General features: G+C 51.4%; 7 protein-coding genes and 1 long non-coding RNA gene across 26 annotated transcripts in view; 5 read left to right on the top strand and 3 right to left on the bottom strand.

Moving 5' to 3' along the window:
• Positions 1-1,814: 1,814 nt before the first annotated feature.
• On the bottom strand, positions 1,815-11,681 carry FGR (FGR proto-oncogene, Src family tyrosine kinase). Of its 3 annotated transcripts, XM_083879660.1 has the most exons (13): positions 11,525-11,681; positions 7,689-7,749; positions 7,233-7,485; positions 7,023-7,125; positions 6,650-6,748; positions 6,388-6,491; positions 6,168-6,317; positions 5,582-5,746; positions 4,478-4,657; positions 4,293-4,369; positions 4,062-4,215; positions 3,688-3,819; positions 1,815-3,465 (listed from the first exon to the last, which is right to left on the bottom strand). In XM_083879660.1, exons 3-13 carry the CDS (start codon positions 7,471-7,473, stop codon positions 3,257-3,259), a joined length of 1,614 nt encoding a protein of 537 aa, XP_083735786.1. In that variant the 5' UTR covers positions 7,474-7,485; positions 7,689-7,749; positions 11,525-11,681; the 3' UTR covers positions 1,815-3,256. The 3 variants fall into 3 exon arrangements, with proteins under 3 accessions (XP_083735786.1, XP_083735785.1, XP_083735784.1); XM_083879659.1 differs by lacking the exons at positions 5,582-5,746; positions 7,689-7,749; positions 11,525-11,681 and adding an exon at positions 5,048-5,203 and having other exon boundaries at positions 7,233-7,667; XM_083879658.1 differs by lacking the exons at positions 7,689-7,749; positions 11,525-11,681 and having other exon boundaries at positions 7,233-7,664.
• A 1,559-nt stretch (positions 11,682-13,240) lies between these two features.
• On the top strand, positions 13,241-18,947 carry LOC310919789 (digestive cysteine proteinase 1-like). The gene is made up of 11 exons (XM_083879334.1): positions 13,241-13,316; positions 14,387-14,446; positions 14,690-14,782; positions 14,870-15,042; positions 15,800-16,043; positions 16,115-16,307; positions 16,411-16,604; positions 17,163-17,254; positions 17,341-17,502; positions 18,091-18,280; positions 18,586-18,947. Exons 1-11 carry the CDS (start codon positions 13,265-13,267, stop codon positions 18,771-18,773), a joined length of 1,641 nt encoding a protein of 546 aa, XP_083735460.1. The 5' UTR covers positions 13,241-13,264; the 3' UTR covers positions 18,774-18,947.
• A 5,096-nt stretch (positions 18,948-24,043) lies between these two features.
• Positions 24,044-38,474, top strand: FAM76A (family with sequence similarity 76 member A). Of its 2 annotated transcripts, XM_083879567.1 has the most exons (10): positions 24,044-24,145; positions 25,223-25,287; positions 26,109-26,163; positions 26,732-26,884; positions 27,786-27,943; positions 28,344-28,430; positions 29,236-29,367; positions 34,571-34,706; positions 35,134-35,235; positions 36,549-38,474. In XM_083879567.1, the coding sequence occupies exons 1-10, from the start codon at positions 24,065-24,067 to the stop codon at positions 36,633-36,635; spliced, it is 1,056 nt and encodes a 351-aa protein (XP_083735693.1). In that variant the 5' UTR covers positions 24,044-24,064; the 3' UTR covers positions 36,636-38,474. The 2 variants fall into 2 exon arrangements, with proteins under 2 accessions (XP_083735693.1, XP_083735692.1); XM_083879566.1 differs by lacking the exon at positions 29,236-29,367.
• Positions 38,475-42,294: 3,820 nt separating this feature from the next.
• On the top strand, positions 42,295-51,229 carry SESN2 (sestrin 2). The gene is made up of 10 exons (XM_083879479.1): positions 42,295-42,456; positions 45,099-45,164; positions 45,914-46,108; positions 46,744-46,926; positions 47,193-47,402; positions 48,138-48,288; positions 48,456-48,571; positions 49,344-49,534; positions 49,969-50,113; positions 50,192-51,229. Exons 1-10 carry the CDS (start codon positions 42,379-42,381, stop codon positions 50,276-50,278), a joined length of 1,422 nt encoding a protein of 473 aa, XP_083735605.1. The 5' UTR covers positions 42,295-42,378; the 3' UTR covers positions 50,279-51,229.
• A 1,830-nt stretch (positions 51,230-53,059) lies between these two features.
• On the top strand, positions 53,060-115,687 carry PHACTR4 (phosphatase and actin regulator 4). 10 transcript variants are annotated; one of them, XM_083879472.1, is made up of 14 exons: positions 53,060-53,097; positions 75,503-75,549; positions 101,675-101,851; positions 102,267-102,347; positions 105,266-105,430; positions 105,559-105,918; positions 108,828-109,422; positions 110,049-110,272; positions 110,690-110,840; positions 111,466-111,521; positions 112,444-112,505; positions 113,274-113,411; positions 114,319-114,395; positions 114,980-115,687. In XM_083879472.1, exons 2-14 carry the CDS (start codon positions 75,534-75,536, stop codon positions 114,993-114,995), a joined length of 2,118 nt encoding a protein of 705 aa, XP_083735598.1. In that variant the 5' UTR covers positions 53,060-53,097; positions 75,503-75,533; the 3' UTR covers positions 114,996-115,687. The 10 variants fall into 10 exon arrangements, with proteins under 10 accessions (XP_083735598.1, XP_083735600.1, XP_083735601.1 ...); XM_083879474.1 differs by lacking the exon at positions 53,060-53,097 and adding an exon at positions 53,404-53,481; XM_083879475.1 differs by lacking the exon at positions 53,060-53,097 and adding an exon at positions 60,371-60,473.
• LOC310919890 lies at positions 83,954-100,314 on the bottom strand. The gene is made up of 2 exons (XR_014591873.1): positions 99,932-100,314; positions 83,954-84,086 (listed from the first exon to the last, which is right to left on the bottom strand). It is a non-coding gene; the product is annotated as an uncharacterized lncRNA (long non-coding RNA).
• An 895-nt stretch (positions 115,688-116,582) lies between the features above and the next one.
• Positions 116,583-125,270, top strand: RCC1 (regulator of chromosome condensation 1). Of its 7 annotated transcripts, XM_083879483.1 has the most exons (14): positions 116,583-116,861; positions 117,254-117,296; positions 117,701-117,751; positions 118,356-118,545; positions 119,275-119,301; positions 120,084-120,161; positions 120,265-120,452; positions 120,997-121,176; positions 121,260-121,356; positions 121,918-122,040; positions 122,234-122,389; positions 122,710-122,829; positions 123,124-123,276; positions 123,812-125,270. In XM_083879483.1, the coding sequence occupies exons 6-14, from the start codon at positions 120,092-120,094 to the stop codon at positions 123,985-123,987; spliced, it is 1,263 nt and encodes a 420-aa protein (XP_083735609.1). In that variant the 5' UTR covers positions 116,583-116,861; positions 117,254-117,296; positions 117,701-117,751; positions 118,356-118,545; positions 119,275-119,301; positions 120,084-120,091; the 3' UTR covers positions 123,988-125,270. The 7 variants fall into 7 exon arrangements, with proteins under 7 accessions (XP_083735609.1, XP_083735608.1, XP_083735607.1 ...); XM_083879482.1 differs by lacking the exons at positions 118,356-118,545; positions 119,275-119,301; XM_083879481.1 differs by lacking the exons at positions 116,583-116,861; positions 117,254-117,296; positions 117,701-117,751; positions 118,356-118,545 and adding an exon at positions 118,754-118,878.
• Positions 125,271-132,493: 7,223 nt separating this feature from the next.
• The window catches only part of OPRD1 (opioid receptor delta 1), a gene marked incomplete at its 3' end in the record, with an annotated part of 8,854 nt that continues 5,378 nt past the window's right edge, over positions 132,494-135,969 (bottom strand). The window contains exons 2-3 of the mRNA XM_083879670.1: positions 133,746-134,095; positions 132,494-133,026 (exon numbers count right to left, since the gene is read on the bottom strand). Coding sequence (XP_083735796.1) covers positions 132,494-133,026; positions 133,746-134,095 — 883 coding nt within the window. The remainder of the gene's footprint in view (positions 133,027-133,745; positions 134,096-135,969) is intronic.

The raw sequence follows: 135,969 nt of genomic DNA, 5'->3' as shown, positions 1-135,969 counted from the left end.
GGGGAAGGGGCCAGAGCAGAGCCCCCAGCTCTGAGCTTTGCTCTCCCCCTTCAAGCCCCCATCGCAAGCTCTGATGCAAAAATTAGCCTGCAGCGCCTTTGGAGGGGTCCTAACCTCTTTCCCCACCTCCCCATCGCTTCCGGCCCCAGGGTGGACCCTGCTGGGGGCCGCAGGGGCTCTGTGAAGGGTGAGCCCGGGCTGGCCGTGCCCACCCACAGCCCTCCCTCCACCTCTGATCGATACCGCCCGGCATTAACATAAATCGATGCCCCTCCCCTGCCCAGCCTGTGGTCACCCCGCAGCAAAATCCTTCAGCCCCTCCTGCGGGCACCAGTGCGGGGAGAGGGGGAGGACAGAAGGATGGGGACAGGACGGGGGTCCCCCCTTCAGCCCCCTCACACCGGTACCTGCCATCCCGGGCCCCACTCCCTGTCCCCAGGAGCATTCACAGTCACCACAGCAAAATGAGGGACACACTCTGGTGACACGGCCATCCTTGCACAGGGATTATGGTGGCACAGCCACGTGGAAAAGCACGTGTCAAATCCACACCAGTCCTGACCCACTCCTGCCCCTGGCACTGCTGGGGACAAGGGGCCTTGGCTGGGGACGTGGAAGGATGACGGCATCATGTCAAGTAGGGAGCTGGACAGAGAACGGTGGGATCGGCCCCTTTGAAGGCATGAGCAGGCAGGAATGGGCAGGAAAGGGAGGGAACAGGGCAGGAATGGGCAGGAACAGGGATGGAGCTGGGGCTGGCATAGCTGCAGCTCAGCACACCAGGGCCCATCCAGAAGCACCTCTCAATCTATTGCTCCCTGGATGGGGTTAAGGTCCCCATGGCCCCCCAGGCCAGCCCTGGTCTATGAAACCTCCAGCTGTGATTAAATGGAGATTTTAATTACTGGGGATGAATCACAAATGGACCCTGCCCAGCGCCAGTGCCACAGACTGGGGACCCCAACCCTGATTTTTCTTAGTATTGTGCCTGGGTTTGGACTGGGGTGCTCCCCTTGTCTGAAGGGCTTTTTGTCCCCCCCAGAGGTGGAGAGGGACAGCACATGTCCCCGCGGCTGTGGGGACAAAGGACACATTGTGTGGGTGAGGTGTGTGTGCCCCGCCCAGAGGGAGAGTGTGTTTGGGGCGCTGGGTGGGTGCCCGAGCCCGTGTGTGCCAAACCTCAGGGGGTGACAGTGACACTGCTGTGGCCATGGGCTGTCCCAGGCGGTGTCCCTCAGGGTCCAGCTCCAGGCATGGGGTGGCCAGAGCCGATGGCCACAATCTGCCACCTGGGTGGGGCTGTCTGGTGCCAACCACCTCCTCTCCTCGGCTGTCCCTGTCCCCCAGCCCCGGGCAGCCCCCCACCCTGCCTGGCTGGGGCCTGGTCCTTCCCCAGGGATTCTTCCCTGGGACGGGGAAGCAGGGGCACATCCAGCCCGGGGGATCCCAAGCCCTTGTAGGAGGTGGGGAAGTAGGAGCTGTGAAGATGCCTGGTGGTACCCAGGGATGGTGGCATGTTCCCAAGCCTCCTGGTATGTCCCCAAACACCTCAGCCTACCCCCTAAGGCCCTGGTATGTCCCCAAACCCACTGGCACTGGCCCCTGGGCCCCCTCCCCATATGCTCAGTATTTTCCCCATAGCCTGAGTCTCCCTGGCTGGGGTGGGGGCCAGTCCCTCCTTCCCATCAGTGCTGAGGAATTCATTACCGGCACAGCTGGGCCCTGCTGGGGAGGCCAAGCTACAAGGAAAATTAACCTCTTCCTCCCCAGCCTGCAAGCACAGCACGGGGCCCCTCCCTGTCACTGCTGGCAGGAAGGGACAGTCTCCTCTTGGGGAGTGCTGGGGGGCTGCGGGGTGCTCTGCATGGGGGCAGCTTTGCAAGCCAAATGCTTCCCAACCCAGCGTTTCCAGGCTTTTTTTTTTTTTTTTTTTTTTTTTTTTTCAAGGGAAGTTGGTGTGTCCCCTCCCCACATGGCCTTGGGGGCAGGGGGGACTTTCTCTGCACACCCCCTTGGAGGAGGCCCCCAAACCTGTGCTCTGAGGCTGGAGGAGGTCAGGGGGCATCACTCAGTCCTGGCTTGGCTGAAGCTGGAAGCCCCTCCCATGGGGATGGGTGTTCCCACCCCAAGTCCTGTAACTCGGTGTGGTTCCCCCAGCTGTAACCAGCCCTCAGTGCTTCTGCCCATCTGGGGCAGCTGGTCTCTCCTGGGGGGCAGGGGCAGAAGGACCCGGGCTGTCCCTGCTTTGTTAGAAAGGTTTTATTTCTCCGTATTTACAGACTCCATAAAAAAAAAAATAAACAACAAATCCCTCCCCTGCCCTTCCCTCCCCCCCACAGCACTGTCCACCCACAGCCCTGCCCCAGGGGTCTGGGGGGGTTACTGGCCATGGAGCACAGGGCTGGGACCCCACTCAAGCACAGTAGTGCCTGGAGGGGCAGCAGGCAGGGTGGCACCTCCTCCCCAGAGCCATTACATTCACATTGACACACGCTCCCCTCTGCAGCCACGACCTCCCCCAGTGCTGTGGGGCTGACCCCATCCCGTACCCTCAGCCTGGGAACAGCCCCTGGGGCAGAGCTGCCCCCACCCTGCCTGGCCCCCCCAGGACTCCTCGTGTCCTCCCCTCAGGACCCCCTGTCCCCCCAGTACGAGCAGAGGTGGGTGTATGGCTTTCAGGACTTGTCTCTACTATAAAGCAGAAGAGAAAAGGCAGGGGACAAGGGGGTCCCCCAAATACTGTGATTCCTTGGTGGGGGGGATGGCTGCTTGGGGGACGCATATAAAATCTTATAAATTAAAGGAGATATCAAGGGAGGGAGGGTTGAGATTACCTCCCACAGGTCAGTGCCAGGATTTTGGGGGGCTGGACCCCACCCAGCTGTGCTCCCAGAAGAGATTGGGGCTGGCATGGGGAGCTCCCCCCAGGCCCTCTGCTACTGTGGGTCTGGGGGTGTCTGTGAGGTTCAGGGGGGCTCCCTACAGTCTCCCCTGCAGCCAAACCCCTACTCAGGTTCAAAGCTGGGTGTGAAGGCAATGTAGGGAGTGGGGGAAGGGGGGGCTGGGGCACACAGTTTTGTCTCCTCTGCGAGTCCAGCATCCTTGTGCAAAGCCCTGTGTCCTCCCTTGGCACCCTGAGCACCCTCCAAAAGGCATTTGGAGGTGGGGCACAGCCAAAGGAAGCAACCACCTCTAAAGAAAAAATGAGATTCACCCCAAAGCCACCCCAGAGCTTCCTGGGGGCGCCAGCACCGGGTCACTGGTTGTCCCCGGGCTGGTACTGGGGCTCGGTGGCAGTGAAATAGTCCTCGAGGAAGGACTGGAGGTACTCGAAGGTGGGACGTTCCTCAGGTTCCCTCTTCCAGCACTGCACCATCACCTCATGCAGGGACGGGGGGCAGCTCCCCGGGCACTGCATGCGGTAGCCCCGCTCCACCTGCTCCAGCACCTCTCGGTTGTTCATCCCTGCATGACAAGGATCCCCCCCTCAGTGACAGAACCCCCATGCGAGGAGGAAACTGAGGCACACAGTGGCATTGCCCTGTGGTTTGGGTAGGAGCCCAGTTTAGCATTGGTCTCTCTGATGGGGAAGCTGAGGCATGGGAGGAGCCCTGCCGAGGAGGGCCAGCCCCTGTCTGTGCCCTGCCCAGCCCACCCCGGGGGTGCCCCTGCCCCAGCGGGCCATACCTGGGTAGGGCACCCGGCCTTTGGTCACCAGCTCAGTCAGGAGGATGCCAAAGGACCAGACGTCTGACTTGATGGTGAACCTCCCAAAAAGTGCAGCCTCTGGAGCTGTCCACTTGATGGGGAACTTGGCACCTGCAAGGGGAGATGGGTGGGCCATGGCTGGGGCTGCACCTCCACCTAGGGTACCCCACACCCTGGGGAGATCCAAGGTATCCATCACCTAAAATACCCACAAGTTTGGGGTGTCCATCACCCAGGATACCCATTCCCTGGCACACCATAATTTGGGGCATCTGCCACCCAGGTCACAGCCTCAGGGATGAGCATGTCCAGGCTAAGGGACACAACAGGGAAGACCCTGTGGGGGTTCCCACCCTGCCGTGCCGTGTACTCATCATCCTCGATGAGGCGAGCGAGGCCGAAGTCAGCGATCTTGCACACGAGGTTGTCTCCCACCAGGATGTTGGCGGCACGGAGATCCCGGTGGATGTAGTTCATCCGCTCAATGTACGCCATGCCCGCTGCAATCTGAGGGGGATGAAGCAGTGAAGACCCTCCCCGTACACCCCTGGGGGTGCACCCCACCCTGTAGCAACCCCCCATACCTGGGCAGCCATGTCCACCAGCTGGGGCAGCTTCAGGTAGCGACCGTCCCCATCCTTCAGGAAATCCAACAAGCTGCCTGCGGGCAGAGAGAGTCGCCATCAAAGACCCCCAAAACCCAAGGGTGCCCTCCCCTGTGAGCCCCCCCTGCCCTGGCACCTTGCTCAAGCAGGTGCCCCTCGCTCACCCTGGCTCATGAACTCGGTGACAATGTAGATGGGCTCCTCCGACACCACGGCATAGAGCTGCACCAGCTTGTCGTGCCGCAGCCGCTTCATGATCTGAGCCTCCTCCAGGAAGGCCTCAGGGGACATGGTCCCTGGCTTCAGCGTCTTCACTGCCACCTTTGTGGTGCCATTCCATGTGCCTGGGTTGGGGACACAGAGTCACCACGAGCCCAGGGGACAGCCAGCCCAGGATAGAGGGGTGTGTGGGTGCATGACTACGTGCTTGTGTGGACGGATGGATGGATGGATGGATGGATGGATGGACAGGCAAAGACTCAGGGCAGGGCAAGGAAGGGACCCCTTGGCAGGGATTGTGATCCCACTTCATCCCACCCAGGACAAGGAGTTCCCCTCACCCCATTACCAACCCTTTCACCCCATTCCCAAACCCTTCATGGATTCTGTGCCAAGTTTCCATCTCCCCCACACAAGTGGGTACCACCTGTCACCCTGTGATGCTCCCTGCCAGGTCAGAACAAGACTTGTCCCCCCTGTGCTCCCCCACCCCCGGCTGGCCGGGCCAGCCTTACCCATCCACACGTCTCCGAAACATCCCATGCCAAGTTTCTTGTCGAGGGTGATGGATTCCCGTGCTATCTCCCAGGCGTCCTTAGCTAATCCCAGGGTCTGGGGCTTCATAGCAGGGCACGGGAGGGTGAGCAGATGGCACAACCCGTCGTTGTACTCTGCAGGGGATGGGGGACAGGCAGGGAGGAGGAGGAGGGAGGGGATGTGATGATGTGATGGGATGAAGGCAGCATGCACAAGTGGAGCGAGCAGGGAATGCCGGAGGAAGAGGATGACGAAGGTGGGACCCCCTGGCCTGGTCTTGTGGTCCCATCTGTAGTGGGGGTCTGCTTGCCCATGCAGAGGTGACATGGGGCATTTTGGGGTACCCATTGTGAACCAGGAGCAGGACATGGGATAATTCCTCATGCCAGCAAATCGGTGCTGCTCAGCCTGTCCTGGCAGGCATGAGCTTGTCCCAGTGGGGTGCCAGGCCTGGGGGTGCCCCCATGTCCCCCCTGCCTCTTGCTTGCCCTGGCTTGCCCACCAGGCCCTACCCATCCAGACTTCCCCAAACTGCCCATTTCCCAGCTTCTTGAGGAGCTGGAGGGACTCGCGGGGGATCTCCCACACGTCTTTGGTTTTGACTGAGAGGTCGGCCAGTTTAGGGGTTCCCTTGTGGCACGGCACAGCCAGGCGGCAGCACAGCCCGGCTGCCCGCTCTGCACACGGGGCAGGGGACAGCAGTCAAGGTGGGCACAGACCCCCACCAGCCCCTTGCTACCCTCCCACCACCCCTGGCATCACCAAGGCTCTTTTATCACCCAGTCACCCCCAACACACAAATGGACCCCCCTCCACCTGCCCCAGGGACAGCTCCCCACCCACCCCGGCTGAGCTGGACTCCCAGTGCCCCCAGCTGCACCCAGGGAGTGGGTGATGCCCACCCACCGGGGACAATGGGAACTCCCTGCACCCTGGACATGGAAAAGGGGAGACTCTCAGAGAGTCCCCTAATGCCACCAACAGAACAGCCCCCTCCTTCCCCAGTTCAACCCCGTCAGCCCAGTCTCTTACCAAAGGGTCTTCTGAGCTTTCCCTACCCTTCTTATTGCCCCCCTTGTGTCCTTCACCCCACCCTACCTATATAGTGCTGGACCAGCTGCTGGACGGTGTTGAACTGGGCACGGGTGGTGATGTAGTACCCCCCGCTGTCCAGCTTCCGAATCTTATAGTGCTTCACGTGGTCGCCCTTGGCCTCATCCCAGTCCCGGATGGAGAGGGAGTAGGCACCTACATGGGGACACTGGTCAGGGGGGGATGTGGGGCACAACCCCTGGTGTCCCCACCCTTGTCCCTGTACCTTTTGTCGTCTCACTCTCCCGGATGAGGAAGGTGCCTCTGGAGTTGCCGTGGCACAGGAGCTGCCGCTCCGCATCTTTGCGCCCGATCTTCCCAAAGTACCACCTGCCAGGGTGATGGGCTCAGCGCCAGGCAGGCACGGCTGGGGGGACCACGGAACCCCCGTGCCAGCACTGCGGCACTGCCGGGGCTCACAGGGACACCTGGGCCCGAGGCAGGTGGGGCTGGGGTTTGTCTCCATCCCTTTTTCCCCCGCTACTCACTCTTCTGCCTGGATGGAGTCCACAGGGGCCACGTAGTTGCTGGGGATGTAGCCCGTGGCACCCGAGCTCAGTGACCTGGCCTCCCACCAGTCCCCCTCCCTGGGCAGAGAAACAGAGAACGTGGGGGAGGAGGGACAGCAAGACCCACGCACCGTGTGCCTTCTCAGCCTGCACACAGCACGGCCAGACCCCGCTCTCGCCCACCCCTCTCAGCTGAGACCGCCCAACTCATGACACTTGGCCCTGGTGTGGAGCCCAGTCAGAGCTTGAGTGCCCAGCCTGAGTCCTACAGGGGGTCGCCAAGGCACAAATGCACCTCCCGGGGTGGTTTGTGGGTGCTGGGGGTGGCAGGAGGTCCCGGGGGGAGGCTCACGTGTTGTTGATGATGTGGAATTTCTCCCCTTTCTGGAATGACAGGTCATCCTCCGTCCTGGCCTCATAGTCGTACAGCGCGATGAAGAGCGTCACGCCCCCACCTGTGGCACACGGAGGGGACCACACGGAGTATCCCCAGGGTGCCCCCAGAGCCCACAGCCCAGGGTGCAGGTGAACACCCTCCCCACCATCCAGCCGCCCTGCTGACCTGTGATGCTCCCGCTCCACGTCTGCAGCCCGCTGGGGGAGAACCCCCCCGGCTCTGCAAAGGAGGGAGCCAAGGGCACCGCCGGCCCCTGGAAGTTGTTGAAGTCGGGGATGCGGGTGAAGATGGCCCCTGGCTGCGTGGGGTCGGGGTCGTACTGGGAGGCAGGGGGCTGGAGGGAGCCCCCCTCGCCCCCTGCCTGCCCTTTGCCAGCCCCCTTCTCTTTGCAGGGCACACAGCCCATCCTGGGCACCGCCTGTGGGACAGAGGGTCCGTGAGCCCCGCGCCCCCCTGGCATGGGGACAGGTACTGGGGTGCACCCTGCCACCCCCCAGCTCAGCACACATAGGGACAGCAGGGGGACACTGGGCAGTGTCACTGCTGCAAGGAGGGCAGGGCTGCCTGGGGGACCCCACGTCCCCCTGGCACCCGGGGGTGCTCCATGGCGGCTCCACTCACTGCGGCGGCTCCTCGGGTCACTTCAGCCGCTCCATGTCACTTCAGGGAGGAGAAGTGTCACCTGTGGACAGCAGAGAGGGCATCAGGTGGGTGACAACACTCTTGCATGGGCTGTAACACCCCTCCATGGGATAAAATACCCCTGTACAGGCTGCAACACCTCTGCATGGACTGAAATACCCCCTCCAGGGCTGAAACACCCCTGCACATGCAGAAACGCTCCTGCCGAGGGCTAAAACACCCCTAAAAAGATTGAAACACCCCATAAACAGGATGCAACACCCCTGCCATGGGCTATAACACCTCTACACGGGCTGCAACGCCAACGACATGGACTGCAACACCACTTGCATCGGCTGTAACACCCCGGCTCATGTTACCACACCCCTGCACAGAGTGAAGCACCCATGCACAGGCTGCAATACCCCTGCATGTGCCAGAACACCCTGCATGGGCTATAACATCCCTTCACAGGCTGCAACCCTCCTCGTTTAGGATGAGCTAAAATGATCTGCATGGTCTGCAGCACCCCCACAAAGCTGCAACACCCCTCCAAGGGTTGCAACGCCTCGATGTGGGCTGAAACCACATCCTCAAGTGGGTTTTTCTCTCACTGTGTCCTCACCGCACTGCTCATGTCCTCTCAGGGCATCTGCGTCCCCCAGGCTGAAGGGGAGACAGACCCGGTGAGGAGGAGCCCCCAAAGTGTCCCCATCCTCACACTCTCTGCTTGGTAGGGTGTGGGTGTTTTGGGAGGAAGGTCCCTGCTCACATCACTGTGGTCAGCACAGGCTCTTCCGGCCACCTGTGGCGAGGAGGTGTCACAGAGCAGGAGGAGGAGGAAATCGGACCTCTCCTCTCATGGCTGTAAGGAGATGTCCATCCCCAGCCCTGGCATTGCCCTGGCTGCTGAGCACCCACCCACACCAGTCTGCCCAGTTTGCACTGGACAGAGCAGTCCAATCTGCAATATGCCAGAGGTCACTCTGTCTCCAGCTGAGAGCAGAGGGAAGCAGCAGGAAGGTGCCTTGTCTTCTGCATCCCAGTGAGCAGGAGGAGACAAAGGTTTGGGGGTGGATGAGATATTTCAGGCAGGTTTTCCCAATCATGGTTATTGATTCCCTTTGCTCTCTCTCAGCAGGGTGGAAAGAGCCCTGCTCTCCTCTTCCATCTCTGCTTTCCACACTGGCAGAGTGGCAAGGCTGCACCCACTGCCCACGGGGCAGCATTGCCAAATCTGAGGAAACTCGGCTTCTTGGGGATTTTATTCCTGATGATAATTAGTGGCTATTTAAACTGATGAACAAACCCTGTCCCCCCTGGGTGGGAATCACCCACCCACCGCATTCAGAAACTTTCCATTTTGCTGAATTTCAGTGCTGACCAAGCAGTGGAGCTGTGACAGCTGCCAGCAGGGATGGGGATGGCAAGGAGCATCTTCCAGGCAAGTGCAACCCCCCAGTATCACAGCATCAAGGGCTGAGGTGCTGTGCAACAGCATTGCACCCAGGCTTCCCCTTCCCTGCACATCCTGAGCTCATCCCCGGGTGTCCCAGAGCCATCCCTTCTCCCTGTCCATGGGAAGGGGACGCAGCTGGTGCCGTGTCCGATGGTTGCACGCTGGTGTCTGGCTCCAGCTTTCCCAAAAAGGAGCTGCTTGGAGCCGGGGAGCAGATGGCAACTAAGCCCTTCCCGCCCCAGCTCCCCCAGCACCAGTCCCGGATGAGCTGCCAGGTCCCGCCCCGTGCTGAGACCCGGCCAATTCCTCACCCCTGTCCTGCCCGGCATGGCTGGGCAGGGAGCAGCCACATCCCTGACTGCCCATCCATCTGCTCCCCTGGCCCCTGGGACACGGGGCAGCTCAGCCCCATCCCCAGCTCCTAGACAGGGCACAATATGCCTTGCACACCCAGTTGTCACCCCACAGGACACCTACAGTGCTGCGGTACCCCTGGGGTCACCTTTATCCCTTGCCTTGACAACCCTCATGGGAATAATAACAGTGGAGAACTCAGGCTCTGGGTGGATGCAGCCACATGGAGCCAGATGAGGGTGCTGGGAATGTCACACCCCGTGCCGTGGGGACAAGCCACAGTGGCATTTGCCAGGCTGAGGGGGCCACAACCCCCCTGGGCAGGAGGTGGCTGCCAGAGGAACTCACACAGCTGCTATGCAGTGGGAAGAGGAAGCAGCAGGAGCACGGTGTGGGGTAGGGGGGAGGAAGATGATAGTGCTGTGGCTGTCAAGGGGCCACAGGATTGGCAGGACCTCGAGCCCTGGGGATGGTGGCAGCTGGGGGGTCAGGCAGGGATGACAGCAGGGCTGCAGCCCCCTGGGTATCCCCAATGTCCCCATGCCTTGTCCTGCACTGTCACCCTGCATTGCTCGCTGGTGACCTGGCTCCCGCTCCCTGGGAAGAGGAACCGAGAGGGCTGCACAGCCCAGCCTGGTGCTGCCAAGGTTCCTCTGTCACCCTGCAGCTCTGGAGCTCCCTGCTCCCAGCAGGAAAACTTAGGCATGAGGGAGCTGCAGCAAAGAAGGGGAAGGTGGCTCATTAGGACACACAGGACCTGGAGTTGTGTCCCCATCTCGTGTCCAGAACCCCACAGACCTGGGGAGGGGACAGGAGGCCACATCTGCCTTCCCCATCTGCTCCTTGTTCCAGCTCTGTGGCAGATGGTGGCATGTCCCTGCCCCTTCCCCGCTGCCTCCAGCCCCAAGTCCACCCAGATGACACCTGGAGATGGAGCCCTGCTCCAGCTCCGGTCCTCCCAGTTCACCCAGTGCCCGGTGAGCCCCTGTGGCCCCCAGTGGGAGCGGCTACTCCAGAATAAGGGGTGCAAGGAGGGATGACACCCCATCCCCTGCACGCCCACAAGCAGGGCTATTCTCTGGGATGAAAAATGAAGGACTTGCCAACCCCCAAAAGTGATCTTCTCCCCAAGCCCACCTGTCAGCCACCAGCCCCATGACAGAGGGGTCCCCTCGCCCCCCTCCCTGGCAGAAGATACTCAGAGAGGGAGGCCCCCTTCTCCAGCCTTCCAGCCCCATCGCTGGCTGGGAAAGCAGGATTTCCGCTGGAAGAAGAGCAATTCCCGGATCCAAGGGGCTGCAGGGGCGGAGGGAGGGAGCCAGCCAGGGCTCCAAATACAATGTCCCGGGAGGAGCGGGGTGGGGAGGGAATTGTGCAGGGCAGGAAGCAGCGAGTTCCTGTCCCTCCTTGGGACACACCAAGGATCAGGGACGAAGCAGAGCTGCAGGGAGCGGGGGGAGCATCCGCTCCGGCCCGGGCCTGAGCCCTCTACAGTTCCCCCAGCCCGGAGAGCTCAGCCCCCAACACCGCCCCGGAGCGCTGGCTGGGCTGGCGTCCCATGGGCACCTGCAGGGACGGGGGGCACAGGTGTGTGTCCCCCCCAGGGTGCCGTGCGTGTCCTGTCCCCTCCCCAGAGAGAGGTTCCAGCACGGCTGAGGGCACCATGTGCTCCGCAGGCTCCCCGACGTGGTGTCAGCACCAGTTAGTGCTGGGACGGTGAGCAGCATCTCGTGGGTGCCCCCAGACCTTCACACACACCCCGCAGCTCCCCGCTGACCTGCTGCCCCCCAGGATGGTGAGGACGGGGGTCTCCTCTCAGCCTCAGGCATTTCCCAGGGAAGCAGTGAGGGCACAGTGAGGGCAGGCCCCCCAACAGACCCCAGAGATCAGTGCCCGGCAGCCAGAGCCGCCGCACACATGGAGAGGGCATCTCTCAGCAGAACACGGCAAGGGGATTAACAGACGCCCCCGCTCCTCCAGGGGTGAGCCCCCCACCGCCCTGCCCCACACACCGCACACGCACCTCCTACCGTGAGCCCTCCTGCTCCGCCTGGCATGGACCCCCCGCTCCCTCGGGGCTCCCGACGGGACCACGGGCTGGGCAGCCACGGCAGCCCCCGCCTCGCCCAGCGCTGGGGGTGCCGGGCGTGGGAGAGCGGGAGCGCCCGGCCGTGAGCTTCCCCTGTCTCTTCGGCGGCTCTGGCAGCCGAGCAAGAGCTTCCCCTCCCCTCGCCCCCCCTTCCTCCCCGCGCTCGCAGCAATGGTTCATTGTACCAGCCAGCCCAGGCGGCTGCTGGATCGCCCCAAGGATCACCCCAAGGATCGCCCCAAGGATCACCCCAAGGATCACCCCAAGGATCACCCCAAGGATTGTCCCCTGGATCACCCCCTGGCCCACCCCCCGGATCACCTGGGCACGCTCGCTGGGGACCACAGGCTGCCCGCGGAGGTGGCACAGCAGGGAACAGGCATCAGGGGGTCTCTGGGGTCTCTGGTATCTCCAGAAGCACCAGGAGACGCTGGTGTGGATTCCCAGGCTCTGCCCGCTGGGATTTACGGGGGAATGTGCGGCCCCAGCCCGCGCCCGTCCCCAAAGTCTGGCAGTGCCTCCCTGAGCCCCCCGAAGGAGCGTCCCCGGGCAGGGGACAACAAAGGGACATCAAAGTGCGCACAGAGCGCTGTGGGTCTGCCAGGGACAGGAACAAGGTGCCCGTCTGGTGGCAGGACACACAGAGCCGTTGTGCTGGCGCGGGCTCTCGGGGGCAGGGCACACCTGTGGAGGGGCAGTGAGCAGCCTCCATGCCTGGGGAATGGCAGGAGCTCTGGGTTGTGTTCCAGGGGTGTCCCATGTGTCCCCCCAGGATGGAGTGCAGCTTAAGTGGCTCAAGCCTGTCCTGTGTCCATGGATTGCCCACTAGACACCGGACCCGTTATTTACCCCTTGTCCAGATAAAGGTTTGGCATTGGCCACACCAAGCCACAAACTTCAGTGATTGGGATAAACCACCCAGACTCCTGTCTGAGTGCCCCTGCACCCTGCCTGAGCCACCAGCATCCTGTGCGATCCCCCTGCATCCTGTCTTAGCTCCCCTGCACCCTCTCAGAGCCTCCCCAGCACTGTCTGATCCCCCCTGCATCCTCTCTGAGCCCTTCTGGAATTGGCTCTGTCCCAGCTCTGCCACACTGTCCTCCTACACAGCTGGGCTGGAGTGGGATCCTTCCCATCTCTCCAGAGCCGCCTTCTCCCTCCTCCTCGCCCTGCAGTTAACCCTCACAAGGTGACCTCTTTCCTCTGTGACAGCGAGTCCGGCTTTCAATGTTTCCTTCAATGTTCTCACGGGGGCGTGAGGCTCACACCAGCCTGGGGACCTGCTCCCCACACCGATGTCACCCTTAACCTGTCACCTCCTGACTCATCCCAAGAGCGAAGGAAGCCCGGTGTAGCCCAGTTTGGGGGGCGTCCCACAGATCCATGCATTGCACCCCCCGAATGCTGCCCGAGGCGTTTTGGGGCTCCTCCCGCCCCTCTCATCCCCCGCAGCGCCCGGCGTTGCTCCATCTCCCTCCACGGGGCCCTGCCGGGACACGCTCTCCCCGCCGAGCACCCCGGGGTGCCCGTCCCCCCGCCAGGCACCACATGATGCCGGTTCCTTCCCTCCTCCGGGGAGGGCCCCGACTTCTGCATTGGCTCCGCCGGGTTCGGCCGCCGCTGGCTCCAGTTTAAAGCCGAGCAGGCGGGGCCGGGCGGGCCGGGCCGGCCGGGATGGCTCCTCTCCGCTGGCTCGTGGCCGCTGCACTCTGCACCGCCGTCCGGGGTGAGTCTGACCCCCACCCTGGCACTGTCGCCTCTGGGGACATCCCGGGCATGGGAGGGAGATGGGGAGCCCCCCACCAGATCTCCGCCTCCTGCACTGCAGGGCAGGTTTCAGTCTGGGGAAGTGGTTTCATTGCTTGTTAGGCCCCGAAAATTGCAGTTCCTCCAAGACACAGCTGGAAAAGAGGGCAGGGGGATGTGCTTTGAGGGCTTGGTGGGGCCGGGGGTGTGAAAATAAGACTAAATTGAGGCTTTAACCCAAGGAGTTAAACCCAACCAGGCAGGGCAGCTAAGTGTGAGGGGACAGGGCTGGCAGGGCCACCGTGCCCTCGTGGGAATCCCTTTCTGGGCATCCACAAAGCCAGGCAGGGTTGGGAGGTGGCTGCAGCCGCTGCTGCTCTCCCAAGCCTGGCACTGTCTGTGGGTGCCCAGAGACGGCGTGTGATGGGCACCCTCGGCACAGCCTGGAGTGCAGGGGGGTCTGCTCGTCCCCGGCTCCCCGGGGGGTGGGGGCAGGTCTGCTCCCGGCTGTCCCGGCCTGGGCAGGGGCTGACGGTCGCTCCCGGCGAGGAGGAAGATGCTGAGGGAGGGAAGGGCTCGTTCCCAGCAGTTGTGTTGGCGTGGGGTTGCACAAGCTGGGAGCCCGGAGGGAGGCTGGGGAGGTCACTGGAAGATGCCAGGCAGAACCAGTAAAGTCCCTGGCACCTCTCACCCATGCCCTGCGTGTTGGAGACAGCTCGGCTGGGTTCCACCTTGGAAACATTCAAGGCCAGGGCCACCAGTGCTGGGGGTGACACTGGGGCACCAGCCCAACAGTCACTCAGGAACTGGGGTTCCCTGAGACTTGCTGCAGTGTCACAGCAGGTTCTGGTGTGGTGCTGACCCTGGGAGAGTGTCAGTGCCTCAGCATCCCTTGGACGTGCCTTTGGATGGGCTCAGGGAGCTCTTTTGGCCAAGCAGGGAAGCCCCAGGCTGCAGGGAAGGGGAGCAGTGGCCTGGCAGCTTCCCATCCCCATCTCAGCTGTGGGGCACACACAGAGACCCCTCACCCTGCCCCTCTCTGCCTTTCAGGACAGGATGATGGGCCCTCCCGCCCACCCCCTCAGTTTGGCTCCATCTACCATGTCCGAGGTAATGGGACCCTGCAGCCCCCTGTGGTGGGGAGGAGCAGAGGATGTTCAGCACGGGGTGGGACCAGGCTGTCCCAGTGCCAAACTGGGCACGTTCTCACAGCCAAGTGCCTTTTCCTGACCCATCACCCATGGGGACACTGTCTTGGTCAGCTGTGGGTCTGCAGACTCTGGGGGGCTCAGGGAGGGATGTCGGGGTTCTGAGGCTTTGGGGCTGACCTGTATCCTGTGCTGAGCCTTGCAGGGGTCATTAAGCTGCCCTATGCTGAGATCGAGGAGCCCTTTGAAGCCTGGTACAACCTGACGGGGAACAAGAGCCGAATCCAGTATTACGGAGGTAAGAGGTGGGCACCCAGCTGCTCCAGCTGTGCCCACCCTGCACCGGCAGGACACCCGTGCCTCAGTTTCCCTTTCCCTGGCACAGGGGAGGTGATAACCTACCAGCTGGCAGCAGTGAAGCCCTATGGGATGAGGTACAAGATCACACCAGAGACGACTGAAAAGGAGGTGAACGCCAGGAAGTGCTTCCAGCTGCCCGGCTCCAAGGAGGACGTGGTCACAGCCCAGAGTGTTTTCCCCAGCATGAAGGGCTTTAAGGTGAGAAACCTCAGAGCCTACATCTGACCTGCCTCCCAAAGCATCTCTAGGCTGTGGGAGGTGGTGCTGGGAGATGCTCCTCTCTGTCCAGAGGCTGCAGGGTGCTGGGGCTGGCCAGGACATGTCCCCACACCCCAGGGAGCAGGGAGGGTCACTTCCCCACCCGGATTGGGGCCGGACTCCTGGCTCCTTTCCCAAGCCCAGCAGCCGTGTTGGGACGTGTCACATCCCACACAAACGCTGGCATTTCAGCGTGGTTTGGGCAAGTCTCTGCACGGCAGCTCAGCTCCTGCTGGCCCCAGGCCGAGTCAGGGCTGGGCACAGCACGTGAGTGGTGGGGACAGCAGGTTGTCACTGAGCTGGACGCGTGCCTGCAGGGCAAAGGCTTGGGATCAGGCAGGAAAAACCTGAAATCTTTTCAGGTTTTTGGAGAAATGGTGCAGCCAGACCTCCTGCTTTAGGTGCACAGAGTGCTGTGCACAGTGGAGTGTCCCCAGGGCACCGCTGAGCCAGACAAGGGGGTCTGCCCTGTGCTGCACCTCAAGTCTTTGCCCCAGACAGGGGGGTCTGCCCTGTGCTGCACCTCAAGTCTTTGCCCCAGTTTCCATCCCACACACGGCTGTGTGTAATGGCCAAGGGGCCACTGGGTCCAGCTGGAGGGCCTGGTGTGTGCACTGGGCTGTGCAAAGGGGCTGGATGGGCAGCAGGTTGCCCGGGGGAGGCTGGAGCCCCCTCCCTGAGGCCGTGTCCCCCCCAGTTCCTGCGGGAGGAGTACCACGAGGGCCGGTACTGTGCCGTGTGGCAGAACGTCACCCGCTGGGCGCAGAAGAAGAACGTCTACACCCTGTGGGTGACCAACTCCAGCTGTGGGGTGGCCCCCGTGCACTATGAGATGCAGGGGTACAACAGCCTGCTGGGCTCCCACTACGACAAGTATGAAATTGCCTACACCGACTTCGACAACAGCTACCCCCCCTCTGTCTTCGACCTCCCCGTCAACGGTGAGCCAAGGAGGGTCCCCTCACCCTGCCTGTGGGGCTCGGGATGACTCTCTCCTCTCTTTGGTCCCCAGAGAGCAAGTGTGGGGAGCTGCCGGGGAGTGGGGCTGAGCGACGCGTGCTGGCGAACCCCATGGAGGACCTGGTGGGACAGCACCAGCCCTGGGCACACCGGGTTTTCCATGACTACCGCCGGCAGATGGGGCGGCGCTACAGCTCCGCGCGGGAACTGGAGCACCGGCAGAGCATCTTCGTGCACAACATGAGGTAACGCGGGCAGGCGGGGGGACGACGACCCTCTCTGGGCGTGCTGCTCGCAGCGAGGAGGTGGTGGCAGCGCCAGCTGGTGCTGTCCCCACCACGGTGGCAGGTTTGTGCACTCGCGGAACCGCGCTGCCCTCTCCTACTCGCTGTCCCTGAACCACCTGGCCGACCGCACCCCGCAGGAACTGGCAGCGCTGCGAGGCCGCCGCCGCAGCCGCGCCCCCAACAACGGGCTGCCCTTCCCCACGGAGCTCTACAGCCGCATCATCCTGCCCGAGAGCCTCGACTGGCGCATGTACGGTACGTGTGGGCTCAGGAGCTCCCCTGCTCCCCGTCACTGCGCCGGGGAGCCTGTGGGGCTGTGCTATCCCTTGGGGTGCACATCTTGGTGAGATGCTGGAACAGGCTGTATGGAGAACCTGGGGCTGTCCAAGGCCAGGTTGGACAGGGCTTGGAGCAACCTGGGATAGTGGAAGGTGTCCCTGCCCACGGCAGGGGTGGGACGAGATGGTGTTTGAGGTGCCTTCCAATGGAAACCATCCTGTGTTTCTGTGATTAAAGGCAGCCGGGTCAGCACTTGGCCCTGAATTCACTCTGGTGCCCCAGGGACAGATGTGACACCTGAAGTGACATCTGGCTTCACCCCTGTCCCCATCAGCTGGGAGTGACACCCCCAGAGCTTGCCCCTAGCCAAGGGCAGGGGTTCCAGGTTTGCTGGTGCATTCCCCTCCTCCTCAGTTAGCACCAAGATCTGGCTGTGCTGCCTCTGGACCTCAGTTCCTGCCTCAGTTTCCCTTCCACCTGCCTCCATCCCTTGGTGTCAGCCCAGTCTCTCATGCCCTGCTCTGCTGTCCCCAGGTGCTGTCACCCCTGTGAAGGATCAGGCTGTCTGTGGGTCGTGCTGGAGCTTTGCTACAACAGGAGCCATGGAAGGTGCCCTCTTCCTCAAGGTGGGAGCAGAGCTGTGCCCTACAGGGTGGATGGGGCACAGCTGGAGGGTGCCTGTCCCCATCCCTGCACTGTGTCACCCCCGCAGACCGGCGTGCTGACCCCCCTGTCCCAACAAGTCCTCATCGACTGCTCCTGGGGCTTCGGGAACTACGCCTGCGATGGGGGCGAGGAGTGGCGAGCTTATGAGTGGATCAAAAAGCATGGGGGCATTGCCAGCACTGAGTCCTATGGCTCCTACAGGGGGCAGGTGAGGGTGGCCCCTTGTCCCTGATGGCCTTCCTGACATCTTGGGGCTTTAAAGCCATCGTGGGACCCACCTGGATGAGTCAGAGGCACTAACAGGCTCTGGAGATGAGGATGTCACCTTGTCCCTAAGGCAGCAGGGTGCTGTAGTGCACAGTACTGCCAAAGCCAAGCCCCAGGGCTAATCCAGGTGGTTTTGTCACCGTGTCCCTCATTTTCTCTTCTTGCAAAACCGGGACAAGGCTCCTCCACCTGTGCATGGTGCTGTGAGTCACTCCATACCCTGGGGTACCCAGGGATGGAGCAAAGCTGCCTGAGGATGGGGATGGGGATGGGGATGTGGCAACAAGATGCAGGCAACAGCCCTCCAGGACTTTGGGTGCAGAGCCAGGTCCCCGTGGTGTGTCCTTGAGCAACTGGGAAAACATCCCCACCACCCTGGGCTTGGGAGGACAGCGGGGTCAGAGCCAGGATGCTCTCACAGCCCAAATTCCAGATCACTCCCTGCATCCGCAGGGTCGGGCAGGGGGGTGGGGTCCCAGTGAGGGATCCTGGGGGGTCCTGATAACAGTGTGTGTCCCTTGGGGTGTAGAATGGCTTGTGCCACTACAACCAGTCTGAGATGCTGGCCAAGATCACGGGCTACGTCAACGTCACCTCAGGCAACATCACGGCGCTCAAAGCTGCCATCTACAAACACGGCCCCGTGGCCGTCAGCATCGACGCCTCACACAAGACCTTCTCCTTCTACTCCAACGGCATCTACTACGAGCCCAAGTGTGGTGAGACCAGCAGCACAGGGGCGTGGGAGGTCCTGGACACCCAAGGAGATGCCAGAGCACCTAGGTCCCATATTTTTGGTCAAGAGAGGGGTGGAGGGGATGAACCCTGAAGTGCTCCGCAGCACTGGGGGTTGCCCTGGGAGCAGGGAGGCTGTCTGGACTGGGATGTCCTCTGGACAGGGATTACTGGACAGGGATCTTCTCCAGGCAGGGATGGTCTCCAGAAGGGAATGGTCTCTGGACAAGGATGCTCACCAGACAGGGGCGCTATTCGAGTGAGCCCTGTCCCATGCCATTCCCTGCAGATAACACACCGGGATCACTGGACCATGCGGTGCTGGCCGTGGGCTACGGAGTCCTGCAGGGAGAGACCTACTGGCTCATCAAGAACTCCTGGTCCACATACTGGGGCAATGATGGCTACATCCTTATGGCCATGAAGGACAACAACTGTGGTGTGGCCACTGAGGCCACCTACCCCATCTTGGCCTGAGCCACCCTGGCTCTGCAGGGGGAGCCCTGGGTGACATTCTCAGCACTCAGCCCTGGATCAGGCCCTTCGGTGGAACCATCAGGATGCCGGGGACACAATGGGACAGGCCTGTTCAGTGCTGGACACAGGGCAGGACAGGGACACAGCACTGGGCTTGCCAATAAAGACACTGGAAAAATACTGGATGGCTTCTACAGGAGGGATTCAATTGCTGCCCACACAGCAGTGCCCCCTGTGCCCCAGGGACACATCCTATACAGATCCCTGTCCCCAGCCTGGTTTTCTGGGTCCTGTGGGAGCCTAGGGGCCTCCTGGGGAGGGGACAATCCCGCCTGGTAGAGCCAGCTGGCTCTCACAGCCAGTCTCAGACACTCGAGGCAAGGGGAGCGGCTCTTCCAGCTCCGAGGTGGAGCACAAACAACCCCAGGGATTTCTGCTGAGATGGGAAATTCCTGGCATGGGGTGTTGGGGAGGGGGAGGACCTCCACCCTGTGCCCCACTGCCCGAGTGCCTGTTGTGGCTGCGGGTGGGGATTTTGTCACCAGGGTGTTGGCACCTTCACTCTCTGGGGCTGCTCCCCTTTTACACCATGGCTGTGGCTCAGCTGGGTGCTCTTAGTTTGGGCTCAAGCCAGCCTGGAGAGCAGGATCAGTGCACAAGGATACTGAAACAGGGTGGGAAGTTCTCCCTGCCCTGACCCTGGTAGTCTCTCATCTTAGCTGGCACATCCCTGGGGCAGGAGGCACCTCTGCAGGCGTGGGCAGCACTGGGGAGCTGCACTTCCCTCCAGGTGACACGACTGCTCTCATCAGTGGTGGCAGGTCATCATATTCCCTGGTTTTCTTTCACTTGTTCACCTGCTTATTTGACAATTTGCTGATTGTTGGAGGGGTCTTTAATCATTCCCAGCAGGGAGGCTGGCTGGAATTCATGTCTGGGAAAGGAATGATCACTGCACAGGAATAATGTGGTTTATTCCGTGGGAGTCCAGGTCTCCAGATCTTTGATTCTCTTGACTGCAGTCAATAAAACATGCTTTGACTTTCAGGGAACCGTGACTTTCAAGCTCCCTTTGGATAGGTGATGTCCTGAATTTGCTGCTGAACACAGAGGTGGCTTTGAGAGCTGGAGGTTTTGTATCCCCAGGAAGCATTTACTGAAATTCTGCATTCATGGCATTAGGGATATGGCAGTCCCAAGTGTGGGTAGTTTGGATGGCTGGGAACTTAAAAAAACTATCTATTTATTATATTTGAAAAAGGAAAAAATAAGAATGGACATACCTGAAGAGAGGTTTGCTGTTTGCAGAGCCAGATGTAGGTTCTGGCTCCCAGCCCGGCTGAGCTGTGACCTCCAGACTTCCCTGGACACCCAAACCTCAGAGCAGCTCCAAGTTTTGCAGAGCACAGCAATGCACAGCCACTCTGAACCCTGCTATTTATTGGAAGAAAAGTTGGCCTGAAGCTCTGCATTTAAGGTTTCCTTTGGAAGAGGCACCTTGCAGGAAACTCCTCAAATTTGATACCTTGGTGGTGAAATATTAGCTGAGGTTGGTGTTTAACAGAGAGCACTGTTCAGAGTGGAAGCTGAGAGGATTTGAGACCCATCTTCTATATCCCACCTTGAGAACCTCATCTTCTTCTTAGTCTGTGGGGTGGTTTAGGAAGTCTCTTGAGGTTAGGACTGGTGGTAGCCCTCAGTGGTTGGCTTCCAGTCCTGCCCTCATCCTCTATTAGGTGTTTGTCATGGTCCCCACTCCTTCAGAGCCTCCTCCTTGTTCAGCTGCCCCCTTTTGGCATCTGACAACCAGGAGGTTGGTGCTCAGGCACTTAAACTGGGATAAGCTGGCACAGGGATGATCCTTTCTCCTCCTGCCCTGCATCAGATCAACCCTGTGATGGGGATGGCAACCTGGGAGCGATCTCAGCTCCATGTTGGGCTCCAACCCACCTACCCAAGGCCAGGCAGGACTTGGGGAATGAGGCAAGGCAGAGGTCACCACCACAAACAGCTCCTGGGAGGAGCTCTGTTTCCAGTGAAACAGCTCCTCTGTGGGTGAGAGCATCCAGATCTGTGGGATCAATCTGTCCACACATCCAGAAACTCAGGGTGGGCTGAGTTTGCCAAGCTAAATTATTCTCCAAGGAAGGGTGGCTGGGATTTCATCTGGGTTTGGTTTTCAGCCCTGCCCTCGGCTGTCCTGGATACAGCATTTCCCTCCGGAGGCAGCAGTGCTCCAGCACAGACCTCTGTGCAGCAATGCCAGGTGGCCAGAAAATGTGCTCCAGCCCAAAATCTGGCTGCCTTTCCCTGCTGGATGAATTATCTGTGAAAACCTCTCATGGCTCGCACAAAACAAGGTAATTATTCAGCAGGCGGGGGATACGCAGAGCCAGAATATGAAATTATTATCTGTTAGTGACTTACTGAGAACCACAGACGGTGTCAAGGAACAGCAGCTGAATCAAACTTGCTTTGGCAACCTCGTGGCTCCCAAATGCTCCAGGCGACCCAGAGGGGCTGAGGGAGAGCTCACAGTAGTATTTCTGTGCTGGAGGGAAGGGGCTCCTTGGGGGTCTCTATCTCCCCAGGACAGAGCCAGGTGGCCCATGAAGGGAAAGGATGTGCTTCACATAAAACCCTGAGATTTTAGGATGGCAAAGATCATGATCCAGGGGAGGCTTTTTCTGCCTTACACAGTAACCAAAGGTTTTTGGGGCACAAATAGAAGGTGTCCCTGCCCATGGCAGGGCATCAGAGTGAGAGAACCTTTAAGATTCCTTCCAACCCAAACCATTCCACAGTGAAAGGGTGCATCTGATAAACTGGAACAGCCTTCTAAACTCTGAAGGCTTGAAACTGCTTTGCTGCCAGTGCGGCTCTGCTGGAAAATCACCGAGGCAGCGGCTTTCCAAGCGTTTCTTCTCACACTTCCTTCAGTAGCAGCTTTACAAACTCTCTTCCTCAGCCAAATGCTTCTCCCTTGGCACCCGTGACTGCTCTGGCAGGTTTGTTGTTCATGTTCTCAAACTGAACCATTCCTTTTCCTTCAGCCCCAGGTATTTGCCATCCCATACCCGCCACACCCTGACTTTTAGGTTTTAATTGATAGGATAAGGGGGAATTGATTCAAACTAGAACAGGGTAAGGTTAGATGTTGTGTTAGGAAAAAAAAATTCTTCCCTGTGATGGTGGTGAGGCCCTGGCACAGCGTGTCCACAAACAGCCTCATCCCTGGCAGTGCCCAGGGCCAGGCTGGACAGGGCTTGGAGCACCCTGGGATAGTGGAAGGTGTCCCTGCCCACGGCAGGAGGTGGAACCGGGTGGTCTTTAAGGTCCCTTCCAACTCAAAACTATTCCATTATTTACTGTAACAGAGTGCAGGCGGTGTTGCCCTTCTCCAGGTGTGCTGTCAAATCCCCAAATCTGAGCATCCCCAGCCCACCCCTCATCCCGCAGAACCCTCCCCTGGAGGACACCAGCCCCTGAGCAGCGAGGAAGGGTTTGTTTGTTCCCAGCCACCCGCCGGCTCTGCAGAGCTCTGCCTCCTGCTTCCCACCGACGGGCATTTCCCAATCACAGCCCGGCATCCAGCACAATGCAACTAATGTCGTGAAATTAAGTATTTCTCCTACACACAGCACATTTGCCCGGTGATTAAAACGAGTCCCCGAGGTAGCCAAGCACGGCAGAATTCCGGTTCATTATGCACACCCACGCAGCCAAGCTAAAAACCCAAGACACTCCCCCAGTCCTTCTTGGGAAAGCCTGAGCAGCTCGGATTTCAGCTTCACCACTTGCACCAGCCAGGACTGGGAATACTCTGTCATCTGGTGTAGGAAAAAAAGGTAAGGATAGAAGTTTTCCAAAGATTTCAAGGTACCCTTTAAGGTCTGAGAAAGAGGGCAGGTGTAGGAATGTGGAGCAAACAGAGCAGATCACACAACTGTGAGCAGTTACTGCCTTTTGCTCAGTCCATTTTGGATTTAGAATGAGCTTTTAACACCAAAATGCCTTAATTTCCTCTATTTTTCAAAGCACCTGTTCTGTGTCATGCTGTACAAAATGACAACTGCTCGATGAAAAAAGAGAACCATTATTGCACATGTGCAGGGTATGATCTGTCCTGGCTGCAGCAGCTTGAGTCCAGCCTCATTCCCAAAATGAAACGGGGCCAAATCTTTTCCATATTCCCACCCGGAGCTGCTCCCACGCTGCGGTGTAAGCACAGGGAGCTGCAGTTTGCTGTGACCCTGCTCCCCATCAGAGGCTGATCCACCCGTGAAATCAGCCACGGCTGTGCCTGGGGCCTGTGGATGATCAGCTGCAGCTGCTGGAGTCGGAGCAAAGGGGAAGCACGTTCACATGAAGGTTTTCCTTCCCCTGCAGACACAACCTCCTGCCTCATTTTCTCTTCCCCTCCAGCCACAACATGCCCACTGCCCCTGCCCTGCTGGTGCCTCCAGCCCTCCCTGGAATGGGTGCCTCTGCTCCTTCTCACCTCCACTCTCAAGGTGGAGGCAACTCCTCCTCCTCCCCACATCCCTCTGCTCTTTTCCTTCCTTCTTTCCTCTGGTCCTGACCCTCCTTCATCCACCTCCCTCCCTGCAGCAGCTCATCTCCCCAGCCCAGCCCTACTCCAGCTCCCGTCCCCTCTCACAGGCCAGCCATGGCTCTCCCTTCCGCCTTGTCCTCCTGCTTTAGCCCTGCAGCCCTCCTTTTACTGTCCCCTCAGCTCTTTCCTCGACCCAGCTCAGCCCCTTCCAACCCGGGCCGGGCCGGGCCCATCTCCATCTCCATCTCCATCTCCATCTCCATCTCCCAGCACTGTCCTGGCTCAGCTCAGTCTCTTTTCCCAACCTCGGCCCACTTCAGCCCAGCCGTATCTGGCCCTGTCTTCTCCCCAGCTCTGTCCAGCCCTGTCGAGCCCTCTCCATTCCCCAGGCCATGTCCGGCCCTGTCCATTTGTCCGGCCATATCCCGCCCTGTCTGTTCCCCCGGCCAGGCCCCGCCCCTTTTCCCAGGCCCCGCCCCTTCTCCACTCTCGATCTCGCGCGACCTCCCCCCTCGTGCCGCGTCACGCGGGCCCGAGCGTCTGCGTCATCGCGTCCCCCGTGACGTTAACGCTGCCTCGGCGCGCCCCGCCCCGCCGCTGTGAGTGGCGGCACAGCCACCAATGAAAAGCGGCCGAGGCGTGAATGATGCGGCGCGCGACCAATGGGCGTCAGGAGGGGGCGGGGCCACGCGGGCCGGGCGGGCGGGCCGGCCGCGCCTGTCAGCGGAGCGGCGGGATGGCGGCGCTGTACGCCTGCACCAAGTGCCACCAGCGCTTCCCCTTCGAAGCGCTCAGCCAGGGCCAGCAGCTCTGCAAGGTCCAGGAGAGGGTCTTGGGGGCGGGCTGGGAGGGGGCTGTGGGGGAGGGCCTGTGAGGGAGCTTAGGGGGGCTAATCTGGGAGGACCCTGATGGGAGAGGAGCCTGAGGGGGGCTGTGAGGAAAATGCGGGGTGATCTGTGATGAGATTTGAGGGGGGGTGGTCGGTGGGGGGATTTGGGAGGGATCTGAGGGCCTCCTGGAGCGTTGTTTGTGAGAGAGAGCAAACAAGGGAGTGTTTTTAAGGGGTCTGGAGGCTCTTAAAGGGACTGAGGATACCTGGGGGCCTGTTTGTGGGGAGATCCTGGGGGTATTTATGAAGACTGAGGCCTAGAGGTGTCTGTTTGGGGTCTGTGGGTGTGCAGTGGGAAGGTGTGGATGAGGGAGCTTTGGGGAGGTTTTGAGGAGCTGGAACACGGGCTAAAGCCTGGGGGCTGTCAGGGGAATGTGTTGGGGCTAAAGCCTGGGGGCTGTTAGGGGAATGTGTTCAAGGGCTGCTTAGGGGAGCTGAAGGCAGTTTGGAGGCGCTGGGAGTATTTGGAGGGTGTTGGAGTGGTAGTCATGAGGTTGTTGTGGGGAATAGAGGGGGGGCGGGAGCTGTTCCTGAGCAAAGGCCTGGGAGGGTCTGGGGGCGTTTACAGGAGGTCTGATGGTCCCTTGAAAGGGCTAAAGATGGGTTCTGAGGACAGTCTGAGGTGGTGGGGAAGAAAAAGATCAAGGGTGAAACGGGGAACACGGGGCAGGAACTGGAGTATCCTGGGATCACTGGGGCTGGGACAAAGCATGTAAACGTAGGGGAATCTGGGAGGAGAGCAGGGCCAGGCGTACAGGAAGCTGGTGAATACCTGAGGCAGAGCTGTGTGTTCCTGCCCTGGGAGCTGGGGCCGCCCTGTGACCCTGCTCTGTGGGTGTGAGGCACATCTCAGTTCATGCCTGGCTCACCTGTGACACATTCCCATCACCTGTCCTCTTCTCTCAGCATGACTGTGCAGGGAGGAAGTGTTTGCAGGTGTGTGGGGGTGGAGGGCAGCAGCAGATCTGGGGGGCAGCACCTCATGAAACCTTTCTGTTGTTGCAGGAGTGCCGGATTGCTCATCCCATTGTTAAATGCACTTACTGCAGGACTGAATTCCAGCAGGAAAGGTAAATGCTCGCTGAGCTGGAGAGGTCCAGGTTTTGTTTAGAAAAATCACACCTGGGGAACTATAATGCTTCACCTTCAGTGACTGAGCCTTAACCTGTAGATTGTTGCTGTGGGAGACTTGGGGGACCTTTGGCCACCTCCAAAGGTCTGCTGGGCAAGTTGCAGTGTCTGTAGTGCACTTGGATTACGCCTTTTGCTTGGGGTATTTTTTTCAGTCAGAGCTCAGATGCATCTTCCAGGGAGGGATCTGAGTGCATCTTCCCATGAGCTTTCCTCTTACCTGATGTCTGGTATCCAATATTTATTTCCTGCTGTGTGTCCTTTAGCTGGGCTCTTGTCTTTTTGCATTTTGACAAGTTGTGCAGCTGTCAGAGGGTGGATTAGTAAACCCAGAGCTGTGTGTGGCCGCTGTGTGAGGTGTTCCTTCCTGTGTTTGTTGGACAAATAGACCTCTGTCCTTTCCTGCCTTGACCTCCAGAATGGAGACTGCCCTGATGCTGAATCACTCATGCTGCCAATTAGTCAGTGATCAAATCCTGTGCTTGTATTGACAAAAACCTGGTGCCATCTGGGGATGCCTTAATTAAAACATACCTCCTAGTAATGCCACTTTTTGGCCCTTTATCCTCAGCCACGTGGGGATGGGAAATGCACTTTGGTATCCCTAGAGAGGTCGAATCCAGCCTCATCACCAGAGACAGAGCTGAGGGGAGACTGGGATCCTAAGCAGGGATCCTGGGATCTGAACCAGACATGCTAAACACAGAGGTTTCATTTTCTTTTGACATGTGTTAATAGAATGATCTGTCCTTTTTAACAGCAAAACCAACACGATATGCAAGAAGTGTGCTCAGAATGTGAAGCTCTATGGCACAGTAAGTGAGGGGGGCTCAGCCTCTCCAGCCTCTCTTCCTTTAATCTCTCTTGTCTTTATCCTGATGAAATCCCAGAGCAGTTTATGGACTGGCTCGGCTGTAAGAGCATGACTGATCAATAATATGGGTCACTCAAGTGTGAAGCTTTGACTTTTTCTCCTCTTTTAGCACAAAAAAGAACTTTGTATTTGTATTTGAAGCCAGGAAATGATCTGTTCAATACCCAGTAGAAACAAGACTGTGCTTACACAGACTGAGATTGCTGCAGGAAACAGTGATAAATCCTTATTTCCTGCTTGTCTGAAATCTGAAATAGAGATTTCGATTGGTTCTGTTTTGGTGTTGGACATTTTTCTAAACATTTCATAACACCTGATAAATGGTCTGAATGCCATGGCTAAATACACTCAGCTGAAGACCAGGGATCCAAATGGAGTTTTGTCTCCTGGATCAGCATTATCCTCTGCCTAGAATAAGGAAATATAAGTTTGAAATTATGGGGATTATGGGAACAAGCAGTGTACTATTGTATTTAGAAGGCTGTAGCAGTTGTTCTTATTTTTTAAAGCCAAAACCCTGTCAGTACTGCAACATCATAGCAGCATTTATTGGAAACAAGTGCCAGCGTTGTACCAACTCAGAGAAGAAGTATGGTCCTCCTCACTCGTGTGAGCAGTGCAAGCAGCAGTGTGCATTTGACCGGAAGGATGACAGGAAGAAGGTCAGTATTTGTGTAAAAGAAGGCTGAAAAGGTGAAAGGGCTGATCACAGTGATCCTGTATCCGTCTTCTTTACATCTTCTGCAGCATTTCTGACAGGACAAGGGGGAATGGCTTCCCACTGGCAGATGGCAGGGTTAGATGGAATATTGGAAAGAAGTTCTTCCCTGTGAGGGTGGTGAGGCCCTGGTACAGGGTACCCAGAGCAGCTGTGGCTGTTCCATCCCTGGCAGTGTCCAAAGCCAGGTTGGATGGGGTTTGGAGCACTCTGGGATAGTGGAAGGTGTCACTGCCCATGGCAGGGGGTGGGACTGGATGAGCTTTAAGGTCCCTTTCAACCCAAACCATTCCACGATCCTTGATTGTGAAGTGTTTTTCTAGAGTTGAGCTCTGTTCTGGTTTAGAGCTGTTTAATCTTTGAACCCCTATGTGCCTCTGGCAGATCTTCTAAGAAAGATCTCTTGAACTTGGCCCAAGAGCTGACAGAGGAGCAGAAACCTCTGAATGAAGCGTGAGGTGCTGTTTGGGGAGAGGGATGAGGAATGATACTTGTTGCATAGCCTGACGAGCTACAAGTGTCATACCTTCACCAGGAAACTTCTTCCATGGCTTCTGTACACCCTTTGCTCAAACACCCTGAGTGCTCTGTAGAAGGTGTGTGTTCCCAAGACAAACTGTAAACAGCTGTTGTTTGGAATGCTGCACTGATAATTGTGCCCTGCTGAGCCTCCTGGAGCAGACCTCGCTGTTTTGGTCTCCAGTGGCTTCCTGTCCATTCAAAGGATTCTTTTTGAGTGTTTTTTTTCATATGTGACGCTAAGCTTGAAATTACTTATTGTCTTTTCTATATTTGCTTTGTGGGCAGAAGGAAAGACCAAAGCTTCTTTCTGTCTCCCCTTCCAGGTGGATGGAAAGCTGCTGTGCTGGTTGTGCACGTTGTCCTATAAACGAGTCCTGCAGAAGACCAAAGAGCAGTGCAAACACCTGAGCAGTTCTTCCCGAGCCAGCCTGCAGGAGAAGCAGCAGTTCAGTAGGCTCAGCAGTGGCAGCCACTATAACAGGTGACCTTGGGGAGGGGTCTGAGCAGGGTTTGAGTTGAGGATAATCTGGCTAAGTCATGCTTTGCCTGTTTGAAAACCTCACTGTGCTGCTTGTCCACTGTGCCTTGTCCATGTTAGTGATCCAACTTACTCAACCTGTACACGATGAGAGTGAAGTTGCATTTGTAAAATTTAATGATTAAAATGTGGATTTTAAGCAACAGTTCTTCACCTACGTGCTGCTCTGACTCATTGTTTTCTGTTTATTTTTAGTCTCCAGCTACTCTTCAAGGAATGATTTTTTTAATGGTTTTAGCACTGGGAAATACTGTTTTACAGGATCAAAGTGGGTGGGAATATTTATCTGCCTCTCTGTCTTAGGTCATTCAGGTTCTGACATACAATTTCCTCCTTTTTCTAGCCAGAAAACCTTATCCACGTCTTCCATTCAGAATGAAATCCCAAAGAAGAAAGCCAAGTTTGATGCCATATCTGCCAATGGTGACAGGTGAGCCTGTTACATGGGGAAATTGTGGGTGGGTGGTTTTGTTTGCTGAGTTTATATAAGACAGAGTTGTGTGTGAATAACAGGAAGCTCTTATGCTAGAGGAGGGGCCTTGGGCTTTGAGACTTCAAGGGGCTGCCCTAGAGCCTGGCAGGCCAGTGCTACCTGGAATCTAGACATGGATTAGAACAGGAAAAGAATACTGAGCAGCTGTACCCTTTTGGATGGAGCGGGATGGAGGTGATGGTTGGCTGAACTCCCCAGCAGTCAGGAAAACTGCAGCCAGACCAACTTCATCATCTCTCTTGCAGTCACAGGGAGAGAGGGGCTGGTGTGGTCTTCAGGTTTTGTGCTTTGAGGTCTGTCAGACTGATCTGCAGGGATAGCCTCAGAGGACAGGAGAAGATCCAGACCCACTTCCCATGTCCTTTCCTGCCTTTGGGGGAGAGACAAGTAATCAAGCAGCTTTTCTTGGAAGGTTGTGGACTCCTCATCCTGGAGGTGTTCCAAGCCAGGTTGAGCAGGTTATGGAGCAGCTTGGTTTAGTGGGAAGTGTCCCTTCCCATGGCAGGGGGATGGAACAAGATGCTCTTTAATATTCGTTCCAGCCCAGCCATTCCATGGTCCTCTGATTCTAGGAAAGCATCCAACCCCATTCTGCTGTCACACTTGATGCTGGATCATGTTGATGCCGGCTGCCTGTGCAGCGGAATGGGAGTCACTAGCAGAAACAGGAGATTGAGATTTGATATTTTTATGGTCTTGTACATGCATATTTTCATTCCTGCCTTTCCTCTCTGATTCTCAGCGTTCCTTCCTCTCCCGAGATGCTTTGCCCCCTTATCCAGAGGGCCCCGTCCACGTTGGCGCAGTGGGCTGCTTCCCAACAGACTCTCGGGGCCCACCATTGTCCTGTTGCTCAAGGCATTGACATCCTGAAGTGAGATCACCTATTGTTTTCTCCCCTCCCTCCCTGGGAACTGCCTCGTACACGGGAACTCTCCCTCTCCCTGGACCTCTTTCTAAACTGCAGGGATTTGGGAGTGTGGACCAGAGCACAGTTAGTGCCAAAGGGTACACTGGTAATTAATTAATTGCTACCTGCCTTCAATGTTCTGAGATCACAGATCTCTCCTATAGATCCTGTTGACACCTTGTCACTGTGAAATGCTCCCATGGGAAATGTCCCATCCCTGGAAGTGCTCATGGCCAGCTTCAGTGGGGCTTGGGGCAGCCTGGTCTAGTGGAAGGTGACCCTGCCCATGGCAGGGGGCAGAAGATGAGCTTTAAGGTCCCTTCCAAACCAAACCATTCTGGGATTCTGTGATTCTGTGAAATAGAACTTTAATAATTTTATAGGGTAGTGGCTCCCACAGAATGGTCTGAAAGACCTTTTATCATCTGGACAACATTTTCAGTTAAAAGCTGGAAAAATTTAAGGACTAATTGTGACTTAGGAGTTGTGGCTGAGTGCAGAGGGGTTAGAATTCAGTTGCCTTCAGTGCTGGTGGAGCCAGAGGAGATGATGGAAACAGGGCCCTGGTAGAAGTGGTGCAGCCCATCAGTACTGGTGCAGTTTTCCCTCCAGAGAGGCAGCTGCTCTGGGCTGTAGGACAGCACCAGCTGATTTTATCTCCTCATTAAATCATGAGCTGAGATCTCGCAACTCATTGTAACAGCCCTGCTGGCTTGAAAATGTCCAAAAAGCAAAATGTCTTGTGCTTTGGGTTGGTCAGCCATTTATTTGGAAAACAGGAGAATGTATTGAAGGAATCAAGGGCCTTCCTTTTGCTCTCATGTCAGATATTGTCAGTCTGGCTCCTGCCAAGGCTGTAGGCCTTGCCACAGGCTTTTTTTTGATGAGTTCCAGTAACAAACCCAAGTGTAAATTTAGCAACTAAAGAGCTTCAGCGACGTGCAGCAGAAAAGGCAAGCTGCAGCTGCCTTAAATAGACAAATGGCTGCATGTCTTGAGTGGAATAATAATGGGGCTTCCTTAAGTGTGGATTTGGAGTTGCTGAGGGTTCTTTTATGAGGGTGAACCCTCAAATTCCTCCCCTTTTATACAACCATCCGATCGTCCCTCCCAGAGTCACCTCAGTGGCTGGGGCACAGTCTGAGCATGGAGTTAAGGTCTGCTGCAGCACAAGGGTGTTTACAGCAGCAGCAGAGTCTGGAGTAAAGTGGCACAACCAGCCCCTCCTCCCTGCTGAGGTCAGCCCCAACTTCCTGTACCCTGGCTCCAGCTAAACTTCTGGTGTAGCCCTCAGCTGGGCAAAATTTGGGCATGTTTGAGCTCAGTTGACTTTGGCAACAGCTTCAGCCAGAGTCCAGCTTATCTGAAATTATTGCTTCTTCTTGGATATGGTAAAAATTCCTTTACTGTGTCATACTGTGTTTTTGTTTACGTATTTCAGAGTGGTTGTTGCTCACAATGGCTGTGATACGTGGACAGGGTGATTTCCAACAGTAATTTAAAGGGTGGTGTTGAATGGTTTGTTGTGGATGATTTCTGGGAGGAGCAAACACCTCTGTCACTGCTGCACTGGGAGTAGTTTTCTTTCCCAGTGACTCGCAGCACATCTTGCAGCAGAGTTGGCCTTATTAACCCTTCTGTGCTGCCAGTGCCCCGTGGTGTTGTGCTGGCTTCACCTCCAGCCCTTGGAGCTGTGCTGGTCCTGACTGGGGCAGTCTTGGTGTCCCCATCCTCTGTCCCAATGCTGGCAAAGTGTTTTCATGCTGCAGACTCTGCAGATGAGCACACTGCGGTCCCTTCTCCTGTCACTGCAGACAAGGTGCTAAATTGTGCTTGTAACACCAGGCAGTGACAGCACTGCTGGAAGGGGGAGGGCAGCAGTTCCTCAGGATGCTCAGCAACGAAGTTCATTTGTAAAAAGATTCTTATTTGCATAGGAGAGTCCTGGCATAGTTTAAAGTTCTGTGACTTGGGCTGTACTGCACTGAGTGGAGGATGTTTTTCACAGAATCCCAGAATGGTTTGGGTTGGAAGGGACCTTAAAGCTCATCTTCTTCTTCTCCCCTCCATGGGCAGAATGCCCCCCTTCCACTGTCCCAGGTTGCTCCAAGCACTGTCCAGCCTGGCCTTGGACACTGCCAGGGATGGGACAGCTGCTCTGGGCAAACTCTGCCAGGGCTCACCACCCTCACAGGGAAGAATTCCTTCCCAATAACTCATCTATCCGTCCCTTCTGGCAGCAGGAAGCCATTCCCCCTTGTCCTGGCACTTCAGGCCCTTGTCCCCAGTCCCTCTCCAGCTCTCTTGGAGTCCCTTTAGGCCCTAAGGTTTCCTCAGAGCCTTCTCTTCTCCAGGCTGAACACCTTCAACTCTCCCAGCCTGAGTTCAGAGCAGAGGGATTCCAGCTCTTGGAATATCTCTTGTGGCGTCCTCTGGGCTTGTTCCAGCAGCTCCACATCCTTCTGATGTTGGAGGCCAGAGCTGGAGGCAGCTCTGCAGGTGGTTTTTGTCTAAGGTGAAATGTGGATGCTGGTTCATTGCCTGGTCTGTGGGTCTTCATGCCAGCCTGACTTGAATAGCAAAATCTTTAAGCTTGGCATTTGCTTTGCCTAATTTCTGCCATTTAACAGGTGTGGAGTTTAAGGCAGTTGATTTGGTTTCTGTTCCAGTCAATAGGGAGAGGCAGGTGCCTTGGGAACAGCTCCATTTTTGTCCTCTGTCTCAGCTGAAAACAACAGGAGCTCATAATTTCCTTTTAATTAGTTGTGTGCATTTTAGGCTGTTCAGACATGGAGAGCTCATGTCCCCCTGACCTGTCCCAAGGGGCTGGATCTTGAACTTATTTGTAGAGGCTTTTTTTTTTTTTTTTTTTTGGTTGGATGGTTGTTTTAATTCTTGATCTGTTTGTTAAAGGAAAGGACCGACTTGTGTTTGGCAGTTTTCCTTTGAATTCTGGAGTCAGGCTGCTTCTGTAATATGGGGTTAAAGACAGAGGAACCTTTCATTACTGTCTTGTCAGTCTTTAAAAAAGTGAAAAGGAAGAGGAAAAAATATCTGCTGCTTTATTTAGCACCTTCACACGTTTGAAGGGGCATTTTGCAACAACTGGACAGGACAATTCCTGCCTGGTATTTTATGTCCCTCCAGGAGATCTCAAGGCAGCTGTTCCCCAGTGGTGGATGCAGAGCCCTCGGAGCCCCAGGGACGGGTGCTCTGTGCAGGGCTGGTGACCATCCTCTCCCTTCCTTCTCCCCACTGGGTGGCAGGGCTGGCTCTCACCTTCCTGGCTTTGCAGTGAGCTGGGCAGCAGCAGCTGCCAGGCAGGGAATTTTTCCTTCTGAAGCTGCTCAGGGAAATGTGGACATCTCCTGGCACTCTTTATCACCCCAGGGTATGGCAGGAGGGAAGCGTGCCTGGGCAAAGGAATGGTGTGTCAAGGGATTGTTTTCAGCCAGAGGGAATCAGCCAGGAAGCCTTGGTTTTCTCTGTGGAGGCTGTTGGGTGGGGTTTTTTTGTTGTTGTTATTTTGGAGGGGGGGGGTGGGGTGTTGGGTTTTTTTGTTTTGTTTTGTTTATTTATTTTATTTCTCTCCTCCCCAGCATATTTGCGCTGAGTGGGAAATTAAAGCTGCTCTTAATAATATGCTTGCACACAGGAAGGTGCTGGAGCACCCACCATCATCTTGTACAGCCTCCACTTGGGAAAACTATTGGGAAAGTTTTAAAATGGAGTCATTCTGTGCTAGTGTGTGATATGAACCTCTCTGCCTAGCACAGAGCTGGATACAATGTGCCCAGGGAGCTGCCACATCTTAGCCTGGGCTCTGCTGTCACCATGTTTTAGCCATGCAGGGCTCTTCTGCTGCGGGCTGTCTCCTGCAGACCCTCAGTTCTGAGTTTTCCTCTGCCAGGTTTTCTCTCCCAGTGCCTCAGGGCCATCCTCTGACTCTCAGATCTGGGAAGCTGCCTCTGCTTAGTTTCCCTCTGTAGATCCCCAGCACAGTGGGGGAGCGAGCCTTTTCCCCTGCCACATCCTTACTAATGAGTCCTGTCAGTGAGACTGTAGTGCTTTTAATTAGAAAATGGATCATTTCCAGGTGCTAGAGGAGACCCCGTGTGAAGTGAGCAGCAAGTACTCTCTGCCTTAGGGTACAGACTGGGGACTGGAAGCTCAGAGGTAGAAACATCTTTGAAAGAGGCAGAATTTTGGGTTGAGACCATGCCTTCCCCACTGCTGCAGCTCCCAGCTTTAGAGCTGTGTTGACCTACTCTGGAGGCTTTAAAAAAAAAAAAAAGTCAGGCTTTGGGTGGCCCTGACAATTTATCTTTATTTATCTGATAACAATCAGACTTGAAGTCATCTTCTAGGTGAAGATGTCTTTGTTGTCTTATTACTGTTCAGTTTTTATACAGCAGTGTCAGGTGTGTATGGCTGGGAGTGTGAGCATGAGGAGATAAAAATCAGCTTTAGGGATGGAACAGTAAGCAGGGAAAAATCAGCTGGGCTCCCTGGGCCTTGTGGCTGCAGCTTGTTGTATGTTATTATCTGGCTTATTCCTGTAGAACAGGAGTGTGTGTGCCTGCCTGGGTCACTGGGTGTCTAGTGCAGAGGTTTGTGATTTACCAGTGCAGGAGTGACCCATGCACAGGTAACTCTGCTGATGGTTGCTTAGATTTAGAGAACCTGGTGGTGTACAGGTGATGTGCTCAGCTGTTTCTCTGTCTTCCTGGAGAATTTTTCCTACTCTGAAATAATGAAACTTCTCCCTAAATTGCTTCATCGTGGCAGAATCATTTTACAAGGTCCAGTATGTTTTTTATCCCTTTTCCTTGCTCAGGACAATTTAGCTGTTTCCCTTTGCTCTGTTTGTTGAACTTGGAGGTTATTTGTTTCTGTTTCATGTCCCCTCCTTGCCAGGATGTTTGTTTACATTCAGTGGAAAATTTTGCAGTGCATCCAAGGACTGCTTATGAGCAAAGAGATTTCCAAAGGGATGGATAAAATTTAATTATCTCTCTGATTGCTGTCTTCAACTTTTTGGTTTGAAAAAGGATCATGAGCGATCATTGAATTATTCCCATTCTCTTTTGAGTGCATCTGTGGGAGTTTCCCTGCCTCAGTGAATAGGAGGGTTTTGTTGAGAGCCTCTCCCTGTTCTTTGCTGCAGTTTTTCTCCGGACCTCGCCCTGGATTCCCCTGGCACTGACCACTTTGTCATCATTGCCCAGCTGAAGGAGGAAGTGGCTACTTTAAAAAAGATGCTTCACCAGAAGGATCAGATGATTTTGGAGAAGGAGAAGAAGGTACAGGCCTTGGCTTGCTTCCCCCCAGCAGGCTGATGTATTCTCACAGATCACACTCTGACACAGCCTGGCTTTTTATCTTGGAGTTAACATGTCTGGCTGTTTACAAGCTGCCTCCTTTCCAAAGCCAAAGAGGCTCTCTGCACCCACCCGGGGGATCTCATTTCATAAGGGGTCATTTCCTGACCGCTTTCTTGGAGACCTCTGTGTGTGGGCAAGACTGGGAATAAACATGCTGCTGCTTGCAGGAAGGCAGTGCTGGCCCTTGCTGTTGCTCTGTGCTCTCAGTGACACAGTTCAGCATGTCTGTGACCTCAGCCAGTCTCACATACCTTCTGCAGAGGTACTTTCCATGGCAGGGGGGGTCTGTGGTGAGGGCAGTTTTTGCCTCTTCCAGCTCACTTGCTCCTTCCTGGTTTCTGCACAGATCACAGAGCTGAAAGCTGACCTGCAATACCAGGAATCACAGATGAGGGCAAAGATGAACCAAATGGAGAAGACACACAAGGAAGTCATGGAGCAGTTACAGGTGACAGCATTTTAGGTTTAATTTGCTGAGCTGTGTTGTATTCAGGAGTGACTGAGGACATTCCTGAACTGTGTCCAGGAGGGACTGAGGACACTCCTGATCAGAACTCTGTGTGACCTCCTGCTCACAGAACTCTGCTAATGCCTCTCAGCCCTGTCCTACAGGGGCAGGCCCCTCCTCAGCTCTGCATTGCATCCCAACCACCATTTACACCTGCCTTTCTGCTCTCTACTCAGGCTCACACTTACTGTGTTGTAAAGTGCTGTGTTGTATCCCTTATGGACTAGGCAGGATCCATCAAACTCATTTTATTTATTGCCAAAATCAGGTTTGAACCTGTTTCTCCAGTCTGTAGAACCTTTGTCGGCTCCCTGAACCTCTAAATCACCTCCCTGTGATTTGTGTGAGCAGTAACCAGAGAGAACAAAGGAACAATTGGCAGTTCTTTTAGCCCTGTATCTGTAGTCCAAATAAAGAAGTCCCTGAGCTGATGGAAGCAGGGAGAGCAGGATTCTTGTCATGGCTGTGGAAACACAGCAGACTATCAGCATGAATAGCTTGAGCCACCAAAAGGATCAGGTCAAAGGAGGAGAAATCAGACAGAAATGAACTTTGCACCCTTTAATTACTCTGGGTATATAAAGATCTAAAGCCCCAGCAATGAGAGGTGGGAGGGGATGAGACAAAAGGCTTCTGTTACCCCTGAGGAAACAGTCCCTCCTCCATCTACACTCACTCTGGGGAAGTATCCCAGTGGAAGGCAGGTTTGGGGCTTCTAGCTGCTCTCAGAGTGCTGGTGCCTGTGAGAATCCCTTCACAGGGCACGTTCTTCTGTCTGGCTGAAGGCTGGAATGTCAGAATGTGGTGTGGAGCGGGCTGGATGTGCCGTTTCTGAAAGTAAAGAGCATCAGATACAAGAGCAGGTGTGTCCCAGCCACCTCCCTCTCTTGGGGCTTTCCATGTCTGTGCTCAGCTCAGGTGGAGACTGTCCTGAACTCTCTGGTGTCCAGATGTTTTATTTCTGCTGGTATTGGTTGAGTGTTTGGAAAACTTTTTCAGTGATTGCAGAATCGAAGTTCAGGTCCTCTCAGTGTATTGTAGGTGCCTTGAGCTGTTCACATGATTAATTTTTTGAACGGTCTCGTGGGTTTTATCATTTTGTCTTTGTCTTTTCCTGTGGGGCTGGGATGAGAGAGCCCTCTCTAGGAGGTTCAAGGTGAGCTCCACATCTGCCCCCGTTTCCACCTCTGTGCAGGGATCCCAAGAGCTACTGATGATCCATGCCACTAAATACCCATTTTCCCCATTTCCAGGCTAAGAACAGAGAACTCCTGAAGCAAGCAGCTGCCCTGTCCAAAGGCAAAAAGCCTGAGAAGTCAGGAGCAATAACCTCCCCTTAAAGCCAGACCCCCAGCCTGGGAGCTTTCCCCAGCATTAGCAGAGGAGTCTGGGAGACCTGCTGGATCTCTGGAAGCCCAAACCTCTGTGTTGTCGCTCTCCCACTGCTGTGGACTCCATGGGAATTCCTGATGCGTGTTACCTTCCGACAGCATGCTTGAGTGTGGCCTGTTTCGACCCATGGGGAGAGGTCCCAGCCTTCCTAAAGCCCCCCTGAAGTACTGTTTTCTGGAAGAAATCTTTTCCTAACCAGTTGCTACCACTGCCAGCCCTTTCCATGAGCAAACAGGAGCCTGCTGCATTAATGGCTCCTTTCTGGTTCCCAACCTGCTGCTGTGAGGGAATTGCCGTGGCCAGTTCTGCAGATAAAACGAGAGCTGTGTGTGGTGGGAGCTGGATTTTTTTTTTCCCCCTTGAACTGTTCCTTCTTCAAAAGAGAGCTGAGAACTCACCAGCCCAACAGATGTTCCAGGAAACTTGTGCCACTGCTGACAACAGTCGATCCAGGTTTTTGAAGCTGCTTCCAAAATGGGGGCCATGTATTTATCTTGGAAGATTTTTGTGTTTTGTTTTTTCTTCTTTTCCCTGTCAGCTTTGCAAACCAAACTGCCTTGGTTTTGTGTTCCCTTGTTTTTCTGATGAGAGCTTTTGGGTTGGGAGCCAAAGTGGAATGATACAGCCCCCAACCCACCCAGAATTCCCCCCCCTCAGTGCCCTGGTTACACGGTGACCTCTGGGATTTTGATGATTTCTGCAGCTTGGTGCGATTAAGTGTCTCTTACTCCATTTCTTTACACAAAGAGAATTCAAGGCTCAGATATTCCCTCTCTTCCCCCTTTCCCTGCCCCTTCCAGATGCAGGCAGGGGCCAGGTTGGCTCCAGGAAAGCACTTACTCAGGCAGCGACCCAAGCCAGGGAGTGTTTTTTTTGGGGCACTCCAGGGATTTTTCTCACTGCTGATTCCAAACCAGCAGGATCAAAGGGCTATGAGAGTTCCCTGTACCAGAGATGTGCTGCCCCGAAACAGCACGGCTGCCACTGACCCTTACAGCCAGACCAGCTGGGATAGGTCCCCCCCAAGGCACCTCTTTTGGGGTGATGGTGGTGGATAAAAAGCACTTGGAGGGGGAGCACCACACAACTCCGGGCTGGCAGGAGCTCCTCGACATCCCGAATTCCAGTCAGGGAGTGGAGAAACATCTCAGGGCTGAAGGTAGGTAAGAGAACTCATGTTTTTGCTGCAGGGCGGCTGCTCCTTCAGGGCTTTGATGAAGCTTTTAACTAGAGCTTGTGATTACTTTTTTCATCCTTTTTTTTTTTCTTATTTGTTACTAAAGTTGATTTTACTCAAAGGCACTTTTTTGGGATGATGTTGGCTTCTGGCACGGAAGGAGCACGTTTCATCGGACACTGCCATGTGTTTGTTTTTGGTTTTTCTAAGAGACTTTTGATGTGAAAACAAGCAAAACCAGAAATTGTTACACTTTGCCTGAGTGTGGCAGCTGGAAAAAAACTCACCCAATTTTATACTTTTAGAAAATGAAGTGCATTGGTGGGAGTTTTTTTAACTGTGGGCTTTGCTTTTTTCCTTCCCTCAACATACAGAAATAAAAAGAGGGAGAAAGGCCCTGTAAATACCGTTCAGTTGGGTTTTTAATCGTGATAAATTGCTCCTGCCGTGGCGTAGCTGATTTGTAGCACCAACATCGTTTCTTTGTATGTTTGTAATAATGAGATTTTCAAGGGACACTTTGATTTGTACAAATGACATCTGTAAAAGTGGTTTAAAAAAAATCCTCATCTGTGACTGATACTTTGTTTGCTTTGAAAAGAGAAAAAACCAAAACAACCAAAGTACCTCTCCCTGCCTGGAGCTCATTTATCTCCTGCTTTAGGGTTGGGAGTTAGGGGAAGGAGACAGTATTTTCCCATTGTTTGCTTTGCTCCTACATTTTTTCTATCTTTAAATCCTCCCATCAAGCTTGTTGCTAGGATCCTGGTTACTTGGTTACATCCAGCTTCCCAGGACCCATCCGCCTGTATCTCAGTAAGGGGATACAACTGGCACAGACAAGACAGAGAGACCTGCTCCTTTGGCATGGAGGTTTTCCCTTTTCCCAGGAGATTTCCATGAGGAAGATTCAGCTGCCCCTTGTCTTTTTTTCAAGGAAATCTCCAGAGGTCTGAGAGTCTAAAGGGGTTTTAGCTTTGACCCTTCACCTTATTCATATTCAATCTCTCCAGGAGCACATGGGGATAGCAGCTCCCTCGTGCTGCTGCTCCCAGAGCAATGAGGATCACTGACCAGTACAAACCAGTACAAACCACAGTTTCTAATGTTTATGTTGCTGAAGCCACATCCATCTGCCTGCAGTGCAGAAATCCTGATGGAGTGCTGGCAGCTCCTGTGGGCCAGGATCACCTTCCCTCCATGCCTCTGGACAGGGCAGCTGCAGAGGAAATGAGAGGAAACAGCCTCAAGGTGTCCCAGGGAAGGTTTAGATTGGATATCAGGGAATTTTTTTTCCATGGAAAGGGCTGTCCAGTCCTCATTCAGACTGCCCAGGGAAGTTGTGGAGTCCCTATTCCTGGAGGAATTTGAAAGCCGTGTGGATATAACATTTGGGGACAAGGGTTAGGTGGTGGCCCCCAGTGCTGGGGGAACAGTTGGACAACATGGTCTTAAAGATCTTTTCCAACCTGAATGATTCCATGATTCTAATTCCCTTCTCCACCCCACAAATGCTCTGGACTTCTTTCTTACAGCCCACAAAGCCCTAATGCCACAGGTTTTCCCACTGGAGTCTGTAGTGGGGTGAGCCACAGTAACAGCCTCAGTGATCAGCTCCTGATCTTTGAGCAGAGCATGTCAGGAAAGGAAGCACTGAAACAATATTCCATGTTTTGCCTGCCTCAAGTGTTCCCTCAGAGTGTCCCTGTATGGTCTCTGCTGCTTCCCTTTCTTTTCAGAATCTGGGCTGCCCAAAATCACCAGCTGGCGAAAAAGGCAAGAATTGTCCCCAGCCAACCTCCCTCTAAGGTGACACACCTTAAGCAATTGTCCTTCCCTTGCTGTTTAGCTTTCCTGGAACAGCAGTCTTGTCCAGTCAGCAGGATGGTAACCAGGGCACTCTCAATCCCAAAATAATTACCTACTGTTGCTTGTTTTTAAATCCCTGGAGAGATTTAAAAGCCATGTGGATGTGACGCCTGGGGACACGGGTTAGTGGTGGCCTTGGCAGTGCTGGGGTAATAGTTAAATTTGATGATCTTGAGGGCTTTTCCAAAGGGAACATTTCCATGGTTCTGTGGGATGCTGAAGCTGTTTTGCACTGCCCAGCATGGCCTGCTGCTGGCTCCCAGCACGGGAGGGTCTGAGGCACTGGCAGCTCGGCCAGCTGGGCACTCCCTGTACCAGGCTGCTGTGACAGGAGGGAGACACTGCTGACAGCCCGAGCCAACTGCTGCATGAGCAGGAGCATCAGGAACCAGCCTGGAAAAGTGCTGAGGCTGCAGGTAACCCAGTGCTTGCCAAGTGACCAGGGGTGGGGAGCAGATGGGGATCCTGTGCTGCTCCAAAACCTGGAGCTCTGTGCCCACCCAGCCGTGCTTGGCCTCTCCTGCCCCTGCTTGACATGCAGGAGTTGACTGTGGGACAAATGTCCTCCTGGCACAGCCCTTCGTGTCCTCTGATGGGATATTTTTATATTAAATATTTGGCAGCATCTCCAGCCCATCTTTCCAGCTGGATCATTGCCTGATGCACACCCACAGCCCTGTCCCTCTAATATCCAGAGCTTTTTTGGGGAGCAGAAAGGGGAAAACAGAGGCAACCTCTCCCCCTCTGCCCTCCACCCACTTTCCTTGCTCTGTGTTGCCTTTACTGAGGCGAAGGAAGAGATGTGTTTTCCCCTCCAGGCTGATGTGTTCAGCCAGAGCAAACAGCTCGTGGCCTCAGGTGGAACTGTGGAGTCATCATGGAATTGTTTGGGTTGGAAGAGACCTTAAAGCTCATCTTGTTCCACTCCCTGCCATGGGCAGGCACACCTTCCACTAGATCAGGTTGCTCCAAGCTCCCTCCAGCCTGGCCTTGGACCCCTCCAGACACAGCTTCTCTGGGCAGCCCCAGGGCTGGACCTCTGCCTGTGCCCCGTGTCCAGCAGCTCTGTGGGGTGTGACAGTGCCAAAGGAGCAGGTGATGCAGCTGGACTGGGGTGACAGAGGCTAAAACAGCACCTTTGACCCCAGAGCAGTGAGGGGCCACGTTCCCTTGCATTACATGAAATGAAGCCCCTGAGTTGTGCCTCAGAAATGACACAAGTGGAAATACAGAAGCAGAAACCTTGAGGTGGCCAGAGGCATCCAGACCCTACAGGCTCAGCACAGAGCCATGTTTGCAAAACACCCTAAAAATAGCCCCGGGAAGGGGACAAGGACAAGGAGCAATGACCAGGGACGTCTGAAGCTGGCTGTGTCCTCCCTCCCTGCCGAGGCTGGGGCTGTGCTGCTGGTGGCTGTCCCAGCCATGGGCTGTGTGGCCGTTCTGCAGTGCCAAGGAGCACTGACGTTCCCTCCGCTGGCAGGAGCTCAGTCTGGAGCCAGAGGAGGCTGTTACCAGGCAAATCCTGAGTTGTTTGTGCAGAGACTCCTGTTTGCTGGACTTTGCTGTGTTGGGCTGTCAGGCAGCATCAGATTGGTACCAGTGCTGTGTTTGGGACAAGCCATGGGACTGGAGGTGGAGTTTTCCCCTTCTTTTCACCTTTTTTTTTTTTTTTTTTTTTTTTTCATTCTTTTGCTTTTTTTCACCTTTTTTTTTTTTCCTCCTGTCCCTTTGGAGAAACACCAAACCCAGAATGGTCTGAGAATCCCAGACCATTTTGGTTGGAAGGGATCTTAAAGCTCATCTGATTCTGGCCCCCTCTTTGGGCAGGGACAACTTGCACTCTCCCAGATTGCTCCAAGCCCTGTCCATCCTGGCCTTGGACACTTCCAGGGATCCAGGGGTAGCTACAGCTTCTCTGGGCAAACTCTGCCAGGGCTCACCACCCTCACAGGGAAGGATTCCTTCCCAATATCCCATCTATCTCTCCCTTCTGGCAACAAGTAGCCATTCCCCCTTGTTCTGGCACTTCAGGCCCTTGTCCCAAGTCCTTCTCCAGCTCTCTTGGAGCCCCTTTAGGCACTGGAATGGGCTCTAAGGTTTCCCCAGAGCCTTCTCTTCTCCAGGCTGAACAGCTTTTGCTCTTCCGGTCTTTTTCCAAAGCAGAGGGTCTCCAGCCTTCTTTGGAGCACTTTGTCCCAAAGCCTGCTCCTCTGGGCTTGTTCCAGCAGCTCCACATCCTTCTGATGTTGGGGGCCCGGAGCTGGCCCCGCACGACAGGCGAGGCCTCACCTGAGAGGTGTTTTCCCTCAGCTTTCTTTTCCCTTTAATCCCAGGACACATTTCCAGTACTCCCAGCGTTCAAGGGTCGGGAAAGCGCGGTTGGCTCTGGGTAGACGTGATGTCTGTGCCTTGGCCACGCCTCTGCATTGCCATTGGTCCGGTTGTTGCTGGGTGGTCACGCCCGCGAGCTGCCATTGGTGGAGGCGGGCCGGGGGGCGTGTCCCCGCGCCGTGCTATGTAAGCGCGGCGGGCGCGGGGCCCGGGGCGGCGGCGGAGCGCGGGGTGGCGGCGGCCGGGCGGCCGGGGCTGTCCCCTCGGGCTGTCCCCTCCCCTGCCCTCCGCTCCCCTCGGCCCGGCCCGGGATGCTGGCCGCCGGCTCGCCGTGCCGCCCCGCGGGGCCGGAGGAGCGCCGGGGCTGCGGGGCCCGGCCGGGCGGCCAGGTAAGGGCTCCCGGGCTGTATCGCCCCATCCCCGGGCGCGCACGGGGGGCAGCCCGCCGGTCCCTCCGGAGGGGCGCTGGGGGTGTGCCCTGACCTGCGGCCCCTGCCTGGGCACATCACCCCGTCCCGCCCGGCTGCAGGGAAGGGACAAGCCAGGACATGTCCGGAATCCGGCCGGGGTGCAGGAACAGCCCTTTGGCTCATCCGCTGTGCAGCGAGGATAACACCAGGGGTGTTGGGGAGCAGAGGGGGCGCTGGGAGCTCCTGGGCACGGGGCCTTGTTCGGGCAGGGGGCACTTGGGGCGTCTGGAATGGGACACCTTTGGGTCTCCCAGCCTTCCAGGAGCTGGGATATGTTTGGGAGCCGGGCAGAGCTTACAGGCATGGCCTGGGCACAAGGGGAAGGTGAGGCAGGTGATGGGATGTTCCTGCTGGGGCAGGTGAGGGGCTGCCAGGAGCTTGGAGGGTTTCAGGGGCTCTGTCCTGTAGTTTGGCTCATGCTGCTGTTCTCAGGATGGGTATAGGATCTCTGATTAACCAAAAAATATGGTGTTGCCCAGAGCTTATGCATTTGGAGTCCAGTGTGGAAAACTGGGGTCCTGGGGTGTCCATGGAGCTTTGCAGGATCTGCTTGACCTTCCCAAACAACTGGATTGGTTTGCAACATCAGTCTGCCAACATTCGAGTATCCTGAAAAGCTGGGAATTGCCTCTATTTTCAAGACTTATTTTCCCCCTCAAAACAAACAAACAAACAACCCAAAACAAACCAAAACAAAAACCACCTTTTTTCTCTTGCTCCTGCATTTCCCTTCCACCAGGTTTCCCCAGGGATAGTGGAATTGCTCTACAGCTTGGGGTTTTGCTCTGGGGGAGTTGTCACAGTGGGATGATGACTCCAGAGGAGGGCTGGAAGCTGGAAATACTGGGACAGTGAGTGGGACAGGCAGCAGAGAACAGCAGGGAGCTACTCAGTCTTGTCCTGACATGAGTCAAACCTGAAATCAGTGCTCTGGAGCTGATCAGGCTGGGGTGAAACTAGTGGTGACCCTGATGCTGCTGTTGTCCCTCAGGAACAGTTTTTGGCAGGAACAATTAGGAGGGGCACATCCATTCTTCGGGGTGGCTCTGATGTTTATTTAACCTCACCTTATCAGGGATGGTTTCCCCACAACTGACTAAGCACTGGCACCAGTGGGAAGTTTGCACCAGGGAAGGTTGAAGTTGGATATTAGGGGAAAATTCTTCACTGAAAGGGTTGTCCAGCCCTGGCACAAGCTGCCCAGGGAAGCTGTGGAGTCCAAAACTCTGAAGGGATTGAAAAGACAGGGATGTGGCACTTGGGGACATGGGTTAGTGGTGGCTTTGGCAGTCCTGGGGTAACAGCTGGACTTTATCATCTCAGAAGGTTTTTCCTACCTGAACTATTCCATGATTCTGATTCCCATCAGTGGATACCTTATCTGGTGGTGGCACAGCAAGGATTAAGCACAGCACCCCGGGGATTCCTTAACAGCAAAACACGAGGAGCCTCTTGCAGGAATGATTAAATTCACCTTCCAAGGTCACGCTGAGATGTCACTGTGAAGCAATGGCTGTGCTGGGAACCCTGGTTCCTTCTGGGCTTTGGGATTCCAGCTGGCTGGAAATCCTGCTGTCTGTCCCATGGATTTGCCTTGCCTCAGTCTGTTGCCGTCCCCGGCCGGGGAGTCTCTTGTGCCATCAGACAGTTCTTCTCCTCAAACCCTGAGTCAGCACAGAACCAAGGAGCCAGCTCAGCAGCAGGAGCCTGAGCCTGCTGTCACCTCAGTGCTCCCATGGTGACTCAAGGCAGGAGCATCTCCTGGGGGCCGTTGGATGGGGGCATTCCGGGTTTGCCCGGGCTGTGTTCCCATGCCCTGTCCCACTGCCTGCCCCATGGGGAGCGTGTGGCTGCACCGACAGCTGCTCTGCTCACTTCTGCCATCCCGCACCCCTTTCCTGCTCAGGAGAGGGGCCAGGCTGCACCTTCTGCTTCCACAGGGAATTGAATTATACCCTTATGTTCCCCTCTCTGGGTCTGTGGAGCAGCTCGTCCAGTTCACCCAGTAACTAAAGCTGGTTCCAGACCTGAGTGAGGAGTGTGGGGCAGAAAGGACCCCAATCCTGTGCTTGGAGCAGGGGCAATCCCTGTAAGAAAGGGCTCGTTTCTGGATTAACTGTGTAATGAATTTGGAGGAGGGTGGGGGGGAAGTGGTGATATTTAGTGGTATTTTGTGCCCAGGGAGGGGTTAGTGGGACCCCCAGAGGCCGTGTCTTTGCTGGCGATGGTAACCACAGTGCCGTGGCCGTGCTGCTCCTGCCCCCCGCTGTCCTGCGGGATCCCCGTATCTCCCTGTTTTCCCAGGGAGCTGATAAAGGGCTCGGGAGCGGTGTCACCTCTCCTGACCCGTGGGGCCAGCCCCGCTGTCCCGGTGTGTCACACGCCTCCGGGAGCGGAGCAACATCCCAGGCCGGTTTCATCAGCTGCCAGCCTGACGCGAGGGGCGTGGGGGCCATGGCCCCGTGGCCCGTGCCGGGTGTCTGCCTGAGTCACCCCTTCCGGTGACGCTGACGGGGATATTCCGTGCCTCTGGTGACTCCTGGCTGCGCCTTCCTTCCTAGGAAAGAGGAATCAAGACTGCCCGGGAACTGGCGAGGGGCCCCAGCGCCTTCATTCCCCTGGGAGAGGTAAAGCAATGGGGGTTGACTTGGGTGGGGGTCTCCTCCCTGCTGGGGGTCTCCTCCACGCTTCCCGGGTGGGGGCACAGGAAGGATTCCTGACTCCCCGGTGCCTAGTGGGGGTGGGATGCTGAGGAAGGGGTGGAGAGGGGCCACCCACCCCGAGCTGATCCTTGTGGCATTGTGGGGGAGTCCTTCTGGAGATTGGGGGAACAGCTGTATTTGACCCTGGTGTTTGCCTGTCCTGCCTGTGCCTCAGTTTCCCCACTCATCCAGACACATCTGTGTTTCCCCTGCGATGCAAAGACCCACACCCTTGCCCTGCCCGCCCCCCAACCTTCTGCTCTGAAATCCCCAGGGCACCTGAGCCCTATCTCAGCACCCACGTTCACCCTTCCAGATGTTCCTCCTCAGGCAGAGATAGCGCCGTGGTGTCGTCACTGCTGGGGGGCCGGCCCCATCTCCTCCCCTGAGCTCCAGAGCCCAAACAAATAACCCAACTCTCGGGCTGAGCTGGACGGGCTGTGTGGGATCTGTCATGGAAACCCCCAAACACCCTGAGCCCCCCAGGGCTGGGGGCAGGGAGACGGGCAGTGGGGGCCACCGGCGGTGTCCCTTCCGGCGGGGCGCTTCCAATGGGGTGAGAATCCTGGCTTGGTGCCCTTGGGTGCCTGGGCCCTGCTTCTTGGGGGGATGTTGGGAAGATTGAGGGCCTACAGCTCACAGCCCTTGACTTCCCCTTTCTCCTCATTCTGCAGATCCCGCAGGAAGGTGGGGAGAGCAGCCTGCACCAGCTCCTCGGGGCCTTCGTCTCGGCAGGCAGGGTGGATCACGTCGCCATGGTCATGGGGCTGCACCCCCAGTACCTCAGCAGCTTCTGGAAGACCCAGTACCTCCTGCTGCGCATGGACGGGCCCCTGCCCTACCACAAGCGCCACTACATCGCCATCATGGTGAGCAGTGGGGCCCTGGGGGTGTGGGGACACGGGGTGCTATGCGGGGTCCCAGCACTGTTGCTCAGGAGGCATTTGGGACCCCACAGATGGGCCCCTCTCTGATCTGACATCCCAAAAGCTTGGAAGCCCCTTTGGGGTTGGTGCCTGCCCAGGGTACCCCAACACCCTCCCTCCAGGACCCCTGGAGACTGGCACTGATAGTGAGGGGGAAAATCCCCCTGTCTGGAGCTCGTGTCGCCAGGGAAAATCCTCCAGGAGCGATGTGGATCGAGTGGGCTCCCTGCCTTGGCTTCTTTAAGGGCTTCAAGGAGGGTGGGTGTTGCTGTTAGGGACACGAAAGAACCACACGCTCACCGTCAGGTTGAAGTGAACAAAGAAGGGCTAGTTTATTATGATTTGGGGTTTAAATAGGATTTGGGAATTGATCAAAGATTGGAGGAAAGGAGGGACACCTCTCTGACCCCAATGGTCAATTCAGAAGTTCATCACAGAGAAATATGAAAACAATCTACTTTGTTTTGAGAAACTCTAGAAAAAGTATGTAAGCAAAGTCATCAGAAGGCTGAAAATCAGAGCAACAGGTGGGGGTCCCCCAGGAAGGACTGGGGGCTGACTGCTGGCTCTCCCCACAGGCGGCAGCCCGGCACCGCTGCTCCTACCTGGTGGGGTTGCACATGGGGGAGTTCCTGCAAGTGGGGGGCAACCCAGCCTGGCTGCGGGGGCTGCACTGTGCCCCCCAAAAACTCCGCAACCTCAATGAGATCAACAAGCTGCTGGCGCACCGGCCCTGGCTCATCACTAAGGAGCACATCGAGGTAAGAGCTGATGCTGCCAGCACAGATTTCCCCCAAAACACCCTGTTTGACCCCAGGGGCCACGTTCCTGCTTGCACAGCCCCCAGGGTTTAACCCTTTCAGGGCTGAGGGAGTCAGTGGGATGGGAAGGGGTGACTTGCCCCCATAGGTGAGGCACTTCCCAGACACGCTGCTGTATCCCTGCTGTTGGCTTGCCCCAGCACTGGGCTGTGCTGGGTGCACAGCTGAAGGCTGGGGGTCTCTCCAAGGCCTGCTGTGTGTTGCAGGCTCTGCTGAAGCCAGGGGAGGACAGCTGGTCGCTGGCAGAGCTGGTACAGGCACTGGTGCTCCTCACCCACTACCACTCGCTCGCGTCCTTTGTCTTCGGCTGTGGCATCAAACCCGAGGAGGAGCAGGATGTGGAGAACAACTGCTGGGCCCCCTCTCCCCACAGCGACAGCAGCCCTACCTCTGATGACACCGTGGGGGGCTCTGGGGTAAGAGGGGCTTTGCCTTGCAGGGGTGTGAGTGTACCCTGGGGTGCTGGATGCTTTATGGGGCTTTCCCTGGGAATCATAGATAGGCTTGTATTGGAAAAGACCTTAAAGCCTATCTTGTTCTACCCCCTACCATGGGCAGGGACAACTTCCACTCTCCCAGATTGCTCCAAGCCCTGTCCAGCCTGGCCCTTAACACTTCCAGGGATGGGGCAGCAACAGCTTCTCTGAGCAAGCTCTGCCGGGGCCTCTGCACCCTCACAGGGAAGGATTCCTTCCCAATATCCCATCTATCCCTCCCTTCTGGCAGCAGGAAGCCATTTCCCCTTGTCCTGGCACTTCAGGCCCTTGTCCCCAGTCCCTCTCCAGCTCTCCTGGAGCCCCTTTAGGCACAGGAAGGGGCTCTGAGGTTTCCCTGGAGACTTCTCTTCTCCAGACTGAACACCCCCATCTCTCCCAGTCTCGTCTCCAGAGCAGAGGGGCCCAGCTCTTGGAGAATCTCTGTGGCCTTTATTGGGAACAGCTGATGCTTTAGTACCTTCTAAGTCACAGGACTTCCTCCTCCTCCCAGGCCTGGGGGTGGGTCAAGGGAGCTGCTGAAATCTGGGCAGGACAAAGCCAGAGGGAGATGGTCGTTTGAGCAGCCCAGGGGCTCCCCCAAGTGCCAGCAGATCTGGGCTCAGGGGCCCCTCTGGTCGACAGGGTCAGAGTTGACCCTGCCCTGTGCTTCCCCAGGGCACAGATGCCATGCAGGAGCTGGAGGTGCTGATGGAGAGGATGAAGCTGCTGCAGGAAAACCAGCTGGAGGAGGAAGGAGTCACACAGGAGGAGATGGCGACACGCTTCGAGCTGGAGAAGACAGAGAGTTTGCTGGTCCCTTCCTCAGGTGAGGAGGCGCAGGGGGGAAACTGTCTGGGGGCAGGAGGTCCCCATGGGTCAGGGGAACCCAAAAAGGGGGAAAGGAACCAGAATCTCTGAGGGAGAGCAGGACCAGCTCCCCAGTGCAGTGCTGACTCCATCTGGGCTCACAGCCACTGCATTGGTGCCTTGTAGATATTTTGGATCCCTCCCTGCAGTCCAACATCCGCTGCTTCCTGGAGGACCCTGAATTTGGATACAAGGACTTCACACGGCGGGGGGAGCAGGCCCCCCCCACTTTCCGTGCACAGGTGGGTGCTCAGGTGGGGCTCAGGTCTGGGGGGTCTCTCCTGCTTATGTCAGGGTTGCTCCCAGGATTGGGGACAGTGGATGAAGGGCTGGAGCTGAGCAACCAAGTGCTGAGAATTGGGGGGAAGTGTCAAGTTAGGCAGAGACCCCACCTTATGTCCCTGGCTTTGGAGGGTGTTGTGGTTTAAGGCCAGCTGGAGGTAAAACATGACACAGCTGCTCACTCAGCCCCCACTTTCTTCCCCCCAGTCCAGGGAGGAAAATAAAAAAAAAAACCTTGTATGTTGAGACATGAACAGTTTAATAATTGAAAATAAAGTAAAATACAATAATGATAACAATGGCAATTAAAAAGGAAAAAACAAGCGATGCACGATGCAATTGTTCAGCACCTGCTGACTGATGCCAGATCCCCCTTCCCAAACCCAAATTGAGCCCTTCCAGGTAACTTCCCCCAGTTTATATACTGGGCATGACATTCTCTGGTGTGGAATACCCCTGTGGTCAGCTCTGGTCACCTGTCCTGGCTATGCTCCCTCCCACTGGCAGAGCCTGAAAAAGAAGAATTAAGTCCTTGACTCAGGATAAACCCAACTTAGCAAAAAACCCAAACTATCAGTGTGTTACCAACACCCTTCTCATTCCACATCCAAAACACAGCACTGGAACGGCTACTGAGAAGAAATTAACTCTTAATTAGCCTGCCTGAAACCAGGACAGAGGGACCCCACTTTTCCCCAGCAAACCCCTACCCCTGTATACTTTCTCCATCAGGATTACACCTGGGAGGACCACGGCTACTCGCTGATCAACCGCCTGTACCCGGACGTGGGGCAGCTCCTGGATGAGAAGTTCCAGGTGGTTTATAACCTGACCTACAACACCATAGCCATGCACTGTGGTGTGGACACCTCCATGCTGCGCCGGGCCATCTGGAACTATGTCCACTGCGTCTTTGGCATCCGGTACGTCCCCAAAACCTGCCTGGAGTTTCCTCTCTGCCTTGGGAACAGCCCAGGAGGAACTCCAGTGACTTGGTCTTGGTTAGAGCTTGGTTAGCAGCTGCTGCTGCTTCCCTAAGGCAAAGTGATGCTGTTGCCAGGCTTGGCTGAGGTTCAGAACAACCCTGGAAAAGGAGAATTTAGTAAAATATTACTATAAGGGTGCTGAGGCTCTGGCAGAGTTTGCCCAAAGAAGAGGAGGAATCCTCATCCCTGGGAGTGTCTAAGACCAGGTTGGACAGGGCTTGGAGTACCCTGGGATAGTGGAAGGTGTCCCTGCCCATGGCAGAGAGTGGGACTGGATGGGCTTTAAGGTTCCTTCCAACACAAACCATCCCACAATTCCATGAATGCACAAGGCTTGTGGCTGGAATAACACATCCTCCTCCTCTCTCCAGCTATGACGACTACGACTATGGGGAGGTGAACCAGCTCCTGGAGCGCAACTTAAAGATCTACATCAAGACAGTGGCTTGCTACCCAGAGAAGACGACCAAGCAGATCTACACACAGTTCTGGAGGCACTTCAAACACTCAGAGAAGGTACTGCCCCATCCCTTCCCCTCCTGACTGGGTGTCTGGGGGTGCTGGCCCCATGCCCTGACTCTGCTCTCACCACAGGTGCACATCAACCTGCTCCTGCTGGAGGCGCGGATGCAGGCAGCTCTGCTCTACGCCCTCAGGGCTGTCACCCGCTACATGACCTGAGCTGCCTTCTCTCTCCTCCTCCTGCCCTGGCTGGGAAAGGCCAGGGGCAGCTGGAACCCTGAGAATTTGTCTGGAGTATTGTCTCCCTGCTTAACGGGCTTAGAGCTGTGGAAGTCAAGTGGGAGCTTCCCTGCGCTTTCTCCCAGGAAAGGGGAGCCCCCAAGAAACTGCCAGTGCTGGGAAGACCCCGAGGTGCTGCCCTAGGCTTGGCAGAGCTGTGAGTGCTCTACTGCTCCGTGCCTTTTTGGGGTTAGCCCCAGTGAAGCCACACTGGGATGTCTGTGGGTACAGTGCTGGTGTCACACTCCTGTGACATGTCCTGGCACCAAGGCTGCCACTGAAGAGGACTGTCTCCCTGCCAGAGGTGGCTAGAGGATATCATGGGCTTCATCCCTGCTTTTTGGGTCCTGCCATGCTGGGAGACACAGCTGCTGGTGGGGGTGCTGCCCAGGCACCCCCTCCCCACCTTTCTGCCTCATCCCCTGCAGTTTGGGATATGAAATGCCTTTAACCTAAGTGCCAGGGCAGGAGCAGGGAGAGGGTAGGGATACCTGAGTGTGTTTTACACCTTTTTTGCATTGTTTTCCAACCACTGGCACATCTCCACTGTCTCAGCTTTAGGGGCTGAGGTGGGGAGCTGTGCTGGGGCATGAGGCACCCTCAGCCCCTCTCCTGCTGTGAGGGTGGCAGGGTGGGATGGAGTGACCAGGGCTGTATCTGGATATGCCAGAGCATTCCCAGTAGCACAGGTCACCATGGAGGTGCCTGTTGGGAAGCGGGATCCAGGGCCAGCAGCATCACCACCTTTGGTTTGGCTGTTGAATCATAGCTCCAGTTAAGTTATTTCTATATTTTTTGGGGTATATTAACTCCTGACTAGGCAAGGAAATGCCTCTGTAATTTTGCTATTTATCTTGTTTGAAAAAAAAATAAAATAGTTTTCTTTTCTAATTCTTTTTCCATTTTCAGTTCCCCCTTGGTCAGCCCAGGGGCTAATCCTGTATGGCATGTATAGAGTGCAGGGGTCTGGCTGCTCTGGGAGTGCCTGGGAGCATCCCTGAGTAGTCCAAGGGGGGAATGTGGGAGGTCTGAGTACTCCCCATTTGCCTGAGGGGGATGGCTTTGACTTCAGTAAACTCTCCTTGTGGTGACTGTTTCCAATCTTTCCAGGCTGTAACTTCTTCCTAGAAAGGCAGGATTTAGACATGACACTGATCTCACTGTGGGTGTCCCATGGGATGCTCTGATGCACTGCTGCCATGGGGCTGAGCTGCAGAAGCAGCACTGTGGACACCCCAACCCCATAATGTGGAGCCCAGCACTTATCAGGGTGTGGGCAGGAACCCCTGGAAACTGCTGATAAGATCCCTGAGGAGGGCCCAGCTCTGCATGGAAGGTGCTTCCCTGTGTGCCTGAGGAGCCAATCCTGGCTCTGGGGCTGGTTGGGACCCTCTGGGCTCAGCAGCCACAGAGGACCTGCTGTGCTGCCCCTCTCAGCAGGCACCTGGAGGGCAGTGGGGCTAAAGGGAGGCTTGGTGAGAGTTTGCTGGGGATTTATAAGGCAGAGTCTCTGTTTTGGGGGAAAGAGGTTTGAAGGTGGCTTTTCTTGAGGAAACTGAGGCAGGAGGACAGGGCTCCCTGGGCTTTACTGGTTGTACCAAAGTTGCTGGTGGAGATAACAGCAGAGCCCCTGCAAAGTGCTGTACCAGAGAACACTGTGTGGGGGCCTGGGGGAGCTGAGCCAGACCTGAGATCTCCTTTAGCTCATAACCTGGGTCATGGCATCACTTTAACCCCCTTTGTTTTTTCAGTTGGTCACAATTATAAACCAATAAATTCCTCACCCGCTGCATAACCAAAGCCTGCAATTTGTGCACACATATATAATTTAGCTGCAGCTTTCACTGTTGTCTTGCAGGGCAGGTGAGTTAATAATCTCCCTACCTGTAGCTGATAGTTACGATCCCAATAGATGCTACTTTTTGTTCCACTACGCTTGCCCTCAATTTAAAACCATAATGTGTTAATGGTGTTTAACACACATCAAAGCAACAGGAAATAATAATAATAATAATAATAATAATAATAACAATAATAATAATCTGTGCTGAAGGAGCACTTTAAGACTGATGGAGCCCAAAGTGCTTTGCAAACTCGGCATTTCTGGGGCTGTGCAGGGATTGATGGACGAGGCTGTGCTGTGTGTGCGGGGCTGTGCCCGCAGCTCCCTGCGGAGCCCCGGGGTTTTCAGGGTGAGTTTTCGCTTGCCGGAGTGTTAAAGGCTAAATCCACCCCCGACGTAACGCAGGGGATCATCTCAGCCTCCTGCGGGCCAACCCCAACCCCAAAGCCTCATCCCAGCCCTCCCAACGCCCCCCACGCCAACTCTGCATGACCCGGGTCACCCTCTGAGCACCAAGCCCCACTCCTACACGCCATCACCCCCTATAGCAACCCCCCACGAGCCACCCATCACCAACCCCAAAACCTCCCAGCGAGCCCCTCCCCAAAGCCCCACAACCCCACCGACCCCAAAGTCTCATCCTCCTTCCACCCCCTGACCCGTCACTCCTGCGCTCAGAGCCTCCCTCCCGTCTCCCCCAGCACCCCATCACCTCCTGCCCCAAGCCCCCTCTTTCTCCTTGCCCCCAAAGCCTCACTCCAAGCTCCCCCATCCCCAAATCCCGCCGTGCCCGTCCCGGGGATTGGGGGGGGCGTGTCCTCCCGCCCGGCCCCGGCCCCGCCGGCCGCACTACATCTCCCGGCATGCACCGCGCGCAGCTTCCGGCGGCGCGTCCCGGCGGCGGCGGCAGCGGCAGGTAAGGGCGGGCGGGGGCCGGGGAGCGCCGCCGTGGGGACGAACGGGCGGCTCCGGATAACCTGGGCTCGGCCGGGCCAGCCCCCTGCCCGGGGCCAACCCCCTGCCCGGGGCCAGCCACTCGGGACGGGGGTGGGAGGCGAGAGGCGGCGGTCGCTGAGGGGCAGCGGGGATGCCGCGGACGGGCCGGGGCCGTGCCGGGGCTGTCCCGGGGGAGCAGCTCTGAGGGACTCGGCCCGCGGGTCAGACCCGCCCCGCGCTCCGGCCCTGAGCACCGGGAGCGGAGTTCTGTCCTCCGAAGGGCGATTCCGAACCCCTGACCGGCTCGGGCTGGCGCTACAATAAAACCCGGTTTTCCGTCCCTGCTGCCCTCCTGTGCCTTGCTGTGAGTGTTTCCAGCTTCCCCAAAGTTCCCTCTGAGGCAGTCCCGTTGGTATTTCTTTGTTTGATCTCTCCTGCCTTAATGTTGACTGAAACTTGAAACGTCCCCGCTGTGCTTTCTGGCTTAATTGTTCTTTCCCTGTTTGCACGCAGATGAATTATTTACCTCTGTGCCGTGCACTGGCTCGTGTTTGTCCAGGTGGAGGTAGGCGAGGGCTTGGTGCCCTTCTCTGGTGCTGAAATACAGCAAAAAAAAAAAAAAAAAAAAAAAAAGGAAATTATGTGAGAAGGCGCACAGCTGAAGCTGAAATGAACTATAAAGCTCCTTAAGGTTTAGGATGTTTAAATGCTGCTTCTACAAGCCTAGAAAGAGAAGTGGGAGTCAAAGAATCCCAGGATGACTTGGGTTGGAAGGGACCCTTAAAGCTGCTCTTGTACCACCCCCTGCCATGGCAGGGGCACCTTCCACCTCCCAGGCTGCTCCCAGCTCTGTCCAGCCTGGCCTGGGACACTCCAGGGATCCAGGAGCACCCTGTGCCAGGGCTCAGCACCCTCACAGGGAAGGATTCTTTCCCAATAACCCAATATTTAAATCTCCTTGTTGAGTTTAAAACTGTTCCACTTGTCCTGTCACTTTCTGCCTGTATAAAAAGTCGCTCTCCTTTTTATGATCTTCCTTCAAGTATTGGAAGGCTGTAGTGAGATTTTTCTAGGAGCCTTCTCTTCTCCTTATAATTGCTTCTTTATTGCTTAAAGAAACCTGGGATTGTACAGAAGTGAGTGTTAACCTTGAAGTTTTGTGATGTTCCTGTTCCAGAATCAGGGAAAGGGACTGATGAAGTTTCCCTAGTCCTCTCTTGGTGGGTGAAGGATGTTCAGCTGAGTTAGTTTTATGTGCTGCAGAAGATGCAGGGGAGTGTAATTAGATCCCTTGTCCTGCTGCGATTTCCTCAGGAATGCCTGATGCTCTTCAAACAGGCCTTTTAAATGAATCCAAAATGCTTTTTAAGAGCAGACAGCACCTAAGATTGTAAACTTAATATGGTTTAAATTCCTTTTTTGTGAAGACTGCAAAAAAAGGATAAAATAGAGCCAAAATGAGGCTGACTGTAAGGGTCAGGGCTGGCACAGTTACAGTAGCTGAAGCTGAATATCTGGACAGTCTTGCCAACAAAACTCCTTTCTCATTCAGAGTAGGTTTAAACCTGCCCTTGCCAACAGCGCTGGGAATGGCTGTGGAGTTCTGTCCCCAGTCAAGGTGGGTTCAAATGTGTCAGAGTGTCCTTTCACGGTGATACTCTGTTATCTGATAATGTATCAGAGTGGTTTTGCAAAGGAACGTTTTCTTCGTGGATCACCAAGAAATGAGCTGTGTCTGAGGCACGGAGCACACTCCAGTCCTGGGAGGTGAGTGGGAGTCCTGTTGGGAGCATGGGGCAGTGCCACAGACCAGGGGGATGTGATTGCATCCCTGTTTTCATCTGCTGGATCAGTGATCTGTGATTACACACCCTTCTGCTTCGTTCAGTCACTGGTTAATTTGATTTCCACTTTAATTTGATGACAGTTTTGAGAGCCAAATCATTTGTATTTAAACAAATGGCTTCTATTTTGATCAAATTTCATTGTGTTTGGCGTGTGTAGGAGCATTATATGTATTAAAAATCGCTGAGACTGTGGTTCCTGCAGGTTTATTAGCTGGTGATGAATATTCAGCTAACAAAGCTGTACAAAACCTGTGTCTGGCCATGGGGGGAGGGAGCTTAAAACAGAACTGTGTGTTTCTGCCTGGTCTCAGTGATGCCATAAGTGAAGAAAGCTGAAGTATCCCCTTGGGATCATTTGAATTACCTCAAAACATGTCATTTTTCAGGCAAAACCGGAACTTGGGGCTGCAGGGAAGCTGATAGGGCTGTTGGGGGCAAAGATGTCATCTTGCTCCTGCCTCCATTCCCATTAGGGAACTGATTTTGAATGCTCCGGGTCATTCATAATCACTTCCCTAATTCTCTTTAGCAATGATTTTCTATACACAAGTGCCATGTGAGTTTATTTTTCTGAGTACGGGAGTGCTTTTATTTTTTTGCTGGCAAGTTTGGAGCCTGTGGAAAACAAATGGATGTGCAACTGTGGCAGCGTTGGGCCTCGGCTTTGTGTCGAGGGGGGAAAAAAGCCTTTTCAGAGATCTATTTTTATCAGTTAATTAGTCGCTCTTGCTGACGTGTCAGTGCTGTGGTGATAACTATTCCCAGTTCTTCCCTGCTGCAGTGGGGTCATGGTTAGGCAAGGAATGCAGCAGCCCAGCCTGGCTGCTCATCCCCGTGTCTGCAGCTTTAACTCCTTCCAAACTGTGCCCCTCAATCCGAGGGCACATTCCACAGGAGGAGTTGGAATATTTTGGCAGGATTTTGTCAGTCTTCAGCAGAGGTGCTTTCCAGGTGGTGACTGCCTTTAATTTTTCCTCTACCCAGAGGATTTGCTGTATATGGCAGTAGGAGCAGAGGTGTGGAGGTTGCTGTGATTTGCCAATGGCTGGGTGACAGGCCTGGAATCAGAGGTAAAAAACTGCAGCTTTCCCAATTCTTGCTCTTATCTGTTGATTTTGAATGACTCAGGACGATCTGTCATGGTTGGAAGGTGACCAGTGATTGCCTATTGGTATTTTGCTCCTTGTGGATGAGGAGTTGCTGTTTTCCTGACTTCAAAATGATGAAGCCCTTAATGTGGAAATTCTTGTGTTGTTCCTTCTATTGCTTGTAGTGTCACTCGATTTGATTCTCAGCTGTGCTGCGATAGGGAGGTGATAGGCAGCTTTGGTCTCAGCTATGCCCTGGTTGTCACTGCCTGAATTTCTTTGTTTATTGGTGAGTCTCTGCTCTTTCTGCTGAGGATGGGATGAGGGAGGGAGAGCTAATTATCTCAAGAGAGAGGCTTTAAATGCTATTAGCCAAAAGAACAGGCTTCATCTCCTAACTTGAATGAGTTGAGAGAAATAACACGAAGCACTGGTGGCAAAGATATGAAAATTGAGAGCAGTCCAAATGGTTTCTCTCTGCTGAACCCTGGAAATAGATTTATTATTTCTTTTCCCTGAGCCTTTGGCTGGCAGCAGCTTTGGAGGAGTGGGGGAAGGGGTAAACAGACTGTTAACTTTATTCTTTTGTGTTTGTGCTTTTGGCATCCTGACTCCAAAGCACAGTGAGGAATCACTCACCTACCAGCTGCGTGCAGTGTGATGGGCAATTCATTATCAAGGACTAATTAACCACAGCTGCTGAGTGTCATGGGGCAAAACAAGGTGCATACTGATGAGGTCGATTTGTGCAAGCCTGGCACTTCTGTGCAGTCGGTGCCTTTTGAAACACTTTTAGGAGAAGATCATTGGACTTGGGTAAAGTTTAGCGCTGTTGGACTTGAGGGTTCGAACCTTTTCACTCTCAGCTCCACAAAGCTGCTGCTAAAAGCTTTGGCTGCCAGGACCTAAAGGTTTTTCTTTAGTTAACCAAGACCCCAAAGTTAACCCCTTAATTAGAGCTGTGTTGCCATAGACTTGGTTGTCTGAAATCCATCAGGATTAATCCCCACCATTGATTTAAAGCATAGGCTGCCCTATATGGGCTTCCTCCATCACCTCACACTGTCTGTAGGAAGGGTGAACCTCTCTCAATGTGGTTTTCTCTCCCTTAGCTTTTAAGGGTGCAAGTGAGAAAAATTTGGCCCTAATTGTACAGAAGAGCCTTGATTTGTAAACTCGGACCAAAGTTTGGGAGGCACTGATTTGTTTGGTGCCTGCACAGTGTTTAGTGGTGGGCCACGCTCAGACCTCTCGCTGTGTAAACACTATTGCAGAGGGTGACTTGGCAAAAAAAGAGTCTATTGCTGGATGTGGCCTTGAGGTTGGGATCACAAGCTGTGTCTCAGGCTGTGCTCATGAAGGTGAAGCTTCCAGGGGTGTTTATGGATGGGGGATAAAGTCAAAGGTTGTTGTCTTCAGAGTCTTTGAGCTTTAAACAAAGCGTGTCACTGTGCCAGTTTTCAGGGGACTTTGGCTGTAGTCACATTCCTTTGGAGGTTGTGTTCTCTTGACTAATCCTTGTCCTGCTCAGAATCAAATCAAGGATGTCTGTCACCAGCTGAACTCGCTGCTGTAGGTGGGGGGGATTGGCTGTGCTTGCTGGAAGGGGGCTTTGCTCAATTTTATTTCAGTGTTGGCAAGAGCTCCCCTGCTGATGCACAAAAGTGCTGCTGGTGGTGTGTCATCTATTCCTCTACTCCAGAGCTGTCTAAAAGTGTTTTTGCTGGTTTGCTGCAGTGCCAAGATCCACAGGTTTGCAGGTACAGCTAACACCTGCCAGCCTTCAGACCCCAGTGCAGGGGAGACTTGAGTGGGTTTGTGCAGGGATAGAAGCAAGGTCAGGGGGATTTGAGCTGGTCTTTGCTGGTTCTGTGGGAATGCATTTTTAAAGCTGCTCTGCTGCAAATGCTGACAGTGGAAATCTGGATGGATCCACAGAATATCTGCTCGGTATTCCTGGATGGATGGATGACCTTGTGCTGATGAGGTTATCTTTATCAGCTGGGACTGAGGAGGAAGATAATTACTGAAATAGGGATAAGCTGTCAGATTTGGGGTTTGATTTTTGGCAATATTTAGTGTCTGTTGCAAACCAGGTGTAATTTCCTGCTATGTGGGAAAGAGGACAAGCAAGAAAAGAGCTATTACAGGATCATGGAATATGCTGAGTTGGAAGGGACCCATCAAGATCATGGGGTCCAACTCCTGCTAGCTTTTTTCCCTTGGGAAGGGTGTTTGTGTCATGCCAGAGGAGAACAAATAATTAGAAGCAAAGTCTTCTTCACTTATATTTGTTGATTAGCAGCAGGTGAGAAATGGCATGTTCCCTGTAGGGTCACAGGAGCTTCATTTACCTTGTGCTGAGAGTTAAATTAGTGCTTATATCCTGCTCCTGACTTGCCCTGTATCTTGTTCCCTTGTGCCTGTGGATCAGGGCCAGAGGGGAGCAAGGTCACAGAATTTTTCATCTTGTTACTTCCAAGTCAGTTTTTAACAGAGCCACAATTAGGGACAGAAGTGCTGTGATTGCAGGTGTCTGAAAATGGGATTTCTCCTGGCTCATCTGCACCTTCTTAAAGCAGTACCTGCCTCGGGGTGAAATTGTCAGATGAGTGTGTCCAGTTCTCTTGGCTCGTACTGTTTTCCAGCAGTTTTGGAGTTAGTGATGGCTTCAGGCCACCTGGCTTTTCTGAACTGGTTTAGATTAAGGTCAAGGCAGTTAATAGAGGCCAGTGCCAGGGCAGGAAGGAAACTTGAGGAAAGCTCTTACCTGGCACCTGACATTATAAAAAGTGGGGTTTTGCTATTGTTGTATTTCACTTGTCTTATAAATACAGGATTTTTTTTTATCCTGAATATGAAGATAAATAGTTTGCAGGGAAGAACTTTCCTGGACTAGAAGACTTTCTTCCTGCAGGGACTGCTCAGTTGCTGATACTCGAGGTCAGGCTGGATTCTTCTGTCCCTCAGCTGGTGAGGCTGTTACTTGGGATCGAGTATCCAGTTTTCTCTGGGAGTATTGGTATGGGCTTACACAAAATGCATCTGGAGGAAAGAAAGGGAGAATTTTCAGGTTGAATTTATTAAGCTGGCTGTGCGAGGTGTCCTGAATGTGCTGCAGCCTGGTCGCCTCCAAAATCCTCTGTGAGCATATCAGGCTGGGGAAGTGGGATGAAAGATTGTTGTGAGGCTGCTGGATCCCCCAAATCAATGTGACACTAGTGATTATGCTAATCACTGTTACTCCACATTGCTTCTACCCTCCAAATGAAACCTTCAATCTGTATTTTAATGACTGTGTTCTCTCTGCTTATCAGCTGTGAGTCCAGGGAAAATAAGGATGCTCAAGTGGACAGGAGGCCGGATTTAGCTCCCAGCTATGTTGCTGTTGCAGTGTTTGATGTCAGGCATGTCACTTTTTTCCTTGTTTCATCCTTCTGTCTATCTTCTTCAAAATTACCTGTGGTTAGTGAGGATATAGTCATCCTCCTGTTTATAGCTAGAGGGACAAATTAAATCATCTCAGCCTTAAGGGCTATAATTAGTAGCCAGGTTCTACTGGTCTAGTCCCATCCTGCTCTGTGTTGCATGGTGTGTAGGTGGGCCCTTTAGTAAATAGAATATGAATAACAGGAGGAAGTGTTTGAGTAGCAGGTATGTTGGGTAAATCCAGCATCAGCTGTTTTCAAGGAAGTGTTTCTTGATTTTCACCTCGTCCTGTATTTTGTGAGTGTGTAATTTGAAGTTTTAACTCTGCAGTTTTTTAATTTAAATGCTTATTGAGGTTTTACACCGGGCTTTTCTGCCAGTGGATCTTGCTTTTTGTATTAAGTTCTTCTTCAAGGGGGGATTTTTTGAGAGTTTTTTCAGTGAAATAGAAAAAAAAAGTCTGCAGTAAATTCCAGCTGCTCTTGGGAATTGGGATTTATAAAGCTGCTGTGCTACATTTCAGCGTGGAAAGGGAGGTGGGAGAGAAAGCACCAAAAATCCATTTCTCCTTTAATATGGAATTGTATAGGTGATACTCTTGCATGGAAAGCAACAGTCCTTGCATAAGGACTGGATACATTAACATTTCTAACTAGTAAATTTATGGATAATCTCTTCTTTCGGAGGATTTGTTCAGATTTGAAAGCATTAGCCTCTGGAAAATTAAACCTCTTTTAAATCCACTTTGTTCAGAGACTAGACTGAGGAACTACTGCTAAGCCCTGCCATCTTCCTCCTGCTTTTCTGTGGGCTTGATTGGAATTGCAGTGCAGGGACACAGCTGGTCCACTGACATCAGGGCTTTGGTTTTAGGTGCTTTATCCAGTTGTGGCAAAATGGATTTGGAGCCTGTTTGCTGTCCCTGTAAGGGGCATGTGCAGCTTTAAGCACTGCCAAAACCAAGAGGGCCCCTCAAACAACCAGCCCCAAAGGTAAGAAAGATGAAACGTTCATGGCAGCTGAGCTGTCTGGATAAAGCTATTTTTCTGTATGATGCCACAGTTTTGGGGGGCTGGTGGTGGCTGAAATATCAGTGTGCTGGGTGCTACACTGCCTGCTGAGGCACACCTTCGTTTCAGGTGGCTGATTCATAGCTCTGTGTATTTAATCACAGTTTCTATAGCAGTGAAATCTTTAAGGCACAGGTGGAGTTTGCTCTTAGCCCATTGTGGGTTCGCGTGAGTGTCGTGGCCAATTCATTCCTGCGTTCCTGCTGAGCAGAGTAATTTCTTAGGGGATAATTTTGAAGGCTATTCTGTGTTTCTGGTGCATGTAATGAGTACTGAAACAGCTCTTTCATTTTAATAGTATTGCTGTTTTTAATGTTATGACATGAGCGTTGCTTTGTCCTGTCATGTGTGGCTGCACTGCAGAGTAAATGCAGAGTAGGAATCCTTATGTTGATGTGAATGTTTATCTGACTACCTTTTGATTATCATTTAAGATAATTGAACCTGTGATTGTAGACTTGAGTCTTCCTGTGTTCTCCACAAACACTCCCCTCAGGGTTTGATATTTATATGTTGGCTCATAAGTTACAGGGACACTCTTTACAACTGTGGTTTAATCCTGTTGTACTGAAAGCTCGAATTCCTCTGTATTTCCAAGGTGACTTGGCTACAAGGAAGCAGCTTTCATTCTTAATGCCAGCAGCAAGGGATTTGATTTGCATCCTCAAGATAAGGTGGTGAGGAGTGGTTTTGTGTGGATTTAGAGCCACATGTCTTGTTGCTCTGGTGTCCTATAAAATATGTTGCATTCTTGATCTTGGAGCAGAGCATTGATCCTGGAGAAAGGCACTGCTGTGGTGTCCCTCGGTGGGATGAGAGTCCTCTGGGATGGCTGACAGTGCTGCTGGTGAGTTTGGCTTCAACAGAGCCTCATCTGAAGCTGGTGTTAAGGTTGCTTTTGGGGAAGTTTAATGTTTGCCTGCATTGATCATACCTGCTTCATCCTTGCCCTCTTTTAAGCATGAGCACTTTAAAAGTAAATAAAGCTTCCTTGTTCAAAATTCTGGTTCTGATGTGGCATGTTACTTGCTTGTGACATCTGTTTCAGTTGAAACAGGAATCTGTTGGGCATGGATTTGTATCTCCATTTAACAGGAGGGGAACGTGTCCATTGCCAAGAGTCTGTTGGCTGAAATTTGTTGTGTTTAACCTCCTGTGTGTTGGGGTCAGCAGCAGCAGGCTGCTTCTGCCCACGTCCCTGAGGTGAATCGTGTCTGGGGTTAACCTGCTGTTCAAAATGCAACACTAAAGCATTTGGGAATTCAGTGCATGGAGAACTGGGGTGGTGGATGCCAGCACTGCTCAGCACTGTGGGTGCTATTCGTGTCTCCTCCTTCATAATGAATAGCTCCTGTCTTATTGTGGGTGTCCCTTGGAGCTGGAAATCAGAGAAGCTTTGCCTGTTAGGCAGACTGTGTGCAACTAAACTGGAGGTCCTGGTTTATTTGCCATTTCTGTTCGTGTTGAAGGCAGGAACACTTCGTTCCGTGCTTTTGACTGTAGCAGTTTGGAGTGTGAGATCTTCCAAGCTTGATTTTGTGAAGCTTTCTCACAGTTGCAGGCTTGATCCTGGAATTTAGTGTCCCTACAAACTCTGTCTTCAAAAGGAATTCTTTCTTGGGAGGCTGTGTTTGTGCTGGCTGATAGGAACCTGGCTGAGCTACCTGTAATCACTGTCTGGGTTTGAAGTAGCCATTGTGGGGTGAAATGTTTGCTGTCTTTCAGCAGAGTGCTTATCAAATAGTCTCATTCAGTGCACCCAGATTTTTAACAGATGGGATTTCTGTTTCTCAGATTTCTGTGAGCCTGGGCAACCACTACAATTGTTTTGCAAGGTGAGACATTTCTGTTTTGATGGGCAGGAGAATTAATAACGCTGTGTGATTCATACCAGTGATGAGTCTGCTTTTGGATCAGATTTGGATTTTTTATTTTTTTTTAAGCATATTAGCATTTGTCTTGAAAGAAAGCTAAGTTGAAAGGCAAAAGATGACAGAAGCAGTTCCTGAGCTGTTCTGGTAGAATGAATGAATCTTGTGGGCAGAGATCCTCACATTCTTGAGGGGACTGGGAGAATTGGTCTTGGGTAACGTGATCATTGTGCACAGAAACTCTTCCCCTTGTGCTTGAAGTGCCTGCAGGGGTAAGGAGCTGTGGGACACCAGATCTGCCTTGGGCCTGTGGGGGCAATGATTAACCACAGCAGGAATCCATCCTGTGGGTAGCCAGCTCCTAATGGGAGCATTCTGCAGATGGCCAGACTTGCTGAACAGCACAGGAACCAGGGAGCGAGATGTCGGTGTCTGGTGCTCGTGGAGCTCTGTGTGCACTGCAGGATCAGCCTCTTGTGCTGATTTTGTCTTGGCAAAGGCAGCAGTATCTGAGTGAGTATTCAGCAGTCTCTGGTGGCCAGGCCTCCATTTGCCTAGAACAGCCCTGTTCCTGCTGCAAATCCAAGGCTATCCTAAATGCCACTGCACTTGACGGATGACAGGGCAGGTCCAGCAGGAGTGAGGAAGGCAGAGTTCAGGCTCCATTTTACTGTTTTATTGCCTAGTCTTGGGGCTATCACTTCCTTTGCAAATGGGTTATTTCCTTCCTTCAGCATTGCCCTGGGCAGAAGTAGTGTGTCCAAAAAAGTGAAAATCTCTGGTAATGACTGAGCTGTTGCGTGTTAAATTTAATCATCTGGGGACATGTGGGGCAGGTGATGCATTAGTCAGATCTCAGGATGTGATCTGCCAGTGGAGGGCTGCGGTGCCCAAAAGCCAGAGAGAGTGCCTGTGTGTTTTAGCAGATTGCAAATTAATTGGGCTAGGAGTGAGTCTGAGCTGTTTTTGTGGCTGGAGGATTGCTGGTTTATGTCATGATCCCTTAACAAAACAGCTCTGATGGAGGCAGCCTCTGCCATTGGGCTTTGTCTCTCAGCAGCACAAAGGCTGTGCTGGAAGCAAAGCTGGTGTCTGTGTGCCTGGTGTGTCCATCTGTGCTGGCTCAGGGAGAGCTGGAATTTGGAAATGCTTTTAACTGTGTGGGGGGAGCAGGTGGCTTTTCATCGAAATGAATTGTTTATTCTGCTATAGATTGGGGCAGGGTTTTGTTGCTGTCTGTTGTTCCAAGAAAGTGGGAGGAATGAAGGGTAGAAAGCATGGAACTGGTTAAACTGGAATTCCTGGGTAGTCCCTGCCCTTGGGTTATGATCAGTGAAGTCCTGCTTATTTCAAAATCTGAGTCTGACAAATCCTGGTGTTTTGGGATCAGTTGGTGCTTTAGGTTTTTGCTTCTAGGCGTACTGGAGGAGTTTAAGGATAGTTTTGTAGCAGCGAACTCAAACAATCCTGTAAATATAAACAATCTTGGTTTGTCACAGATGCTCTGAGATTATGCAGGGTAGGTACTCATGGCCTGGTGATCAGCATGGAGATATAAGGGTGGTACCTTCCCTCTGGTGTTTGCCATGGGAAAAGGGATAGGGGAGTGGCCAGGATCTGTGATCACAGATTTTGGTGCTGGGAAGGCTCACTCTGATGCCTCCCAAGGCCAGTCCCAGCCCTTGGCTGTGAGGACAGACACTGCAGCCTGTGTGGGGCTGCAGCTGTGCAAACATCCCAAAGTGCTGGAGCTGCCCAGCAGGTCCTGTGTATTCACTCCCTTCCCTTATTCTCCAGCAACTGCTTGTGGCCCTTGTGACAAACAAATTGAGGAACTGAACTGGATTCAAACCAGCTGCTTCTGCACCGAGCTGGTTTTGGCTGGGGTCAGCTGCTGCAGGAGATCTCTGGTGCCAGTGGGGAGGAGGGAAGGCAGAGCCTGTGGAGCCACAGCTTCTACTGCTCTCTGCACAGGGGGATTTTGGGCTTCCAGTGGAAGTGCTGTATCTGCCATCCTCCCACCTGGAGCCTGCCTTGGAATTGCTCCCTTGAGGAAGTTTTCAGGTCGAGCTGTTTTGCCAGTTTCGTTTTCATGTCAGACTGACCTGAAAGAGCTGTGATGTTGCAGGTGTGGATAGGCTGTGCTGAGCTCCGTGAGACTGGAGGGGTTTGTTACTGGGGGCTTTCAGGCCTGTTAAGTTTTGTGGGAGGCATGTATTTTTATTTTTTTTTTTTTTCATTGGCTCACACAGATCAAAGAATGCTGGAATGGTTTGGGGTAGAAGGAACCTTAAGGACCATCTAGTTTCAATCCCCCTGCTGTGGGCAGTGACACCTTCTACTAGACCAGGTTGCTTTTTCCTAATAAAAAGCTGACTTTCATCCCAAATACACTACAAAGTTATATTTTTACAAGAAAGTTGTGGTGTTTTGGTTCTTTGTAGTGGGCTCTCTTTGCTGGAAATAAAGTAATTATTAGAGACTTCATTATTTACTTCTGTGGTAAAAGCTACTCAAAGTTGATTCTGCAGCAGGATAGTTAATACCAGACCTAACCCAAGGCTGAAAGGAAGCTGTTGTAATGGGGAGGGCAGTTGAAAACATCTTGAAATTGTTGATCAAGTCATAACTACAGCGGCATGACCACAGACCCTTTGGCTGCTGAAACTGGGATGGCGGTAGGATTGTGTTATGGCTGAGTGTCTGAGTTCATGGGCTTCCTTTCCCTGGAGCTCCCTGACCCATCCAGAAAAACAGGAGAGGCTGCAGAGGGGTGCAGGTACAGGTTCCAGCAAGTAAACATGCAATGAATTAAATTCCTGAGAGTTGGCAGAGCTCCTGCAGCTTTCTGTGTTTCGTTCCTGGCTGTTGGGATGGGAGGGTGCAAACCTGTGGGCTGAAGTCCCTCTGAAAGCTGCTGTAGTTTGTGTTTGCTGTGGGGGTGTTTCACAGTTCCTGTGCTCTGGGGTACTTGTTATGTATCTAAACCCTGTGTTTTGTGGGCACCTCTTTGTGAATTGAAGGATTCCTCAGATGAAGTCATGAAATCTCCATTTATAGGCCAACCCCAGGGCTGGCTGATAAATACACTCTGTGGCCTTCAAATGAATGACATCACCCATCCAACTTGGAGTTGTCAGAGGGGAAGGACACCTCTCAATCCTTCAGATTGCTGAAGCATCATTATTTACTGGGCAAAGCTGGGTCAGATTGGCTCAAGCTTCAGATCCTTTTTACAACAAAACAGCTATTTTCTATACCATTTTTATTGCAGACCTGAGTTTCCCTTTAGTAGACCTGTCACTGCTGACTGATTTTTCCATTTAAAATGAGCAAGTTTACCAGGTGTAGGTAAGAATACAACCCTCCCTGCTTCCAGTGTGTTTTTACATTTCCAGAAATGCTGTTGGCTTATACAAGTGTTTGCCTGATACCTGTGCAGGTTTCAAACTCCTGGGCTCACTCACAGCTGCCTTTGGAGTCTTAAAAACCTTGCAAAGTACTTTTTGTTTCATTTATATGTCTCAGTATGGATTTTGGTCCTGCTAGCTTTAATGTTTTTCTTTAAGTGATTACATTATCCTTCAATTTCACTCTTTTTCATTTGTGTTATTGCTCTGATAATAGTTAATTCCCTTTCCAGAAACGGTGTTTAGAATTCACCTGGAGTGCTGCTGATGTAGGTGGAGGGAGTGGAGGTACATTTTTAGCTGTTCCTGGTTCTGGCACCTATCAAATGGTCCTGTTTGCTGAGCAAACCAGCAGTTCCTGGCTGGTTGATAACTGTGCTGGGGAATGGGGTCATAAAATGAACCTGCTCTGATGTCCAAGGGCACAGCAGCTGAATACAACACAAGGTCTGAGTGTGGTGTACAAGAGAAGTCACCAGAAACTATCAGCTTACAGTTCAAGCTGCTTGTTTTTTAAGGATTTTTTTTTTTTTGTCATTGGATTTTAAGTCTATTCTGAAGCTCCTCACAGGCTCTGTCATAATGGATTCCTCTTATATAACTTTGGGAGATGTTTGTAATTCTTGATAACTCTTAGGTGGATTGATTTTGGTGATCTGACAAACTGCTCAGGTGTGCAGGTTCCTGTACAGGGAAGGGCTGGGAGCTGCTGGATGTACCTGGAGTGCTCCTAAGGCATTTCTTCTGGAGGATCTTCTGCTTGAGAACCAGAGGCTCCTCATGCTTGGTGTGCAGAGCCACATCTGGCAACCTCCCTAATTAATACAGCCCATCCCCAGGCATTTCCTCAGCTCCTGTGCTTTGAGAGTGAGACATTGATGTTTTCTCTCATTTTGAAGTCTTCTCTGCTCCTTGGTGTTATATTGATTCCCTTGATTCAGTTTGCACATTTGGAGAAGAGCAGTTTTTCCTGGTTGCCTTCCTGGCCCAGGTCAGCCAGCTTGCCTGCAGGGCACCAGGAGGGATTTGTCGCCTCAGCTGGGTGTTTTTTTAACCATTGTTGCCGTGGAAAGTCCTTTTGTGGTGGGAAAGAAGCCCTGATAGTTTTGCTGAGCTCTTAATGCAGCTAAACATGTTGGCTGGAAAATGTCATTTCTAATGGAAAGTTAGAGTGGTGATGAGAGAACAGAGTTGAAATATTCCTGTTCTGGGGTGACTTCTAGGAGATTACTGTTTTTAAGATTATCCCACTTAGGATTTAATTAAAGATTATTTGGAGGAGTGTATCAGACCAAAACCTAAAAGATGAGTGACCATGTGCTGAGCAACATGGTCTCTAGTGGAAGGTATCCCTGCCTGTATTGGAAGGGATGGAATTAGAAGATCTTTAAAGGCTGTTCCCACCCAAACCATTCCACAATTGTGTGTCCCTGTCTGAAAGCATTTGGAAGAGCACTAGGAAAGGCACAACTTCTACCTGAGATTAAAATCAACTTGCAGCCCAGTGGGTCAGATGGCTGCACTAAGCACCATCCTCAGGCAATCAGTGTTGCCGCTTCATAAACTTTGTGCACAACCATGAGAACTACAAAACAAAAATATTTTTTAAAGAAAACGTTCTCATTCAGAAGCTTTATGGGCTTATTTTCACAATGAGATGCCTCACTGCCTGCACTTATGTTATGAAGGCTTTGCCAGATCAGCAGTGGGAATTAATTTCTCTGTTGTTCTAGTTAAAGCCTGGGCACCTTTTTATTAAAGCTGGGGCTTTGTGAGAAAATAATTGCCTGAGGAGGGCTTCTTTAAGGAAATTTGATAACTTAATCAGAAATAATTAGAAATTATGCTAGTGAGTCTGTGAAAGAAAAATACAAGGCTACAACTGAATTTCAGACTACCTGAACTGCTTGGCAAATCTGCCTCAAAAGGTGAAATTTGATGCTCCTGTAGATTCAATGATGCAATTCCAGAGTGTCGATTCAGAAAGAGCTTTAATTTCAAACAGCTGAGCTGTTCTCAGTTAAAAAGTGTCAACTCTGTGAATTGATAACAACACCTACACAGCCCAGGTTTCCTGTATCTCGTATTTTTTTCAAGTGGGAACGTTGCATTGCCTTTGAGTGTGGAATTTGATTAGAGATGCCTGGTTTATGTGCTGGAACGTGCAGCAGGGAAGGCACGGAGTTTAATCTGATTGCACAAACCCTGTGGGCTGTTTATCCCAGGAAGCAGTTGGACATTCCAGGGTGCTTTGGGAAAGACCCTTATGGCAGGATTGCACATTCAGCTCTGCTGCTGCAGGATTTTTGGGAGTTCAGGTGAGCTTTCTGACAAATCCATTCTAGTGCTTTGATGGTGGTTAAGCTCATTCCTCTCGAGTCTTAAACAGAGGCAAAAGGAAACACTTTTCAAATGGGCTCTGCAGTGGTTGAGACTAAAAGTGGCCTCATTCAGGGGAGGAAATGGTGGTTGAATTGAAATTGTCTATCAAGTCATAATTATAGGGGCATGACCACAGCACTGAATGAGTACTCAGCTGCTTAGTTTTTATTCAAAGTTTGATGAAAATGGAAACCACAAAATGAAGGCAGAGGTGGTTTGAATTTTACCCCAGAAGCCAGAGGTAAATAATAACCCTGTTATTTTGTGCATTTTGGGGGTGTGTTACAGAACTGACACAGATTATAATAGCTCAGATAATACAATCAGCTGCTTCCTGAGACAGTGGGTCCAGGATGAGAGGTTTGCTTGGCCATATCCAAACCAGCTCATTTGGATCCTTGATGGGAGAGGCACAAGCAGAGGACTGAGCTTGTGTTTGCTTAGCATTTATCAGATATAAACCACAGAATCCTGGGATGGTTTGGGTTGGAAGAGACTTTAAAACTCATCCAGTCCCACTCCCTGCCATGGGCAGGAACACCTTTCACTATCCCAGGTTGCTCCAAGCCCTGTCCAACCTGGCCTTGGCCACTTGCCTGGATGGGGCAGCCACATGAATTGAAATTCCCTGTGAGATGTGGTACAAGAATGAACTGTTGCATGATCAACTATTTGTAGGCCACAAAGGAATTTTAATTTCTGACAAGCCCTTTTGTCCTGAAATCAGTTGTGCAGTAAAACACAAGTTGTGCCAGTTCCAGAGGTGAAACCAGTGTAGTGCTTCAGGGGCTGGGATTTCACAGGGGCTGCAAGCTGATCTCAGTTTGGAAGGGAGACCTTCTATAGCTCTGTGTGACTTTTTTTTTTTCTCCTCTTTAAAAAAACTCTGAGATTCATTTCTTTGTGGCAATACAACAAGGTGGAAAGGATCTGGATGAGAGACCCTTCTACTAGTGACCATTGTTTTGGGTCATTGAAGGCACTCGAGCTTGTTTTTGGGTTTGACTGTTAGATGCTAGTGAGCATTCAGTGTTTAACATGTTGTGCATTGTTTTATAACCTTTACAGGGAAAAAAGGCATGTCAAGACTTCCTGTTCTTAACATTCATAGATCTGAGAAATAGGGACCACACTCCTGGTTGTTTTCCCTTTACATTTATATAACCTTCTCTGAATGGGGAATTGTACTTGAGGCATTTCCCCATCTCCTCTGTGCTTTCAATTACTGCACTAATTAATTTATATAGGCCTTGTGATTGGGCTGTGGTCTAGGTTTGCAGAGGCCCAGCTGGTGTTTTTGTAACTAACTGGGGAAGCCCCAGTGGCTTCAGCAGCGATAAAGTTCATCCTAATGTGGATTTATGCAGTCAAGAATTCAGTTTGTCATCTTCTGCATTTTGGAAAGAGGGAGAAATAGAAAGTACAGCTTAGATTTTGGGAAATTTATCTCTGCAGTTCAGATATTCATTGTTTTTTGCTTTGCTAAAGCAAATACTTTCCCATAGCTGGCTTTTTGTTCCAGGCGTGGTGAATGTGGTTCCTTCAGTGAACTGAAACACCTGGGAGAGGCTGGAGTGGCTTTTTCAGACTTTGTATGGTCTGTTTCAAATAAAAGTACGGAAGAACTTGCTGTGTTTGGTTTGTGAGGTGAATAAAGTGTCCATGTACTACTGTGGAGGCCTACATAAGGTGAAGGTTTCTAGAAAATGGAGTGTTGCAAGTTTTAACTTGAGTTTGAATTGCTTTACCAAAGATGCTGATCCCATCTTGAGGACAGGGCAAACTGAGGCACAGATAAACAAAGGGCTCTTTTCCAACCTCAGAGATTCTTTGCTAGTCAGCAGCAGAGCAGTAACGATGCTGGTTTTGGATTCCCACTCCAATGTTCTGCACAGCATGTCCATGAGTATTTTTAAGGTTTATTTTTGCCTAAGTGTTGGAAAAAGCCACTCACCTTCCCCGTGGCACAGCCCCGGAGGATGCAGCTCCTTTCCCTTTCCAGTTCCTCTCCGGTAACCTTATATTACTGTGCCACCCACAGGCAGCTACTGAGCTGCTGGAAAACATTTGCTGTTTGCATGGGGAGCCACTTATCAAATGTTAAATCTGTGACAAAAAGCCACTGTTTTGTTTTTTTTTTTTTTTTTCTGTAATGAGGTTTTCAAACCTGGCTATTCCAATTTTCTATTTAAATTGCACATAGAGTTGTTATACTATTGTCTGATTTTTCCGCTTCTTCCACAAAACCTATTCCTTGTGCTGTGTTCCTGCTCAAAGCCATTGCTTCCCAACAAGTGCAAAAATGCTTTTAGTCTTGGGATCCTTGGAAAGAGAGGGAAACTGCTGGGCTGTTAATTAGTGGTGCACCCTGTTAATTGACATGCTGCCAGATTAGGCTGCAGAACAACTGGGTTTAATCTGTGTGGTTTTATTGAGGAGGAATATTCTGATTTCCCTCCAACTGACCTCTCCAGTGCTCCGTGTGTGATTAGTACAGAACAAACTGGGTCAGCTGAGGCTGCTCAGAGGATTTTGAAACCAGCATTTGTAGTTCCAGCAATTTGCAGAAAACCAGAAAATGATGTTCAAGCCGTATAACTGAAGGACATGAGTAAACCAAAGCTTTTAGGTGGAGCTGGTTTGTTTTTAGATGGAGTCAGAAAAATATATGAGCTTTTTGGCATCTGCTGACTTGAAAAGGAGCTTGTGCATCTCTTCCCCTTTGTACCACTCTGTCCAACAAGAGGTTAATTATACCTTTACACCTTGTCTTGTAATCTGTACTAGGGCATTTGGCATGGTGGATCCATTTAGGCTTTTAAAGAATTTCCCTTGTAATACTTCAACTCCAGTTGTGCACCTGTGCTGTAATCTGTCCCTTGGGAGAACGGTTTGGTGCTGTTGAGATATTCTGCTTTGTAGAACAGAATTTTAATTTTGTTTACCATGCTCTTAATCTCACCACTGGCAGATAAAATAAGTTTCTTTAGCCCTCCCCCTGAGGACCTGATGGAGCTTCGTGGCCAGCAGACCCATGGCATTAGGTGGAGTTATCTCAGCTTTGCAAAAATCCGCTCATCTGGCTTCCTGGAAGGAGTAATTATTGGTGAGAGAATAAAATGTTGATTTTATTTCTGAAATTGCATTTATGAAAAGGAGCAGGCAGACAGATCCCTGGGCTAGTCGGGGAGGATTTGTAAGTCTGGCCCTTGAGAAATATTTGCAGCTGGGGAGAGTCCTGATGGCTTGGATCAGCCATTTGAGTGGGGTTTGGCAAATCAGGGAGGAAGACTCGGGACATTCTCTGTGTGGTGCAGAGGAGGCTGCTCTGTGCCTGGCTTCCATCTCCCAGCTGGTCTTATTCCTGGTGTATACTTTTTCTTGTTATGATGGTGAGCTGTTGTGGGCAGCATCAACCCTTTGCTGGGCTCTGCCCCAGTGGGAGCCCTCTGGGTGCTGCTGCAGTAATGTAATTTAAGCAGTGGAAAGCAAAGGGCTGAAGTGGCATAATGAGTGATAATATAATATTTGTTTATTGGCTGTTGCTGGCACCATATTAGGTCAAAATGAATAATCATCTGGGAGTTGTCAGGTGAGCTTGTTTAATTTCATGGGTCATGGTCTCTATTAATGCGGGACCATGTTCTCAAGCTATGGGTGTGTGTTAACCCTTTCCTTTCCCTCCAACTGGTGGATATAGTTCCAAACTGTTATAAGAGCATCCTTTCTCCCCCCCCCCATATGCTTTTCTTTCCAAGATAGCCTTGGGTTTTGTGTCTCATTACAGTAAAAGCACTGTAGTAGCTGCCCAGCTGCTGTCGGGTCCCTCTCTGGAATGGTGATTTAGAGCTGAGCCAGCATGGGAACTGCCTTTCCATGCCTAAGGCAAGCCTGTTGGCAGCCACTGTGGGGAAGTAATGTGCCACTTCTGCTTGGGAGAGTTGTCAGTTTTCTAGTTTAGTTGGGAAAAACAACCAACATTGGCTTAGGTTTTAGCTGGACTTTTGGAAACGTTGCTGTCGTCTTTTGAAGGAGGCTGTTCATGTTACTGGAGATGAGCAGTGAGGACAGAGGGGTCCAGCTAATGAGCTTCATTCTGAAGGAAGCTGAATACTTAATGTTCCAGAGGTCTGGGTAAGGAGACCACGAGGAAAGGGGAAAGCTGTAAAGGGGTATCCAGTAAAGCTCAGGGATGTGGATTGCCCAAGGCTGGAACAAACAGCGACACCTTGGTGTGCCCTTCATGATGGTTTGAGCTGGGGCTGTCAGGGTCCTGTCCTTCCTTAGCCCACTCCTCTGGACATGCTTGGTCTGCATCTGGGTCAGCTTCGACTGTTCCCAGAGCAGCTGGATCTGTGCTGGTGCAAGGAATGGGTGGGAGCACATGGGAGGAGCTCCAAAGTCTGTGTTGCTGTGGGAGGATGCGACAGAGCTGGGAAAGACAAAATTCCCTGTGCAGCAGGGAGTGTGTTAAGACTGAAGAAAACACTCCTGCATGGCTGCAAATCAGTCGTTCTCTATTGTGTATGGATTAGCAGCCTAGCTGGAAAAAAGCCATCACCTTACTGCCAGGAGTTCAGAGCCGGGTCAATGGAACACGAATATATCCTTAGAGTGGTACAGAGAGCTGGGGAAAAAGCTGTAAAGTGTTTGAAGTCTCGAGGCAGACAAAAAAACCGTAGTTCTGCTGCTGTGGTGGCCACAGTAGTGAGGGGTAGGGAGTGTCCTGAGTGCTGGAAGTTGCTGAGCTGTGCCTACAACAGGGCTCAGGAATTTCACACAGCTGTCAGGAATGTGGGAGCACTCAGAGGACATGAATATTCAGAGGATGGCATGTCATGCTAGAGGAAATGAAAAATCCAGGGTTTATCAGAAGTAGGTATCTGGGAAACCTGTGACAGTTGGAGATAAAAGCAGATTTTTTTTCTGTGGAGTGGGTTATCTCAAATATCATTCCAGAATACAGCTTTCCAATTAGCCAGTTGCAGTTAGCACTGGCAGCAGGATCTGCACTGCTTAATCCATATTTTTGGTGAGAAGTGCCTGTTCCTTAGTGCAGGCAGAGCATGTGGCAATGCTGCACCAGTGCAGACTTTGCTCCTTCTTCCTCTACCCTGACATCACTTTTTGTTCTGCAGTGTGCCTTTTATGCTTGTTCTGTTAATAACCAGATATTGTGGATTTAGTCTTGTGCTCAGAAAGATCCTCCCAGCACAGACTGAGGTGCTTCCAGCTGTGCCATCAGGCAGTGACAGATGTCTCTGGTGTGCACAGTGAGTGTCCAGCAGTGATGGGCTGCCAGGATTAGTATTCCAGGAGCAAATGTGCCCTTTGTAGTCTGCAGAGCTCAGCACAGCCTGTGCAGAAATGCCCTTGAAAGGCAAATTAAACCCAACTCCCTGGTGGCTCTGAGGGAGTGGGAGCATTACTGTCATTTGTGCTGAGGTTCAAATAGACTTTGAGGTGGCAGTTCCAGTTTCCCTTCTGCTTTCCTTTCCCAGAAGGGCTTGCTTGAAAGGACAGGCAGGGATGGTGGCTCTTCTGCCTTCAGTGGGGAAGCATTCCCTGGCACAAGATTGGACCAGATGAGGGTCAGGCTCTGCTCCCAGGGAGAAGAGACAGGACAAGAGGAAACAGCCTCAAGTTGTGCCAGGTTTCTTTTAGGTTGGATATCAGGGAAAATTTCTTCACCAGAAGGGTTGTCAAGTTGTGGCACAGAGCAGTGTTGGAGTCACCATTCCTGGAAGCATTCAAAAACATGTGGATATGGCACTTGGGGACATGGGTTGGTGGTCGTCTTGGCAGTGGTGGGTCAGTGGTTGGACTCAATCATCTTAGAGGGCTTTTCCAGCCTAAATGATTCTGTAGTTCATTCATTCCAGTTCTTGCAAATGGTGTCCTTGATGTGGCACGTGGTGGATGCACCAAACATGCATCTAAACCTGTGTGAAAGCTGTATTTTAACACTGTTAGTGGATTAGGCTGTAGGGATTCTGAGGGCGCTTCCTAAGCGACTTGTGGCTGCCTCTGAAATCAGAACCTTCTGATATTCTTGATCCACACATTTGCTGCTCAGAATCCTGTACAGATACTTGTTCTCTTCTCAAAGCTGTTTAAAGCTGTGATCACCAATTACATTTTGAGGGTTTAATGGCTCTGTTGAGGTGTTCCTCCTGCCCCATTGCAAGAGCATCACTGCTACGGAATTAGAGCTGCATCAGAGAGAAGTAGCCTGGAGCGTGGTTGTCTGATCCAAAGAAGCATTTTTCCCCCACACAGCTGAGCAAAGCAAAGCTTCCATGGCTGGTGTGTCGTGGTTGTCTCCGCTGACACTGCAGCCCTGGGATGCTCCAGTGCTCTTGAACAAGCTGAGCACAAGCTGCACAGTCAGCACATTGTCACATGAAGATGACCAGCTGGTCTCATGTTAAACTAAAGCCAAACAATACCTTGCTGCTGGGAGCAAAGGTACTGAGTTGGCCTGGGCTTCACAGGGGAAAGGTTAGGCTGAAGTGGGCTGTGGGTAAAGACTGGCTTTGACTCCTCAGCACTGGAACAACCTTATTTTGTAGCTCTTCCCCAGTCACCCCACGCTGTTCCTGCTGACATGTCCAGTTGTGGTTGTCTAAGTTCGAACTGCACAATTTCGAGGACAGAATCTCCCATTTTCTAAAATACTGAGCCTGTTTTTACTGTGCTGCAGAATCTGTCAAAATCAAGACACATCATGATTTCCCCAAACTTAATTCCCTTGGCACCTAATTTCAGAACTTTCTTCAGAGAAAAACCGGCTTTTCTACTAAAGTCCTGGTTCCTTTTTTTTTTTTTTTTTTTTCGTTTCTTTTCACCCCCCACAGTATGTTCAGAAGTGCCTTGATGCTGTGTGACATCTGAAATACTTCCTGTGCACGTGCTGTGCTGCCTTTGCTAGATAAGCAGTAGGCTGTTCCCTTTTTACAGCAGGCACATCCCTTCCTGAAGAGGCAGAAGTGGAATGTTTTTCCCTGGGAACAAATATTGCTGCTTTGTAATTATGGCACCTTAATTTTGTTTCTCTTTTCTTTCCATTGCAGTGTGTGTGTGTGTGATTAGAAGGTTTTGATGTCTTCAAAGAGGGGTGACAATGTCACACTCTTTTCTAGTTTGGGGCAGGATTTCTGCTCTAGGTTCCCTCCACACTGGTTTTGTGTAGGCTGTGTAGAGTTGATAGAGAAATAAAACTATATCTGAGCTTTCTCCATGCTTGGAGTTTTAATTTGTGTGTTGACTTTGTTTCCTGTTTTTGTAGGAATTTCTCCGGGCGTTAATATACAAGAGAAATGGAAGAGAACGCCGGTGAGTATGGTCTTAAATATCCTGCCACAGATTATGGGTCTCCCCATAATCCTCGGTGAATTGTCATAAAGAACTTGATTATTTTAAACTCTGTGTCTTCATTTCAAGTGGAGGTGGTGGTTAAAAAATAATGTTGTTTGGCAGATGCATCAGCTGCACTGGTACTGTGGTGTGGGCCAGATCTGACTGAAGCTCTGTAATACAGGAGATATTTTCTGGACTATCCCATCTGTGAAACCTGGAATACTGGTCTCTTAGCTATCCCGAGTTCTTGAAAACAAGTAGCATCCCCTTTATTGATAAGGAAGAGGCCAGAAGCAATGAGCTGGTTTGAACAAGGCACATGGCAAGGCATAAAGGAAGATCAGCTCCTGGTTGTTCCTGTTGTTCTGTATTTATTCCTTTAGGCCTCTCTGTGTTGCAGAAGATACAGGATTTTTATTTTTTTTTTTAATTAAGATTTAAATACCTTGCTCTAGGCAGTGTGTAGTGCTTGCCCCGAAGGCAGCAAATTCATTGCTGGTAGGTTTAACTGATGCAAGGATATGGTTGTAACTAAAACTCACAGATTTTTGGCTTAGAGATTGCCTTGAAGAGCTCTTCCATCTGTTTGCCTAAAATGGCCACAAGAAAGGAGTTAAATGCCCTTTTTTTCCCCTGCCATTGACATGAGATTTGCATGAAAGCTCTTGCCTGCACCGTGGGAAACCAGTCAATATGCAGCATATTGACCTCACATCTTCTGGACTGTGATACTGTAGTTGGTGACTTCTAACTCATAAATAATATTTCTAGGTTAGTGTATGCAGTCAGGTGGTGCCATCCTGAAAACTTTGGGAATGGTTGTATTTGTCAGCAGGGCAGTGCGCTTGGTGAGGCAGATGGAGGCCAGTTTTTTGCTTCATACAGAGCTGGTGTGTTAGAGCCCAGTGGCCTGGTTGGATCATCTGCAAGCCAAGAGCTCCTGCATGAAAATATAATGTGCTTGTAGTCCTGGTGGTAAGAACAGCTGTGCCCCCTCTTTGACAGGCTGTAAGGTGCACATTTCATCTATGGTGATTGTTTTCCCTTCTGATTTGCTTGTGGCAAACTAATTACAGATGCTGACTTGTGGAGGAGGTGGAAGGTGAAGTGAGTGTGGCGCTGGCAGCTGAGGCTGGAGCAGCTCCTCGTCAGCTCTGGGACAGAGCACAGCAGAGCAGGGCCAGTTTTCAGTCTCTAGAACTTGAATTATGAATGGCTTTGAGCAACATCAAGGCCAGGTTGGATGAGGCTCTGAGCGACGTGGTCTAGTGGAAGGTGTCCCTGCCAACAGCAGGGGGTGGAACAAGGTATTCAACCTTCCTCCCATCTGCAGCCATTCTGGGGTTGGTGAGCTCTCCTTATTCACCAGGGCTCAGCCTGTGCTAGGACTGCCACCAGCCACCTCTGTTCACATCACAAAGCTTCGTGTCCCTTTTCACACGTGGTTGAACCCAGATTTTTGGATAGATCAGTGAGACACAGAGCTGGAACCTTTTGATGTTTCTAAGAGTTCCTATTTTGATGAGTGCTGGTGGCCTGGGATGTGAAAAGCAATATGTTCTCTTCACATTTTGCCAACTTAAGTAAAGTTACTTCCCCTTTCACTCTGAACAACTTGAGTGGTGCCAGTTTAGGATGGAGATTCTGTACTGGATCTTTGCATGCACAGACACCCTCCATGGCTGGTCACCTGTTACCTCCTTACCTCCTGGCTGGGAGACAAGAGCCCTGTATTAAAGACAGAATATACACGTGGATCTTTTATTACAATTTCCTTAAAATTCTTTTGCTTTTATGGATATTCATTCTCCAAGTGCTGCTAAGCTCAGGACTACTGGGTTGATCCTGGAGATGAGGTAAGATGGAGCTGAGCTGGAGTCCAAGTCCGTGCCCTTTGTTCCCTTCAAGCCTGATGCTTTGGCTGCACTGCTGTCCTTGGCTGGTTGGATATTAACTGCACTCACAATGCTGCATGGCTGGCACTTGTTTGAGCTGGTGTGCTTGGAATGGCCACTGGGAATGCACAGGGAAGCGTAAATCCTTTTGAGCTGTCAGGCTTCACCGGCCATGGGAGGGTGGGGGAGCCTGCCTTGGCTGACTGCCCTGGCTAATTAAAAATGAAATTTGCTGTTGTCTTCAAATTTAAATTCATGCTCATCTCTGAGGACGAGTGAAAGCCAGGTCTCCAGGCAGCTGCAGTGAAGTTTCAGAGCTGTCCATACATGATATTCTAGAACAGGTATGCCGCTTAAAATCTGCTCACAACCCTGCCTTGAGTTAAGCATAGAGAAGAATACACAGAAACTTCTATCAAAGTTTGGGACATGGCACTAAGTGACCACTTTTCATGAAGAGTGTTTGCTGTTTGGTCCTTTGACCTCCTGTACTTTGCGCTCTGTTGACAGTTTCTGCCTATGCTTACACACTTCCTCTGCAGGTATTCAGATATGAACCTTTAAGTCCCTAAAAGGTCTAAATTTCTGTGGGACAACTGTGAAACATTTGAGGAAGTTACTGAAGTAGCCTTTGCACACACGGGCTGTTAACCAAAGCTGCTTTTTTAGAAAGCTCCTGAAATTCTAAGTTTATGGATGCTTTAAGAACCTTCTGCAGCTACTGCTTTATTCCATGCTGACTTCCAATCCCCTTTGACTTTCATCCTTTTTATCTCCTGCTGTGCTACTTTTTTCCCAATTCTTTTCCTCCTAAAAATAGAAAATGCTCTTCAAGTCCTTCACCTTTGTGCAAACAAAGAAGTAATTTGTTTTAGCATCTAAGCTGACTTGTGGGTTACATGCCTCAGAAAGAAACCAGTGTGATATGAATCTGCTGCTTCTGGAGACTTGGACTCCAAATATAGTCTGAGGAAAGGGCTGAAAATGTGAATACTTGGTTCTTACCCCACCAGCTCTGCCGCTTTTTCCCAACAGGATGCATGGCTGGCTGCTTGATTCTCATCTTTATCCCCAAAAATCAGAGCTGTACCTTCAGATGCTCAGAAATTCTAAACCATTATGGGAACCATTATAGAATCATTGAATGGTTTGGCTTGGGAGGGCCATGGGCACACACATTCCACTCGACCAGGTTTCTTTGTGGCCCATCCAACCTGGCCTTGAAGACTTGCAGGAATGGGGCAGCCACAGCTTCTCTGAGCAACCAGTGCCAGGGCTCACCACCCCCACAGGGAATGATTCATTCCCAATATCCCATCTATCCCTCCCTCCTGGCAGCAGGAAGCCATTCCCCCTTGTCCTGGCACTCCAGGCTCTTGTCCCAAGTCCCTCTCCAGCTCTCCTGGAGTGCCCTTAGTGCACAGGAGTGCCCTGGAGTGCACAGGAAGGGGCTGTAAGGCTCAGTTTAGGCCAGGCTGATGGAGGTGGCAGTCAGGGCCAGCAGTGTGTGCTGGGTTTGATGTGCAGTCAGAGCATTGTGGGGCTGGGAGTTTTGCTGTTACCAACTCAGGTCTGCTGGAGAAGAACAGTCACTGCTAAGTAACAGTGGACATCTCTTCATAATGTCTGTTCCAGAAAAAACCAATGGGTTTTACTTCCAGGAACACACAGAGCTGTGATTCCACTCAGATGCTGCATGTTGTTGGTCCAGCAGTAACACAGCTCTTTGTGATACAGCAGAAGAAGCAAAGAGGCCAAAGTGCCTGAGATCAAATCCTTAATTATAACTGATGTGCACTAACTTGCAAACAGGTAGAAAGGCAAATTCCTACTGCTCCTTAGGCAGCTTATCAGAGGTTGGAACTGATCTCTCTGGAATGCATTTGACTTTTAAAAAAGGTGCAGCATAGAGCATTTCCTTACCTCCCTGAAAGCATTACTGTAAATAAGTCACTGTAAATAAGTGCACTTGAGGGGTTAGCAAAATACCTTGGAACATTATCCTGACAGCCCTTTGTTCTTAAATTTGTCCTCGTTCTTAGTGTAATTAATGTCCTGAGTGCTGTCAGGGTGCTTGGGACACTTGATGGCAAGTCAGTGCTGTTTTTCTACCTGCTGTATTTGCAAGTGGTGCAGCTGACCCATCCACCTAATGTGGCATTTCTGAAAAATAATACCAAATAATTCCACCCTGACCAACTTGAGGAGGTGTCTGAACTCTTGCTGCCTTTCCCTCCTAAGCTACAAACCAAACGCTGAGCTGCAGGAGACCTTGTAATTCCATGACACCTCGTTTTGAGTGATTTTGAAGCTGTTGTGCTAAGTGGTCTTGTAGTTTGTACCCAAAGCAGAGGTTAATTCTGCTGGTTTTGTGGTTTTCTGGCTCAGCTGTGGATGTCCTGTGATGGAGATGCTTCAGCCTGGAGCAAGAGAGTGGCAAAGGTTGATGTTGAGTGAGAAATGTCGTTTGCTGACAGAACTGAACCATCTCATTCCTTGTGTGAAAAGATAAGACCTTGTAGGACATGCAATCAATCCTCTGGGTAATTCAGGGTGACTTGCTGGGAAACAGTGATTGTGGAGTTCCTGTGGCTCAGTAAGTAGAGCATGGAGGAGGGCAGTAGGTTTCCAGAGTTTCTAGTTTTCTTTTTTAACTTGTTAGATCTTAAATTCACCTTGCTCCTGGAACGTTGCCTGTAAATTCTGTCCAGGGATTTTAGTAGCTGATTTTAGAGTAGCTCTGCTCGAAACCAGAGACACGCAGGTTTAATATAAATGTGATTTTTGTTATTACTGTTTCTTCACACAGGAGCAATGTGTCCGGGCTTTGTGGCAAACCTGGCCTTTTTAAAAACAAAAATACTGAATGTTCTCATTATCTGGCTGCCTTTGTGAGCTGTAAATAGTGTTAGCTGAGCTGTTGGCTGGACAAAGCTCCTCCCAGGCCCTGAGGCTGGTCCTGAGGTGCAGGCCCGGTGTGAAGGTTTGGATGTTGTCACTGCTGACATCACCGATTTATCTGCTCCCTTCTCCTTTGTCTTGGGAAGGAGCCCTGGCTCTGATTGCTGAAGGTGGCTTTTGTCTCCTGACACAAAGGAGAAACCAGAGATATGAGGTGGCTTTTTTTCCAGCTCTGTGGAATGAGTGGACAACCATGACCTGCTTAGGGAGAACATCAACCCAGCCTGGCTTTGTCACTTTTGTGAAGCAGAGATTTTAAGATTTCAAGGGAATTTACTGTCTGGGTCATGATACATTTCTATTTCCTGGCACATGAAGAATAACATTCACAGGATTGTTATTTCTCTCTGAATTTTACGTAGAGAGGATCTGTTCAGGCCGTGCAGGTTCTGAGCTGAGCTGTGCAGACTCTGCCGTGGATTGTGGTGCCTTAAGGCTGTGTAAGGCAGGGCTTTGTGCACTGGTGTAACTCGGCTGTGTCCTTTCGTTACCACAGAATGACAGAATCCTTCAGGTTAGAGAAGCCTGCGGTGATCGCCAGGCCCAGCCATCCCCCAGCCCTGCCAAGGCCCCCACTGACCCTTATCCTCCAGTGCCACGTACACATGGCTTCTAAATCCCTGCCAGGACGGGGACTCTGCCACTGCCCTGGGCAGCCTATGCTGGGGACTGACAACCTCTTGATGAAGAATTTTTCCCGACATCCAATCTAAACCTTCTCTGGCACAACTTGACGCTGTTCCCTCCTGTTCCCTCCTTGACCCCCACGCGGTACACCCTCCTGTCGGGAAACTGGAAAGAGCGAGAAGGTCCCTCCCGAGCCTCCTTTTCTCCAGGCTCCCCGGGCCGCTCCAGACCCTTTCCCGGGTCACTTTTCCCGGCTCTGGACGTGTCCGGAGTTAGGCCCGGGGAGAGCGGGGGCCGCAGTGCCGCGCTGTGGCCGGCAGAGGGCGCGCGGGGCGGGCACAGGGGCCCGAGTGGGAGGAGCCGCCGGGGGCAGCGGGGGCGGAGCGACGGGACCCGGGGGCGGGGCCTCGGTAAACGCGGGAACACGGGGCACAGGGACCCTGGGGACGGGACCCAGTAACCCCGGAGACGGGGCACTGAGACCCCATAACCCTGGGGACAGGACCCCGGTAACCCCGGGGCAGCGTAACCCTGGGCACTGTAATCCCGGGGACAGGACCCTAGGGACAGGACCCCAGTAATCCCGGCGACGGGACCCCATAACCCTGGGGATGGGACCCTGTAACCCCCTGCCAGAGGGCAGGGATGGATGGATGGATGGATGGATGGATGGATGGATGGATGGATGGATGGATGGATGGATGGATGGATGGTGTGTTGGGGAGGAATCCTCCCCTGTGAGCGTGGGGAGCCCTGGCACAGGGTACCCAGAGAAGTTGTGGCTGCTCCATCCCTGTGAGTGTTCAAGGCCAGGTTGGACAAGGCTTGGAGCAACCTGGTCTAGTGGACTGCGGCAAGGGAATGGAACAAGAGAAGTTTGATTCTAGAGTTTTGTGAATTGCATTTCTTTCTGTAGGAGATTTCCAACCTCCCCTCCCTTCCTTTTTTTTTTTTTTTTTTTAGACAAACCATGACGGTGCAGCCATGCAGTAGCTGTGGACATTGGCTTTCATAGGCAGTGCAGTGGAGTCTCATTTGGCACCAAACTGTTGGGTGCTTGTGCCAGCATAACAACACTGGCCTAACTGGTATAGCACAGCCTCCCGCTGCACTTGGAAGGTAGAATTTAATAGTGCTCTGCACTCAATGAAAAAATCCCCTATAAAAACATGTCCTGGTTCCTGTGCTCTCTTCCCCCGCACGGTCTGAAGCAGTTCCGTGTCCTGTTTGCTTTGTGTGCTTTTCCTTCCCTTCCCCAGCCCCACTGCACTGAGGGACTCATTTCCAAGGCGAGGTGAGCAGCAAGTCGTGGCTTGGCAAGGAAAATCACTCCTGGAGGATCTGGCCTGGCCGTAGCTCTGCTCTTAGAGAGCAGATCAACCCCCTCTGCCCAGGAAGGCACAGTTAGGTTGGGGATCTCTGGGGCTGAACTTTGATCTTTGAGACAGCTATAACCAGGCTTTGTTATTGTTTTTGTTGAAATTCAACCAAAATGATGAAAAACCTGCTCTCCGCCCCTCCAGCACATTAAATCTTGGAAACTAAAGTGGTGATTAGGGAAGTAAACAGGGTCCCTTCCTGCAGGGAAGGCAGGAGTTTGTTCTGCACAAGCATTGTAGGTTGCAGGGGTTAAGTTACACTTTGTTTTGAGAGAGGAAAAGAAAATCTCTCCAAGTAATTAACTTAAGATGCTGAGGCTAATGAAGGGGCTTTCAAGGCTGGGACTTGTGGGGGGGTGATGGGAATCCCCTGCTGAATCAATGACATTAGAGCTGTAGGAGTGATGCCACAATTATTAGGCTGAAATGATGTCAAACATGAAGTTAATCCTGTTATCTCTCAGATACTGAGCAAACTGAGTGCTCTGGATAACTCTAATGGGATTATGTGAGTCAGTCTGGCACCCTTGCCCTGTTCAGGGCTTTTTCTTATTCCTTTTCAGGATAAAGAATTGATCAGACTTCCTAGAGTTAATGTTGGGAATGGTATCTGGGGTAGTGTGTTGCAGCAGTGCTGGGTTACTTTTTCTTAAATGAGTTTGACAATGAGCCCTGTTGCCTCCTGAAGCCATTCACTCCTCCACAGGAAGGAGCCCTTAAGCCCATCCCTAAACAGATGTTTAGGAAAGGAACTGAAGAACAAGGACAAGTTTAAAAGGAGACTTCCCTGTGTCACACCTTCCCAGCATCAAGGATCTGCTATTGAGTGAGATGATGCCATTCTGTGATGGAGACTATTCTGGACCATCAGATTTGCAGAGAATAATTAGTTCTGGCTTGAAAATCACATTTTGCATCCATGCTAGCCTGTGGTGATTGTTCTAAACACAAGTAACTGGTGGGGGTGCTTAAAAGGGATTTTCTCGAGCTTGGTTTTCAGCAGTTGGATAAATCACAAGGTAACCATTATCAGGAAGACCCAGGAACCAAAATGATCCTCTAAGGAGGACAGAAGAGCCATAGTGCCTGTTCAGTCAGTGGCTGTCATCATTACAGGTGGGGTTGTTTTCCTGTTGGGCACAGACCTCCAGGCTGTACTGGCCTGACTTCCATGCAGGATTTGAATGAGCTGGAACTCCTTGGTGTGAGCTGGTGTTGTCACTGCCAGGTCAAGCTGCAGCAGTGGTTGCAGCAGTACACAACACAGTGGCTTGAGATGACCACATACAGTGCAGAGGTGAAGCCCTACACCCCAGTGAGAAGTAGAATTTTGGCTTTCAAAGTAATGGAAAATGTTTTTCTCTGGTCATTTACCACCAAAATAGGCCTCTTGGTTTCAGCATCACCAGAGTATAGAGGTGATACTTATAACACCTACTAAATGAGCAGATGTTTTTTGTGCCAAACCAGAAATTTCCATGAATACAGGAAACTTCTGTTATTAAAGGATCAGTCAGCTTTTTGTTTCCAAGCTTTGATTATCTTTTTTTGGTGTTTTTTTTTTTTTTTTTTTTTTTTTTTTTTTTTTTTTTTTTTTTTGTTTTTTTTTTTTTGTTTTTTTTGTTTTTTTTTTGTTTTTTTTTTTTTTTTCCTTTAAGGGCTGATCTTGTTAAGAGCTGCTGATTTTTGGCGAGGCTTTATTTTTATTCTTCTCTGTTCCCTTGAGGAAGGTGAAAATTGTTTTGGAAGATCCAAGGAGCTCATTTACTGCAGAAACAGGCTTCAGGGTTGCTGATGACAAAGTGTCTGGGCTGTTTCAAAGGAGGTACCCAGAGGATGTGGGGGCTGGTATAGCCAAGGGCCAGCTGGGATTTTGGACCAGTTTGAGTGCCCAGAGGTCAGGCAGCCCTGCTGTTGATAAGGTGACAGATTCAGATGGCATCACACTAGCCTGTAATTCCAGGGACCTCAGGGGATAATTCTCACAGCCAAGGAGTCAGCACCTTCCACGAGCTTTTTGAGATGGCAGTTCAGCACAAGGAAAAAAATCCTGATTTCAAACCCAAAGTGCACAGAAAACCAGTTTAATATTTGTGTTTATACACCATAATTTTGGGACGCACATGCTTGCTCTAAGGTATCCTTGCTATAACTGGTCATGAAGAATACTCTTACAGGAGCCACCTTTCATTCCTGGAGCGTGGTCTGATAGAGGAGGCACAGACCCTTGATAAATTAGTTAATTGAGATGTTTTCCACTGGTTTTCTCAGTGACTTCTCTTTGAATTTCTTGTAGATCTTGCTCATTCTTCCTGCAAGCTGAAAACCCTTGAACTTGAATTTTGGTGCTGTGCAGTCTGGCGTGTTCTGGATTTTGAGGAGGTAGATTTTGGTGGATGCCACGGTGGGGAGTTTTTACTGATACCTGTAAGATCTTTCTCTGTAATCAGGAGCATCCCCTTCTTGAGCATTGGGCAGTGCCTCATGGAGCCATGGGATGTAGAGTGGAGCTCTTTGGCTGCCTAATCTCTGCCATCACATCATTCTTTGATCCCAGCCTGGATCTCAAGGTGTTTAACTCAGGTGTGAGGCTCCCAAAGACTGCCCTGGGCAGGAAAGGGGTGAATCCTCCTCTCTCCATCCTGGTGCTTTGTGGGTTATTTGCATCCAAGTGAAGGTGGGACTGCAGCTCCCATTAGGCTGGCTGGAGGCTTGTTAGGCTGACATACTTGAAATAGTCCTGTGATATAATTCTGCAGAATTTTTCTGCGAGGGTGAGTAAATATTTGAGGAGCTCATTCTTGCTGAGCTCTGGGTCATTCCATGGGAGGGTTTGAGCTGCTGTTTTGAAGCCCCTCCTCGATGGTCTGTGCTGGGCTGTGCTCACAGCACTTGCAGCCCTGCTTTAATTTATTGTGTTTGATTCTGGTCTTTGCATTGTCAGAAGAACAAGAAGCTACTGGAGAGGGTCCAGTGGAGGCCACAGAGATAAGTGGTCTGGAGCATTTCTCTGATGAGCAGAGGCTGTGAGAGCTGGGCCTGGTTAGTCTGGAGAAGAGAAGGCTGAGAGGGGATCCCATCAATGAACAACATGGGACAGTGGGAAGTGTCCCTGCTCAGGGCAGGGGGATTGGGAGTAAATGATCTCTAAGGTCCATTCCAACCCCTCAATATTCTGTGAGTCTGTGAAATATTTCTGAGGAGTCCTGTCCCAGGACAGAGCCATGGCCATAAACTAAAACACGAGTTCCACCTCAACATGAGGGAGAACTTTTTTTCGTGAGAGTGGCAGAGCCCTGGAGCAGCTGCCCAAAGAGGGCCTGGAGTCTCCCTCTCTGGGGCCATTCCAAACCCACCTGAATTCATTCCTGTGCCACCTGCTTTGGGTGACCCTGGCTTAACAGGCAGCTGGACTGGGTGACCTCCAGAGATCCTCCCAACCCCAGCTCTTCTGGGATTCTGTGCACTGATCCTCAATTCCTGCTGGGATCAGTGCCTGTGGCAGTGCTCTGACTGCAGCCCCATGTCCTGACTTGCCAAATGGGAGGAGAGGGGAGCATTATTTGAGTCTTGCAAATGATCTTCAGCTACTTGTTTTGGTGTGGTGCTGCTTGCTCCTAAATAAGGCTGCTGACACAGGATGAAGGGAATGAGGTGAAATGGGGAATCTGGGAATGTGTGAAGGGTTGTTTCTGCACAAGAGGGGGAGCAACTCAGGGAGAAATAGTTTCCTACAATGTTAGGATTAGCTGCACCTTCAGAACTGTTGGTGTTATCTCATCTCTTGACATTTCCTTTAATTATATGAAACGACCTTGACACTGTAAACAATTCCCATGGCATTGTCCCTGCACTCATGTGAGTCAGTGTGATAAGTAAACAGTGTTTCATTTGGGGGACCCAAGGTCTGTAGGGTTTGGGACACAATCATCCTGTCTGAATTTTGTGCCTTCTCCCTGGATGGGTCTTGGTGCCTGTGGCTGCCACCACCTTGTTTTCCCAGCTTCTCTTGTTACTGGCAGAAAATGGGACCACCTGGGATGGGGATTTCAGGATCAGCCTGAGGGAGCAGGTGGAGTGCTCTCATTTTGGTTTCAGCTCCTTTAGGTCTCCATAATTCTCTCCCCAGTTCCAAAGGGGATTTTACACTGCACAATCCCAGCACTGCTTTATTCACATGAGCAGCAGTGGTTTTACTCATCATGTTTCCATCTTTGGCCTTGCTGCTGCTCAGAGACACCTTGGTGGTTGAGCAAGAGTCAATATTTGGAGCTGACTCCTTTGTCTTGCTGATGGCTCTTGTCTGGGTGTGACCTAAGGTCTGGCCATGCCACTGTTTAGGGTGGCCCATGGTAGATCTGTGAAACATAATTTGGGCAGATGCACTTCCTAAAGTGTTATCTTGTTCCTTAAATAGAGAGAATAAAGCTTGTATCAACATGAATCACAGAGTTGATAAACTGGAATGGTTCCTCTTGGAGTTGTCTGCTCGTATTGGGCAAATATTTATCCACATTGTTTCCAAAGGCATATTTGTGCAATAGTAGAAAGAGGTCAGACCTGTAATTACCTGTTAGATTTACTCTGGCAGAAATGGCTTGTAAAAACACACTACTATTGAAAGGAAGCTTTTAAACCTTCTCTCTGTGTGTGAACCTAAGGCTGCGGTTTAAAATTTCAAATTTTATGAGAGTTTTCAGTTGCAAGGGTACAAGAAGTATTTTCCTTGCTGAATTTAAGTGCCCCAAGTGAAACCGATCCACCCTTTCTTTTAATTTCTGAACTGTGGCAGGGAACTTGGGTTTCTCTTCCAACTGTATCTGTGGGAGATGATCAGAAGCTGAGGTTGTGTGCCAGACTTGCCTTGCATTTTAATCAGGAGCTCCTCGCCTAGTCAATAATTAAAACAGAGCAGGTGCGGTGGGGAAATTGGGTGTTCCCCAAAAACTAAACCAAGGCGCTTTTGTAACTCTCCCCGAGCAGAGCCTGAGAGTGAGGGGTGGTGGGATGCCCTGGCACTGCCTGGCTTGTGCAGTAATTTGGAAAAAATGTAACTTCAGACTGGAGAGCTGCAGGTGTTGAAGGATAACTTGGATTATTGGTGTGGTGTGGCTGCTGTAAAGCTCGTTGGGTTGGCAGAGCAAAGGTGTTTCTGCTGCAGTTTCAGCTTTGGGTATGAAGAGCAAATGCATTGACTGAGACTTTTGTGGAACGCTTAAAAGAGGAAATTTTTACTGAGAAATCTTGCTGCCTTTTTTTCAGTTACTGTGTGGGCAGAGAGGCTTGCAGCTGAAGTTTGACATCTTGAAGGATTAGAGGTAGGAAGAGAAACTTGGGATCATGAGTCTGTGGACCTTGACCAATACACTGAAGACTAACTTAGACTTAAATACAGTCCTACCTCTTAGGGTTAATTGCAATTTAATCTGAATGCACTGGTTTCATATTTACTGATATTCTTGCTGTTAGCTTGCAGTTTCCAGTGTTGTGTTTAACAGAGTTTGTCCCATTGGTTTTATAAGTGGCACAGATGTACTTTGCTGGAGGACTTGTTTATGTTGGATAATGTCTGCACAGAGCTGTAAAGCCTCATGAGTTAGGTTTGTCCTGTAAGGCTGTTGGTGATGGATGTGACTGTGCAGCAGCCACTCTCTTGGGAAGAGCACTGTATGCTGTGTTGGGCCAGCTGTAAAAGCTCGTGCTGGGCAGTGCTTTGGAAGGAGGGGAATATATTTTGATTTTCTTCATCCCTATGTTTTGAAGTGGGGAGCCTCAGGTGATGTCAGTTTATACATTTTTCTCTGAGTATCTTGAGTTTTTGCTGCAGGAAGGGATTAAACAAGAGTTAAGCTAAATGCCATTCCTGCTTCTTCTCTAAACAATGCAATAATTAATGTTATTTTCTTCTCCATGTTTTTGCTTAATGCGTTCCTAATAATGTAGCTGGAAGTGGCAGATGGGCATCCTGCCTCTTAATGCCTCCCTGTTGGGAATACACTGATGCTTTGCTAATGCCTGATGCTTTGCTGGAATGTGTCCTGTATGTGTGCATCCTTTGGCTTCTGACCAGACTTTCTTTTAATGCTGCTTCAAGGTACTCCAAAAAGTTGTTCATCAGCTTTGGAGTTTCCCTTGCCTCGAGATGGCAAAGCCATGAATCACCATAGTGATCAAATTAGGGTTAGTCAAGTTAGCCAAGATGTGACTGAATCTTTAATTTTGTCAAGATGACATTCCTCAGCATTCCCTCACTAGTAAACAAGAAAATACTTGACCTGTGTTGTAATTGCAGGGAGTGGTGAGGAGGCATTGATGGTGAGACTTTTCCAGTACTGGCTAAAACTCGTTTCAATGGAAATTGTATTTCCCCTGGAAAACAAGACTGGGGGGGTATTTTTGCCTTAAGCTCCTCTGGGCACAAAGCCCAGTTTAATTCACAATTTTTTAAAGCCCGTTCCCTGTGACAATGAAGCGATTTCTTGTGTTCCAGCCACCTGCTGTGAGCACAGGGCTTTCCAGGAGCGTGGCCTCACCTTCCCAAAGGTGGGACTGGAAGTGCTGTCAGTCAGCTCCTTGGCACAGCAGCCTCTTCCTCCATGGTGGTCAGCATCTGCTGTGGGACGTGTTGTGCTCACCTTTCCTGATCCCAGCACACGGGTGGTGGCACCAAGTCCCCGACAGGCTGGACCTGCTGCCCTTCTCTGAGGTGGAGCCCCGTGCTGACTCACTGGTGGGGACACGGGGGCTGAAATGCTCTGGGAAATAGGAGTTTCCCTCTTGGAAATGTCACAGGAAGCGTGAAGGAAGTCATGTGGTGTAGGAGCAGTCAGCTCCCGTTTGTCTCATCTGAACCATCAAAGTCTGCAGGACCCAAACAATGTGATGCCAGCTGCCTTATAAATAACCCATTTTCCACTTCCACTGGCTTTTCATTGCGTGTGAGGGGAAAGGAAGAGCGTCACGTCGTGTTGGTTTGTTCAGAGTGACTCTGGCTCTGCTGCCTGTTCCCCTGCCCTCCTTTAGTGCCTCTGCACGCTCAGTGTCACAGCACAGCCCAGAAAGGTTCATCTCTCTAGGCAGCCAGAGCTGTTATGTGTGCATATAAGATTTATTTTCAATTTTCTTGTTCTTCCAAAGCTGAAAACAAAACCTGTGGTGAAACCAAGCTGATTAGAGGGCTGGAGCACCTCTCCTGGGGTTCTTCAGCCTGGAGGAGAGAAGCTCTGGGGTGGCCTAATTGTGGCCTTTCGGTACCTGAAGGGAACCTGCAGGAAAGGTCCAGACGGATCATTTACAAAGGCCTGGAGTGACAGGGCAAGGGGGAATGACTTCAAACTGACAGAGAATAGGGTTAGATGGGATTTTGGGGAGAAATTCTTCCCTGTGAGAGTGATGAGGGAGAGGAATGGATTTCCCAGAGAAGCTGTGGCTGATTCTACCTGGAGGCTTTCCAGCTCAGGTTGGATGGGGCTTGGAGTCACCTGTCTCTGCCCATGGCAGGGGGGGGAATGAGACACGTTAAGGTCCTTCCAATCCATTGTATTCCATGATTCAGTGAAACACATCCAGAGTTGTGGTCCTGCCACTTTTTCTCTGCCCTACCAGCCCTTCTGGTGAGGTGGTCCCTGTGTGAGGATTTTAGTGGATGCATCTCCTGCAGTGAAAGAGCCTTAAAGGCCCTGTAGCTCCTGCTGAGTCTCTGGTGATGAGCTCTGAAGGAAAACGCCCAGTATCACTGGTTTTAAATAGCTCCATCAGCAGGGATGGGATAATGCCCGAGTCCTTTTTAATGTTCCTGTGGCTGAATCATGGAACACAAATGTCTGAGTCACTGCGGGTGAATGTAGCATTTCACGTCGGTGTGAACCAAAATGTGAACAACACTGGCTTTATTAGAGGACCTAATATTGGGCTCATCACGGCTTTCATTAGATTTTAAAGTGAAACGATCCAGAAGAGTTCCTTTTACAGTGTATATAAACTGATTATTAACATGGAAATGCCAGGGCTTTAATGGGATGCTGGGCTGGATGGAGAGGAAATGAAACTTGAGAAGAAGGCCATGGACCCCACGTTTGAGTGTTTACTGCCTGTCTTTTTTATTTCAGCCATCTGCCTCTCCTTAAATCATGTAAAATTTCCATGTAACTGGTGTTTCTTCGTTACTATATTTTAAAAGAAAATGCTGAAGGGACAATCAGCTGTTTCCCATTTTGCTCTCCTTTAGGAAACTCTTTGCTATTCCAACTTTTTCATCTTAAAAAAGTCGTCACCTGTCCCTGAGGAGTAAAAACAGTTGCTCTGGTTTTTTTGTGGCTGCTGTGCAGCAAAGTCAGATGGCCTTTCTCATTATTATGGGAATTTTTGCCATTTATTATATTCCTTGCTTAAAATATGGGTTTTCCTTTATCCTGGATGTCCAGTGGGACAAGGGCAGGTTGCTTTGTCCTGTGTTTTTCCCCCAGTGGTGAAACAAAGCCCTCTGAAAGCACAGAGGGTTTCTTAGGAAATGCCATGCTCTGCCCTCAGGCTGCAGTTGAGGCAGGAGCATTTTTTGGCTTTCTGTTTTCTGGGACAGTGTTTGCACCTTTCCTTTCAGAGGTGGAGCTGGAGGATGGATGGATGGTTTTTTCTGGCCATGAGTTCCCTTGAAAATAATGATGTTACTTTTGGATTTGTGCTGGTTTGTGCACGTTGTCAGCTGTTTTCTGGTGGAGTTTTGCTTCCTCCCCCAAAAGAAGAGAGACTTGTGGCTGGTTCTCCTGAATGATACTTAAGTCCAGAGCCAGCTGCAGTCTGAAACACAGATTTGTATCTCTTTGCTCCTTGAGCACCACAGTCCTGACTTTCAGGAGGAAATATTAATGCTTCTGGTATAACCATTGCCAAATGTTGTTATTCTCTGGGATGGTCTTTGAGGCCTGATGAGGGATACAGAAATGTAAAGGACTTTATTTCACAGCCTGAAGGGTTCCTGTGCAGTACCAGAGGCTGAGTAACTGTTGTGCAGCTGCTGTGAATTTACATCTATTTATTTAAATGTTTTTTATTGAAATTTAAGGTAATGTTTCTTGTTTTACTAATGTAGAAATAAAGGGTCAGGGATATGATTGTGCTGCTGTGCTTCAACAATTTACTACGTGTTATCTATTCTGCAGCAGAGCTTTGTGCACTTTGAATTCACAGTAAATTCCTTATAAAAGGCAGTGATGACTTGAATTCTTTCGAAGCCAGGCAGGTCTAGAGGCAGTGTTCTGTAGCATTCCCCAATGCAAGGATGTTTTTTCCAGACCTCCTTCCAAAGCTGATTTACAGACTTGGGGAAATCTTCCTGCCTTTATCTCTGACCTTTTTGGGTCTCTGCTACATGGCAGCGAATATAAATGGCTTCTTAAAATGGCTTTTTCTTTGCTTCAAAGCAAAAAAGTCTTCAATGAGGCGGAGCATTGCTGGGAATTGGGCTCACAGGGAGAGCCCAAGTGTGGAGATGTCCATGGTGGGAATTGGAGAAGAGCAACACTTCCAGGAATGTCCCTGTGTCCTGCTCAAGGGAGGACAGTGTTTGCTGTCCACCTCCCTGGCTCTGCTCATCCCCTGCTCCTCCACCTGCTCCAGCTGTCTGTGGGATGAGGGTCTTGTGCCTGGCTCCAGGGCTGGAGGACAAGCACAATGCAGGTGGAGAAGGTGCACGAGTGTTCTCCTTCCTCCCGTGTTTCTACAGCTCTGCTTTGGATGAGGAGTAGGTTTGTAAGTTGCCCAATGGCGCATTCAGTATGTTAGTGGGGGAACCAAGAGCACCGAGGTCCTTGTGGTGTGTTTGTGGCTCAGGTGAGGTGTTAAAGAATTTCAGAACTACCCCTTGCCCTGTTTTGGGGTCTGTTTTTGTAGCACTGCATCCCCTCATCCATGGGGCTGGGAACAGCAATCCCATGGCTTTTGCTCTGGGCAATGTGCAGCACTGATTGTTCCCAGCTGCACCAACCGAAATCGACACTCTGGGATCTGTTTTTTTCCCAGAATAGAAGATCTTCCTGTTGGGATTGCTGCCTGAGTAAGTATTCAGTCATAGTGAAGTCCTCCTGTTGCTGGCCCAACAAGGACAGGGACACCAAGTGCTGCAGCAGATCCTGTTGTTTAAAACTTCTCCTACATTGGGGAAAATCCAACTCAGATGTGTCACACAGGATCTGATTTTTCCTTTTTATGCTGCAGCAAATTCCTGTATATTTTTGAAAATTGCTTTTCCTTTTTCTCTGAACTAAGATTAAGCTTCTGGATGCTCAAAGATTTTCCTGCTCCTGTGTTGGAGGGTGTACAGGCAAAACGAGCTCTAGGTTCACAGAAGTCCTAACCCAAATTTTAATGATAAATTAAGGAATCCAAATGGACATATTTAAACCGTGGAGATCTTTTATTGTGAGGCAGATGGCTGAGGAGGATGTTGGTTACCTTAACCATCAAGCTGTGACACATGAATGACAACTAAACTTTTACTTTCCTTGTTAAATTTAAATTCTCCATTGTTAAATTTAAATTACGTGAGAAGACACGCTTCCTGGTAACTTTAGCAGAGAGGGGAAATTGCATGAAATTGTATTTTTATTATATATTTGGCTAGATGCATATCAATTCAGGCTGTCTTTGAAATTCCCTTTGCTTGGGGGTGTAATGCAGCTCGCACAGCACTTAGAGACCGGCTGTCTCATCCCTGACTGCCTTAGTTTGTGTTCAGCTGGCACAGGTAGGCTGTAAATTCCTCAATCCCATTTTAGGAGGTGAAACCCCCTGGGTGTGTTGCCGTGCATGGATTCTCCAGGCACATCCCTGAGGAAAACACTCCGCTCTTTCTCCTCGCTCCCAGCTTTTCTCTCTTCTTGCTGAACTGGATGCGAGGAAGGAGCGAGAGGGGTGTTGATAATTGGGATTGTGCAGCTCAGTGGCTGGATCTGGGCTGGCTGTCTCCTCCCCTTCCTGAGCTTCGGCCCTAGCCAGCTCTGCTCTGGAATGACAGGCATTCCTGCGTGAAGGGAGCTGGCACAGACACCTATTTTTGAGAATCAAGTGCCCAGCAATGGGGGACAGCGAGAGCAGGACCTGTGCCGGACCATCGGACACCGCAGTCGTGGCCTGAGAGCTGGGAGTCGCCTTGCTCACCGGGCTCTTTCCTCATCTGGAGTGTGGATTTATCATTTTAAAGGGTTGAAGTGTTCTCAGCGTAGAGTTTTTCATCTTTTCTCCTCCCACCTCTTCCCGGAGCGCCGCTGTGAACGGGAATCTCATGGGGCAGCCGCACTTGTCCAGGCCGGTAAATCCAGGTGCTTTTGGTGAGTAATGGAGGGCAGGGGAGACAGGGAGCTGTGGGACTCTGCAGGTGAAACGGAGGAGTTGGGAGGAGTGGAATGTGCAACTTGTGTAACCTGCGCCCAGCTGGGGAGAGAAACAAGAGAAATAACTCCGTTTCCTTCCTTCCTCTTGCTTACTTCACATGTAATCACTGTGCAACATGGTCTCTGATCTTCAGATAGGCTCCAAGCTGCTGTTTTAAGGGGCAGCCTGTGGCTGGTGTGGATTCAGGGATACACTACCTTTGCAAAGCACTTGGACAGTGGGAAAGTTCACCTGTGTGGGGCAGGAGTCACCCCTGAGAGGGAGCCTGGACCAAAGCCACCAAGAATTGCCTCCTTGTGATTGATGTCACCCAGCTTTTGGGGCAGCTTCGGGGGGAGAAAGACTTGGCAATAATCTCCCTGCTTGTTTTCCCTCTCCACTGTGAGGTATCTCAGTAACAGGCTGGGGAAAACACAACTGTGTTGAGCTCCAGGAGCAGCCCCAAGCACTGTGTGGGGGTCAGTGTTACTCCAGGTCTGTCATGGGTGCTGTTCTCAGCACTGGGACTGGGAAGGCACAGGCTATGAGGAGACTTTCCACATCCCCCTGTTGCCTTTTTCTGATTTCCACTTGCTGTGAGCTGGCTGGGCTCAGTTGTTCACCTTCATCTGTAAAAGTGGAATTTTCTAATTTTTAGAGAAGAAATTGACATTGGCAGACAAAGAGCATCCTCAAGATACAGACTATTATTTTCATTATTTTTCACTTCTATAACTTTGACCCTATCAAGCATTTCTAGGGCTCAGATGAAGCTAGTGATTCTCTTCCCCACCACCACCAGAGGACTCCAGCTAGTCTTGTTCAAGAGTTGCTAAAAATAAAGTGATAGAGAGAGTGGAAGGGAGAAGTAAAAACTTCAGTTATCTTTGTAATGTGGAGATTAACAGCATCTTCTGCTTGGATTTATTCGCTGTTAGAAGCCAACCTGGTCAGTCTTGGGCTCTCTCTCTCTCATCAAACACCAAGAACAGTGGTAATTTCCAGGGGAGTGGGCTTGGTGTAATGATATTGTGCTTTCTGGACACTGGGGCCAGCAGACCTGGTATTTCCTCAACTGCTCATTTGCTCTCTGAAGTCTTTTTTCGTGGCACAGCTCTCACAGTTCCTGCTGATTAAATCTGGAACTCGAAGAGATGGCTCGTGCATTAACTGTGGCAGGATGCTGTTAAGGAGAGACCTGTGAAGATTATGGTGATTAGAAATACACAAAACACAGGGAAGCCAAGGGCTGGGACTATTTGAGGCTGTTTTGTGACCACAACCTTTTACTCCTTTAAGGTCAGGATTCCCATCTTCCCCTGGACAATTCAGGAAAACATACACCAAGTGTTGGGAAAGATGTTTTTAAAGCTGTTTTAGGGGAAGCTTAGAAACATTTACCCAAAGTGCTTTTCGTATATTTTTAGCAGCATTTCCCTCAAAGAGTGTTTGCTTTTTGAGTTGTTGGTGTTTGCTTGGAAGCTTCTGGGATTCTTGATTGCCCTGCTGGACACAGCAGGGTGGGAAAGGAGTGAGGTGTATCACCCTCCAGGCTGGTCACCCACAGTGTGGTGGCCACAAGGAGGGTTGTGGCAGTGCCTTGGGGCTGGCTCTGGGCTCTGGTGGTCCTGAGGTGTGTAATGAGCAGCCACATTCCCTACAAAACTTCCCCATGCACCTTGTTCAAGGGCAGAACTTCAGGGAGGTGTGTTCGTAGGGAAGGAAAGAAAGGTGATTAAGCAGAGTTGCTGCTGTGGCACTGAAGTACCTCATTTGCCCAAAGACAGAAATGCTCAGCAAGCTCCTTATGAACAGAAATTCCTGGGATTTGTGGAAATCCTGTAATAACTCCTACAAGAAGAGATGGATCAGGTTCTGGGTGAACTCTGGTTTGTGGATAGAAGGAATCTGGCCCAAGCTCACAATTTAGACACTGTGCAGGTCTGTTTACACATCAAAATAGGGATGTTTCCTCATGAGGATGTCTCTTAATGAAGGTAGAATTTACCAGGTCTAACATCTCAGAAAAGGACTGGGGCAGAGAGCTCATGGTAGTGCAGGGAGGGTGATACCTGATTTCTCTTAGACTGCTTCACCAGCCTTTGGACGTCTGCAGAAATGTTTGGGGGAGAAAAGCAGCTTGTTCTCAACTTTTTTCTATCCACCTCCATTCTGCAGTCCTGTCCTGGGCCTCGCTGACCCTACATCCTTAAAGGATTGTGCCATTTTCCTCATGAACACTAAAAATCAATAGTTTTTCTCCCAGGTATGTTCAGGATATTACAAACTGTCATCATCTGAGATGCAATCCTTTGATTCTTCACAGCCTTCAGCCTTGCTTTGTTGTGATCTGAGACTTGGATCTGAAGTGATTTTTAGCTTAAAAGCAAAATTTCTCCATAGTCAGGGTGACTTTTGAGGATGTGTGGCCTGAGTTAAAACAGTTTAAAAACTCACCAGGATTAATTCTGGAATGCCCTGCACTAGGTACAGGTTGGGTTTAATTCTTTAATTCAGAGGTGCCTCTATTCCATGTAACTGCTGCAGGTGTAAATCTTGCACATGAGAAATGATCCTTAACGGAAGGAATGGTTTTTAGTTATTTCTGTTGGTCTCTGAAGTTCCTGTTGTGCCTCTTTCCAGGCTTGGCAGTGCTCAGCTCTACAAAAGGGTCTTTTGGGGCTTGACCCCTGAAGATGGGGATTAACTCTCCTTGCTCACATGGTGGATTTTCCTCCCTGGCCCATGGTGTGGTCATTAAACCACGACATTTATAGGTGGGGTTCCTAAGGGTCAGCTGGGAGCTGCTTGCTGGGGTGTCCTGACTCCATGTGGGGTTTTTAACTGACCCCATGGATCCTGGCTGTGCCAGTTTGACCCACTGAGGGCAGTGGTGGAAGTGAAAGCTTCACTCTGTTCAATGGAATGGCAGCCCCAAGCCTGACAGGACCTTTGGGAACAGGTGACACATCATCACAGCCACTCGATGAGGGTGTGAGAGACAACCCTGGGTCTCCAGCTCCTTCCACTGAAATGGTTCCTCTGTTTTGGAAAAAAAAAAAAAAAAAAAAAGACTGGGTTCACTCAACACTACAAGATGCAGTGGAAAAAGAGCTTTTTTTCCACTTTAAATTTAACTGGAAGACTTGAGCAAAAACATGTCTGCAGGGGAGGGTTGAAAGGACCAGCTGGCCAGGCAGACCGATAGGGAATTGCATCCCAACCTGCTTGGCACTGCTGGAGCTTCCTGCCTTCTTGTGTGTTCAGGCTGTGCCAATTCTGTGACGTTTCTCTAGATTATTTCAGTCTAAACATTTTGGGTTAACACAAATCTGCTGTTTTAAACAGCTCAAATTCACCTGCTTGTTTGGATAGAATGAGATCAGAACAGCTTAAGTGTTTGGGAGAGTGCATCTGAGATGGCAGGAGGCTGTGGCTGGAGAGCAGCTGGGGCATCCTGCTGTCCCTGGACCAGCTGCATTCTGAGCTCCAAGTGTTCCAGGCCATCTCCCCTGGGAGCATCAGGCAACGTGCTGAAGTTGCAGCACTTATTTTATTCCTGATTTTTTCCTGGCTCTCCCAGCTCCAGGGTCACTTTTCCAAAAGTGGACTACTACTTTCAGAAGGGCTGAACAAGTCCCTGCTCCAGTGTGGGCTCATTTTAGGGACCTGCCAGCTGGGAATCTCTTGACCTTCTCATGAGGACTCTGCTGGCTTTACCCAGGGCTGCGTGACCTCATTTAAACTTTTCTGTGTATTTAAAATGGGTTTTCCAGCCTGGCACCGTGGTGAGGCTGATCTCTTGGCCACAGCCTTGCTTCTGGGCCGGGTCGGGTGAAGGCATCAGATTCCTGATGCTTCCCACCCTTCCCTCAAAGTCTGGTTCCTCTTTCTCTGCCTGATTTTGTTCCTCTGGCACTGTGCTGTGGTTCCTTCCCGGTTTCCCAGTGCTTGACTCTGCTGAGGAAGGGTTTCCCCCTTGCATTGCAAAGCAGCTTAAGGACCCTCCTGTACCTTGCAGAGCAGAGCAGGAGGAGGCACAGCCTCAGCAAAGTGGATTCTCTGCTTTCACAGGGAAGAGATGTCCTCTCTGCACCGTTTCATGGAGATTTGAGCTGGAAATGGGCTGTGAATGGAAGGGAAGGTCCATTTTGGAGGGAGCGTGAGCACTAATGTGAACAATCACTGAACAATAAGGTTATTTGAATGCAGATCTGGAAATCTCACCTACAGCTGCTGATCCACCCTGGCTCGTTAGTCCTCAGTGTCATAATTGCTTTACAACAGACTGCTTTAAATATCTGCGTCCCTGTGGTAATTGGGGATGGGAAAAGGAAGAGTGCTGTGGAAGGGTAGGGACAGGCTCTCCTGCCACCTGCACAATAGGACAGAACGAATCCCAGTGGGGATCCGGGAAGGATTTGCTTCCCTGGCTTCACTGTGGCTGTTGGGCTGGAATGTTTAGTAACATGTTAAGTTTTATTCTACACAGAGCAAAAGGGTAGTGGAAATTATTTGGACAGTTTTGTGTTTTAGTGTGCCTGTTTCTCCCTCTTGCCTGGCTGTGCTTGGGCATGGAACTGATTATAAACCAACAAACCCGAGTGTTTCTGTGTTGGACAACACCTGACTCTCAGCAGGAGCCTACGAGCAGTAGTAACACTGCCGAGGGAGCAGTGAGGCAGAGAAACAGGACCAAGTGATTTTCTCTTGATGTGAAGGTCTTGTGAAACCTCCTATGTTCACCTGGGTGGTTGCAGCTCTGGTAGCAAAACTCCACCCTGGGAAGGTATTTGCTTTGACAGCTGGACCTGGGCTGGCTGCAGGAGCTGCTGGAAGAGGTTCTGCCAGGAGCTGTCACATGTGGGTTCTCCCCACCCTCTCTGCTCTGAGCTGCTCCTCCTTTGAGGTACTGTGTGTCTCCTGCACTTTTGGCTCATCCTTTCATGTCCTGTGCTCCTCCCTGGCTGTTCGGAGGGGACTGTGGCAGGGGAATGCTTGTCGTTCTCCTTCTAACTGTAAATTGAGACATTCCAGGGTGCTGAGGGCTCTTAATTAATCCCTGGACCTGATGGTTGAGTTTTCTTTTAATAACTTACTTCACTTAGTTGCAGCACTCTGACATCTTGGGTGGTAGGCAGCACATAAGTGACATTCCTTGGAGCAACTCAGGATATAAGGCAAGCTTGGTACTGCTGTCTTCAGCACTGTTCTCCTTGAAAAGGTGAAGGAAATGCCTTTGATGACACTTGGGCTTCAAATTCCGTGTACAGCCTGTGCTTGGCAAGTGCTCGTGCCTGCCTGGTGAAGTTTGGGAATGCTCTGTTGAGCACAGTGAATACTGCTTGTTAAAATTGCATGTACAACACCATGGATAATGCTCTGGTCTCTGAAGAAAGTGCCTCTAAACATGCAGGCAATTCCTCTTGGATTTCTGGGAGCTTGAAATGCCTTTCTGTGTGCCCCCCTCCTGTCCCTCCCACCTTCCCTCCATCCCTGCAGAAAATCACAGATCAGTGCTGCCATGGTGTATGTTATTTTCCACCCAATTTCTTTCCTGTTACGAAGTCAGGGTTGGTTTGGGGGGTATTTTGTGGTTTGTTTTTTTTTTTTTTTCTTTTTTTTGGGGGGAGGGGGTATGTGTGTTGGGTTGTTTTTTTGTTGTTGTTGTTGGTTTTTTTTTGTTTTTTTTTTTTTTTTTTTTTTTTTTGTTGTTGTTGTTGTTGTTGTTGTTGTTTTTTTTTTAATTTAAAAGCATCTCAGATACTGAATTGGTCTTGCTTTTTCAAACAAATGTTGGCTGATGTCAGCTTTTGACTGGTTCACAGTGAGGGGCTTTCTGTTATGGGGATGATTATGTCCAGCAAGTAACTGTGGCTCAGACACTCTCTGGTTTCCCTCTGTTGTTCTTCTCTTCCCTGTGTTTTGGTGATCTTCCGTTCCCTTTGTGCTCAGACTGGAAAATTGGGGTCTGTCTGTCCTGCAGTGACCCAGTGGTGGCCTGTCCCCACCCCGTGGCCTGAGGCTGTTCAGGAGCCCATGGCTGTGGCTACCTGTGCTTGATGCTTTCTGGGATCTGAGATCTCAGGCTGGGAAGCACTGCAGGGTTTCAGGTAGAGCTGCATCAACGCTTTTTTTTTTTTTTTTTTTTTTTTTTTTTTTTTTTTTTTTTTTTTTTTTTTTTTTTTTTTTTTTTTTTTGGTGAGTTTTGTTTCCCCTCTATCCTGAATCTGCTTTTTCACATCAGTGTCCTCAGTGAAGGTTTGTAGGATACAGAAGATACATTATTAGCTCTTTGTCCTATGTATGAAACAGCTTTCCCCTAAATTTCTTTCCCCAATCTCAGTTTCAGAAGATGGGATTCTTGGCTGAACTTCCCTGTTACCTGTGGGGCATTGCCTGTTCTGCAGGCATGTTACACAGCCTTGTCTGAAGTTGACTAAAAGGTCTGTTGTGCTCCCAAGCTACACAATATCTGACTTGGAGGCTCCAAAAAGAAAACACCTGAGCACAGTTTGTATCAGGACACTCCAGCCTGCTGACTGGGGCTGGGGGGAAGGTCTCTCTTCCCCACAGGATTTTTTTTTTCATGGAGCTCTGCAGTGCTCCTGTCTCTAGTGCTGAAGCTGAGTGATTTTGGCTCTGGAAATCCTGCCATGGAGTGGGCACCAGCTGCCTTCACTTAGCTCATGCACACGGATTTCTTTTTTTGCAGCCAGTGCTGTGTTCTGCTCGCTGTAAGTCCTTCTCTGTGTTCCATCAAATACCCCAAAACAGCAACATCAGGCAAGGCAGGATCAACAGTCCTCAGATTAGTATTTCGTGCTCTGATTCTGCTTCAAAAGTGAGGGGTTTTTTTTGAGTTGGCGGTGGGGTTTTTTTTTGTTTTGGTTTGGTTTTTTCACATGTCCCTTCCCTCCTCTGTGTCCTTCTTGTGCTGCTCTCCAGAGACTCCTGTGCAGTAGGTGGAGCACAGGCCTGTATTGTGTCGCCTTCCTGTGGAGTTGTTGCTCTTGGCCAGCTTCACTGCCCTCATTTATAGCAGGAAAATCAGGGGAAAATCCAGCTGCTGGGATTGATCTGGTGGTTTTGGGGTGCGGGCAGTTGTGAACGTCAGCTCAGTGGGCTGGAAGGTGTTTGTGTTCAGGTAATAACTTGTGTCCAGCACCAGTTGTGTCCAAATGAAGATGAGAAAACGTAGGGAAGTGATTTGTGTTCGTGGGCAAAGCTGTGACAGTGCAAAATTAAATGAATATATGGCTGAAGGAGCTGGGTGGACTCAGTCTGGAGAAAAGGAGGATCAGGGGAGACCTTGTTCTCTCCAACTCCCTGTGACAGGCAGGTGCAGCCAGGTGGGGCTCAGGCTCTGCCCTCAAAGAACAAGGAACAGAACAGGAGGAAACGGCATCAAGTCGTGCCAGGGGAGGTTCAGGTTGGGCATTGGGAGGAATTTATTCATATAGAGAGTTGTCAGTCCCTGGCACAGTCTGTCCAGGGCAGTGGTGGAGGCCCCATCCCTGAAGGTCTCCGTGGAATGACTGGATGTGGCACTCAGTGCTCTGAGCTGGTGACAAGGTGGGTATTGGCCACAGATTGGATTCCACGATCCTGGAGGTGTTTTCCAACCTTAACGATTCTGGGATTGTGTAATCATTGTCTCATCAGGAAGGCCCTTACCAGTTTCCCTTTGCCCTGTTTATGTTGAGAAGCCCACTTGTGTCTCCCCAAGCTGATGTGAGGGCTCAGTGAGTCTTGTTCCCTTCTTTGCATGAATGTGTGCCACCATTCCCAGTCTGGGGTGGGTTGGTGGGAGATGGAAGCTGTTACCTGCAGCACAGAAATAATTCTTTATTCTTGTCCTTTTCTGTGCAGCTGAAGAGGTGGATCACGCCCCAGGTGATGCCAGCATGGGGGTAGATGTTTTGGAATCGGGTGACACCACACCTCCTACAAAGAGGAAAAGCAAGTTCTCAAGCTTTGGCAAGATTTTCAAACCCTGGAAGTGGAGGAAAAAGAAAAGCAGTGACAAATTCAAGGAGACTTCAGAAGGTAAAGTAACAGAGCTGGGTGGGTGTCCCTTCCTCCATCCATCTGAAAAGGGCTTGCTGTCACAAGCCTGAGTGCTGACACATTTAAGAACTAAAATGGGACTTCGGTGATGGGCTGGCACCTGCAGTCCCTCCAGAAACACCTTGCAATGGAGCTGTAGTTTCAGACAGATTAATTCCTTTCTTTCAAGGAAGCTCCCCAAGCAGCTGTGGGGAGGGAGGGTTTGCTCCACGATCAGCAGTGCAGTGTGAAATGCAGGTCTGGACACGCAGTTCCTCCTCTCTCCTCTTAATCCGTGTAAAATCAGGGAAATTTGAAGCCCTTTTATTTCCTCTAGAGAATCTCTTAAAAAAAAATCATCTTGAACTTCAAGCTTGCCTTGTTTTCTGAGTGCTTTTTTTCAATTTAATATCAGTTTTAGAACGAAAGATTTCTATGCGAAAGCCAAGAGAGGAGCTGGTAAAAAGAGGGGTTCTGTTGGAAGAGCCTGAGCAGGGTGAGTCTGCAAATGAACTTCTGTCTGTGTCTGTGTAGCTGATCTTCCTCTGGCCAAACCTCAGCCTTGGGAGACAAATCTAAGAGCTTTCTGCTGAAGTGATTGCTGTCTACCTTACCCTTTTCAATGCTCTCTCTTGTCTGTTTTCCTGCCTGGGAGGAAGGCAGCCTGCTCAGGGAGGAAGATGGTGCTGAGGAAGTGCAGTGCCTGTCTGGGACACCTTCCTGCAGGGCAGGATGACTGTGCTGTGCTCACTCCCCAAACTGTCCCTCTGTGTTCTGCTCCAGATCCCTGTGCTGTCCTGCCAGCCTCTGCTGTCACACTGTCACTCACCATCTCCCGCTCTTCCAAATGGGAGAGGTGCTGCCCCTGGGGCTCAGGTTGGGAGAAGAATCAGAAATGGATGAATTTTGAGCTGCTTGGGTAGGGGTATATGTTCCAAGAGATGCTTCATGGTATGGTGTCATGGTCACCACAAGGCTTATTAAAGTTTGTGCTGCTGTCTAAGAAGTCTTATCCCCTTTTCTTTCATCTTTGATGTCTCCAAGTTGGGATCATACTGCCAAAATAAGTTGTCAGATCACCATCCAGCCACCTGGCTGGGATTTGTGTGATGTGGGTGCAAGGGAGGGGGCAGGAAGGTGTGGGGAGATAGCCCCCCATCTCCTGCAGATGGCTCAGAGCAATGTGTCACTGCACCTCAAGACACGCTACAGAGACAGCCTTGGCCTCGTGCAAGTTTCATTCTAAGAAAGTGGAAAACTGAAGGTGGAAAAAGTGGTTTTCAGACCAAACCACTGAAAGCAAAACAAAGAGAAAGTCTTAACAGAGCTGTTCTGTAGTGATGCCATTGACACCTACCCGGGGGTGTCAGTGCCTCACTGCAGAGTTCACCAGGTACATGGTGGGAGGTCACAGGGTGAGACTGGAAGAGAGATCAAAAACTTTGGGTACCAAACTTCCAACTAGAGAAGGCAGAGGAGGCAGAGATCTTCCGTGCTGTGCAGCTGTAACAGAAGCCTGGCTAAGGTGGAATTATTTACCTCTTTGAGGCATCTGCTCAGGTTTTAGAAACAGAAGATGGGTGTAATCCAGACAAAGTGCAAACCCCCAGCATGAGGGAGCAGTCAGTGTTGGTAGGAGGGGTAGATTAGAGGCGCATTATCTAAATCCCTCTGGGAGTTTAAGACACTTGGGCAGTCATAAGTTGTGAGAGTGGCTTATTGTATTTGTTTGCAGTTTTAAAACCTGCTTGTATGAGGTCAGTTAATTTTCTTAGGTGAGTTCTTAGTGGGGAAAGATGCTGGAAACCCTTTTGAGATGAGGAAGAGAGGAGAAGAGGTAAAAGAGGTGTAAGTGGAGGAGAAGCCAGGAGAGGCAGCCTTGCTGTTCCTGGGGGGGAGGTCAGCAGGCTGTGGGCTCCTGGATGTGGGTACTGGGCTCAGAGTAAGGAAAGAACATGGCATTGGATTCTCTTAACCTTGAAGAAGAGCACTGGAGCTGAAGTTGAGGGTGAGATGTTGTGAGAGGCCATCAGGAGCTGCAGCTCCCTGCCAGAGAAGGGCAGGGAAGGTTGAGTGCGAAGGAGAGCTGGATCATAGTTCTTGTCTCCTTTGCTGACAACTTTGGATAAGCAGAGGCAGTTGCTGCCATGAAAGTCTCTGGCTCACCCCTTGAGTTTCAGCCCTGTCTGGGGAGGAAACTCCCTCTTGTTGCAGGATGTGCCTGCTGCATTTCAGAGAAGGGGCAGTGAGTGAGCAAGGCAGCACTTGCTGCCAGCTTCTAACAGCAGCCAAGGCTGTTTCTTGTTGAAAGAAACCCTGGGAAGCTTCTGAATAACACCAGGTTAGGGAAGGAGAGGTAATACTTTGGAGAGAGAGGAAAGGTAAGGAGGGCAGTGGAATAAATTATCAAAAATCAGAGCACCAGAGTGTGCTGGGGTCTAGCACCTGGAGGGCCTGGATGCCACAGACTCCAATGTATTCCGAAATGGTAGACTGAATTGAAAAAGATTTTTAATCAAATGGGTGGTCTATTTATTCAAGTTTTCTGGAGTTGAAAATCAGTCAAAATGGGCAAGTTCCCCTTAGAGGTGGATACTGAGTAATTTTTTTTAAAGTAATGCTGTCAAAAATTTATCCTGTCAGGGCAATTACAGAGAACAATGGAGTATTTCCTCCTGGGGATTAGGAGTTGCAGGACCCTCAAAAGCCTGGGTTGGGTTGGGTTGGATTGGATGGGGTTTTTTTCCCAAAAAGGTCTTGCTTCTAACACTGGGAACCTCCATGCTAGAATTTGTAAAAGCACAAATAGTCAAAGTGACCTCCATCAGATTCTAGAGCTGTGTCCTTACATCTGATTAAAACCGAGGTAAAGTGAGGAAATCTGCCTTGCTGATGTTTTGGGTTGAACAGCAATTTTTGTGCCAAATTCAGGGTAGAAACAAGGAAAACACTAATGTGAAGATTTTATGGAAGTCTATTATTGCATGTGCAGTAGATGACTGGGCTCATGTTGGAATCTGCATTGCAGCAGGGAATTGGTGACTGCTCTGTGATAGAGGGTGGATACAAAAGCTGTTATGACTTCAGTTACAACTTCCTTGTGCTGCAGCACAGCACTGGGCTCACTAATCTGTAATACAGGAGGAAGGGCAGGACAGGCAGAAGGAAAACCCATGGTGGCATACAGTGCTGTGTGATTTACTCACTGATAATGAAATCCAGGGCTCTCAGCTCCAGCTGGTTGGGTTGCTGTGCTGTCCTGTGCAGAAGGTGACTGAAGACCAGCTGTTTCAGAAGCCAGAAAGAAGTTGGTGTGTCTGGCTCTGTGGTGGTTGAGTCAGCTCAGCCACCTCTCCTCTCCCCTGCTTTCTGAGTGTTTTCTCTTTGCTTCTCTCTCCCCCCATCCCCTTGCAGATGGTGAAGAGGCAGAGAAGCTGAACCCACCTGCACTGAAGAATGGCCACACCGTCCCCATCGGGGGCCCTGGGGTCTCTAACCTGCCCAGCCAGGAGGAAGAGGCCACAAAGCAATCCAGCCTTAGGAAGCCTGTTGCAGCGGAGGAACCAAAGAAGAGGCAGGGTAAGAAACCAGATGAGTGCAAAATCAGGGCTTCACATTCTCCTGCAACCAGTTCTGAATTCTCATCTGATCCTTCCCACCCTCAGTAGGCTCTCTGGTGCCTTAAACTGAGCTGCCTCCCTTTGCAGGCTCCTCCAGCAGCCACCCTGGGCCTGAACTGGAACCATCTCAGGAGCCACATGTTTCCAGACAACCTCTGCTTCCTCCAAAAAGACCTCCCTCCACTTCCCAGGAGGCAAATGAAGTGCAGGCAAAGGAACCAACACCTGCCGGCAGCACTGCAAGAACTGCTCCCTTCAGCACAGCCCCCACAGCAGCAAAGACAGTCAATTCCACAGCTGCCCCTTCCCCAGCTCCCAGGACTCTGCTCCCTGCTCCTGCCAGTGCCAACACTACTGCTCCCACTAGTACAACCAGCACAGCTCTTGCCAAACAGCCTCCTGTCCCTCCTCCCAAACCTGTCAACAGAAATAGCAACTCACTAATAGGTAAGTGGTTTCTGTACCCTGAGATGCTCTGGAGCCACTCTTCCAAGACTCTCTTCCCTTCATAAGGGAAGATTTTTAGTTATATCAGAATGTCTGACCATCTTTCCTGAGCACAGTCTAGTTTGGACTCAAATCTGCCAGTGTTTAGCCAGGACACACGTTCTGGGAATGGTGTAATGACTGGAGTCTTCTGCCGTGTGCTATCCAGTCTGTTCACAACAGCTACCTGCAGGAAGGAATCCCTGCCTGCCTGTTCTCTGTCAACTCCAAGACAGTGTCTGAATGTTGGTGCTTCACTGGGGGCTGGGATTCAGCTGGGATAGGGGAATGGTGGATGAGGTTTTACTTTGTGAGAGTGTGGTTAGCGACAATTCCTTCTTTCATCTGCTCTTGGGAAAAAAAAAAAAGCAAACCAACAAACAAACCCAAAAAATCCACATCACACCAAACAGTGCCGGTCGTGGCTGTAACTGCCAGGCCATGTGGTTTCCACTTGGAGCAGAGAGCAGGAGCTGGCAGGGATAATGCAGACTTCCCTGGTTATACTCAGGCACCTCCTCTGAGGTCTGTGGCTGGGCTATTGACACATGAGTCTTGTCTGTGTCTCATCCCATGGATACATCAGCTCAACCGTAATTTGAACTGAATCTTCCCGTTCAGATAATTAAATGTTTTTATCTCTAACTTTTCTAAGCAGATGATTTGGCAAGAGTTTCTTAAAGCTCATCTTGTCTCTGTTCTCTGTGGGAGTTCTGGGGATCTGAAAGATGCAACATTGAGAGTTGGGATGACTTCTATGCAGCAGTGGCCTGTTGGCATTTCAGACAATTGTTTGACAGACACCTTCTTCCCTTTGGACAGGGTTAGCAGAGGTTAGCTCAGAACAGGAGGGAGGCTCCTGGGAAGATGAATCTGACAGGTCTGCACTGTTATCACAGAAACTGGAGGTGTTACTCAGGTGTGGTTTTGAGAAGCAGTGCTGGATGTGCAGGTTGCCATCTGAATAGCCTGGGCCACTGCTTTCAGTGTGGACAGATGGCTCTGCTCTGCTTGGGGCTCACCTTGCTCTGGCAAGTTTTGCAAATGACCTTGGTATGGAATTAACAACCTCCAAGTGCCAGACCAGCTTGATTAGCCTGACCATGCTTGAGCACTCCGTGAAATACCTTCTTGTTTTCTTTAAGCTGCTTGCAGGCATTGCAAGGTGGCATTTGAAACACCCCAGTGCTAATTGCAGGAGGTACTCGTGGAACAAAAAATGTGGCTGGAAACAGCAGTGTATCCAGTGTGTTTGGAGCCATCCTGCCTCTTCCCAACGGCAGGGCTGGGCTGGGAGCACCTGCGGGGTGTGCAGGGGAGGAGAGAACGGGCAGGTTACTTTTGTCTCCTGGCTATGAATGTGGATTAGAGGAGGCTCTGCAGCCCTCTGGTCTGGCATGATGGAATTGGAGCTGCAGCGTGGCTGTGTGAGCCTTATGTTGTCACTGTTGTTGAAGAGCAGGAGTGGAATTGGCTGTGTGAGCCCTCCACAGGTCTTTGGTGCCTGCTCTGACTGCAGGGGTGTCCTTTTGTGCCACTGTTACAGCCTGAGGCAGGGGAGGGTGTTGCTGTGCAGGTCACCTCTTTGTCTGTCCCCAAGATGATTGTCCCCTGAGCAGTTCTGGTGTCAAGCAGCAGCTTCCTTCTGCCAGCTCCTCACTCCCTTTCAAATTTTGCTCTTACCCGGAGGTGCCTCAGTCCTGGTGCTGCCAGGCTTGGAGCCCTGCTCAGGGAGACACTGGAGTCCCTTGGGCGGGAGCTGAGGGCACTCTGTTTTGCACAGTCTGGCCCTTAATCTACAAGGGGAAAGTCTAAAAATGCTAAACATCTCAAAAATGTGCCCACCTCTCTCCAGTTATGTGGCCTTATCTCCGGAAACTCTCCCCGTTGCAGCACCCTCTCGTGGTGTCTGCGCTGCGCATTCCCCCTCTTCTGGGGACATCCGTGTGTCGCTTTCACCCACTCCGGGGTAATGTGCAGCAGCTCTCAGCTGCTTTAGGCAAAGCCTCTACAAGCCCCAGAAGCGCTGGAGACGTGGATGTTAAAAGCTGCAAACCCCTAAAGCAAGAGCAGTCTTTACTGGTGCAATTTCTCTAGGAGCAGAGGGGGGTTTGAGGATCCTGGGATTGCACACTGCAGGCATTTTTCATGTCTCTGTTTCTTCCTCTCTTTTCTATCAAACATAAAATATTTAGACTAAAGGCTTTAGGTATTTTAGTAAGTTTTTCTAGTGACTTTGTAGTGGCAGATGAGGTTATGTGGGGCTGAAGGAACAGAGTTCAGAGGGAGTAAAGCAGAACCTCACCCTGAGGAGCTGCTGGCAGTGGGGTGTTCTTGGGCTGAATCTGATGGATGGATGAATACAAGTGGTGGAAGCACACTGTTGCCTACAGCTCTGCTGATTTTTGCCTCTGAGCAAAAAGTAAGACTTTAAGACTTCTTGAATCTTCCCAAGAAGCTCTTTTAATGTGCTGTCAACACAAGTGGAGTCTGGGGTGTCCTGGATGTCTTGGATTCCTTTTATGCTGTAAATACAACCATAAAGTGCCCACATAACTGCATTCCTGGGCAGGCTCCTGTGCTGTCTTTCAAGGACTGGTGCCATTTTTCTCTCTCTGAAGCAGCAGGATGCACAAACCTGTCTCAGCCTGCTTGTTTGTGGCTGCTCTCCCAAGTCTTACCTTTGCTTCTGGAAGGACAAACTAGAGCCTTGCAACCTGGCTATTTCTGGTATGACGTCCCAGGGAAAAGTAGCAGAGAGTACTTAGTTCAAGGCTCTGAGTGCATTGCTGTGCTTTTTCCACACTGGTGAAGGATATCTGGAAAATGCCCTGTTAAACATTGTGGCTTTTTGTGGTTTTTATTTTCAGCTGAACTTTCGCAAGTAATGACCAGTGGTACTGCCTTGTCCAAGCCTTCCCCTCCTCTCCCCCCAAAGAGAGGCCTCCTTCCTAACAACACGTCAGACCCTGTCCCCTCCAAGCCCCTGAATGACAGGACAGTGCCAGCGAGTCGCCCTGCACCAGTTCCACTGCATGTGACCTCAGCTTATCCCCCACCTTCCCCCTCGCCGCCGCTGCCCACCCACGTACCCCCTGAACCTCCACGTGTGGCCCTGCCCACCTCCACCCCTGCCCTGGATCCACCGTGCTCCCTGGAGCTGCCCAAGGAGACTCCTCCTCCTCCTCCTCCTCCTCCTCCTCCTGAAGACTTCAGGTCTGTGGAAGTGTCAAAGAGGACGGCAGAGCAAGGGTTTGGCGAATCCCACGTGCTGCCTCGTCTGCCCCAAATCCCGCTGCACATTCGTATTCAGCAGGCTCTGGCCAGCCCTCTGCCTGTCACCCCACCTCCTGAGGGCTCCCACAGGGCTCACTCACTGCTCTTTGAGAATGATGGTTTTGGAGAGGACAACGGCACCCTGGGCAGGACGAGATCCCTGCCTGTCACCATTGAGATGCTCAAAGTGTGAGTATCCCCTTGTACATGTGCTGGCTCTGCCAGCTCCTGCAGTGCTGTGATGGTGAGGATGGCTCTGGGCAGGGCTTAGGCCTCTGCTGAAACCATTTTCCCTGTTGGTCAAAACTGTGTTTCAGCCTCTTAAGAGCCAGAGCATCTTCCCCATGAAATTACCACTGGTTTGGAGATTTTATTGCCCACAAAGGGAAATGGGTTCCAGGCTACAAACACAGGCTGATGCCAGGAATCCAGGCCTGGACTGTCTGTAACTGCACCAAGACCAAACAAGGTCCTGGATTCCATCCCTCTGTGGCCTTCCTTAGCCTTTCATTTTGCTAAACATAAGTGGGAAAAGGACTGTCTTGTGTTCTAGCAGAGCTGAATCTCCAAGTCACAAAGTAGTGGGGTCACAGGGCTGTTTGGTTCTGCAGAACCTGCATCTGTCATTTCCTCAGCCAGAGCTCCCTGAGCTCCCCAGAGCTTTGAAGAGAGGGGACAGTGCAGGATCCTGCAGTGGCTCTTGTGCCTCTGGTTTCTTGGCTTCCCTGAGGAGAGCTAATGACATATTGATTCTAGGGATATTTTACAGCCCGTGTGCCATGTGTTCAGAGGTGTAATAGCATGCTTCTCATTAGTCCAGACGATGAGGAAGAGGAAGAAGAAGACCAGGAAGAGGAACAGAATACAGGTCCTCGTGTGTATATTGGAGATATGCCATCTGTCACAATCATCCCCAAACTGGTACCCCAGATCCTCCCGGAGGAGCGGGAAGGAGACGAAGGGATGAGCGACTCTGACTCGGAGGGGCCCATCCTGTATAAAGATGATGAGGATGAGGAAGAAGATGAAAGCCATAACAGTAAGGCTCTGACATGGCAGGTGGCTTTTTTATTGCTCTGCTGAACTCGTGCCTGGCTGCACTGAGATCTGTATCAAAGTGCTGGTTCCCACAGCACTTCAAAGCAGCTGGTTCTTGGTTGTACATGTCCTCTGCCTTGCTTTTTCCAAGGCTCTGCAGCCAAACCTGTGCACTCACCTGCTGAGGGCACCCATTCAGTTGGAGATGGCTTCTGTGACAGCCTGTGCTGTCCCAGCCCCTCAGGTAGAACAGCTTTAGGTGAGCATGTGGTGGCACACAAGAGTGCTGGCAGCTGCTGCTGCCAGCAGTGAGTGCAGAACTTGCAAAGAGCAAGGAGAGAGGGCAGCTTGCAGGGGCACAGGGCTGGGATTGCTGTGGCAGCCTTGAGCTGCATCCTGCTGCTCTCCCTCCCCACAGGCACGCTGGCCAACAAAGTGAAGAGGAAAGACACGCTGGCTATAAAGCTGGGGAGCACAACCACACCACAGGAGGAGAAGATCATCTTCCCTCGCAAGAGCAAGGAGGAGTGGAACGAAATACGTCACCAGATTGGGACAACGCTGATCAGGTACAGATAATGACGATGATCAGTGTGAGCTGCTGGCACGGTGTGTGTGGACTGGGATTGGATGAAGTTGGTGCCTGTTCAAACAGCTTGTGCTGGAATAGGGTGGGTGGTTGGGCATGGCAGCTGAAGCAGGGCTGGGAAGATTGAGTGTTGCTGTTCCTCTCCCATTAAAAAAGTTGGGAGTTCCTCCTGGAGTTGAACAGTATCCATCTGACAGGCCCCTCTTTCCAGAGGTTAAATGGACTAAGAGGGGAAAATCTCAAGAATTACAGACATGTAAAATGCAGATGGTATAAAAAGGTGTGGATGGATGCAGGGTGGATGCTGGTGGTGGATGAAGCTGGGACTGGTGACAGCACAGGCTCTGCTGTCGGAGCCCTTTGCAAAGCTGCTTCTAAACTAGAGAGCCCCACAGCCTTTCCCAAAGCTGTGCCAGTGGCTGAGCAGCTGTTTGAGCAGAGCATAGTGTAAAACAGGGCAGCAGTGATCCTCAGTGGTGAGTGGAGGAGTGTGGAGGAGTGTGGAGGAGGCTGTCTACTGCACTGAAACCAGGCAGTTTTATCCTTCATCTGCTAATGATGAGTGACCAGATACAACATTCTGCACTTGTCACACTTCTCTTCAGGCGACTGAGTCAGAGACCAACTGCAGAAGAACTGGAACAGAGGAACATTCTTCAGCGTGAGTAGCACTTCTCTGGTGGTCTTGAGAAATACCTTTAACATCTTAATTAATCAGGTGGGGATAGTTTTAAATTGAAAGAGATTTAGATCAGATGTTAGGAACAAATTCTTCCCTGTGAGGGTGGGGAGGCCCTTGGGACAGGTTGCCCAGAGAAACTGTGGCTGCCCCTGGATCCCTGGAAGTGTCCAAGGCCAGGCTGGACAGGGCTTGGAGCACTCTGGGATAGTGGAAAGTGTTGCTGCCCATGTCAGGGAGTGGAACTGGGTGATCACTGAGGTCTCTTCCAACCAAACCCATTCTGGGATCATATGATTATGGACAGAATAGCTGTCCCATGCCTACCACCCCAGAGAAGAGTGTGGGCTGATTCAGACTCTGCTGTTACACAGCAAGGACTGTTAAAGGTATTTTTGTTTGGGCTGGACTTGTATTTGTGTTCCAGACATTGCAGCATTGCCTTGCATGATCTCTAAAGCAGCCGTGCATCATGAAGTCAGGATTGTTTTTCTTGGCCATATCTTGTTCTGCAAAAGTTTTAAATAAACATCTCAAGGAAATGGGAATGTCAGTTCAGGAAGCTTCCATTTAAAATATTTATCTGTGCTGTTATCTTCTTTTAAATTATAATAGCTTTGCGAAGGAGCAAGCTGCACATTGGCTTGGATGTATTTTGGCAATATGTCCATTAATCTTTGACATGGATGACTCATTGGTGCTGCATAAGAGGCATGTTTGCCCCTGCCAGTTCAGGAGGTGACACAGGGTATTGAGTTGAACTGCGCTCTCTGCCTCTCCTAAGCCTTTAGATCTGTAGATAACCTGATCCAGTTCAATACTCTCCTTTGTTCAAGCCTAGAAACCACTTTTCAAAGCCTGATGCTTACATGAATTTTTATTTTTTTTCTTCCCCCCTTGGCAGCGAAAAACGAAGCTGACCGTCAAGCTGAGAAGCGCGAGATCAAGCGCCGGCTCACCAGAAAGGTACTGCTGGCTCCCACAGTGACAGCCACCTGGCAGGGCTGCTGGCCAGGGTGGCACTGAGCACGTTGTAGGTACCGTGCTGTGGGGGAAGTCACAGGGCTCTTGTGTAAGTGTCCCCAGTGCCCTCGGACTGCAGTGACTTTGGAATGTAGACTGTCACCCACGGTGAGCCGTTGGCACCAGGGCTGTGTTTGTCAGTGTCAGATCTGAGCTGGCAGCAAGTGTAACTAGCAAGATGAGAACTAAATTTGGCACCTGACACTTGAAAGTTTTGCTGGCCTGGCTGCTTTAACACAGTGCTTCAGCAGCCACGACTTCACACCAGGCTCCCTAAAATCCATTTCTAAAGCAACAGCAGTGTGGGAAGCTGAGCAGAGTAACAGCTGCTTTTAGCTGTTACATCCAAGTTACTTGTGATTGTTACTCATGGCTGGGAAAAGCTTCCCCAAGGCCTGTGGGTGTGAAGTGTGAGTGCTGCCATTGCTGAAGCAGTGTTTAGGGGTGTCATGTAGGGCTCACCCTTGTAGCAGCTGTTCCCACACCCCTCAGTGTCCTTCTCCATGACAGTGTGGCCCAGGTTCTGCCCTAGCCTGGCTTTGTGATCCCAGTGGAGTATCCAGTCTGTGCAGGCTGCAAGCGGGATCTGGTAGTGTCTGTGATTAAGGCACAGTGAGGGAACTGGTTTAAGTTTTGCTTGGGGTGCTTAGTCCTGGGTCTGCTTTATGGACAAGGCTCAGACTAACCTCCTTTGTTTCTGCTGGTGTTCAGCTTAGCCAAAGGCCTACAGTGGCAGAGCTGCAGGCCAGGAAGATCCTGAGGTTCAATGAGTATGTGGAAGTAACAGATGCTCAAGACTATGACCGGCGAGCAGACAAGCCGTGGACAAAGCTGACACCAGCTGACAAGGTAACTGATAGTGTCCTGGCCCCAGATGGGAAGGGCAGCCAGACCAGGGTGTTCCACTCAAAAGGGTGTGAGCCAAGGAGATTTGCTCTCTTCCTCTGGCTTCACCTCTTCATCTTTCCCTCTGCTACCCCACCTGTGTCCCTCCACTTGCATGTGCTGTCCCAGCTCTGCTTCCTGCTGCCTCCTGGCAAGGCAGAGCCCAGGTGGGCACAGTCTGAAGGCCAGTGTGGTTCTGCCTCAGCTTCTGAGTGATGCAAGAATCATAAAATAATGGAATTGTTAAGATTGGAAAAGCCCTTGAAGATCATAGAGTACAACTGTTTACCAGCACCACCATGTCCACCACTAGACTATATCCCTAGGTGCCCCATCTGGCACATTTTTGAACACTTCCAGGGTTGGTGATTCTACTGCAGCCCTTTCCATGAAGAAATTTTTCCTTGTATCTCATCTAAACTTCCTCTGGCTCAGCTTGAGGCTGTTTCACCTTGTCCTGTCACTTGTTACCTGGGAGAAGCAACCAACCCCCTGCTGTCCTGACCTTCCTGTCAGGGAGCTGTAGAGAGTGAGAAGGTCCCTCCTGAGCCTTCTTTTCTCCAGGCTCTTCCCCCCCACTTTGCTTAGGTGCTTCTGCTGCTCCAGACCCTTCCCCAGCCCCATTTTCTTTTCTGGACACAGCAAGGATACAAGGAGTATTGGTCATAGCAGTGCAGTTCCCTGCAGGGTCAAGAAGCTGGGAGGGAACCATCTGTCTTTTGTCCTCCCCAGGCATCTCTGGGCACTGCCCAGACCTCATCGTGGGAGGGGCAGATTAAATTCAGCTTGGTGTTAATGGACTGTGAAAGCTGGGGTGGCTGCTGCAATCTGAGCCCTTTTCTTTCCCAAAAAAATCTCCCTCTCTGTGCAGGCAGCCATCAGGAAGGAGCTGAATGAGTTTAAGAGCTGTGAAATGGAAGTGCATGAGGAGAGCAAGCAGTTCACCAGGTGAGAATATGTTATCTTAAGAGTTTTGCTGTTGTTAGAGCTGTCAGATCTGTGCTGCAAGGACAGTGTTTAGTGGCAAAACACTAAAACCTTAGGAAAATTATTTGTGTGGCAGTTGAAGATTGAATGTCCCTTTCTGTCTTGGTCCTGGGGAGTGACTGGAGCACTAGCAGACAGAAACTGGCTTGTTTTGCCTTAAAAAAAGTGGTCACTGAGTCCCCAGGGTGAAAGCCCCAGTTTAAGGAAAGTTTAAGTGAGGTGTATGTGAAACCAGTGTGAAGCTGCAGCTGGAATGAGCTTTTTCCGTGCAGCCACAGCCACAAAACACCTTGCTAAGGAGTTACCTTGGATGTGATCTGTGTAGTGACCTCTGCATCGTGTCCCAAGTGATTCCTTTCCTTCCAGCTCTGTGTGGCAAAGTTGAGTGCAGAGCACAGGAAGTGAAATCGTTTGGTGTTAACAGCTTCCCTGAGGGCTGAGAGTTCTGAGATAATTCAATTTACTCTCTTTAGCCATCTGTAGTGCCCAAGTAACCATTTAACCTGAATTCCAAGGATAACACTCTTTTCACTTGGCTTTTGCAGATACCATCGACCATAATATTCCAAGGAGGGAGCAAGAAACCCGGGAGGGCTGGAAGTTCTCTGCATCCCTCCTCTCCTTAAGCAATACCGTGAGGGTGGAACCTCAGCTCTTCCAAGATTTGCCTTCCAAACGTATCCAGAAAAGGGCTTTCGGCCAGGGAAGGGGAATCCTGTCTGAATGTAGCATTTCACTGGAACAAACACATCTCTCATGCCATCAGGCTGGAACTGACACTATACCTCGTGTGGCTCAGCAATATGACTCTGCCAGGAGACTGTGCCCTTCCTTCCTTCCCAAGTTTGTACAGACTTGTCTCGGGGTGCAATTCCTCATTTCCTCCTCCTTTCCATGAGGAAGGGAGAAAAAAAGAAAGGCAGCTCTGATGTTGGGAAGCTGAGGAGATGGTGTACTCTGAAGCATGTGTGTGTATATTAGCTGTGTACAGAGAACCCTGGCAGACAACTGACGTGGCACTCGTTATTTTTTGGGGGGTTTTGTTTGTTTCTGTCATGTCCTTAATGCCCTGAATCACTACTGACCAACGGTTTGTTGTCCTGGAAGGGAATTGTATAGGTATTAACATATGCTGCATCTTTTTGTAAAAAAAAAAAAAAGAAAGAAAAAAAAGAAAAAAACCGACCCAACAGATGTATAAGACATTTGCTCTGCACTCTCTCACACTTGCTGTGATCTTAGTAACAGATCTTGAGACATCTAGGCTTGTTTAACAAATTACAAAAGCAGGAAAAAATGACTGTTGCCTTTCAAAAACTTTTTAATTTCGGGAAACTGTGAGAGTAGTCAGTCCTTTTTACTGTGGCTTTCTCTCAGATGTTTTTTACTCTCCCAAATCAGGGTTGAAGCTTGCCTTTTTCTCATTTTTACAGCTGAACCTACTGGAAACTTGATAATTTCACTGTGTGGGTCGAAAGGAGGGGAAGAATAGGTTTCAAAAGTGACCTTAAAAAGATGGCATTTCTCTTCTGAGAGAAAAATTCTTCCTCAATGCAGGTTAAAAAAAAATCCGGTAGGGCCACTGCTGTATTATGCACAAAACTAAACTACATGTGAGATGCCACTTGTGCGGGGGGGTTCAGGGTGTGGGGAGGGAGAGAACTTTGTCTTTGTTCACAGATCCATGTGGCAACAGGCCGGCCATGGCCCAGCGTCCACTGGGGGCTCTTCCCTCACAGCGTCCCCTGTACAGCCGCCATTGCATTGTATATCAGTCTCCTCAGCAACAGATTTTAATTATTAAATAAAAGTATTTTAGAATTTTTTTTTTTTTAAAACCCTGCTCGTGTGGCCGTATCTTTTCAACTGCTCTCAGTGTGGGGGGGCGCGACCGGCACCTCCTGCCGGGGGCGGAGGGCGGGTCAGTCATGGCGGAGCCTCCCCTGAGGCCGCGGCTTTTCGCGCCCTTCCGATTGCGCGTGCGCGATCCGCCCCTCTGGCCACTGCGCAGGCGCCGCTGGCCACGCCCCTTTCCCCACCCGCCGGCCTATGCCCATATACGGCTTTCTCCCGCCCCTCGCGCGGGGCGCGCACGCGCGTTTTAGCCCCGCCCCGCTTTCTATAAAACCCGCCGCGCAGCGTGGTCAGGCCTCTTTCACTGCCGGGAGCGGCAGAGCTTACAGGTATGCTGAGCTCTACTTTTACCCTTTTTACCTTTTGTGCCCTTTACCTTGCTGTGCCGTGCGGTCCTACTGGCCGCGCCGTCAGCAGATCCCCGCTGCTTCTCATTTTAACGCTAAAACACGCCGTGAGTTACACGCGGCTGTGGGCGCTGCGGGGTCACCCCGCGCCGCCTCAGAGACAATTCCTTTTCCTACAGGTCTCACCAAAGCCTGTTAAAGCTCGGTTTGTCCGGCTCGCTGCAGTGTGAGTATCCATCAGTATGTGTGGCCACGCCGCGGGGCCGAGGCAGGGTCGGGGGTGGATGGAGGCGGTCACAGATGTTCATTCCGACGTGGATATCCGGAGAAGTTGCTCTCTCTCGGCTCTGTCCGTGTGGCGCACGGGAGCGCAGGCCCTCGGGCCCGTGACGTACAGTCCCCTTCCACGACGTCGGAGAACAAGCCGGGCCCCGAGCCTGCAGCCTGCATATTCCTACTGCTTCTCTGAGCCCTCGGGCCGTTACAGAGGAGACAAACCATGCAGGAAACAAATAACACGCAGGGTGGGACGGGGAACACACGTGGAGCTGGGAGGGAGGAAAAAAAGCTACTGAGCAAATCCTTAAAAGCTTTTTTTTTTTTTTTTTGCATTTTCAGTACCGGAAGTGAAAAAGTTTTAAGTGGAGCACGATTTTTAGAGGTAATAACCACGTTAAAAACGTAATATTGTGTGTAGTTTCGTTATTTTTCTTCATATTAAACCTCACATTTTAAATGAGTTTGGGCTGTTTCGAGGATGTTTATAAAACAATTGGATCGGCATACTGGAAAAGTTACAATCTAGACAATACGGATATAGGTGGTAGTAATTAGAGTTTAAATAGCAGGCTTCTAGCGCCTACGATTGTTTTCAAATTTAGATAGATGGGGGAAAGAAATAATTCTTAGTCTTTCAAAGGAAAAAAAAAGGTTATGACTCTTAGGCAGAAAAGATATCTGGAGGTGTAAATAACTGTTTACTGCACTTAAAAGTTCTATTCGGGTAATGTGGGACACAAGAATAAGAGCAGAAAAAACAAGATATTCTTTCCTAAAAAATTGCAGAAGGCGCCTGCGACGAAATGAGAAGGAAAAGTTCACCTTTAGTGGGAGAAGGTGAGTATATTAAAGAGGTTGCCCAAGTCCTGTAAGTGCGCTGTGTTTAATGAAAATGCAGCCACCGGTGTTAAAACGCGATGGAACCAGGGATGAGCGAATGTAGGGGTCTTTCAAAGCTTGGAGCACAGAAAATAAAATAAACGTGTGTACCGGGGCCCTTGGTGGAATGTGCACTTCCTGGATTTGGTGGAGTAATGGAGCCAGGGCCCGGAGTTAACACGTTATGGGAAAGCTGCTCGGGAAGGAAAGACAATCCACGGGATGTGGGGTTGGCTGAAGGACAACGGGAAGGTAAAAGGCAGACGGGAGGGGGGTTGGCTGGTCCAGCAAGAAGAAATTGCTTTTGGGATGGTTAAAATTGAGGATGCTGGGAGGGAGGAGGGGAGGAGTAAGGGCTAAGGACAAAAAAGCATGTGGTCTCCTGTGGGCTCCCCTTAAAACCTTCCCATCGATTCGACCTTGTTGGGGGCAGGTTATTCCAGGGGAGGTGATACTGGAAAGTGGGTGGGTTACAGGATGTGGGTGGAAGCAGCAGTTTGTGTGTTTAGGCCCTGAAATGCAGCCCTCATTCTGATGTTGATCTCTGTATCTGTACCTACAGTAGACAACTCAATAAACTTCACTTGCATTGGCTTGGTGTGTTTTTGGCGAGTGATCTGAATATTAAGGACAACTTCATGCCTCTCCCTTGTGCAGAAGTGGGATTCTTGGGTGCTGCCGACCCATCTCTAAAAAGCAAAGGGTGTAGAAATGCACTGACACTCTTGTTGGAGCTGGATCAGGAGCAAATGGTACCTTCAGTGCATGTTTAGATCATCTCTGGGCATGAAACCCTTCATATCATTAAGGGCTAAGTCAAGGGTTAAGGGAGTCCTGTTAGTGCGGGGTGTGGCTTGGGGCGGGGAGCAGGGCGGGGGGATCACACATAGTTCCCTTACTCTTTTGTAAGGGGTGTGGTGCTAGTGGGTGGGTTTAGGGGAGGTTCTGGTGTGGATTAGATTAAAAGGGCCCCGGCAGGTGGTTGGATGTTCTGTCGTTTGCCCTGAAGTCCCCAGGGAAAGGATGGGGGTGGGTGTGTATCCCCGCTCATCAGACAAGTCTCAGCATGAGCCTGAGACTCAAAGGTTATTACTCCCAGGCTTTCTAATGACGTGGGCTGTGGGTCACCCCTGTGCATCAGGGTGTGTATGAAAGCACATGAGGCTGGTGCACCAGCCTAGATCGTAATTGGGAATTTGATTTTATTAGTAAATTAAAGCTGTTAGGGCAAGTGCAGGCCTCTGGACTTTAACAGCAGATTTAATCAGTGGAATAAGGGCGATTCATCCCATTGGATGAAGGGGAAATGTGAAAGTTTGCTGTGTTCCAGTTAGTCTGGTTCGTCTTTCAAGAGTAGAAATGTATTTTCCACATCAAGCAGCAGTAGTTTGCTGCAAAGGTTGGAAGCTCAGACTTGCTGGGTTTCAATTATTGTTCATTATCATCGTTCTGTGCATTAAATTGCCATTTTTATGCTGCAGCCTTGCAAGCTGGAGGCACCTCTGGAGGTTAGTAGCAGGATGAGTTGCTGACACGAGTCTATTCCCCAGGGGCCGACACGTTGCCAGCTTCGAGCCCTGCCTTGTGCTGCCTTTCCCGTGTCTGTGTCCCCTCGCCCTGCGCTGCCCGTCCTGTTCTGTCCCCTCCTGGAGGGCCCGCCGGCCGCCAGGGGGCGCCGCGCCGCCAGGAGCCCCGGCGCGTGCGCATGCGCAGAGCTGCGCGCGGCGGGGCCGGCGGGCGGTGAGGGAGCGCGCGGGGTCGGGCCGGGAGAGCGGCGGGAGGGAGCGCGGGGACGCGGCCATGGGGACACGGGCACGGCCGCGGAGCGCCCGGCGAGGCCCCGGCCGCCCTCGGCGCAGCCCACCGCCCGACAGGGACAGCGGCAGGCGGCGGGAGAAGCGGCCGGGCCGGGCCGCGGCCTGCGCGGCTCCACGTGAGGCGGCGCCGCGGGGAATTCGAATGGCGGGAAGGGGCGGGGGGCGGCGCTCGGGCCATGCGGAACCGGAGCGGGGGGATGGTGAGGACGCGCGTACGGCTCGGGTCCGATTCTTCCCTTTTCCCCTTCCCTCTCGCCTGCTTGGACCTGAAATCTGGAGAGGTTTATATCTGCATGAGGTAGGGACTATGGATAAAATGCACAAGGGAAAACTTTCCGTTTTCACAGAGTAGGAGAAGGGATTGGTGTTCAAATCCCAACTCAGTGACCAGGTGGTTTTTTAAGGTGGAGGGGACACCTCAAGCACTGAACAGTTCGGTGGGTGAGCCCTTACAGGCTCTTTTTGGCATTTAGATTCCAAGATGCCAGGAAAACGCAGTGCGAAGAACCCTGTGCCAGAAAAGGAGCCTGTTGAGACAAAGAAGATTAAAGGTAAGAAAAATCCCTGGGAATTTTCTTTCCACTTCTCCAGGGGTGTTTTACCAGGAAATTTGTACCCCTACATGTTCTTTCTCCTCTTTCTCCCACCCCACAGTCAGCCACCCCTCACACCGCTCACAGCCTGGGCTGGTGCTGACACTGGGTCAGGGTAACGTCGGCCAGCTGGGCCTGGGTGAGGATATCATGGAGAGGAAGAAGCCAGCTCTGGTCACGCTGCCGGAGATGGTGGTGCAGGTGGAAGCTGGAGGGATGCACACGGTGTGCCTCACCCAGACGGGAAAGGTGAGTACAGTGGAAGTCTGGGATGTGTTCTGGAGCACAGGGTAGGAATCTGCCACTGCTCTGCCCACATACTGTTCCAGCCTTGTGGGTGAGCGTGGTCTCACATGGACCACAAAATTTTAGGGGGTCAAAAGGAGGACCTGAAAGGAGACTGCAAAGATAATTGGAGAAGGATTTTGGACAAGAGCATGGGGTGATGGGACAAGGGAGAATGGCTTCACACTGACAGAGTAGATGGGTGACACTGCTATGTTAGATGCGATATTGGGAAGAAGTTTTTCCCTGTGAGGGTGTTGAGGCTCTGGTACAGAACAGCTGTGGCTGCCCCATCCCTGGAAGTGTTCTAGGCCAGGTCGGACAGGGTTAAGAGCAGCCTGATTTAGTGGAAGGTGTTCCTGCCCATGGCAGGTGGTGGACTGACAGGAGCTTTAACCAGCCATTCCATGATTCTTTGATCCAGCCTGGTGAATCTCTGTCCCCTGACTTGATACTTAGCCTGTTTCCCCTCTGGGCTCCATCCTGACCACTTCCATCCAATCTGCAGATCTACACCTTTGGCTGCAATGACGAAGGTGCCCTGGGACGTGACACCTCTGCTGAAGGGTCAGAGACCTCTCCAGGGCCAGTGGAGCTGCAGGAGAAGGTGGTGCAGGTGTCGGCGGGGGACAGCCACACGGCCGCGCTGACCGAGGACGGCCGCGTCTTTGTCTGGGGCTCCTTCCGGGTGCGCACATCCCTCAGATGTTGGAAGCTCTGCTGGTGGCTGCTGCTCCTGTGGCTCATCTCTGTGTCTCCCTCTCCCCTCAGGATAACAATGGAGTGATTGGCTTGCTGGAGCCCATGAAGACAAGCACCACTCCTTTGCTGCTCCAGCTCGATGCACCTGTTGTTAAAATAGCTTCAGGTGAGCAGCGCCCTGGGATGTGCAGGGTCAGGCAGGTACACGAGGCTGTCACAACCCTGGAGGGATGTCCATGACCTCTTCCCTCCTCTTGACTTGCTCTGCGCCCGGTGTAAGAGTGTACTTGCTCATCTCTGACTCTCCAGAGAACAGACCTTTTAGCTCCAATAGATGTGTTGGCCCCAAAAGATTCACGTAATGAGTTAATATTTGACCAGTCTGATGTAGAATGCCTTCCAAGAGTGGCCTGAACTGTGACCCTGTGAGGCCAGAGCACTTGCTCTCTAATGAGGCCTGGGGAACTGAGCACAGCAGTCAGCTTGTTCAGTGCCCAGGGGAAGTTGGGACGCACTTGTGTCCTTACCACCTACCCCGAACAACTGCTTTGAATTCCCAGGATGAGGAAGAGGGAGATCCTGGAGTTTTAGGTGGTAGCACAATTGGTGTTAGGTATCCAGTGCAGTAAACCTCGTAAGCTGGGACAACTGGGGACAACCTGTGGGATCTCAGCCCCCAGGGCTTGCTGAAGACTTCTGCATCACATCTCTCTCTTTCCTCTTCCAGGAAATGACCACTTGGTGATGCTGACAGTGGACGGTGACCTGTTCACGTGTGGCTGTGGCGAGCAGGGCCAGCTGGGCAGAGTGCCAGCACTCTTTGCCAACCGAGGAGGACGGAAAGGGCTGCGTGAGTGGATTTAGTTCTCAGAGGTGCATCCTTTGGTTCCAGCTCTGCCATTTGCAGAGGAACAGAGAGACCTGGTCCCTGATGCTCGAGGGCTTATGTGTAATCAGTGACCTAAATGCAGTGAGCCAGATCCTTAGATGAAGGGAGGGTGTAAATCCTTAGTCCTGTTATAACACCTTGTTTCCTACCCCAGAGCGGCTGTTGGTCCCCCAGCTTGTCCCTGTCAAAAGCAAAGGGAGAAAAGGCAAAATGCGTTTCCAGGACGCCTTCTGTGGGGCGTACTTCACCTTTGCTGTCACCCGTGAGGGACACATCTATGGATTTGGCCTCTCCAACTACCACCAGCTGGGTGAGCTTCACCTGTCATGCTCCAGATCTCCTGCCAGCCCACTGCTGCCCTGGTCTGGTGGGGGAAAGCTGCTGGGTCCCCCAAAATCTAAACAATGAACACACTGGAGCTGGGAGTGGGGGTGGGGCTCACCCTGCGTAGCTCTGGGTTAGAGCTCACTGGGTTTGAGCAAAAATTAGATTTTGGGGTTGGGGGGCTGGGGGCTGTATTGGTCTGTGGTGGGGTGGGCCCCAGGGTGGATGGCTCAGCACTGGAGCCTGGCCTGGGCTGTTCATGCCTGTGGGCCTGATCCAGCCGGGTTTGTGCGTCCCACCCTGCAGGGACCCAGGACACCGAGCCCTGCTTCTCCCCGCAGAACCTCACGTGCTTCAAGAACTCCACCAAGTCTTGGGTTGGGTTCTCTGGTGGGCAGCACCACACAGTCTGTGTTGACTCTGAGGGTGAGTAACTATGACAGGTGGGCTGGGAGTCACACAGAGCAGGGTGGGGGGATCCCAGAGCCCTCATCCTGGCCAAGGAGCTGTTGGGATGGGCTCAGTCGTGAACTCTGCTTTTGCACCTTACTGATTTTGAGGGAGCTGAAGGGTCTTTGTCCCACTCTGCCCCTTCTGGATGGGTCTCAGGGTGTGGTGTGGAGGAGTGATGCTCCTTCAGGAGTCAGACCTGGGAAGATGGTCCAGCTTTGGCCCTGCTGCAGCTTCTGCCCCCCTCACATCATCTCTCTTGTGCTCTAGGTAAAGCCTACAGTCTGGGCAGGGCAGAGTATGGCCGGCTGGGCCTTGGCACAGGGGCAGAGGAGAAGAGTACTCCCACAGTTATCCCAGAGCTCCCCAGTATCACCTCAGTGGCCTGCGGAGCCTCTGTTGGTTATGCCGTCAGCAAGGATGGTGAGTGCCTGCCAGGGTTTGGGAACAATGCCTTCTGTACCTTCTTCATCCCTCCGGCCAGCCCCACGTACCAGCACCACAATTTGCCAGCTGGGTTGGGACTGGATCCTGGTGCTGATCACCTGGGAGCAGCTGGGCAGTGGCTGCTCAGATGTGTTTGTGTGCCTGCGGCAACAGGGGTGCTCATGTGGTGTTGACCAAGAGGGGGTTGTTGGCCTGACAATCTCTTCTCTGACTCTGCTGATGCCAGACCTCTGAGCTCTGGTGCTGCATCTGCCTGTGTGCAGTGTCTGCAGGAAGGAAGGTTTGGAGTGGGCTGTGGGTTTAGTTTCCTCCCCCAAAGGGATAAAAGTTCCTAGGCTCTGCAGTGGAACATCTGTTTGAGTTGCAAGTGCTCCTCCTCTTCCTCCTGCTTGTGTTTTGGACTCATAGAAACTCACTGCCTGGGTGCGAGGTCCCCTTGGGTTTGGGTGCCAGCTCCCCTTCCCATTGTGCAGCCATCCAGACCTCAAATCTTGCTTCAACTCTGTTGCAGGACGAGCATTTGCCTGGGGAATGGGCACCAACTACCAGCTGGGCACCGGGGAGGAGGACGATGTGTGGAGCCCCGTGGAGATGACAGGGAAGCAGCTGGAGAACCGGCGGGTGCTGGCCGTGTCCAGCGGTGGGCAGCACACGGTGCTGCTGGTCAGTGACAAAGAGCAGAGCTGATGAAACGACAGCCCAGCCGAGCCCAGCGGGATCACAGCGCCCCCAGACCCCCCACAACTTCTGCCTGGGTTGGGGAGACAATTACTTGGGGAGGGCAGGAGGCTCGTGGAGCTGGGCCCAGCAACACCTGCGTGGTTGGAACAGGGTGCCCATGCAAAGCATTTGTCTGTTTGCCTGTGGTGCCCGGTGTTCTCTCAGCTCCCTGGGTCCACTTGATCCTAAACTGATCCCGGGTTTGTGTCTGGATGGATTTCCACTTCTTCTCGTCTGTTTTTTTAGCATTTCCCAGCCCAGCAAAGCCAAGTGTTTTGTTCTTCACTCTGCAATCAGGTTGGGGTATCATTCTCCCTGAGGTCCCCATGTTCCCCACATCTGGATGCTCCTCCACCCACTTCACCTAAATATACCTCTCCGGCCTGGGTTTGTCTGCTGCCACCCACCAGCCCCCTCTGAGCCCATTCCAGGCAATCTGAGTCCAACAGGAATGAGCCCAGGAAGATCTGTCTTCTAATCCAGAACTTGTGGCTACTCTGGGGATACTGTGCCTGGTGAAGGAAAATGCTGCTGGATGATGCCTAGCACACTGTGACTGCTGGAGAAGGGAGGGTGGGCTCCTGCCTCCCATCCCTCAGGCATCTAAGCTGAATCCTCCCCACCCCTCCCAGGCAGTTTAGGCCAGGACAGGTTCCTCACTCCCCATGGCCATGGAGCAGCCACCTCCAACACTGCTTTTTGAAGTCCTGGCCACTGACATTCTTTGCCATTGCCTTTGGAAACCCAACCAAATCCATCCCACGGGTGGGAACATTGTTACTTTGAGTTTTGTTGTTTTTTTTTTTTTGCTTGCTGAGGAAGGAGCTTCATTTTGCTGTGAGGGCCTTGCTGAGCAGACACCCAGACCCCAGCTATGCATGGAGAAGCTGGAAACAACAGGACTCCTCCCCGTCACTTCCTGTACCCAGCCTGCTCCATCCTTTCCTTACAGGAGTACCTGGAGTGAGGAGGGGTCTGCAAAGAGCTAAATTATAGCAATAGGAGTGGGGAGGGGGGTTGTGGCTGGGGAGAGGGGAATCTGGAATTACACAATGGTTCCGAAGGGGTTGGATTTTTTTAAAAAAAGAATATGTATTTTGGTTGATTAATCAAGGCAGAAAGGACAAAAAACTCATCTTTTAACATTTGGAATAAACTGAGTTTTGATAAAGCCAGGCTTTTCCTCTGCTTCGGAGGGGTGGGTAGGTGTGCCTGCCATAGCTCCTGGGGGCAGCCGGGATGGGGCAGATCCTCCTGGGGACAACCGGGGTGGGTGGCTGATTTTTGGGGTCTGTCCGGGCGCTCGGTGCAGGGGGCGGCGCGGCCGCCAGGGGGCAGCAGGAGCGCGCTCTGGTGGCCGTGGGACAGGGAGAGGGGCTGGTCCCTGTCGTGTCTGTCCCTCTCCATCCCTGCCCGTCTGACGGGTCACCCCCGCTATCTCTGGGTGTCCATGGACACAACCGAGCCCCTGGCACGGCTGGAAAGGATCCTGGCATGTCCCTGCTGGGTGCTCCCAGCTGGAGCTGAGCCAGACGTGTGTGGAGACTGCAAGCCATAGGGCAAATTCCCACATCCTGGTGTGACTGGTGCCCCAGGTCACTGTTTTTATATATATATATATATATATATATATGTATGTATGTATGTTATATATATATAAAAATGTAAACTGTTTTATAAATAAAATTATATTTTGATGACCAGTGGCAGAAGAGGTTTTTGGTGACTAAGGCTTTCAGACAATCTCAGCTAAAGGGCTTTAAGGGTTTACAAAGATGACTTTTCCCAAGTCCTGGTAAGGTTTTAGAACTTAGAATCATGGAATGGCCTGGGTTGGAAGAGACTCAATTCATCTGGGCTGAAGGAGGTTCCTTAAGGAGCTTTCAGGCAGGGATGGGCTTTGGGCACTGAGAGCGGCTCAGGCTGTTGGCAGCTCTGCTGCTCATGTAGGATGAGCTTGGATTTACAATCAGGGATGGCCTCAGTGGGTGCAGCTTTAGCTGGGGGCACCCACCCCCCGTCAGGTGGGTTTGTTTTGGTGGTTGCAGTCCTGGGCTTGCAAAGGATTTTATTTTTCTCTAAGCATGAAACTGGGATGTGGGCCAATGGAGAATGTGTATTGCAAGGGATCAAGCCGAAATTTTGCCATCACTGCAGGCTGAGCCATGGGAAAGTGCTCTCTAATCCCATGGTTAATTCTGCTCCCTGAGGACCATCACCATTTGATGCTCTTCAATGAAATGTGACCTGCTGGACACCTGGTGGAGAAACTGCTCTTTGTCTCGGCCTTGATTCCCAGCAACATTTCTCCAAAACCAGCCTCAGGGAACTAGGAGCCAACACATCCCAGTGCTTCCAGTTTCTCCCTATCCCCACCATTGGCAGGTTTTTGCAGTTACCTCCCACATTTGGGCAATTCCTTGCAGCAGGAGCAGGATCAGTGGTGGCACCATTGTGTGGTCACCACAGGGTTGGATTCTGCCAGGAGCTGTTGCAATCCCCTGCTCCAGCTCCTGCAGGTGCAGAGAAAACCCAGATCATTCCCAAATAAGATGGGACTGTATCCATCCTTGAGGGCTGGTCCTGTTCCTGGAGAGGGAAAACATGTCTTTGTGACTGGGAGCTTGTTGGTATTTTCAAGAAACGGGGGGAAAAGGGCTGGGGGAGAACAATAAGATTTAAAATATTCAGAACTGATGAATCAGCCGTTGTCTTGGGAGCCAGAGTGACACTTCAGTGGGAAGCTGCTGGAAACTGGGGGAAGGATGAGCCCCCACAGGAGGGGGAGAGGGTGGGTGAAGGAAAACAGCCTAATTGAGGAAAGGGAAATGTCTCATTAACAAAGTTTTGTGCTCACAGAGTGAACTGGAGGCATTTTGAGGATGAGGAGGAGGAATTTGGGTCCTGTGGAGCAGACCCCTGGCTGTGTCAGGACCCAGCCTCAGTCTGTGGTGGAGGTTTTCCAGTGCTGACACCTCCAGACCCTCATCACCAGTTGGCAGCTCCAATCCCACACTCTGGTCTGCATCTGTTGCTTTTGGAAGTGCATAAAAGGCCTTTGATTTACAGACAAAAGCTGGAAAAGTGGAATTCGAGGGCTTTAGCATCCATGGAGGGTGAGGGCTGGCGGTGTGGAGATTTTTTGAGCCCAGAATAAAAGCACCTTGAGTGTTGTTTGAGGGATTTTTTTCATGTTTTTTAACATATTGCCGTTTTAGATAGAAAAAATCTGCCTATGCAGGATCTGCAGAGAGGGAATTGCATCTTCAGGAGGGTTTGGAGGATACTGAGATTGTTTTCTTGTTCTTCCTTTACCGCCTGGAAGAGGAAATGAGCTTTAATTATGGCCAAGCTGCCTGTGCTGGGGTTTAATGATGGGTCTGCAAGCATCAGTTTGGTCATTGCACTGGCCTGTCACTCCCTGAATCCCATCATCAAGGCTGATACCTGCCCAGGATATCCAGGATAACTGGCATGTGTAGTGCTCTGGTGTGGCTCCTGGTAGAAGTGTGTCTTGGGTTTCTTTGGGATGAAAATCGGGCTGAAATAGTGATGTGGGGGTGTCTCTGCCCTCCCCCCAACCTGCTGAAGTCCTGGTTCCTTTCCCATTACAACAGGGCAAAAATAAGGGAAGTTTCATGTGGCTCACACAATTCTTGGGAGCTGGGGAAGGGGATCCTGGCTCTGTCCCTGCCTGGAGAAGCCCCAGTGCTCACACAGGATCCCAGTCAGCCCCCATCCCCTCTCTGCATGTTCCTCCTGGTCCCATTTGCTCAGGGAATAAAACAGTACAAACTAAGCAGAATTTTTAACTCTGAAAGGAGAAAAAAAAATCCTCTAGGAATTATTCATAGTGATTTTTTTCCCCCTGTTAGATGATCAATTGCAAGTCAAACATCTGTCAGGCTGAGAGCCTGGGTCCACCCCCAGGAAGGTGGGAGATCTTGCTCCTCTCCTCTCCCCAGGAAAGCCAGATCCATTCATTTCCATCTGCAAATTAATGCAATTCCAAAGTCAGCCGAAATCATCAGACAAAGAAACTGGCATCACCATAATTAATCTCAAGCTCAATGCATCAGGGTTCATTATTTGGTGGATTAATTAAAGGGGAAAAAAAATGGGGGAAAAGATGTTTCCTGCAATAACACGTTTTTGGAAATAGCTGGTTGTTGTGTGCCAACACAGGTTGCTGCATAATTAATCTGGGCTGGCTACCAGTTACACTGGGCTGTGAAATCAGCAGAATCAGTGCCTGGCTCAGTTTCCCCAGGGTGCTGGAAGTGGAGGGGAGTCCTCGAGTAGTGCTGGAGCAGTGATGCCCTGGCTAAACAACACCCCCAGGCTGGAAATCTGGTTTTCACATGCCCTCTGTGCTCTTTATGGTTTCCCCTCCTTTGTGAACTAAGAAACCAACACAGCAGAAGTGATAAATACCTTAAAACCCAAAGTTTCATTAACCCAGAGCAAAGCTACAGGCTCCAACACCCATTTCTGTTGCTTTTGGCTAAATCCTCATTTGTATTTAAGTTACAAATGTGATTTGGGCCAGAATTTGAGCTGCTAGGCTTTTAAAATAAAATTATATCTTGATGACCAGTGGCAGAAGAGGTTTTTGGTGACTAGGGCTTGCAGACCATCTCAGCTAAAGGGCTTTAAGGGTTCACAAAGGTGATATTTTCCAAGTCCAGGTGAGTTTTTTAGAACTTGGCATCATGGAATAGCCTGGGTTGGAAGGGACTTTAAAGCCCATCCAGTTCCAACCCTTGCCATGGGCAGGGACACCTCCCACTGTCCCAGGCTGCTCCAAGCCCTGTCCAGCCTGGCCTTGGGCACTGCCAGGGATCCAGGGGCAGCCACAGCTGCTCTGGGCACCCTGTGCCAGGGCCTCACCACCCTCACAGGGAAGAGTAAATTTAATTTCATCACTCCCCAAACCACTCCCCTGAGCCAGACTCTGCTCATTTTTGGCGCCTGGGAGTCACAAAAGAGCTGGAAACTGCTTCCTATCTCCAATTTTATTTTTACTTTATTATTTTCATTTTTAGAAAGCAGGGTTCCTGTACAGAAATGCCACTGTAAGGCAAAAATCCCGACAGTTGGAGCTGGAAAACAGTGGCTGAAGTGCTTTGTGAGATGCCAGGGGGTCCAGCACATTCAGTTCCATCACACTTGGAGCAGCTGCTGCAGGGAGATGTGATGGGAGGCCTTGGGGTCACTTTAATTTCATACAGCTATAGACAGTCATACATACATATATTTATAAAAGTACACAAAGAGTTCCCTCCAAGCATCCTGGCTACAGCAGGGCTCAGTCTGGGCAGGATCTCCCAGTGCTGTTTCCCTGAACTAGGGTTTGTCTCCAGTTTCCCAGCCCAACTGGGAGGAGGGGTTAGAGGAGCTGGTTTTTAGGTGGGAAGAAGCTGCATCAGCCCCAAATCCCTGCTGGGATGGTGCCAGAGTGGGATGATTGAGGTCCATGGCAGCCCATATGCGCTGGCCCATTTTTCCCAGGAATATTCTGTTTTTCTTTATGTCATCAAACCTGAAGCTGAGGAAAGCCACTCTCTTTGCTGTGTCCTTGGCTCCGAGCTCTGCCCAAGCATGGTGGCATTTTAAAAAGTAATGACTTGAAGCATTTAACCCACTTTAAGGCCATGATAGTCACATTTTCCAGCAGGCCAGGAATTCAGCAGATAAAAAACAGGCCCTGTGGGGATGGGAAAAGTTGGGGCTGAGCTTTGTGGGATGGCCAAGTCGCTCATGAAGCTCCAAATCAACCTGCAGCTCCCAGCACTGATGAGTGGGGGGTTCTTGGCCCCCACAACACAATGACATGTCCTTGATGGGGCTGTGCTGGGGCAGGGATGCTGAATCCCTGATGCTGGGGTTCACTTCCCCTGTGTCCCCCATTCCTCCCTGTGCTCTTGTGGGAAACACTGCTCTCCACTGTGCCATTCCCAGCCTGGAACATGGGGTTGGTGTACAGGGGATACTGAGGCACTGGTTAAGACAGCCTGAAGGTATCCATGGTATGGGGTCATCACATATTTTAGGGGTGCCCCACAATTTGAGATATCAAGCTGGTATTCAGCTTCATGCTGGAGCTTGGAGTGAAGTCCAAAACGTCCTGCTCCACAGCCTGGGACATCCCACCCCTGCAGGAACATCCAGCCTGATGAGACATCCTGAAATCCCACCTTGGCTGGGTCCTCACCATCAACCACCTCCAAACCCACCACATGCTGCTGAGGGTCCTGCCCCAGGGTGGGTAGAGGTGGAGAGCTGAAGGATGGTTTCCAACTCCTCCTGGATACCTTAGTTCCTCTTCTCACAGAGCTGAAGCTCAGCTTTATGTGACCCTAGAGATTTCCCCACAGGAACTGACAGTGCTTTCCCTTATCTCCATGAGCAGATGGGTTGTGGTAGCAGGGGCTGAGGAGCCCAGGTGAGTCCAGGACTGTGTTCATGCCTACAGGGGGATTCTGAAGAGCCCCAGACATGTGCTGGAGATGTCCAGTTGGATGCAGCACTGAGCAGGAGGCTTTTGCCCGTGGCACACTGACACGATGCAAACAGATGGGGAGGATCATTCGTGTGCATTGGCACAACTGATTTGAGACCCCGATAGGCAATGTCACCCTATTTGATTCCTTTGAAAGAGAATTTGGTTTTGACTGCCTCGTGGGCTCTGTCTTTCTAAGAGGAAGGGCTGCAATTCCCACAGTCCTGGAGGAAGATGAGGCTGGTGAGGCGAGGTAATTGCTTTTATTAGCTTAAATTGATACAACTGGAGAAACCAGACACAAGCCCAGCTCTGCAGCCAGCCTGTGAGCCCCAGGTGCACTTGGGCTGCTTCCTCCAGCTATATTAATTCATTCTCTCAGTGCTATTACTACTTCCTCTGAGCATCCTCCTCCTTGTACTGGCTGACTGCCTGGCAATGATAGTGGGAAGGTGAGAGGAAGGAAAAGTGGTGGCTCATGAGTGTGGCACAGGGTGGAGGGGTGCTCCAGGGAGCAGGAGAGCCAATCAATTATTGTTAAGCTGCAGATAATGTGGTCAGGAGGTGCCTGGATGGTGGTTCTTGCAGGATGCATTGGGAGTTGAGGTTCAGCTATCCCTTTGGAGGGATGCTGTTTCATCCAGATGAGAGGTGAAATCCTCAAATCTCTGCCTCCTGGGGGCTGTGGGTCCTTTCTAGGTATCTGCACAACCTCTGTCCCTGCTTGGGGAACTGTAAAATGGAGGTGATATTATTGAGATCTTCTAAAAAACCCACAACCCCATCCTATCCTTTTTGTCTCTGCTATGGAAATCTGAGTGGTGCTGTTGTTCATCCTTTTCCTGATGGGCAGGGGAGTGAAAGCCCTTGGTGCAGCCTGTTATTCCATCCTAATTACTTTAGCACTGTGAGAAACAACTCGAGTTCCCACAAATTACTCCCTTAATGAGGCTCTTCTTGGGCTTAATGACTTCATCAGTGCCCTGTCACCCTGGTAATTTGGTATTGGCACATGGATATGGGGGTAAGTTTCAAACGTGCCCTGCTCCATACCCTGGCCATATCCACATTCCCAGCATCACATCCATGTCCAAGACAGCCTTAGCTGCAGTCAGAGGTCTCTAAATAACATAGTAATGATATTAACAGTAGAAAGCTTTCTCTGGGAGCAATCCCTGTTTAAAGGGACTCCAAAAGAATTTTTACTATGGATCTGGAGCTTTTTGAAAACAGTAGCATAAGTTTATCTTCCCATCTCTGGTTGTCTTTTGGACACAGCTCAGAGGGGGACAGAATGAGGTCCCATGGTGTGGCAGAGGAAATGGCTTCAGGTCATTCCAGGGGAGGATTAGGCTGGATATTAGGGAACATTTCTTCCTTGAAAGGGTTGTCGAGCTCAGGGCATAGTGGAGTAACCATCACTGGGGAGATTTAACCATCACCATGTGGATGTGGCACTTGGGAACACGGGCTAGTGGTAGGCTTGGTAGTGGTAGGAGAACAGTTGAACTTGATGATCTTGGAGGGCTTTTCCAACCTGACTGATTCTGTGATCCTATCATCACCTCCTGGCACAGTTCCCTTCTGCCATGTGAGTGTTTGTTTCCTGTCTTGCCGTGGGCTGTGGTGCAGGAGAAGAAGCATGTGGACATTGCAGTTCTGGTGCCCTGGGCTCTGCCAAGAGCCCCTGCTGGGTGTCCTTGGTTGAGGCGGTGGCAGCAGCAGAGCGTCTTTGCCCAACTCGCCTCTTGTTCTGCTCCTCTCCCTACATAATCTGGCGAGTCCCAATTCTCCCATTATTCTTTCCCAGGATGAAAAAAAGGTTTTTGCAGTCAGTTTGTATGCAAACCCAGCAGTGCCACCGAGGCCACCATTGCCCTACAGCTCCGTGGTGGTGACCTGGGTGACTTCTGAGCGCATCTCATCTGCTCTGTGTCCCCGGCAGCCCCGCTGGGGGCTGCCCACGTCTAGTCATGCCGGTTTGCTGCGGGCCTCAGAGGGGGTACAGGTGGAGACGTGCTCCCGTGTGGTGTTCCTGGCCCGGGAGAAGCTGTTCTGGTCCACGCGGGCTCGGAAAGGCAGGCAGAACTCCCGGAAGCACCTCTTGAAGTTTTCGTCCAGGAAAGCGTAAAGGACGGGGTTGAGGCTGCTGTTGGTGTAGCCCAGGGCGATGCAGAAGTGCAGGCTGGCCACCACGTAGGGGTTCTTCTTGTCGATGTCCACCAGCGTCCAGACGATGACGAAGATGTGGATGGGTGTCCAGCAGATGATGAAGGCAGCCACCACCACCAGCACCATGCGCGTGATGCGCCGCAGGTTGCGATCCTTCTCCTTGGAGCCTGACAGGAGCCGGACGCTCTTCAGGCGGAGGATCATCAGCCCGTAGCAGATGGTGATGACCAAAATGGGCACCAGGAAGGCAAAGATGAAGACGCAGATCTTGGTCACGGTGTCCCAGTAGATGGGAGGATTGGGAAACTGGAGAGTGCACAGGATCATGTTATCTGTAGGAGAGAGGAGGGTCAAAGAGGAAGCTGGTGGAGTGTTTGCTGAGAATATTCTGCCTTCTGCTCAGTCACAGCTTGCTAAAAGCCCACAGAGATGCATTCCTACCTGCCTGCTCTTGGCAGAGGTTCCCCAGGAGCTCTGTGCCATCAGACCCCTGTCCACAAGACACTGAGGGGATGCAGTGGATGCAGTGACCCTGGAACCTTTTCCCTGCACAGCCTCCTGGGCCATTCAAGGCCAATCCTGCCTTCTCCCAGCCCCCACAGTGGACATCCCCATGTCACCCTCCACTGAAATCTGTCCACTTCCTCAAGATGCCTAGAGCTTTCCTAGCAGCCAAGGGCCAGCATCCCCATACAGGAGCTGCAGATCTTAGTGTAGGCTACTTGGAGCCTTTGCAGCATCCCTGTGGGGTTTTTCTGGCACCTGATTTGCATCCCAGGAGGTGGGGAGAGGCACTGATTGGACCTGAGATGGGGAAAGGTGTGGGATCCCGACCCTTAAGGAGAAGGGAGGACAATTTCTGGGACAGTTTCCAAGATGGAAAATCACACCACAACACTTTTTCCATGACAGGGCACTTTTATGGTGTCGTGGAGAGGTGCCCACCACTGACCACAAATCCGCTACAGGACCAGAGGTCCACTTTGCCAGGTCACCCCTGGGATGGACTGATGGGACAGGAGGGGATGTGTCCCCAGAGAGAGACACTTGCCTTTTGGCTTGGTGACCGCCATGACCATGATGGGCACCCCAATGAGGGAGGAGAGCACCCAGATGCAGACATTGATGATCTTGGCCTTGGCTGGTGTGCGGAAGTCCAGCGCCTTGACCGGGTGGCACACGGCGATGTAGCGGTCCACGCTCATCATGGTGAGGGTGAAGATGCTGGTGAACATGTTGTAGTAATCGATGGAGAGCACAACCTTGCAGAGCAGCTCCCCAAAGGGCCAGGTCTCCATGAGGTACTTGGCACTCTGGAAGGGCAGGGTGCTGGTGGCCAGCGCGTCAGCCAGGGCCAGGTTGAAGATGTAGATGTTGGTGGCTGTCTTCATTTTGGTGTACCTGGGGGTGGCACAGAAAGGACATGTTACAGGTGGTCAGAGGGGAGCATGGCCCGTCTGCTCATGAGGTGACACCAGCCTTGGTGGGCAAAAGTGTTGTGATGAACCTTTCTGCAGCACTGATGTGCTCAGCAACTTCCCAGGTGACACTGAAGAAGGACATGGAGCTGATGCAGTGAGTCCAGGAGAAGCCACCTCTGCTATGAGGAAAGGCTGAGAGAATTGGGATTGCTCAGTCTGGGGAAGAGAAGCTTCAGTGTGACCTAATTGTGGCCTTCCAGGCCCTGAAGGACCCCACAAGAAACATGGGGAGACTCTTTACAAGGGCCTGGAGTGACAGGATACTAGATGGGATATTGGGAAGAAATCCTTCCCTGGGAGGGTGGTGAGGCCCTTGGCACAGGTTGCCCAGAGAAGCTGTGGCTGCCCCTGGATCCCTGGAAGTGCCCAAGGCCAGGCTGGATGGGGTTTGGAGCACTCTGGGATAGTGGAAGGTGTTTCTGCCCATGGCAGGGGGTGGAACTGGAGGAGCTTTAAGGTCCCTTTTAACCCAAGCCTTTCTATGATTCTATACTTGTGTTCTTGTGTGTTACAGTCATAAAAACACAGAATCCCCAAATTGTTTGGGTTGGGAGGGGCCTTAAAGCTCAACTCATACCACTCCTCAGCCATGGGCAGGGAGCCACACACCACATCCTGGTACCTGAGCAGGACAGGGCATTCCCATGTGCTGCAGAGCATGGCTTGGCCCCTGGCACAGTGGTTTTCCTGCACCTGAACCAGGGAGGTGACACTCATTCCATACCTCTCTTATTTGAAGGAATAAAGAACTTTCCAGAGAACTCAGTTCTCCAATGAGATTGATTTGCTCCGTTTCCCTGAACCAGTTGCACAATGTCTTTTATCCCCTCAACCCTCCTTCATCTGATTTTCCACCCAGTAAATTGTGATTATCCAGCCTGCTTCCCTGTCAAGTTTGCTTGCAGAAATTGGATCGATTAGCTCCGGGAACAGGCCATCTGGAAGCAGCCCAATTAGCCAGCCTGGAGCTCCAGAGCCTTTGGGGAAGCCTGGCTGTATCCCCCCAGGGCATTTGGGAAGGGCTGTCTCTGCTTCTGGTTCTTGTCACACCATGGCAAGAGAAATGTCTGGTCCCTCATGTCCAAACCTTTTCTGAAGGGATGACGCAAAGTTACGGCAGATGCCAGAGCAGCACAGGGATGTGTGTGTGTGTGTCCGTGTGTCCCAGGAGCATCCAGTTGTGCAAGTGTTGGGCAAAGGGATGCTTGGAATGGCTTGGAAATAGATACTGAGGGATCTGCTGGGCACTCCCCACAGGTGGGGTGGGAGTGGCTCAGTGGAAGACCCTGCTCTTTGCAGGGCTGCACCAGCAGCTCCAGCTCTTCCTGTGCTCCCTTCCAGCAAATCCCCATTTGCTCAGAGCATCCTCCCAAGCTTTTTTAGATGCACCCTAATTAATTAACATCGGGGTCAGTTTGCACAAGACCAGCTCTGTGCATGGCTAAATCTGCCTGTAGCAGCACTTGGGTAAGGCATGGAAGGAGAAGACTGACCCCTTTGTAGCTGGGATGGAAAGATTGTTTTCCCTTGGAGTACTTATAAAATAGACAGAAAGTGACTTTTCATATATGTGATTGGAGTAAGACAGTTTTAAATTGACAAAGGGCAGGTTTTGGATCAGATATGAGGGTGGTGATAACCTCACACAGTTGCTCAGAGGAGCTGTGGCTGCCCCATCCCTGAAGTGTTCCAGGCCAGGTTGGACACTGGGACTTGGAGCAACCTGGCCTAGGGGAAGGTGTCCCTGCCCACGGCAGGGAGTGGAATGAGATGGGCTTTAAGGCCACTTCCAAT

The sequence above is a fragment of the Zosterops lateralis genome (genome assembly GCF_965231275.1).
Source record: "Zosterops lateralis genome assembly, chromosome: 28".
NCBI lineage: Eukaryota > Metazoa > Chordata > Aves > Passeriformes > Zosteropidae > Zosterops > Zosterops lateralis.
Note: the sequence above shows the minus strand (reverse complement) of the source record. Positions and strands in the feature narration are given on the sequence as shown.

What these genes read in the sequence shown, in the direction of transcription:
- FGR (XM_083879658.1), bottom strand. Translation starts at nt 7,527, where the DNA reads ATGCCAGGGGGGCGCGGGGCTCACGGACCCTCTGTCCCACAGGCGGTG. An exon ending in GCTGGTCCAGCACTATATAG is followed by an intron (nt 5,747 to 6,167) that starts GTAGGGTGGGGT and finishes CCCCGTGTGCAG; the next exon opens with AGCGGGCAGCCGGGCTGTGC. An exon ending in TGGTGGACATGGCTGCCCAG is followed by an intron (nt 4,216 to 4,292) that starts GTATGGGGGGTT and finishes CATCCCCCTCAG; the next exon opens with ATTGCAGCGGGCATGGCGTA.
- FAM76A (XM_083879567.1), top strand. Translation starts at nt 24,065, where the DNA reads ATGGCGGCGCTGTACGCCTGCACCAAGTGCCACCAGCGCTTCCCCTTC. An exon ending in CAAGGCATTGACATCCTGAA is followed by an intron (nt 29,368 to 34,570) that starts GTGAGATCACCT and finishes TCTTTGCTGCAG; the next exon opens with TTTTTCTCCGGACCTCGCCC. An exon ending in TTTTGGAGAAGGAGAAGAAG is followed by an intron (nt 34,707 to 35,133) that starts GTACAGGCCTTG and finishes GTTTCTGCACAG; the next exon opens with ATCACAGAGCTGAAAGCTGA.
- LOC310919789 (XM_083879334.1), top strand. Translation starts at nt 13,265, where the DNA reads ATGGCTCCTCTCCGCTGGCTCGTGGCCGCTGCACTCTGCACCGCCGTC. An exon ending in ACTCTGCACCGCCGTCCGGG is followed by an intron (nt 13,317 to 14,386) that starts GTGAGTCTGACC and finishes TCTGCCTTTCAG; the next exon opens with GACAGGATGATGGGCCCTCC. An exon ending in CCTCGACTGGCGCATGTACG is followed by an intron (nt 16,605 to 17,162) that starts GTACGTGTGGGC and finishes TGCTGTCCCCAG; the next exon opens with GTGCTGTCACCCCTGTGAAG.
- RCC1 (XM_083879480.1), top strand. Translation starts at nt 119,753, where the DNA reads ATGGCGGGAAGGGGCGGGGGGCGGCGCTCGGGCCATGCGGAACCGGAG. An exon ending in AGGAGGACGGAAAGGGCTGC is followed by an intron (nt 122,041 to 122,233) that starts GTGAGTGGATTT and finishes TTCCTACCCCAG; the next exon opens with AGCGGCTGTTGGTCCCCCAG. An exon ending in TTATGCCGTCAGCAAGGATG is followed by an intron (nt 123,277 to 123,811) that starts GTGAGTGCCTGC and finishes ACTCTGTTGCAG; the next exon opens with GACGAGCATTTGCCTGGGGA.
- SESN2 (XM_083879479.1), top strand. Translation starts at nt 42,379, where the DNA reads ATGCTGGCCGCCGGCTCGCCGTGCCGCCCCGCGGGGCCGGAGGAGCGC. An exon ending in CCTTCATTCCCCTGGGAGAG is followed by an intron (nt 45,165 to 45,913) that starts GTAAAGCAATGG and finishes CTCATTCTGCAG; the next exon opens with ATCCCGCAGGAAGGTGGGGA. An exon ending in TTTGCTGGTCCCTTCCTCAG is followed by an intron (nt 48,289 to 48,455) that starts GTGAGGAGGCGC and finishes GGTGCCTTGTAG; the next exon opens with ATATTTTGGATCCCTCCCTG.
- PHACTR4 (XM_083879469.1), top strand. Translation starts at nt 93,714, where the DNA reads ATGGGGCAGCCGCACTTGTCCAGGCCGGTAAATCCAGGTGCTTTTG. An exon ending in ATTCAAGGAGACTTCAGAAG is followed by an intron (nt 101,852 to 102,266) that starts GTAAAGTAACAG and finishes ATTTAATATCAG; the next exon opens with TTTTAGAACGAAAGATTTCT. An exon ending in AGCTGACACCAGCTGACAAG is followed by an intron (nt 113,412 to 114,318) that starts GTAACTGATAGT and finishes CTCTCTGTGCAG; the next exon opens with GCAGCCATCAGGAAGGAGCT.